Here is a 144,179-nt window from a genome sequence, read left to right as displayed (position 1 = left end):
CGTTCTTTGCTGCCATTACCTGTGTCTACCCAATGTGAATATTGTGTCAATATTGTATAATGTTCTTTCGTTTTCTCTTGTACCTGCTCATTATTGTATACTTGTTATCACGCTTTGCAACTGCCTTTTGTATTGAAAGCCTTGCTGTCAAGCTGCTGCCAAGCGAAAGGGGGCTGCGGCTTAGTCAAGCTGTCTCTCAGCTTTTTCTGCGCCTTCGCTGTCTGTATCTTTACAAGGCAGAAATAAAGAATTTGAATTTAAAATTACACGGTTACTGAGCAATAATGTCTCGCCGTTGTTTTCGCTGTACAGCGCTTCCGCTCCTATCTGTACGGGAATGCTTTTACCGTCGTGACCGACCACCACTCGCTTTGCTGGCTAGTGAGTCTTCGTGACCCCTGTGGCCGGCTTGCTCGATGGGCTTTGCGCCTACAAGAATTTAATTTCACTGTGGTGCATAAAAGCGGCCGTAAACACTCAGATGCCGATTGTCTTTCCCGTTTGCCGCTTCAAACGACTGATGACGACGCAGACAACACTGATGAATACTTGGCGTCACTTTCACAAGCCTCCCCCGATCTTCAAGTTTTCCGAACTGAGCAACGCAAAGACCAAACATTAACCTCTTTGTTTGATGCCGCTCAAGATTCTGTAAAGAATACTTTTTGCATTCGCGACGGTTTGCTTTATAAGAAGAATTTCGCTTCTGGAGGAGCACGCATGCTTCTTGTCGTACCCGAAAACCTACGCATCACAGTTCTTGAAATGATGCACGACGACGCCACGTCTGGGCACTTGGGAGTGACACGCACACTCCACCGCACACAACAACGATTTTACTGGCCTAACATGCGTTCAACCATCCAGCACTATGTAGCCAGCTGTGTGCAATGCCAGCGCTTTAAGCTGCCGACTTCAAGTCCACCGGGCAAACTGCGGCCAATCACACCTCCAACAGCCCCGTTTGAGCAAGTTGGCATTGACCTCCTTGGACCTTTCCCACGGTCCTCTAAAGGAAATCGATGGATTCTTGTGTGCGTAGACCACTTAACCCGTTATTGTGAGACAGCCGCGATACCAGCTGCTACTGCGTCTGAAGTATCTAACTTCTTACTTCGATTCGTCATTCTTCGGCACGGCCCTCCTGCAGTTCTTATTAGCGACCGTGGACGCCAATTTACAGCGGACGTTGTTGAAGAACTTCTCCGCCTCAGCAGCTGCAGTTTTCGCCACTCCACGCCATATCATCCCCAAACGAACGGTGTGGTAGAACGCACTAATCGGACGCTCACCACCATGCTTGCTATGTACGTCGCTGCAGATCATAAGGACTGGGATGGCGTCCTCCCGTTCATTACTCATGCATACAACACAGCGCAACATGAGACAACTGGCTACAGCCCCTTTTACCTGCTCTATGCTCGCTCGCCTCGCTGCGGCCTTGACACCATTCTACCATTTTTCATCCACGACGAACCTTCTCTTGCGACCACACTCTGCAGAGCTGAAGAAGCTCGCCAGCTTGCCCGCGTTCGAATTTTATCTTCGCAAGAGCGTTCCAAGAACCGCTACGACGTCCAACACCAAGAAGTTTCTTACGTTCCTGGTGATATTGTGTGGTTGTGGACCCCTCTACGCAAGCGTGGTCTGTGTCAGAAACTGCTATCCGACTACACTGGACCGTTTGTTGTGTTGGAGTGCATAAGTGACGTTAATTACGTTATATCACGACTAACTGCTAGTGGTCGACGGTCACGCCAGTCTCAGGTGGTGCATGTAGCCTGCCTCAAGCGATTCCATCCCAGACGGTCTATTTAACTCGCCCGACGGGCTTCGTCTGCGAGGAGGGAAATGTCACGTGCTTCCACAGAACCTCGACGGAAGAAGCAGAAGATGGACTGACCAGCAGGGAGAAAGGAAGAGAAAGAGCTGAAGGACGCTGGTAGGCTTCCTGCTTCCATCCTGCTCCGACCGATCTCCTCTGTGAATAAACCCCCGTGCGTGCTAAGCACGTAACAATATATATATATATATATATATATATATATATATATATATATATATATATATATATATATATATATATATATATATATATATATATATATATATATATATATATATATATATATATATATATATATATATATGTGAATAATTGTCTTAACCAATAAGTCAGAAGAAAACATTAGACAGAGGTCTGTCTGGTTGGGAAAAAGAAAAGAACGCCAACCAAAAATGAGAAAACACGACGTTTCGGAGCCTACTCGATTCCTTCATCAGGTGTGTCTGCGGTCGAGTTGCTGCTTGGCTTTTGGCCACTGAACGTAAACGGTGGATGTAAGAGGAGGAAAAGGTTTCGGGGGGAGCGGTTTCGCGTCTTTTGAATGTGCCATGAGTCAAGTGAAATATTGGTTTTTGAGGAAAGGAAATGGCGCGGTATCTGTCTCACATGTCTCGGTGGACACCTGAACCGCGCCGTAAGGGAAGGGAGGAAGGTGGGAGTGAAAGAAGAGAGAAAGAGATCCTAGCCTCTTTTTCTTTTTTACACCCGCACAACCGCGGGGAACGCCTTTGTTAGGCGCCGTTCGCGCTAGTACGCGAAGCTGTCGAAGGGTGGCGCACGCAGCCCTGGGTGGAGCAGACGACGCGGCAGGAGCAGTTGCACGCAGCGTAAAACACGGCACGCAATTCTGCTACTATGCATACGCTTACTATTTTAGCAAAGTATGCATGATATGCGGGCACGATCGTGAAATGATAACCTGCTAAATTGTTTTTGTTAAGGCATGTGCAGACGTACTTTAATAAAAGCTGGTCATCAAGCAAATTCCGAAAGCTGCGGCCGGGCATACAAATAGAATGTTGCTGCAGCACCAATATGAATTCCTCAGTTTTCGGCTTTATCGACGGTAGGTATTACTGTGCTGGTTTGTACAATACACGCATTCTGAGCAGAACTCGTATCTGTACCGATATATAAGCAGAAACGTTAGGAAAGTATTTTTCTGAGCGATGAGTGAATGCAAGAAAATTACAGTCGCAATTAGCAAAAAACATACTTGCACAAAAAAGTTCTCTCAACAGCTTTCTAGAGAGAGGTTGTGATGTGAACGGCTTCACTATGTCGTTGCCGTTTGTCACTGATAAGGCACAGTTCGCAAAAACAGGTCGGGAAAACTTGGTGCAGACGAGTTTCAGAAGTTCGCCGTGGCGATCATTGCAAGCAAGCTCACATTTCAGTGCTCCATGTTCTGCAAGTGAATCAACTGCTTTGTTCACTGCAGCTTGTAGATTTTTTTTAAACCTCCTTTTTGTTCATCAACACCTTGACGTAGCTCTTCAGGGCGTACAGAACGTACACAAACTGTGTTGAATAAAGGAGGCCTCCTCTGTCCTGATGACGGATCAAACTGTCAATGGGCGCAGACGAGGCTGGCCGCGTTACGAAGCGCAGTGCAGCTGCTGCAGTCCACTTTTCCTTGGACAACGCCAGCAAAGTATCCTCCTACTACCGCAAGTGCTGCAGTGCCTGGCGCTGGCAGCAACGTTTTCTTGGTCCTGTGGAGGTCTTCGAGGAGTCTCTTCGCCTCCAGTGGAAAGTAGTCCGGGTGCTGGGTGACTGCAGGTTTACGTGTACTGCACAGGGCTTCAAGTGCTTGGCTTTCCGTTTGTATGACGTTGCTGTCTTGGGAATCAGACACTAAGCCAGATTTCAAGGTCTTCTCTTCACCAGCGAGTACCACAGAGCGTTTTTGGTAATTTTTTCCGGTTCCGAGTATGCTGGTTTTAACGAAGTCGATTCTGTGCTCAGAGTTTTCGGGATGTTTGGCCACAGCATTGCGTTTTCTTGCGTAGTTGCGGACGTCGTTTTTTTTTGTTGTTGCCGAATTCTTTCTTTTAGATTTTTGGTTTCGCCGATGTAGTTTGCGTCGCAGTCGGGGCAAAGAATTTTGTAGCTAATGCCTTGGGCTTTTTCTCTTCGAGACCGATTTTGGGAACAGGTAGGCAAGCGCGCAGCCGTGTTTGTAGGCTTGTACGCTACCTGGAGACTCCCTTTTCTCAGGATTCGGGCGATGGTTTCGCTGGCACTTCGCACATAAGGCAGAGTGCCGATTTTTGTGGTGGTGTTGAGTGCTATGCGTTGATTTCTCAACAGTGAGCGCAATGCATGTTCACTTGAAGTTAATCAGCTAGTGTTCGACCACTGAGCTCCGTTCCCTCCCTAGTAGCACAGATTGCTGCTGGAACATTGCAGCAATGTTACCTATTTAGGCTGCATTAACGTGGCTAGTGTCCTCCTTTGGCAATATCAAGACAACATATGTGAAAAACATTGCTGCTACATTTCCCACGATGTTGTGTCCACATATGTACAACATTGCTGCAACGTCTCCACAATGTTTCATAACATCAATATAACATTCTTGAAAATTTTAGCAACCCTGCACAAGCATGCAGGCCTGCCAATTGGTAAGCTTCACAACATATCATAACGCTTTTCGAGGACCAACGAGAGCGACCGGCACTTGAGCTCCACAATACAGTACAACATATGTAACTCATACACTCACCTCCGAGCGGGTAACATAGAGTCAAGCTTATATAGCCGTTCCTGAAGGGTGTCCCAAGGGTGACAGTGGCGAATAGGTAATAAACAAAGCTTTGCGACATATTAATCGAGCTCTGCATGCAATTTATAGCAGGCGCAACAGAAGAGGTTCAGTTGCAAAGTACTGCTAGTTGAAAAATATGTTTACTGTAGCAACAGTCGGGAAACTTCTGGAACTCTGTGCTTGAAATATATTTGTAATGTTGCTTTATTGTTATGATTCAAGCATTATAATAACGTTCATCAGGTTGTATTGCCTCAACGTTGCTTCTCGATGTTGTTCCAAAGATGGCAGATGGTATGTTATCCTAACGAATTTCTGAGCATTTGGCTGCAATGTTAGCAGAGGGTGTCATCCTGACCAACTTATGGGCATGTTGCTGTAACGTTGGAGTATGTTGCACAACATTATAAAACATTGGCGACATTGTCATAACGTTCTGGCGACATTTTGTGCTACTAGGGCTGTTAGTGAACAAGGCAGAACACTGCGAGGCATGTGAGCACAAGATTGACTTCGAGAGAGCCGGTGTGAAAATTTGAAAGAAAACACACACGCAAATATTTGCTGTCGAGGCACTTAGCGCTGCTGACGCACAATTAACTGGCGTTATTTTCCAGACTAACAGGGTATGATAGAAAAGAGCGTTCCTCTTTGTTGCTGCAAAGAGTTGATATTCTATGGCTTGTAATAAGGGAATAATTACTCATTGACATCCACCCAAGCACAGCCATACGGCTGCGCTTATGATGAGTTGGTCCTTTACGGAACAGGCAAGGCGCACGTTTATTCCGCGGCCGCCGAAGCCCCTGCAGTCGGCTGCAACCAGGGTGTCGAACCGGAATTTTTTCGGGTTCGGTTCGGGTTCGGGTTCACGCATTTCGGGTTCAGTTCCGGGTTCGGCTCCGGAGCGACATTCCGTTCCGGTTCGAACCGGTTCGGATAGCGTCGAACCGGTTCAAACGGGTTCAAACGGTTCCAGACTATAAAAAATTCTGAACGTAGATTGTTTTTATGCAACATTATATTGCTGTTCACTTTCTTTGTGATATAAGCATATAAAATAAAAACTGCAAAATTTGCTCAATGCGAGATGTTTTCACTTTGCCCTCTTTAATTTCCTGCCCGCGGCAAAAGCTACAAATTTACGCAAGAGCTGAGAAATCAAATGCACTCAGGATTAGTGCCCATCGGCTATGTGTACGCTAAATCTATCTGATGAGGTACATAAGGAAAAGAGCTGATAAATTTTGCATCTACTAAAGCCTTCAGCTGCTGCAGTTTCGGATGCATTCCCTGTCGCGCGAGTAATAGCTCTCTCCAGAAGCTCGGGTCGTTCAGGAATTTCCCCTGCGCGGAGTAAGCACGCAGACGCCGTCAGGACCGCCGCATGTGCCTATGAGAGGAAGCTGCCCTGTATCGGCCGGCATAGAAAGCCAAGACATTTTGAGTCACCGTAAAATCGACTTGCCAGTCACTCTGACTCTGGTGTCTCTGGTCTACTCTGGTGTAATTGTCTCTGGTGTACTGCACAGGCGGCAATTCACCATCCATGGCGCAAGCATCTTCTTAGCATGAAGCCATGCCTTCACAGGCAGCGTAGGTGTGTGCAGCTTAAAAAAGAATGTTTTTGAGCAGAAGAAATGCACATTCGCCCAATACGTTTTAAAACACTGGTGTAAAGGAACTCCAGAAACGGTTGCCGATACAACGGTGCAGGAAACAAATACCCTGTAAGTGCCTGAGTCATCTGTCTTCTGGAGAGGCTATACAAGTAGTCTAAAGAAAAGCGCACAGTGAGGAAATTGAGGGCGTCAGCAACTTCCCTAAAGAATTCCCGTAAAGACTCCTCACGAGTGTGTCCAGTCGGTGCATACAGGAAAGGCAAATGAGCACTGAGACGCCAATTAAGCACAGCTACTAAAAAAGGGTGGTTTGCCGATTTGAAACAGAAAAAAATGCGAAGCAAGCTCATGCACGAATAAGTGCACAAGTGGTCCCGCTGAGCGGCCCTTAAAGGAGATCTGGTCGCGCCGCCGCGAGTTCAACTCGAAGTCATCGATATCAATTCAATTTCTTTTTCTATTTTTCATAGTTTGACCTCCAACTCTGCTGCAGGTCAAATTCACAAGGTCCGCGATGGAAGCCCGAGGTCCCGTAGTGAAGCTTTCGCTTCAAAATACATCTCATCGTGGCTTCTGGTTAGTACAGTGTAAAATGAAGATTTGGCTTATGCTGATGTCGTCGCCATCTCTTGCACGGAATATGAATATGAAAAGAGCATGATAAAAAATTTTCAGTGGTTTGGCTAAGCGCGGAGTATTGAGTGAAAGCAGATTTCTGCAGACGGACACCAACACCACGTGCATGACAGCGAGATTGAGGTGTCCATTGACCCAGGGAGCCAGTTGCGCGCCTTCCCTGTCGTAAAAATGAACGGACTCTACAACGTTGTCAATGCTAACGCCAATGAACGCCGATGGCCGACATGTTTTGTTTTGTTTGGTTTTTGAGAAAAGGAAATGGCGCAGCAACTGTAACATTTTGGTGGGCACCTGAACACGCAGCAAGGGAAGGGATAAAGGAAGGAATGAGAGAAGGCATGTCACTTGGCTGCCACACCTCCATCGCTCCTCCACCTGAAGGTCAAACTGCGGCGCCGATGACCTTGTCTTGACTAGGCCAATAAAGCTTTCGCTTTAAAAGCAGGATGGATTTGTTGGGAGCACTTCGTGTCCGTACGGACACAAATTTGTGACATCTTCGTTGCGACTTTGCGTACTGTCACTGTTGGAATTGCTGAATTGTGCAAGGATGAACGTAAATTCGTTGCACAGAATTTCTGTGCCTTCTCTGGGGCGCTTATGCGTAGGCAGAATTTCTTGCTACCTTGATAGAGTGGTGAATCTTTCGTGCACTTTTTGTCCACCAACTTGTTTCAGGATTTTTATTTTTCAAAACCCAAAACCACCGCTTTCTGGCAGCTGTGCTTATTAGTCTGTCTTTTCTGTACATAGCTGTGAGAGAATTTGTGCTGATACTTACGCTTTCCTCAACCTTCGCTTTTTCTTCGAATACCTGTACGGCCTCTCCAGAAGGCGGCTGACAAAGGTTCTGATCGGTCATTACTTCCTCCACGCATTTACCTGCTGCATGTCCTAGCATTTCTTGATGCCGGTGTAATAAAGCGAGTTCAGCGGATGTGGATTGAATAGGCCGCAAAAACCTTTCATGGGCTTCAAACCTGGACCTTACGCGTTAGGACGTGCCATCGAGCCTAGGGGACGTTTGTGCCGTGATCAGTGAAATGCTACGTGTGAGAGCAACGAGAAACTATTGAACAACGCGATTATTTGTGTTCTGTTGTCATGATTAGTTTTGGGGCATAGCCTACTTCAGCAGTCCCTTAAAAAGGACACTGAGGTCAAGTCTTACACTATGAGATTTCTGCCTGTGATGAAATAAACGGAATTCCATGTGGATGATACCAGCATATTATTAACCGGTAAAACTAGTGACGACCTTGTTGATGCTGCTAATTTAACATTAATAAAACTAGACGAATGGACACGTAAAAACAGCCTGACGATTAATGCAAACAAAACAAAAGCCGTATTCTTTCGAAGTAAAAACAAAAACATAACAATACAAAAGTCTATCTACTTAAATGCCACTCCTCTCGAAATAACTTCCAGTATTAAGACATTAGGTGTTATCTTTCAGCAGAATATGTCATGGGATGTCCACGTGGACAGCATGCTAATTAAGCTAGCACAAGTAATTGGGCTAGTATAACGCAATCGCAATTTACTACCAACAAAAATCTTACTGTTACTTTCTAATACCTTATTCTCCTCCCGACTCAATTATTGTCACTTAGTTTGGTCTACGACAACTTACGGAAATTTGCAGAAGCTTCACAAGTTGCAGAAAAGGTTTGTAAGAGTAATAGAAAATCTGCCGTTTTATTCACATACGTATAATCGATTTCCCAAATACAACATAATTCCTGTTACCAAACTGTTTGATTATATCCTTTGCAAGGCAATTAAGAATGAAAACGCCAGCAACAGTTTATTTCTACATCGTCTAGCCAGGTTAGAACCAAACACTACGCCAGACACGTCACACGGAGCTCTGGAAAGTAAGGACGTTTCGCACAACATACGGCCTACAAACAATACAGAATAAACTACCCCGGTTACTAAATGATTTAAATCATAAACATATCCAACTTGAAAAGGTGACGTTCAAAACACTCCGCCGGTATTTCAACATGTACTATAGGACACTTCGCTTGCCATTCCTGTTTACTCTGTCACGTTGTTTACCCTGACTGTACCGCTTGTCTGTATTCACTTTGTTTTGAATCTTATTTGAAGCAAAAATGTGCTTAATTTATCTGTTACTTTCGCTAAACTCATTGCCATCGCACATGAATGTTCCATTGCTTTTGTAAGTGCTTTCTAACTTCATTCTAACACATTTTCTGTATAATTTTATGCAGTTCTTATGAGTGATTGTAATTGCAGATGTTTTCATGTTTTATTCTATTTTGTTTTTGGATGAGACATGCCGTTTCATTGCGCCTATGATGCTGTCAAGTGTATAGGGGGGCCTCCGGCTTTGTCAAGCTGTCGCTTGTGACAGCTTTTACTGCGGGTCTGCCGCGCCATGTATTCATTAGGCGCAAATAAAACCATCATTATTATTATTATTATTATTATTATTATTATTATTATTATTATAACTTCCTCTTAATTCCTGTTAATGCAATTCCTGTTAATAAGAGTGTTTACCGTGTGAGAAAGCCGTATGACTGATAAACACGCACAACTGCCGGGGAACAGTGCATTTAAGCTCGAAACGTATATGCTGCGCAAGCTTAACCTCCTGACTTGTTTCCCTTTCTTGACGAGTGCGCAATCCGGAATTTTAATGTGCGGGTGCTAGCGCATATGGTCGGAATTTTTATGTGCGGGTGCTAGCGCATATGGCAGGTCCTCTCAGATCATGAATAGCTTGTTTGTTTGTTTGTTGATGGGGTTTAACGTCCCAAAGCGACTAAGGCTATGAGGGACGCCGTAGTGGAGGGCTCCGGAAATTTCGACCACCTGGTGTTCTTTAACGTGCACTGACATCACAGTACACGGGCCTCTAGAATTTTTCCTCCAAAGAAATTCAACCGCCGCGGCCGGGATCGAACTCGCGTCTTTCGGGTCAGCAGTCGAGCTTAGCAATATCCCTCAAGATAAAAGTATAGAGAAGCTGCATCTTACTGGTACTCACTTATAGGACAGAAACGTGGAGGCTAACGAAAAGGGTTGAGCATAAGTTAAGGGCAACGCAGCGAGCTATGGAAAGAAGAGTGATAGGTGTAACACTAAGGGACCGGAATACAGAGTGGGTTAGGGAACAAGCGCAGGTTAAAGGGGTGGAGACACCAAATTTTGAAGCTATAAAAAGCCTGCTATGGGATTCCTATGTATGCAAGGACACTCACAGCTAGGTGTTGGACGCAGCAAACGTTTAAAAAATATTTTAATTCGGTTCCAAAGATTACCTAAATGCTCACTCTCACGATCTAGACCCATCGCTAGCGCCATCAACCATGACGTCACAAGGGTTGTAGAAAAATTAAAGTTTTAGTGACGTCATACCAAAATACAGTGACGTACGATGAGCGGGGCACAGCCGCGTGAGCGCAGTCGACGCACCAGCGAGCCGAGTTTGCTGCTAACCGCCACTCGCTCGGTTTGCGGCGCGCCGTTGCGAACAGCGTCGCAACGTCTGATTGCAGCTCGTTGCCTGCGTCCGGCCAGCTAGATGTCAACGGCGGGCCGCTCGCGGCAACAACGACGGGAAGCGGCAGCGTCATGATGACATAGGGCGCACTCCTTGGAGCCGGGCGGTCTGCGCCAGTCTTAGTGCCGAACGCCGGCATCTGAAGAACGCGATAGTATTGTTTGTTCACGTTCATAGCAAACCCTGGGATATATGAATATCAAAAATGCATCGTTTCTGACGATCGTTGGCAAATACTGAGTTCCTGGTAGAAGTGATGACTGCGATGCAAGCAAATTTCATCAGCCGGTTTTGTGCTGCTGCTACCTGGTGCGGTTCGCCTGCCGTCTGCTAGCTCTGTTGCTGAAGACGTCGTGGAAATCGAACATATCTTTTATTATGGGACGAGTTCACAGTAAAGGGGTGCTGAGCGGAGCACGTTTCTGAGCGCTGGCCAGTCCCGAAGCGCCCTCAGCTGCGGAGTCGATATGCGAAAGCAGCTAGGCCTAGCGACGACTAGGGCAGTCTGGGACCAGCGCGCAGGTCGTCGGCCGGCGTTGCCGCAGGCAGTGTCGCTGCCGAAAGATCCACTTTTAGCACAGTCATGCTGTCGTATCTCGAATCTAGAAAGCATCCTTTCTGGTAGTATGGCTGTTTTGTATTTTCTTGTGCGGATGTGAAGTACGCCGAGTCTGCCGGCCGGTAGGTCAGCCTGGATACCGTCTGCCGACGTCATAAAAGCGAGCTAAAGAGTGTTCTTGACGTAAATAATAAACCATGGGACAAGAAATGTGAAAAAAGTGTCATTTTTGAGGATCGCTGACCAATACTGAGCTGCTAGTAGAGGTAACAACTGTGATATGAGCAAATTTCTCACAACCGCGCCTAGCAGCTGCCGCTGGCGCGACGTTGGGGTCCGGCTCGCCTGGCGCCCGCTAGCTCCGCTGCCGAAGGCGTCGAGGAGATTGACCATACTATTATTTTATTGTGAGGTGATTCTGTTAACACTACAGCTATTTGTGAAAAGTAGGCCTTTTATTATAGCGCAGGCGACTTCCGAAGCGCCGGCCGCTTGCTAAACAGGCTATAGGCCTAGCGACGACCACGGCAGCCAGGCAGCAGCAGAGCTCGTCGCCCGGAGCGACCGCGAGCGGTGCCGTTGCCGAAAGCTCCCAACATAAGCAGACATGCTTTGTCGCTGCTCGAGTTTAGCTGGCAGTTCTGATAACAAGGCGATCTTGTCTTTTGTTGTGATATTTGTACACCATCCCAAGCAGCGCTCAGGTACTGCTGCACGGCAGCGAAGTGTGACACCGGTTGTGGGCGCAGCTTCGGTAGAGCGGCGCAGCGATGCTTACTGGCATTTTGCAAAGTGTTTCGCATCCTCACGCGAACCCGCGAAGGCGATATTAGCGTGCGAACAAAAAAAAAGTCGATGTCCTCACTCATTGGAATCAGATCTGTCAGAATCCGAGCTGCTGGGACTAGACGTGCAGTTGTTTGTTTTCATGCGCTAGTCAGCACGTGTGTGGGAAAGCAGACGATGCAGCAGTAGGTGCGTCACAACTTTTATGGGCCCACGTGACCAAGAGAAGCAGTTGATCTTCCCCCTCTGTGACGTCACTGTACAAATCAGCGTTCCGAAACCGAAACCGAAAATTGTTCACCTAAAAATGCTATAATAAATTATTCACTGTGAATATATGAATCTTTGGGTGTGTATCATGCTTCCTGGAGCCATCAGAAACGTTTGAAACTAAGAACGCGCGAACGACAAATTTGGTGTCTCCACCCCTTTAATGATATCCTAGTCGAAATCAAGGAGAAATGGGTTTGGGCAGGGCATGCAATGCGAAGGCAAGATAACCGCTGGTCCTTAAGGGTAACGGAGTGGATTCCAAGACAAAGCAAGCGTAACAAGAGGTGCCAGAAAGTTAGGCGGGCGGATGGTTTGCGGGAATACGGTGGCCGCTGCTAGAAAAGGACAGGGTTAATTTGAGAGACATACGAGCGGCCCTTGCCCTGCGGTGGGCGCAGTCATGCTGATGATGATGATATAGTAAGGGAGTGATGGTGGCTTGAGGCCTTATGCCGAGATCGCTGAATTCAACCCCATCAAGCAAGGAAAGAGGAGGTCAGGGGGGTTCCTAATATTCCGCGCGACAACAATAAAAAGAATCTTCGAAGACGGCCGAGTACCCTCAGGCATCACTAAACGAAGCATCTTTGTTGCGCCCGCTGCCACTGGCTCGATTCCCACTGAAGGTTAGAGTATGGTAGTTCTTTTCTTTACTGCGTTAGGAGTTTAGCCTTCTTTCTCAACAATTCAAAAATTAACGAGGTGCGTGTGCGTACATGTGCCAGTGTGTGCGAGTGTGTGGGTGCGTGCACGTCTGCCCTTGCATGCGTGCATGCGCACGTGCATGTGTGCGCCTGAGCATGTGTATGTGCACACGCGTGCACAATCTGGTGGGCGCACATCCGAGCACTCACTCGTAATAAAATTTAGAGAAGGTTGCTGTTGTAAGTAATGCGAAGTTTGAGCGCAACTCTTCACACGCCAGCTGCGATGCGGTGTGTGAGTGTTAGTCGCTGGAAAATTATTCTTCCAGTGCGCGTGCGCGTGCGTGCGTGCGTGCGCGTGCGCGTGTGCGTGTGCGTGTGTGTGTGTGTGTGTGTGTGTGTGTGTGTGTGTGTGTGTGTGTGTGTGTGTGTGTGTGTGTGTGTGTGTAACACGCCACCTGGCACGCGTCGTATTACTCTGCTAGCCACTATCCGGAATCTGCCGCCGCGGTGGCTCAGTGGTCATGGCGCTCGGCTGGGGTCCCGAAAGACGCGAGTTCCATCCTCCGGCAGACGCGGTCAAATTTCAATGGCAGTGAAATTCTCGAGGCCGGTGTACTGTGCGATGTCAGTGCACGTTAAACAATCCTAGATGGCAAAACATTCCGTAGCCCTCCACTACGGCGTCCCTCACAGCCTGAGTCGCTTTGGGACGTTAAACCCCTCTAAACCAAACTAATATCTCCGGAATCTTCCAGTGGCAGCCACCTTCCAGATGTCGTTTAATTATATTTGCTCATTGGACAACTGGTTACGCCTACTACGACGTGTAACGCAGAACGGGCGCATAAGAGCTGGGCTCTATAAAGTGTCCTATCTACCTCCAGCCGATCTACCTGAGGTGGATTGCTGTGAATGATGCACGTATGCCGTCGCCAAACCGTTCTACCAAAGAACGCCAACAAGCATAAGCATCTGGTCTCAGACACAAACAACCGGAAGTGAGGGTTCTCGCACAGCTTCCGCCACACCGTGCGATCATGTTCCTATGTGACACTCGGGGTAAGAGAGGCCGTACTACGTTCGCCGCTATTGACAAGGGTGGCGCTGGTGAACATTCTCAGGGTTCGGTTACACTACACATAAGTACCCCCGAAAGCAGAAGATTGCACAACCATTGCCATAGCTCAGTCTGTAGAGAAAAGAACACACCCTATGCTCCTTGGTTTCGGTGACTGTTTGTGCGGCAGCGAGAGTGGGATATAAGCCGCCGATCAGAGAATTCAGGATCCAGCATTTCGAGAAGAGCGTGACGAAGCTGCCTTGTAACAATAAGAATTTTTTTTTTTTTTTTTACGAGAAGAACAATTTCAGCGCATCTGCATAGCACAAATTTACTTCAGCGCAGTTACACTTCATTGGAGTAGCATCTTTCTGGGCGTAGTCATTATTGCATCTCAGCGAGACCATGGCCTCTTTTTGTAATCGCTATTCATTTTTTATAAGCATCGCACCACTGCATTCCTTGCTTATTTCTGTCGCGAGCAACAAAGAATGTTCGGATTCTTAAAAAAAAAAACAGGAATTTATATTTCTTCGCTTTCTAATAATAGCATTAATATTAATATCCCGTCAAAGCAACGCGGAGTCTATCAGGGACGCTGTATGGAGGTCTCCAAATTAAAGTAGACCAGTTAGAGTTCCTCAAAGTGCACTCACATCGCACAGCATGCGCGCGTTTTTGCATTTTGCCGCGAGACGGGGACGCCACGACTGCTCGACTTCGGGATATGTGAGACAGCTACTGCATCATTTTCTTTCCTCATAAAACCAATTCAATTTCGCCGCAATCGGAATGCTCCCCTGCCACTGGTATCCAACCCGTGACCTTGGCATCAGCAGCCAAGCACCACAGCCACTGTGCCATCGTGAAGGGTCTTATTCAGTACCTGCTGTCTGAGACCAGGAATGCCTCCGAAAGTAAATGTTGCACAACATGGTTGGGTCACTGCGCCTACCTTTCACATATTCATGGTATACAACACAAATAAAGGGAAGCCATTCTCACTGATTACTTTAGTGTTAAAACAGCGCTAACAATTCTATTAAACCTGTACGTAATCATGTGAAAGGGGAATACTAATAAACCCAATATTTCACATCAGTCTGACGTAAAATACTTTATAATTTCGGAAAGCACACTGCAGAAGCGCCAATTAGCTTTCTTCCTAAGCACGATACATCCTTGCGTTTTGCTGTCGCATAGACTGGTTGCCATTTTCGCACTGCCTAGAGCCCACAGCTTTCGGTGGGCAGATCTGTGCGATGCCACGATAATTTTGTCTGAAAAAAAAAAGTACGTCATTCTGCAAAAAAAAATGTGCGGCTTCACCGAGTCCCGAACCGGTTCGGAACGGTTCCTTTGAATCGTTCCGGTTCGGGTTCAGTTCCAAGATGGCGAAAAATTTTTGGGTTCGGTTCGGTTCCGGTTCCGGGCAAAAATACCGGTTCGGTTCCGGTTTCGGGTTCAGGTTCGGTTCTGGTTCGACACCCTGGCTGCAACCATACTTCAGCCCACCCGCGCACTCCCATCCACCCAGGGCTGGCAGCGCCGCCCCGCGGAGAAAAACGGCAGAGTCAGACGGCGCTTCAGCAGCCTTCGAGCAGGCACTGGTCAAGTAGGAGCCTGCCGCGCGGGCGCGGCTTCGTACTTTAGAGAAACTAAAAATTTCCTCGAAAGAATCAGCACGAGGCGATGTCGGATAAATGAACGTGGATCGAAGCGCTGTGGCCAACGAACGACCTGGCGGCTGACTACACAAGGGCTTAAAGTGCCAAGCTGCAGTCACATCTGATGAAGGAACCAAGTAGGTACCGAAACGTCGTGTTTTCACATTTTTCGTTGGCGTTTTTTTGTAACTTAAATTAAATTGAACAGTCAGGCGCAGTCTTCCGACCTTCCGATTCCCGGGGTTCGTATGTTCGCTGGGCCCCGGGAAGGGACGGCACTGAAAACTTTGAACAACAGAGTCAGTGCGCCGTCAGGTTGCCGCATGTGCCCCGGACTTTTCGTTACTGCCGTCGTGGACGCTATACTGAACCTGAGCCAAGCCGAAGAGCAGGCAGTCACAGCGTCCACCATCCGATCAACTTGCTGCTGCTTCCACCTGCGTTTAACGCGATAATGTTAGGGAGCTCGTGGCGCAGAAGATCCGACGTCGGCGTTGTGGGCCGCGTGTGAAAAATCCCCCCAAAGTCCCCAGAGAAGCAACCTAGGAGGTATGTGGGCCAGCTAGGTCACGTGACCTTGTGGGGTCATCACAGCCTGCCCACCGGATTGTGAGCAAGCTGCCCTCCGTGGAAGGTGGCAGTTAAATTAATGACTGGTCGCGAGAGGTTGCTATGAAGAGCAACCTTGATCGCACAATTCCCACCGCTGGGAGCACCTGCCATCGCAGGGCAGTGGCTCACCATTTAACCGCAGCACCACTGCGCCATTAGTGGTATGAGGACTCCCATGCCCAAATGCCCAATTCTGCATATATGGGCGTTCCCATTAGCTATCGCGTCATACCCTTATGGCGGAACTTAAGTGCTCCCTCCAGTTTTTTACCACAGATTTGGCGAATTACGGTAAGCAAGCCTTACATGACATATTTGTTTCATTTTGAGTTTTTGTCTTTATATTCTTAATTAAAACGACATTAACACTGCTGAAACAGTAGTCAAGCATAATTCGATGGCTTTATATTTCGCGAATTAGCCAACGTTTCTTATCTTACAGAAAAATATGTCGCAGATTAAACTGGTCAATATTTTCGATCAGAAGAATATATTTGCATGGCCAACCTTTTTGCGGATTCTTTTCGATTCGGAGGGCTCGAGTCACTGCTATATATGCCACAGGCTTAAATTATGTAAACGCTGATTTGTTTCAGCCCGGCGACTGCAATCACGCCTTCGATTGTCAGCATCGTGCGCTGAATCCGGATCTCTGTTCTTAGTGTAGTGTCCCTCGCATACCCCATGGTAATATTTCTTATTCGCCAGTTTATTATTTCCCTATTAGATTATTTCTGTACGAAAGCTTGCTGCGCTTTCGATGCGAGAGCAATACTTCACTAGCAATCCTGAAAAATCCGATGTTTGTCTGAAGCCTCTCAGATACCTGCAGAAATAAAATGAATACTTGCCGCGACTGGGATTCGAACCCGCGGCGGCGCGAACAGACCAGCTTCGCCGGCCACTGCACGAGAGCGATATGCTATCACCGCAGCCGATCACGCCTCGAGTCATATACTGCCAGCCTGCCACACCATAGAGAAAGATATTGGTAAAGAGCGGACACTCGGCGAAATCTGGCCCCAGGAAATGACGCGCAATCCTCCTCCTCCACTAGATAATCTTCCAACTCCAGGATGGCGCCACCAGTCTCTAAACGCGCGCGCGCGCGCGGGCGGGTAGCCGGCGCGGCGGCTCAGACCCATCCGAGTGGCAGACAACGGAGCGTCGTGGGGGCTGTTTTGTGCGCGTGAAAGCGTGCGGCGTATTTGTTCGTGCGGGCAGACCGCAATTTTTTTCGTCTCTCTTGCCCTTCGACGCAGAACTCCTCCTGTTTATGACGGCGGCAAGGTGAGAAATGTTTATTTGTGGAAGTACGCTGTATTGCATGCAATTTAGGCGGCCGCGCCGGCCGCCGTTGCCTGTCTGCAGTTCGTGAAGCGGCGCGCTCGCTCTGTGGCCAGCCGGCTGTTGTTCACGGCATTCTTGCAGTTTGTGACAGCGTCAAGGAAGGAATGTTTTGTTTTTGCAAAAGTACGCTACATTTCAAGCACTTTATGCAAAATTACGCTGCATTTCGAGCACTCTAGCTTAGTACGCCGGCGCAGTTGTGAAGGGTGCGCGCACGCTGTGTCATGCTACGCCGTGGCGGGAGCGGCGGGAGGAATGATGCTGCATGATGCAGCCTCGCCGGTCGGTGCGTAGAAACAACAACAAAAAAAAACCTGCCCACGGCCTGTGGCCCGACGCGCTGTGCCTAGCGGTTAGTTTTGCTTGGTTTCGCGCTTTCTCGGGACGTCACGTTTTTGTATGGCCCCCGACAATATGTAACTTCTTATGGGTGACATTTGTCAGTGTAAGGTTAAAATGTAAGTACTTTTTTGAAAGTGGGCGAACGGCGAAGACGACCGTTCCCGCGCAGCAAGTACGGGACCGTAGTTTTCAAGACTGGTGGAAAAAAAAGATGACGCACGAAAAGTTCAAACCTTACTCTTGTAGTACGTATGTATGTATGTAGTACGTGCGAAAGAGTCCGTTATCTGCGCTCGTGGAAACGCACATTTCGCCCGTGCATTGACAACACAGGGATGCGCTTTTGAAAACCGGCAAAAAAAGGCAACGCGTCGGGCTTTCTAAACTCTAAAGAGCTTGAAAACCGAGAACTGTTGCGCCGATAGTTTAATTTTCTATGCTTCTTAAAACATACGTTGCACCCGTGTATTTCTCAGTGCTCCTAACACATTGTGTACTTCTGGTTCGTAGTCCGTGTTGTGGCCGTCTTTGTACGAAATATTCTCGAACAAACCGCGTACTCTGCTGTCCACCTAGGTTTTAGAAGGTAGACAATAACGTCGGGGAATGTAGAAATGCTTGCAAAAAGCTGATTGGTATCTGCCGTGTAGTACGGTATGTGTATTGTACTTTGCGCAACGACGTTCAGCACGCGAGTTTCGCAAAAACATGTTTACTCCGCTCGTAATTTCGTTCTCTCGCCGCTTTCGCACCTTTTCACTGTTTACAGAGTTACAATATAAGGTGACTGAGAATGACCATACTTGCGAATTTTTCAGGTGATGCCACCCGTCGGCAACACCTGCTGTGTGCCGTGGTGCCGCAACAGGATCACCTTGAGCAGGAGGCCAGGAACCATCTTCCGCATCCCACGGCTTTGTTTATGTTGCACAAAATAAATGTTCTCATTTCACTCAAAACCTGGTGTCTTTGTGGAGTGCTAATATTTGGCAAAGGCTGTGATGCAGCTGCGTTCATGGCTGGTCAACAGCACTCGAAATCTATTTAATTATACGCTGCCAACGGCGCAGCGGGGCGCGGCGTATGCTAACATTCAAACCGCGCGCCCCTGAAACCGGAACCGGAAGTCGTCCCTGGCAGCGAGGCGCAGCGCATGCAGCCATTCAAACTGCGCGCGTTGAAACCGAAACCGGATGTTATGAGACTCCACCCGCTTGGTGCGCTGCAGTCAAATGGGCCGCTGGGCCCTATGGGAGTGTCCGCTCTTTACCACTATCTTTCTCTATGGCCACACTCTCGCGCTGTGCATTGCGCATCGTCGTCTTTATCAACTTCCATCGCCGCGCAAAAATCACGAAAGAGAAGGAAACGCACATAACTGGCTCCCAGGGCCAGTGGACCTGAATCATGCTTTGGTTGGTTGGTTTATGGGGTTTAACGTCCCAAAGCGACTAAGGCTATGAGAGACGCCGTAGTGGAGGGCTCCGGAAATTTCGACCACCTGGGGTTCTTTAACGTGCACTGACATCGCACAGTACACGGGCCTCGAATTTCTCCTCCAAAGAAATTCAGCCGCCGCGGCCGGGATCGAACCCACGTCTTTCGGGCCAGCAGCCGAGCAGCATAGCCACTGAGCCACCGCGGCGGCGAATCATGCTTTGAGCTACGTGGCAGTAGTGGCAGGGAGAGGAGCGGCGCTTGCGTTTGCGTTGACAACGTTTCGGCAGAAACGAGGCACTGGAGCATAGACCGCCTGCGTTCGATGGTTTCATTGGCATTAGCGTCGACAACGTTGTCGACTTCATTGATTTTAAGGAAAGGAAAGGCGCATAACTGGCTCCCTGAGTCAGTGGACACCTCAATCGTGCTCTGAGGTACGTGGCGGTGGTGTCCACCTGCAAGAGACTGCTTTCGCACAATGTTTCGTGCTTGGCAACGCTAAACCACCTGCAAAGTTTTTTCTGAACCGCACAACAGATAATGAAAAGCTTTGCTGAAGCATTTTTTTTAGTCTAACGACAAAAACTGTAAGCGATAAACGCGCACTATTAATTGTAATAGGAGCCGCAGCGGTGGCTCAGCGGTTATGGTGCTCGGCTGCTGACCCAAAAGACGCGGGTTCGATCCCGGCCGCGGCGGCTGGAATTTCTTTGGAGGAGGAATTCTAGAGGCCCGTGTACTGTGCGATGTCAGTGCACGTTAAAGAACCCCAGGTGGTCGAAATTTCCGGAGCCCTTCACTACGGCGTCCCTCATAGCCTTAGTCGCTTTGGGACGTTAAACCCCATAAACCAACCAATTGTAATCGGAGGAGTCTTTCGGCACGAGACGAAAGAAATTGCAACGCAGAAAAAGTGTTCTGCCTTAGAAAACAAGAGCGCGCGAAATGTACTATCGCAAGAAGCAAACTCGTTAAGGGAAGTCATACAGTAAACAGTAACAAACACGCATGAGAATTCAATAATAAGGTTTACGATATTTTTTGTTGTTTCAGGTTACGCTGGAAATGAAGCGTCAACAACCTGTCAAGAGCTTCTTCCTTTGAAAACGTCGAAGCAAGGTGAGAGTGCACAACCGTACGATGCTTCCAGCACTGCATCTGAGTCAGTTTCACCCACAAGGCCAGGAAGAGACCCCTGAAGAGTGCACTCAATCGAAAGGACAATCCCGCTGTTCATCAGTCATGAGATTCTCCTTCATTGATTGAGTCTGTACGTCCTCACCGACTCAAAATCTGCACTCTTAAATTTTACACGAGTGCGAGTCCATGAGACCGCCTTCCGCATCCTCAGCTCGCTCCCCATAAACCCGCCCCGCCATGTGGAGCTAGCTGATATGGGTGCGTGTGCGCCCTGGGAACCCCGGCAACGAAGCCGCTAATGACCACGCCCGAGCTCTTATCAACCGGTCGGCGGCGTAATCGGAGTCGGGCTCTTCTCGGGTGCGCATGTACTCCTTTAGCGAGCTGATCCAGGCATATCGCGCCGAGCGTCAGCTATACCCCTTACCCCACCATTCCCTTGATAATTACCACCAAATATTATGGCGCCGCCTCCAGATTCGCACCCTTCCCTCCACCTATTTGCTCTCCCGCATCCACCCGGGAGCATACTGCCCCTCCTGTATCCAGTGCATCCACCCCCACGCTACTCTAACCCACATTCTCCTTCAATGCCCTGCGGACCCTCCCCAGCGCGAACCGGAGCTCCTGATCACTTGGGAGGAATGCGAGATCCTACTGCGCTCGACGAACTCGGCCAGGCAGAAGATCGCCACTGACCGGGCCGCCCACGTCATGGAACTCCATGAACTCATGAACCTGTATGTAGTGCAGTGGGGTCATTCGGGGACCCAGGGACCTACGTCTCTCAAATCCCTTGGTTTGTGAAGTTATTTCTCTCTCTCTCCTTCATTGAGGTTACCAAAGAAGGGTATACTGGTGCAAAACTTGCAAAAGGGCATGTAATGAAGGGTTGCTTCTTGTTGACGGAAAAACGGGTGGTGCATCAAGTCCAAAGCTGGTCAGCAAGTCCAATGCATCGAAACTTGGTGAAAAAGCCGCAAAGCACGACGCCTCAGGACTACACGGACATACAGAAAACATTTTAAGCCAGTTGCAGACAATTTCAGAGGTCATAAATGAGGCTGCAAAGTTATGCCGATCAAACTAAGGTCATAAGAAGAAACATATGGCTGTGGCATTCTACTTACTTTTCAAGCATGAAGTAGCGCACACTACAGACTGGAGATCCTTGCTCAGTACGTTTTCCATCGTGAATCCTGAAATCGAGTAGTATAGTTCAGAACAAGAGCCGCAAATGTGCGTTACGTTTTTGAAAGGAATTCAATTGACTGGCTGGAAGCATGCGGGGCGACGGTGGATTTTAACTCCCGAAAAGGTGCAAACCTCTATTTCCACGTTTAAAAAGTTTTCCTACATTCCTACATAGCCGACGGGTGCACCGGCATCAGTGGATGCCAAATCCTAAGACACTGCTAGCGCTATCTTGATATCAATGGCCGACCGATGGATGCGTTCCTGGACGTCGAAGTTATCTGCGACGCATCGGCACCTGTAACTCCTGAACGAGCTGAGCACATCTGAGCATTCAAACAAGATGACCTCTTGTTCATTTGATGTGCCTGCGAACATCTCTGGTTGGCACGGAGGGGGGAGGGGTACAGACTTTACTTAAACAGATATGCAACCCTCCTCGCTGTTAACCCACTGGAGAAGTCACTTACCCCAGCTTGCCCTATAGTGCGTGCTGCAGAGTCGTCGAAGGAGATCAAAAGGACTATTAACCTACACAGTAAAAAAATTTGCACCCTTAAAGGTGCAATGCTCATGGCTGCACCCTTTTCACACCCTCATTTTTTCCTCATTTTTTTGGAAAAGGTTGCGCTGAGCACGTTAGCACATTTAATGCACTCATGGACCCTTCAAAGCTGCACGGGTCACTGTCGTGACCGTACTTCTGACCACGTGGGCCCGATCAAGCAGCTACCGTGAACAATCGACGAGGCCGACAACCTCGCGACGGCGGTGGTGAAGTGGGTGCTTGGAATGCCGCCCTCCGAGCGAAATTCCTTGAGCGGAGGTGACCACGGCAGTAGCGGCGAAGGCCGGAGACGCGCCGGGGGTATTGTCCGAGCAGCCACAGCGGATGCGGAGGCGACGTGGCGGCGCCAGTCACGCTGGCGGTTAATTGAAGACTTCTGTGTTCCCGACTCGGGTTCTGGACAACAGGCGGGGAGGCAAGTTCAATCACCTGCTGAAAGACTACGGGAGATTCCTTTCCAGCCGGGCTGGATGAGTCAGCATCTCCCCCTCTCATCGACCCAGCTGCGAGAGAGTGGAACAGCCCGCACCTGCCCTGCCGTGGGTGGTAACACGAACGTCCCCTTCGGTCCATCCGATTGGACAGTGCTCTTCGAACATTATTCCCCAGCCAGGGATCTGGGGAATCCGAACCATATTTAACTCGGCTGTGTGTGTGGCCGAAAGAAGCCTGCTAGCTCCAGTCGACTACGGTTGACGAAGACGTTCCCCTTCCACTGGGAGCCATTCTCAGTCCCGCTATGTAAATAATGTAAATAAGTGTATAAAGTTTTTTCGTTACCTTCCTCTGAACCCAGTCTCCCATACTCCTCGTCCATCACCGGTCCCCGGCCATGCTACCCGGGTCGCAACATCACCAAGGGTGTTGTAGCTCCTTCGGGTGCAAGGGTGCGTAAGGGTGTACGGTATTCTTTGACTTGTCGAACAACATTGCAGTAGTTCAATCAAGCGTGTTTTTAATATGATGTGAATTATTCGAGTTTTCCTTTAAAAGACAGCTGCAACCTTGATGCCAGCAGCTATGACTGGGACCTTCGTCCCCAGAATGTGATAATTAACTGAATTATTTTAGCTAACGTGCTAAGCGTCACTGACTCCAAATAGGGGGTCGCTGAAATGACATATATAAACTTTGAGAAAGTGAGCCGGCGTCTTCGCTTCCCCGAACGCGCGTCTGTTCTTTCACTCTTTCTTCTCACTATTTTTTTAACTCTCTTCTAGCACGTGGCAGCGGTGGTGGCTCGGCTCGAGCCAATCGGCAGGCCCGTGCACTTTCCTTTTCATCCTCCTTTCAGTCGCAACAACAACAAATGTGACTCCACAGCAAGGAGGTTCAGAAAGACCGTGAGACACACATCTGGGTATTATAATTATAGTTGGAGATGCCGTAACGTTAGTGCAAAGTTAGACACGTCGTCGACAGATTCTCGTAGGAAATGTTTAGCTTCCATTCAAGTGTGCACCCCAAAAAAAGAAATTGATCAGCGCCCTTTAAAGCAATAAAAACCTATGAAACTTTAAAGCAGTCGGAAAAAGGGTGCGACAAGCATACTTTGCACCCTTTTAGGCAGCGAAAAAATAAGGGTGCAACTGTAACGATCCCACCCTTGCTATAAGTGCGAAGAGCATACTTTGCACCCTTTTGGGAGGGTGTCAGTTATAGACACGGAAATGCACCCTGAAGTGTACAATTTTTTTACAGTGTAGTCTCGTCACTCTACTCTTTCTTCAGTAAGAGTTTTAAACGCCTAAGTGTCCTCGAAAAAATAGAAGGTGCTCTAGACTTGAAGTTGAAACTGGTCCAGCCAGGCAAAATTCCGTGGTTTTCTCATGAGCGACCGTTGGCTGTAATCTTCAATATTCTGAAGCAACTAATACTCGCGTTGGAAAACATTTACGAAGATGGTGCTGACATGAACAGTGAAGATGGCGGTCTATTGTTACATCTACGCTCAGAAAAAACGATTGCTGTTACACTTGTGGACCGCTTCCTGGGGTCACTGACGCGTCTAAGCAATGCCATCCAGGCAACTACAACAACAGCGGTGGATATTTGTTCAGTGATCCAGGCAACCACAGAGGCAACTGCGGAGCTTTCTGTGGAAGCAGTGCTCAAAGAAGTACGAGCGTCAGCAGAGAAGCTTCTTGAGAATGGCACTTTCACCGAGACGAGAACAAAAGCAACCTGACGCGTCACTTTAGCAAGTGCAAAGATATAATTCTCGACAACCTTCGGCAGCGCCTTGTCGACCCCACCAAAACTCTGCGATCTTTCTACGTGCACCTGTCGCAAAAGCAAGAGAAGGTAAACTGGAGGGAAGTCCTTCCAGCAGTCGGCTTGCCGTAGGACGAAGAACACGGGAGGAATTTAGATGCGGAGTGGAATATCTTCCGACGACCGAAAGAGGACTTGACATCCACAGAATTTCTATCTTCACTTCTCGTTGTTTCCCAGATCACCACAGCCTCCGTCGAGCGCTCCTTTTCGTCAGAGGGGCCGCCGCGGTGGCTCAGTAGTTACGGTGCTCGGCTGCTGGCCCGGCCGAAAGACGCGGGTTCGATCCCGGCTGCGGCGGTTGAATTTCTTTGGAGGAGAAATTCTAGAGGCCCGTGTACTGTGCGATGTCAGTGCACGTTAAAGAACCCCAGGTGGTCGAAATTTCCGGAGCCCTCCACTACGGCGTCTCTCATAGCCTTAGTCGCTTTGGGACGTTAAACCCCATAAACCAAACCAAACCAAACCTTTTCGTCAGAAAGAAGCCATTTTCTCCTTAACCACGTGAACGAGCTGCTGAGCATCATCACTAAAGAACCGGAACAGCCAGACGCCCGCGGTGACACTGACGATGACCGACGTGTTTTTATGGATTTTATCGCAAAAGTGGCTGGATGTTATAGCAGGAAACCCAGGCGCATGTAACTGTTCGGAATGTAGTTGATAATGGGCACATGTAATTGTGGGGGTTTAGTTTTTTTTAGTAGGAACGACAATCACGCTCACGTCGTGATATACATTTCACTTACTATATTTTTTAGCTATTGAGTGAATGTTCGGAATATGCAAAGTGCCTATGCTTGTACACCTTGAAGCAATTGCTGTTTGTAACACCCGTAAGGTCATATCAAGATGTGTCAGCGTCATGCAAATTGTCGTGGCCGATATCAAGGCTCCGATATGCACCTTCTGCTTGGTTGTTTAATTATTGAGTTGATCTGATATGCCTAGTGCTCAGGTGCGCGTTTTAGAGCCTTTTCCACGTCTGCGTTACGCGAGTGGTGTTGAACGGCTAGTTTCTTTAAGGTACATTTCTGATAGTGTGAAGTGGCGCGTAGTTTCTCGGGACATTTTATGCACTCCTTGATCTTTAGTTTTGTCAATGAATAAACAGAACTTTAGTCGTTGTGTAAAGTACAGTGATTGTTCGCAACCTTTGTCACGAGCCTTGAAGTCATAAGCGCTGCTAGTCCTATGCGACACATCAACTATTCAAATAAAAAATTAAAATTACTACCGCTTCTCCTTTACAATCAACACCCGGCCCCCGAGTTTCAATTCTCCTGGGGAAACCACTGCTCGTGGCAATGGACGACTCCTAGCTCGTACCCGGCATTCCTCAGCTCGTCCGACGTCTGCAGCGTGTTGTTCGTGGCAGCCATCCACTGCGGTGATCGCCGGGAGGGGCCTTCGGGGAACCACCACCTCCTTGCTACGAGTGCCCATAGATTAGTCCACCCTATCTGTTTCGCCATCGCGTTTGCAATCCCGTCGCAGTGATGTAGTTTGCGTTGTGTCCGCGTCGCTCGTGATCGCCTCCCTCCTGGATTACCTGCAACACCCAGGATTGCTTGTGCCTTGACCTCGCTTCCCAAGCTGGACACTGCCGTGCGCTGCCTCAAGATGCCCCCCCCCCCCCCCCCCAGGCTCCAAGCAGAGCCTTATCCCCCTACTTAGACAGAAGAAAATAAAACTCACAGTATCGTTACCATGCAGGGTGTACCGCGAATGTTTTAGCGTTCGCTATGGTGCGAGAAGGCGCAGGACAGAAGCCTGCGTGGAATTCACGGTTGCAGCGGTTACAGCTTCTCTTTCATCCCTGGGTTATCGTTTTGAACGTCGTCAAGCTATGTTGCTCTAGGCACGTTGCTTTAGCACGTTTTTTTTTCTATTGACATCGCTGAAGCTTGCTCCTGGACTCGTGTGAGTCGTCTCTACGAGAGAGGACAGTTTCAACTTGCAGAATATCCATGACCTTGTGGGAATCCTGGCTTTCAGCCGTCGCCTTTGCGCGGCTGTGCCGGCCGCCCGCGTTGTTTCTCCTCTTTCCCTTGCTCCCGCCTCAGGCGGTGGAGAGGCGGCTGGGTGACTAATCACTGTCATTTAGCCACAGCTCCGCCCCGGCTCCCCAAGGGCCTTTGCCATTGGCGCCTTTTGGCGGGAATCCTGGACCCGTTTTGGCGGCCGCGCATCCCGCGACCGTCCGAGCGGGGCCCAGAGAGAGAGATCCCTCCGAGACAGCGTAAGGTGCGTACGTTACTGTTTGTCCGTGCCGGCCTTTGCCGTTCGGACCAGTGCTTACTCGAGCTCGCCCGCACGTGTCCTCTGACCTGCAGCGGCTCGAGCCTGTCCAGCGGGGTCCAGCGACCTCTGACAGGCGTACCTTGCGTTGAATGCCCACTCTCTCTCGCAACCGGCCCAACGGTCGACACGAGAGAGAGATCACAGCACTGCCGCGGGGACATTCTCCTGCAGCGGCGTGCTAGCGGTGCGCATTACTCGAGTCGCTTCGTGCGCGCAGCGGAGCCTTGCTCCTCGCGCGCCCCCGGGACGGGGTGACTATTGAGTGTGTGTATCAGCTGGAGGACGATGTGAATAAACGTCTCCTTTGTGAACTTGGAGGCCTATTTCTTTGCGGCGAATCGCTCTCCTCCCAGCGGAGGTTGAGTGCACCGCATCGGTGTCCCAGTGTGTGTGTGGTGACGGCTGATCGGGGCCCTTGGCTCGCGCGAAGCTCGAACCCGCGGTGGGTGGTGGCCTGTGTCCACTTAGAAACCCACAACTGGCGCCCAACGTGCTAAGTCATTGGCGCTTACGCCTTTGATGGCACATTAGCCGAGCAGGTCGCCTTGACGATCACGCTTGCGCACCGTGTCTACCACCCCCAGCGCGGCACTCGGCAGCTACATGTCGGCTCCCTACGGAGTTGTAGCGTCGTTTGATCCGCTGGCTGCTGTTCCTTCGAATAGCTAGACACCGTGGTTGACCGCGGCCCCCATTGGGGTTTACGGTGACACAACCCAAAATGTTGACCACGTGGCTCCCATTGGAGCTGTATCGGAAGCACCCTGCGGTGCATCCGCTGGTCACATGCCTCAGCTGTGCACGCTTTCCGCCCAGTGCGAAAGCAGTTCGTGTCACGCTGCCGCAACCGGCAGTTTCGAACAGCAGCAGCCGTGCCCCGCGAGCAGTCAATTCTGCTCTGGGAACGGCGAGGCGCTGGCCGGTTCCCTGTGGAAACCGCGCCGCTCATCGAACTAGGAGCCTTGCCTCCCTCGTTCGTGCAGCCCGCCCAAGCCTCCACTGAGGCAGGGGTGCAGTGCGCTCAGTTGGCTGATGCGGCTCCGCGAGCCTGCGGGTCGGCTGGCGCGCTGGGCTCTCCTGATACAGCATTACGACTTTTCCGTGCAGTGTCGAAAGGGGAGCACAAACGTGGTAGCTGACGCGCTATCCCGTGCCCCACTCGCCAGCGGCGCCTTGACGCCTGTAGGCGGAGGGGGCGAAACAGCGGACGAGCCGCCGGGCGGCAAGGAGGGGGAGCCCGCAAACGGGTTAACCCATTCCGCTAACCAGGCAAGCAGCGCTTCGCAAAGCGGACGAGAGGCAAAGCTCTTCGTGAGCGCCTCGGAAGTGCCGACGCGAACGGAAATTTTGGCTGCAAACCTGAGTGGGGACGAGACCATGCTCCCCTCTGGGATGACTGGAATCGTTTTCAGCCGTAAAGAGCTACTGAAAGCCCAGCAAAATGACCCCTTTTGTCGCGAGGTGAGCGACGGTCTCAGGGAGACGGAGCGCCGTGACGCTACTTGTATTGTAGCGGGCGCAGGGGGGCAGAAGCCAGCGTGTGTCGCGGCGAACCCCGGGGATTCATATTTGCTGGACAATGACGGGCTCGTGCTGAAATACATAGCCACCGATGACGAGTCCATCGACCCGTTCAAGGTGGTTATCCCCAAAAGTCTGAGGGGTGCACTGTTGAGATTCTCTCATGACGAACCACTGGCCGGTCATCTGAGTGGCTCCAAAGTTTTTGCAAAACTGAGTCAATCGGTGACGTGGCCCGGCATGAAGCGTGACATTTTCCGCTATTGCCGTTCCTGCCATGTCTGTCAAGCGGTGAAGTCACGGGGCGGCAAGCCACCTGGAATGATGAAACCGATTGACAGTGTGCGTCCGTGGCAGATGGCCACCTGCGATTTGATGGGGCCTTTCCCCAGGAGCAAGCAGGGGTTCATTCACCTGATGGTAGTCGCTGACCACTTTTCCAAATGGGTTGAGTTGTACCCCCTTCGGAAAGTGTCAGCACGAGCGGTGCTGGATAAACTCCAGGAAGTGTTCTGTCGGTTCGGCTTTCCGGAAAGACTGATCACGGACAATGCGTCCTATTTCACCGCTCGGGTGTTCGGTAACACGTGCCGTTCCCTCGGAATCGAGCACTACACCACTTCACCCTACCACCCCCAGTCCAACTTGACCGAGCGAATCAACCGAACGCTCAAGCCAATGCTGGCGGCCTTTGCCGAGTGTCAAAAGGATTGGGCAGACCATTTGAGCGAGTTCGCGTTCGCCATTCGAACAGCTGAGAATCGCTCAACTGGTTTCTCTCCCGCCTTCCTCAATTTCGGGAGGGAGCTGGCGAATCCGATGTCAAACGTCGTGCAGAGCCAGCTCGGGGATGAGCAGACGCGGGCAGACTGCTCTGCTTATGCGTCGACGCTTCGGGACCGGCTTGGTCGGGCTCTCAACAGAGCAAGGCAGAGTTTGGCGGCAGCCAGAGCCCAACAGAAGGCTCAATATGACCGCAAGCACCGCCGTCTGACTTTTCAGGTGGGTGACCTTGTCCTGAAGCGCAACCACGTTCTTAGCGATGCGAGCAAGGGGTTCTCAGCCTCGCTCGCTCCTAAGTGGCTTGGTCCGTACCGAGTGGTCAGAGTCTGGTCGCCACTCGCGTACCTGCTGGAGGATCCCCTTACGGGGAAAACCAGCCGTGCCCACATCGCAGACCTGAAGGCCTACGCGTCACGGTCTGACGAGCTTGCGCCGGTACCCATTGGTATCAAAGGCAAGCGCAAAGGCACAACTGGTGCTGCGGAACGCAAGCGTACGGAACACCGGTACAATCTGAGGCGACGGTCACCGGTGTGATTGATGCCGGACGGCGGACTTTTCCGCAACCGAAGGCACGCAGCCTCAGCTAGCTGGCGAGCTTTCTCGTCAGGCCCTACCTAGGCGAAGCACGGTGTGATAATTTTTTTTTGTTGTTGTTTTTGCAGCATGCTCAGTTCCAGCCTGGTGTGTTTATCAGTTTATTTATTTGTTCGCTTACGTCAGTTTCTAGACACTTTCGTTTCCTGCTTGTACATCTGTTTTCGTTCTACCGTACCGAGATGTACATAGGCAAACTTCAGCCCGCTCGTGCTTGCTCTTATCTTTTAGAAGGTATAGATTGGATTAGGTGTCGTTTGTACAGCGCGCCTTTTCTCATTTCCGGCCCGACTGTGGGTGGTTGGCTCGTTAAAGGGACCATGAAAAGAATTAAAAGCCGCTTGCAAATGTTAGAAGTGATGCTCAGAAGCATTGACACCAAGTATGAGTCTTCGGAACTCAGCCGGCAATTTATTATGAATTTTTAAAAACCGTGTTTTTCAAAATTCGCGGGCCGCTTGGTGTCTTCGTAGGGAGCAATTCTGAAACCAAAACCGGGAAGATAGACGTCACTAGTCCCATGACGTCGGCAGGCCACCACACGCTGTCATTCGCTAGAGCCGCCGCAGCTTCGACGTCACGGGCACACTTCCGGTAGCGGTGAAAATCGTCTGCTCGAGCTGCCGCGCGACCCCCTGGGGCAAGCGCGAGCGAGGGCATTGCCTTCGCGCATATGGTTTTAATTTACCTCTGCCGCCTCTTTCTGTCGCGAGTTCGGGAGCCACTAGCAGTGCCTTTTTCGACCGCCCAAGATGAATACGCCTTGCTGTGTCGTCGGCTGCAAACCCAGTGACTGGCGAGGTGTTGAACTCAGGCATGTTACTCCTAGAGACGTGCGTGAGCGAGCAGCCTGGATGGAGCGCATAGGACTGCCAGCGTCGCACGCACGCCGAAGACTCCGCGTTTGCGGTCGACACTTCGCACCTGACGCTTACTACTATAACCCAGCGCTCGTTCGATAGTCAGGCATGAATGTCAAGCAGCTGAAGCTTCCACCGAAGTCGCTGCCGACACTGTTTCTTCCCGCCGGGAAGGTAAGTTTCCAGCTTACAGCGATCGGTATGGACGTTTACACGATATGATCTGCGATGGAAGACAATTTTATCTACGAGAACTTAAAAAAAGGTGCCGCATTTACTTAGGGCACAGGACGAATTCGAAGCGTTAGCTGTCGCGGAGGGCCTTGGCCTGACGGCTACGTACTGCTGCTGTTCACATTCGGCTGCTGCTTCGACATGCAGACTCGGTCCCGACCTTCTTTGACTCTCCCGTCCGTTTTACGACCGTAATACCGTATGTTCCTTGTGTTCTAAGTCGGGCGGCGCGATTTTGCGATCCCGCAGCCGGGTGTCCAACATCATTCGAGAGCTAGGCTCAGTATATGCACGGTGTTTCACACCAAGACTTGGCAGCATCGGTGTGACGGCCGAACCAGCGCACAAAAAAAATAAAACATTGTGTGAGCCGGGAACAGGTCCGGGTCCATTCTGCCAACTAGCAAAGAAACCCGACGCGCGCCGCAATCCAAGAAAGCGCCGAGACCGGAGAGACGCTGCCGACGCACGCTGCTCCTCGCGAGTGCGACAACCGGAAGTTGTAAACCGAACGTCAGCGAATGACGTTATCATGGGCGGAGCCCAGTCCCGGAGCTGTTTTCTTTATTTTTTTATGGTGCCCCGCGCGTACGAGTTGAGGGGGGAGAGGAGGAGGGTGATTTTTAATCGCCTATAACTTCGTTGTTATTGATGCTAGCTCAAAAATTCTTGCGCTGGAGTGACGAGTGATGGATTGCCTATCTTTACATAATCTCAATAAATTTGTTTCATAGTCCCTTTAAGGAGCCGTGTGTCGCGGTGCGAGTTTTGTGCGGCCCGTATGGAGGGGAAGTTGGCGGGGCGTTTGGGGCGATGGGGGGGGGGGGGGGGGCGGAAAGTGCACCCTTTGACCCTCGCCGCGGCGCCTCTGGACGCTTCTGATGGGGAGGGTCGTTGTCGCCGACCAGCGTCCGCGCACTTGCGGGTGTATGCGTGGTTGTGGCTGTGACTGTGTGCGCGCGTAACCATGAGCCAAGGCGACGCCTGTGAGTTGTGCCGTTGTGTCCTTCTGCGTGAGCGCGAGGATGAGAAGGACCCCTCGCTGTGGACAAGGTTACACATCTGGACGCCGCCGAACGTCCTCGCCCGTTTCAGCCGGCGTGAAAGGGGTGCACTAACTTTCTTGTGCCCGAACGTGATGTCGTGTCCAAGGGCGCGAGGTCAGTGCTCTGCCGCGGCCCCGTCGTCATCAACGCACCCTACATCAACGGAAAGAAGACCGCATCAGTCGTCGGCCCTCCCAACCCGTTCAACTTGAAGTCTGCGAGCGGTGAGTCGCCGACAGGCCCATTGGGCCACGCCACCGAACTTTGGGACTGTCACCCACCTGTCACATAGTTGTACAGTTATCAAATCTTCTTGTGTACCGTGTATATAATCTGCAAGCTGTTTTGATTTACTGAAGCGTATGCCAGTGTTTGCCTTGTTTTTCCTTTGTTTTTTTTACATTGTTCTGGCTGGAACTGAAGTGTAGCTAGTTTTTTTTTGTGTATTCATTTCTTTATTTTGGAACTGAAGTGTAGTTTTTTTTTGTGTATTGATTTCTTTATTTTTGGCCGCGTGCTTTGCCGATGGGTAGGAGGGCATTTAAGGAGAGGGGGATGTGGGAATCCTGGCTTTCAGCCGTCGCCTTTGCGCGGCTGTGCCGGCCGCCCGCGTTGTTTCTCCTCTTTCCCTTGCTCCCGCCTCAGGCGGTGGAGAGGCGGCTGGGTGACTAATCACTGTCATTTAGCCACAGCTCCGCCCCGGCTCCCCAAGGGCCTTTGCCATTGGCGCCTTTTGGCGGGAATCCTGGACCCGTTTTGGCGGCCGCGCATCCCGCGACCGTCCGAGCGGGGCCCAGAGAGAGAGATCCCTCCGAGACAGCGTAAAGTGCGTACGTTACTGTTTGTCCGTGCCGGACTTTGCCGTTCGGACCAGTGCTTACTCGAGCTCGCCCGCACGTGTCCTCTGACCTGCAGCGGCTCGAGCCTGTCCAGTAGAGTCACTGGAAAAAATTTCAGAGTACCGCATTTCTTTTCCCCGCGCCGCCGACGCGTTCATTGGCCCAACCGTACCACGTGATCTTGGGGTGCCATATACCTTCCAAGCGCCGGTCGGGCCGGCTGAGAAGAGCGCAGGTTCCCGACGTTTCTCGTGTTGCAACTGTCGCTCTCGTGTTTGATACTGAAGAAATCATGCCTGGCTGCTGCGCCTTCGGATGCAGCAACCGAACCGAGTCCGGAAAGACTTTTTTTCTCGATTCCGACCGGGAAAAATGACCGAGAGCGTCGTTCTGCGTGTTTGCACAGAATCGGCCGGGAGAACTTCAAGCCTTCAAAAAACACACGCTTGTGCAAGATAAGTGCACCTTGCTTGTGCTTTTTGGTGCTGTTTTAGAAGGTATGTAAGCGCAGTGCACGCGGTGTTAGCGATAGGATGCTAAGAAAATAGGAGTTCACAGCAAGACCGTCGCGCATGTCGCGTAGGGATCGTTCGCGGCTTGCCCGCTTGACGCGGGTACACGTGTACGCGCTTGTTACTCAACACACGCGGCTCTTACGACTATTCCGTGCTTGTGGCACGCGAAGGCACATTTGTCGCGCGAGAATTCCGCGTCCTAACGCGCACGATCTTTCCGCGCCTCGAGTCATTCGACCCATGGCACTTGTTTTTCGCGGACCGTGACGATCGCAGTCAATAAAAGCATGGTCGGGCATGTCTTACGTCCACATAACGGCCGCTTTCTGTGCAGCTGTGCTGGGACTGGTAGAAAAATATAAATGGGTCAAATGTTAGCAATCCTTGAAGCTGCGTGTTTGCGGCCACTTGCGTGTTTACATCCCAAATGAGCTATTTTAAGTGTCACTGCGTAAACTTACAAACCTTTATAACGTATTCTTTTTCTTCGCCTCTTTATTGGGTGTTTCACCTTATTATTACAGCTATCTTTCATGTTTTTCTTGTTCCACATATTTGAAACAGGGCTTCACTCGAAAAAGCCCTGGGAGCCTCCTCGGCCAGCCCAGCATTCGGGTGACCAGCATCACTCTTCTAACTCTACAACAAACATTTGCAGGACCACTTTTGTGCTGAAGACTTCGAGAAGCCTAGAGTGGATGGGAAGAAGAAGCTAATGTCAAGTAGTTTCGTCCTGCTTGAACGAGACGGCGGTCCCATGGCGGTCCACGATGCTCACTGCCCAAAAGCACGAGCTTGTCTCTTTGCTGCTCGGAGCGGCGAAATGTTTCCTTCGTAGCTTGCTCCGCGGAAGGGGAAAAAGGCGTGCACAAGCTCCCGATAGAAGCGCTAAGATGCTGCTCACAAACATAGCACAGTTCCTGCAGTAAACGCAACCGCGGAGCAAAACAAACCGCCGGCTGCATTACTTCGCACACAATAACAATATTTTTTCTCTTCTGAGTAACCATTGTCTCCGAGCACGAAGTATTTGCGCTTCAGTGAACACTCAACCCGATATGTCACCGAATATCAAGCTCTTCCAACACGGCGACCTTCCTGCGACGCAGTCGGCTTGGAAGGTAAATGGCAGTGGCCGCTCAGTGTTGCCAGTCAAATTCCGACCTTTGCGGTACTCTGAAATTTTTTCCAGTGACTCTACTGTCCAGCGGGGTCCAGCGACCTCTGACAGGCGTACCTTGCGTTGAATGCCCACTCTCTCTCGCAACCGGCCCAACGGTCGACACGAGAGAGAGATCACAGCACTGCCGCGGGGACATTCTCCTGCAGCGGCGTGCTAGCGGTGCGCATTACTCGAGTCGCTTCGTGCGCGCAGCGGAGCCTTGCTCCTCGCGCGCCCCCGGGACGGGGTGACTATTGAGTGTGTGTATCAGCTGGAGGACGATGTGAATAAACGTCTCCTTTGTGAACTTGGAGGCCTATTTCTTTGCGGCGAATCGCTCTCCTCCCAGCGGAGGTTGAGTGCACCGCATCGGTGTCCCAGTGTGTGTGTGGTGACGGCTGATCGGGGCCCTTGGCTCGCGCGAAGCTCGAACCCGCGGTGGGTGGTGGCCTGTGTCCACTTAGAAACCCACAACCTGAAGCCACTTATTTGCAGCGCATGCCCATCATATCTTTTCTTTTCGTCTTCCTTGATCTTTACATGCGTTTGCTCTTGTGTATACGCTTTTGTAGTTTAGAATATTTGCTCAAGGTGCCTCAACTTTCAGCCTGCGTGAAAGCTGCAATAGCTTTGCACAGGCCATTTATAGAAGCAGTTTGGTAATACAGCGGCAGCCGTGTAACGCGTTACGCGTTTTTGTAGTTGGTCACCACAGCCAAGTACGTCAAAGCGCGATTGAGGTGTCCACAGACCGAGTGGGGACTTCCTTGGGACGCATAACTTTTTGGGCACTGCTGGTTGTGGGAACGTATTTTGAATGCGTTCGGTGAAAATGAGTGCTCCCTGAGGAGATCCCAAATGTCCCAATGAGTTATTTTTGGGGCATTTTGAGGAGAGTTTGTGTTTGCGGGGTAAGGTCCTAGTAGTAATTAAATAGCGCTTAAAAGACCAGTGCGCAGCGCTAAGCATTACAAACGATTTTATACCGGCAGTATTAGTCTCGGTCGGCGCCAGCGCTAAAGAGCACTTGACGTCACAGTTGGTCGGCCAACCTGGATTACCACATTCCTGATGACGCTGCAGCGTCGCCGGCAAACACTGGTTGTTCCTGTGAGCAACCACTGGGTTTGGTGACGTCACAATAATTTGGGAAAGTAAGCGCACCCTGAAGTCACTCGATGCGGATGGAATGCCGAGCGGCTCCTGAGACAACATTCAAAAGCATATTGAATTCTGTTCCGCTCAACACCTGCGATTGAAACTTGCTAGAAGGCATCCCCTATCGTTTGTTTGCGTTCGAAATTTTGCGTCTCTGTCCCTTTAAGCTTTCCGCCGTATAGAGGAGCAGCGTCCATGCATGCTCGCCGCTATGCTGCCGGCCATCACCGACGAGGCCAAGCTGGACGTCGCCGCCTGCCTCCAGGAAGCAGCGCGACAGCTCGTCTGCTGTAGGAGGAGTTAAGGCCGTGTTGCTGCACGAGTTTCCACACCGCACGAGTTATGTAATACAGATCCGTGCGACGCGACTGGTTTGTCCCTTTTTCTTTGCGATAAAGCGGAGGTCGCGGCTACACTCTAAAGAAAATTGTACACTTAAGGGTGCATTTCCGTGTCTATAATTCATCCCTTTGCACCCTCACTAAAGGGTGCAAAGTATGCTCGTCGCACCCATAGTAAGGGTGGGATCTTTACAGTTGCACCCTTTTTCCAACTGTTTTACAGTTTCATAAGTTTGTTTGCTTTAAAAGGCGCTGATCAATTTTTTTGAGGTGCACTCTTGAAGGGAGGCTAAACATTTTATACGAAAAGCTGCCGACGATCTGTCTAACTTTGCACTACAGTTAAGGCATCTCCAGCTATAATTATTATACCCAGATGTGTCTTTCACGGTGTTTCTGAACCTCCTTGCTGTGGAGTCACATTTATGGTGTCTGCATGGTCCACGGCGTGATTTTGATGATTATATTTAAAAAAAGAAACAGCTTGCTAAAGGGGGCCAACTTTCAGCAAACCCGCTCGCATAGTAACACGATACTATAATGTGCCATATATTTTTGCCAAAAGAACATAAACAGGTATAAGCTTAACTGGAATGAGCCATAGAAAGCTACTGAGGGGACAGTGTTCAACACAGAAGACACCACTATACTGCGCACAATACTTCCTTGCCATAACGAGCATATTACTTTCTCCAAGTTTATATATGCTATTTCAGCGAGCCCCTATTTGGAGTAAGTGATGCTTAGCACTTCAGCTAAAATAATTCAGTTCATTTTCACATTATGAGGGCAAAATTCGCAGTCATAGCTGCTTGCATCAAGTCTGCAGCTGTCATTTAATGGAAAGCTCGAATAGCTCACATCATTTTAAAGGCACGCTTGATTGACCTACTTCAATGCTGTTCAACATGTCAAAGAACACCCCTACACCCTTACGCACCCTTGCACCTGAAGGAGCTGCAACACCCTTGCACCCGTGCAGCTTTGAAGGGTGCATGGGTATGAGAAGGGTGCAGTCATTAACGTTACACCTTTAAGGGTGTAATTTTTTTTACTGTGTATGAGCCACGTCGTAGGGCTCCGTACTGATTTCGACCAACTGGGGTTCATTCACGTGCACAGACGTCGACCACTACGCGGCCCTCTTTTGCATTTCGCCTCCCTCGAAATGCGGCCGGCTTGGAACCCGAGACAGTCTATTCGCCAAGCATACACGTGAAACTCTTATTCCGAATGAACATCCAAGTAATGTTTGAAAACAGTGCGACGCCAGAATCTTGATCTCGACTGCCATTGTGTGCATCGCTGCAGCCGCCAGTGAAGAACTGCTTCTTCTCCGGACACAGTTCGCCATTTCGATGGTTCGTCTTAATGTTCACTGTTTGCCTGTCTTGGGCTCTTGTCAACAGCACGTGGACATAACAGGAATAACAGGACACGCGGAAAGGGGGCCAATACTTTAATTCAGTCCAGCTGGCAGTTCTTTTTTTTTTATTTTAATGTAAAACAGATAGCAACTCAAAGAGGAAGGCCTTTCAAAGGCTCCTCTTATGGCTGCAGTTTCGCAGTCACCTAAGCACAGGCCGCTAGCTCCTATCGTCTCGTCTGTCAGTTGATGCCGTCAGAAAATAAAGGGTTGAAGGTGGTAGGAAAGAGGCGTCTGATCTTCAGGGTAACGATGAAAAAGATCTTTGGGCGGAAGATCTCCGGGAAAGCTGCTTGTTTATCTCTTTGAGACGGAACGCGCGGAAGTGTTTGAGCACTGCCGACATCACCGGTTAGCAGCATTTGAAAGAGTCCACTGCGCCCCGTTAGACAGGCGCATGTACAGGGTCGTCGTCGTCATGTGTCCATGCTCGTGTACAGGTTAAAGCCACGGTCGCCTGCAGCAGTGTGCTGCACAGCAAAGCTGCGCCGAAGGGACGACGACCTGCTCGTCCTGGTGCGGTGGCTCCGTGGTCTAGTCATGGACGGTGTTTTTGTACGTCGTCGGCACTACGTTGAGCAACAGTTGTACAAGGATTGTGAATTTTCCTGCAACGGAGAAAAGAGAAAAACCAGCCGAGGTCAGATTCTGGCCACCCTAAGGCATGGAACATGCGCCGAACATGGGCGATTTCACGAGACTTTGTATTGTGGGGTTTAATATTCCATTAGATCAGGAGCTACAAGGAAGCTTGCGACATGGTTGTTTTTGACAGAGCCGCTGAAATCTTTCGGACTTGTTCATTGTCAACTGAAATTTCACCACAGTACCGTGTTGCGCGACAAGTCTGTGCAAAAAAACGATCGCAGCAGGGGAAACAAAAAGTCAACCTCCGATCTTGGGCAGTGCAAAGCTGCAATAGCACGTGCCTGCACGAAGTGGCAACGCTGAATATACGGACAGCGCAGACTTATTTTGGGGAACGTGCTAGTGCAGCTCCGTTCACTCTGATCTCGCGCGTTCAACTATAACGGGTCACGCTATAGGAAAAAAAAATGATCGGAGATGACAAAAAGCTTTGCCCTCTAGGTGACGATGGAACAGGCTGTGTATGGACGGCGAATCTTTAGGTTACCACACAAAACTTTAAAAAATTGGCCACTCAAAGGACACCATGAACGTGGTGACACGTACTCTTCGTTTTTTGTGGTCAAGTCCTAGCATTGCCTGCAGCTTAACGATAAGGATTTGCAAGAAACCTGAGGTTGCGCTCTCCGTTATTTTCACAAAAATTTGTGCTGTTGTGCACAAGAGAGGTGAATTGCTAATCTCTGGTTGCAACGTCGAATAAGAGCACTAGCCGAAAAGTTTGCGGCTATTCATTAAGGTATGAAGTTAAAATGTGCTCTATTGGATTAATGACATCCTATAGTCGAAATGAGGAAGAAATGGGCTTGGGCAGGCCTTGTAATGCGAAGGCCAGGTAACCGCTGGCCTTCAGGGGTAACGGAGTAGATTCCAAGAGAAGGCAAACGTAGCAGGGGGCGGCAGAAAGTTAGGTGGGCGGATGAGATTAAGAAGTTTGCGGGGATGCGGTGGCCGCAGCTGGCAAAGGACATGGGAGAGGCCTTTGCTCTGCAGTGGGCGCAGTCAGGCTGATGATGATGGTGACTGGAATTAGAAATATTATTCTTCCGCGGCGTCCTAACACAATAGGTTAGCGCTCGACATCGGGTAACTTGTCATTCTGCGATAACAATAATCCTTGAATCAAATCGCTGCTGGATTTCTTAGTACGCCGATCACTGGTATTGACCTCCGTAATGTTTCTTGGCCTCACGCCTCTGTTCTAACTATTCATGCATCGATTCTGCTCGTTTTGTTATATTTGCACTGACTTCAGCTCATTACAAATTGTGGTAATACTCTGTGTCACAGGGAGTACCTAATATTTTTTATACCTCATTGTTACTTCATCGCATGGGAAAATCTTGATAACCTACGTATCTGGTTGGAGCTATTATCATATTTTACGTATTTCTCTCACACTATCCCAACCACCATCATGTACAGGGAAGCATCCTGTATTGGAGCATATCTACCAATATTTCCTGATTGGAGGTTAAAGGTAGACTGCGGCATATTCGATGTTAAGAATTTTGATTTGAGTGAGAAGAATGCTGCTAATAAGCATTTCTTTTTCTGGAACAGATGTGTCAATCAGCAAACGTTGTAAAAAAATCTTCCCAATCACACAATTAGGCTTTTTTACTCGATGAGTGGCAACATCAGTCCACTAATCAGATGAAAGGGCACAGTTTGCTCTCTTACAGATCCCTATCGCTTGTATCACTAGCTTGTGAAACAATGAAACACGTCATCTTCGCTGATCCTGTTAAAATTCTATAAAGTAATTTTTATTTTTGAACTCAGATTTTGCATCCAGCTTTCTAATTTACTCACAGCTTGCATATGTGCATCGGATATTTCTTGTTTTCCCCAGAACCGTCCACAGAGTAAACCGCAATTTTTTTCACGAATCAAGTATTTTAAATCTCGATCCAGCTGTCCTCACGTCACGCAAATATGAATGCAATTATCAGCATCCCGCCATTTCCGGTCTGCAGAAAGGTATGTACTACGCGTGGGCTTCTTCGGCAGTACCTATTATAACGCGTCGCTTCAAACCCTTGGGATCGCCTAAGTCTGCTCGTGATCAGCACAAAGTCAACACACCACCCTTTAATACCACTGAGTTCAAAGCATCCTAAAATACCAGTATACTGAAATCTTGACTGACAAAGGTAGTGACTTGACTTTTTTAAAGTGTGTCTTAGCTAAAGCAGAACTGTGACCATGTACAACATGATTCTTAGTATGTTGCTAATGAGTGTGTTTCTGCTGTCGTTTCCTGCCCTTGAATTTTTAAAATTCTTTTTACTGTTTTTTGTTCACCCTACGTTATGTATGTTTACCGTGCGGTTCTTTAAAATAAAAAGGACAAGCTACAAAGAGACCGGACCACGTATCAGGTAGGGTGACGACACGAAAGAGCCCAGCTGTTGGCCTTTCCCGTGTGTCGACACAGCTCTGCGTGATCAACATGGAGCAGCCTGCGACGGCTCATACATACGCATGATACCAAGCCGGAGCCTGTAGTGGACGAAAGGCACGTAGAACAGGAGCCCCGAGGCGATGAATAGGCAGGCGTAGACGTACTCCACCTGCGGGTTCTGAATAATGGGCGCTGCCACCAGGTATATGGACAGCAGTAACACGATCCACGGAATCACGATGGGAACCTGCGAGCACCAACCGCATCCCGCTCAGCGGCGCCACTCGCAACACCAGCGAACGGCCGCGACATTGCGTCGGACCTTTGCACAGCCTGCCTATTTTTCGGTCAGGAGAAGCACAAAATGGTGCAGGGGTGCTGTCACGCAGCGTACCTTGTACGGCCTCGGCGCGTCCTTCTTCGTCCACCGCAAGATGATGAGGGCCAGCATGGTGGCCCCGTAGAACATCCACGCCGCGAAGCTGAAGAAGTCGATCAGGCTGCCGATGTCAGCCAGTGACACCATGCAGATGGACAGGGCGCACTGCGGCACGCAACGCATGTCACACTTTGATCTGTGCGCCCTCTGGCCGCGCTCTACTCACGTTGAGAGCCAGCGCTGGAACCGGGGTGAGCCTCCGTGCGTGCGCGTAGGACAGCACTTCAGACAGGTGTCCCTCCCGGGCGGCGACGAAACCGATCCTGCGAGAACGAGTGACCGATCGGTGGAGCTATACACAGAACACCATTCTACGAGGGGAACTGCACAGCGCTTCGCTACTGGCGCGCTGCTGAACGATTTCTGCACTTATTATATTCAGCCCTAGTTTTGTCAGCGCACGACCGAGACCGGTGCTCCTGGTTCCACGTTGAATACCGAATGCTAATACTCAAGTGCCAAATCTGTTTTGCCGAGTTAAGGCTTACGGGCATCTCCTAAATTATGTCTGCTAAACTCCTCCCACGACAACCCATAATGCGTTTAACGGTGACTCTCGGGCGAAATCATGCCCAATAAATCCCAATAAAGTGACCACTATGGTGACAGTGTTCGTAAATGTTTGAGAGACTTACGCCTCTCAGACGTCAAGTTCTCCATGAAAATGGTTTTAAAAACGAAGTAGAATCGGTGCCGGTTTGCAAAAGGAGATACTTGGAGGACAAAGTTTTCCTGGAAAAATTAAGATCCAGTGAGAACGCAGTAAGGAGGAAGCTTCGAGTGACTGCCCTTGCCCTGTCAGCTTTTAGCGAAGAAACGGGCGTAGAGGTGAGCGACTATAGTCAATGAGGTCAGAACGCGCGCCAGACGCTCTAGTCAACACTTAGTACCGGGGACACTGACGTATGTATATGCAAGTATAGTGAAATTACATGTGTATAGCGGTCTCAGCATATGCCGGCTGAAAGCGTAAAGGGACGGTTAGGAAAACTCAATCCAATTACTGTTGCATGAAAAAAAAAATGATTGTGTGGTTTTTTCTGAGTACGTTCACGTTTGTCCGACAACATAAGACGATTTTAAGGCATATAAAATTGAATTTAAAAATATCCCCACCACTCGATTCAAACTCATGACATCCATACCTAAAAGGACGGGTTGCCGCCGTTTGGAAGTGAATGGCGGTGTAGCCTCCTAGCCTCTGGAATCGCGCCCAAAAATCGGTGTCGATGCAAGCATTTCAGTAGAACGTCTTGCAGGGATAGTTGGTTACTGTTCATCTTTGGTTACAGGCGCGAAAAAGACACAACACAAGGCGCTTCGTCCCGTCTATCTGCTTGTGTTGTGTCCTTTCGCGCGTGTAACCAAAGATGGTAACTTGGGATCGTGATGAGCGGCCTTGGTAAATACTTTAAGATCTCAGGAGCGCAATCAATATTGTAATAAGGAGACTCGAAAGAAGAAGTGGTTGACTAGAACATTACCCCAGGACTTCAAAGGATGTCTCTCTGTCAGAGCCTCTGGAGGCCAGTTCCGTCTGCGGGCGGGTGGCGGCCGTGTTTATGTACAGGAGGAATGAGCCTCATAGTGACGGCCTGTCGGCAATCGCTCCACCTGAGTTACTTGCACCGCGTGCACTTGAGTAGTCGACATGATCGTACCATCTTCCAACCTGCTCACCCTATCGCTCCCGTCCGGATGCTACTGCCTGGCGACTGCTCTAAACCGACTCGCACCCTCATCTACGTCTCTGGAACCTCTTCTCTCCCACACTGTTGTCCAGGTACTGCCCCACATGCGGGTCTGGGCCCTCCCACTACCACCCCCTCTGGGAGTGCCCGGACCCACCGGGTGTTCCCCCGTCCCTAATCCCCCAATCGCCACCTGGGAGGCACGGTTTTCCAGCTCGAGCCTTCAGGAGCATGATGGAGCAACTGGAGTACTGGACTGCGGTTTCCACACGGACAGTGACGGAAACAATTTGTCCTTTCACTCAGTCCTGCGTGCACAGCTGTTGGGGCACTAGAAAATCGCAACGATGCGCAGGGCAGCCAGATCAGGCGGACTTCAATAAGACGATCCTTAGCGATGGCTGACCAAAACATTAGGGTCATGTATTCCGAGTAATCACATCCTAGTCGAAACCATGAACTGGACGTGGGCAGGGCATGTAATGCGAAAGCAAGATAACTGATGGTTGTTAAGGGTAACGGAGTGTATTCCAAGAGAAGGCAAGCGTAGCAGGGGGCGGCAGAGGGTCTGGCGGGCGGATGAGATTAGGAAGTTTGCGGAGATAAGGTGGCCGCAGGTGGCAGAGTACATGGTTAATCGGGGGAATATGAAAGAGACATTTTCCCTCCAGTGGGCGTAGTTTGGCTGATGACGATTATCCTGAACAAATTTGTTGCTGCTCCTAATGTCTCCAAGTGCGCAGCTCCTTCTTGGGGCGTCTTGGTCATGATGCCTCTCGGCACACACAGCGGTAAGACAGCTCGCGAGATGACCGATGCAGGACGCGACTGCGCACATCTCTTCTGACCGCGCGAGAGATGGCGTCCCCACCTGGCTGTGGTGAAGGTGGTGCCGTTGCCGGAGCCGAACGTGGAAGCGGCCACGAACAGCGAGATGAGCACCGCCGCCGGTCCCAGCACGTGGTTGCCGAACCGCTGCACAAGCGCCACAGGGGAGACATTCAGGAACATGCACGGGAGTACTCGCGAGGCACGATGCTACATGTACATGCATCCTAGGTGTCTGCACCGACGCCGTATCGTCTTCATAGCGACGCGATGCGGGAACAAAGACAGACAGCGCGACAGCAGGAACAGTCTACTCAAAGTCTGCACGCCGCACAGTCGGGCCGGTACTAGGATATGCCCGCGGAGAGATGGAAAATGAGCGGCGACCGTAATTATCGCACGGGACGAATGACAACATCGTGTAAACGATTCTTCGTTGCCTGAATGCCCTGAGTGTAGAGAGAACGAGGACGTACGGAAAGAGAGAACTGGACGTAGCGCAACGTCCAGTTGTTCTCTCGTTTCGTTCATCCTCGTTCTGTCCACACACGACGCATTCAAGCAAAGAAGAAATGCAGCACCAACTAGCCTACTCTTTTCTCGCATTGCTGACTGTGACATGCTGCTCAGAATAACAGCTGCTGCTGCCGTCACTTTGAAAACATGGGCCATTCTTCGAGCCTAACACAACGCACGTAGCCGCAACATTATCGGAGAAAACAGGTGACTGCTAGGGGAAGCGAGTGAGCCGCTATGTATGCAAGCGGAGACGTGGCTTGTCAAAGCTCGATGTTCCTCGTGGTTTCCGTCAAGGTTTGAGTTTGCGATAGGTGATGCGTGCTGCATTTCCGTCGCTCGTGTACACCAACACACCTGCGCGGCGACCACACCTTTGTCGAACGCGGCCGACTCATGCGTGTAAGAGACAATGCCATGCAACCGCAAAGCAGAGTCCGTATGACATCCGATTAATCGGCCGCAACGCCGGAAGCTGATGCTGCGGCTCGGATGCCGCGGAAAGTCCCAGAGAAACCGGATGGTGACGTTGTACACGTAGTGTATGCTCCCACATAGCGCCCGTAGCGGATGGTCAAGGACCTCAAGGAGGCAAGAGCAAACGTGGTGGCGCGCTCTGAAGCGGAGTTCTCGGCGCGTGAGCGGATGCAAGGCTTTCGCTTCGTCTTGTCTTGCCTACACCAAAATGAATGGGCGGCAAATCGGCTCTATTTTTATTTCGTTTGACGATCCAGCATCTCCTAGCATCTTAGCTCCTCTTCAATAAATTTATGCTAACAATGAGAACTGTCGAACTGAGAACACCACCTTGAGGAATACCCTTCTCTTGTGTGAGCTTCTTTGATAAGATATTTTCAACACTAACCTTGAAGGTCGCCTTACAACCCATCGCCACCGCGTGGATTCGTGGTGGCGCCAAGCATCAACAACATGAGAGACTCAAGTTGCCCTAGCGGTTTCCAGGAACGAGACAGAATGATTAATTACCACAGCGACGGCTTCGGAGGCGAGCAGTTCAGTGGCGGACATGACGCTCATGTAGGACACGTTGATGAGGACGTAGCACAGAGTCACCAGGGGAATGCCGATCATTATGGAGCGGGGCAGGTTGCTGCAAACCACATCGGGCCAATTATTATACGGGCGTCACTGGTAAAACGACTTTTTTTTTTAACCCCATGCGTATTAAAGGAAAGGAACAGCTAAATCATGTTTGCATACTTACACGTATGGGTTGATCAGCTCTTCTGTAATGTAGTTCAAGTTATTCCTGAAAAGACAAAGCAACGATGTAGGCTGTGATTTTTGTCTTTTGAACGGAAAACAGGCTTCCGAAATGCACATACTTTTTCTGCGCTAGACTCAAAATTAATGGCTACGAGACACCTTGTGCACGCACTGTTCCATCTCATTTCCTGTTGATAGCTTTCGCTCTAAACTGTGCGCCGAAAGTTGCTATTCGCAAGCTAAAGCGTTCTGGGGAGCATGCGCAAAAGCCTAGCGCCTAAGCCTACCACTAAATGGCCAAAACTGTCCAGACCATCCGTCGTAAGCCCAAAGTCCGGAGTAAAAGGCAGTGGCGATGTCGGAAATTGAGCTTGTAGTCCCTTGGAAACCGGTGGACAGGTACTGTGTGTGGCCTGCATGTAGTGGAAAGGGAGAGAAGAGAAGAATGAGCAACCCCGCATGTGTTGCACACGGGTCGCTCACAGCCTCGCGCTGAACCATAGACAGTGTGTGCCCCAATCTCTACAATTATTTCGATATTTTTTATCTGTATAGGAAGCCTGTTTGACATTGACCGAAAAGGCAGCAATCACGGCTCCGGTCAGCCAGGGAGGGACCTTATACTTTGGGGATCCGGCCGGCTCCATCCTCCTATGCAGAAACTCATAGTGCATTGATTTTGGAGTATGCGCTAGTGAATTGTGGACCTTTCCGAATTATTTTTACAATGTTGCTTGCATGAAAGCGCAATTCTTGTACACTCGTCTGAACTCGGGACTGCTGCAGAATGTCGCAGTGGCCCGATTGTTTCATTTTTCCCCTGGCTGAGTGCGCGTGCCGCTTAAAAGTCCGATCCATGTTATCGCCCCGCTGCATCGTTCCAAGCGCAGAGGCATAATTTCAGCGAAAGCCGGTGCTTCTTTCAGACTGTTCGCGCCATTGAGGCCTCACGGCACCGTTGATACACGTTTACGTGATTGCAGCTAAAGTGCACTTTTCTTCTTTCGCACTGACGCTCCGTTATAGCGCTTCCTTGATCAGCAACTCCGGAACGATGCGACCACGTCGTGCGTGGCACCGGGCCCGTGAGTGGCACCGGCCCATGCGCAGTTTCCAAAGATAGGAGAGACTCGAGGCTCTCTGCGTAGCTGCTCTCACCTTTGGCTATCATGACCACGCCGGCGATGATGATGACCGCCACGGCCACCAGCTTGGTGACGGTGAAGATGTTCTGTATTCTAGTTGCCAGTTTCACGCTGAAGCAGTTGACAAACGTCACCAGACCTGCATAGGGGCACAGGAACATGGCGGTGAGGGCGCACACGTGTGAGTCAGTCGGGTGCCGAGTAGCTCTGTCTTCTTACTCGAGTGCAGCGACGTAATGCGTGGTTTACTGAACGACTATGAAAGGCTGAACTGCACAGACTCCTCTGGAACAAACGCCTCGAAGAGGTGCCGCGTCTTTTTGAATTCCACGGCTGTTAAGAACTGCTGCGATTGAGCAGCCTGCGTCACGATTTCTGCGTTCGCATGGTATGTTGCACCCCTAAATTCAACAACTCTGGCGTTCACACACATGCACAAATTAAGCAAACAAAACTAAACGCATGCATGAAAATGATATACAGCGAAATAATAACAAGGTGTGCATGTCCAACGTGTGTGTCTGGTCTTCTCCTGCGTGGTTACAAACTTGATACAAACTTGTGCTGATAAACAGGGAAAGACGGGGCGGGTTGAGACAGGTCTCCGTATTTGAAGACTCTCGAGTGCGACACCAAGGGATGGCGTCTGGATGTTTTGATTACGCAAGGTGTAAGATTCGTAAGACCATGTTTGTAACTTTCCGCACTTTCTTAGGGGGAATGCGTGTGCTTATTGCGGTATACGCGCACACTGAACGTGTGCACCCAGGTTGGCGAGGCGAGAAAGAAGGCAAGACGGCGGTAAGCGGCCATGGTGCTCACAGATGCATCCGGCGGCGACCATCTTGGTGGGCACGGGCGGCGAGTCCCCGCAGTCGATGAACGCCGGCTGCACGAGGTACTTGGCGAAGCTGAGCGCCATGATGCCCAGCCCCGCCGGCTTGAGCAGCAGCACTGTGGTCCAGGCGTGCAAGAAGGCCGGCACGGGCTTCAGGCCCCCGCGCGCCGGAGGGTCGCCCGCGAACGCCGTCAGGATGTAGATGAAGTCGCCGCCGGACTTGTGGATCATGGTGCCCAGCTCAGCCAGCGACAGCGCCCCTGTAGCGCAGCCCTCGAGCAGCTACAGTACAGGCAAGGACGCGCCTGTCGCAACTAAGCGCAGTGACGTTCCAGGTTGGCGGTGACCAGCACCTCAGGTCACTGTTCCTAATCGAAATGCTTGTTTGAGCGAGGTGGTCCATGATATTTTAAAAAGAGCGAACAAGGAGCAAAATATCTGAGATCACTGTACCTAGCCGCAATGCAGGTCGCGGGTTGAGATCTGATAAAAGATACGTGCCGATACTCCCTTTTTTGTTTTCTTCCTTATTCAAAAGACTGCTCAACTGTCACGTGGCGTCCAGTATGGCGTACACCCGCATAAGTTGCTCAACTGTGGCATTGAAGCAAACAGGCCTACAGGTTCACGGCCCGAAAAATAAGCTGGCTATGTCGACCACCAGTAGTTCTATGAGGGGGGGGGGGGGGGGGGGGTCAAAAGTCTATAGACACCTCATTTTAATTGCATGTTTTCTTCTCTGTAACGATGCATACGACATTAGAATACAAGGTCTACCACGTGGTATTGGCCTAAGGCTGCTAAATATTTTATAATTGAATTTTTTCTCTCATGCTGATTCGGTTTCGTCAACCGAACCTTGACGTTGAGTCACTGATGCGTAGATTTAATTTACTGCAACGCATAAGCCAGCTTGTTTCAAGACCTGGAATTGCAATAAAGATCATATCAGTTGTTATATAACCGTTTTTTCCGTTCCTCACGTGATCAAAACACACCTAACAAGTCACAGCCATCGTTGGGTTGTTGAAACCGATGCTGCATCAGGAATATAAATTCAAGTATAAAGCATTTAGCGGTCGTAGGGGAATACCACGGGGTGATCGATGTGTACTAATGTCTGACGCATGCATCATTTGAAAGCAGAAACACGCAAGCGAAAATTTGGTGGCTCTACTCGTTTAAGAAAGGAAGGCCACAACAGGTGTCGCCTGTCACAGAAGTTCCGAAGACAACGTACCCGTGGCTGGAGTGTGGTCGGTATCATTTGTTGGAGAAATTCGAAAATTATTGGCGAATTGTCGAATGCTGGGGAAAATTTGCTCGCTGTACATCGGTAACAATAGCGGAAGTGTTGCTGATATCTTAAATGACAAAAGAGTCGAGCGACCACTGCGACGCCGTATGGGCCTGCACCAGCTCCAGTCACGAGCGCTTTGACCTATAAATGCGTGGCACGTGACGTCACGGGCGCCATAATGTGGCCAACGCATAGCTTCCAACTGCACACTGAAGCAAGTGACGATAAGCGGATTAGATAAGCGCACAGCCTGTCATAGCTGTCCACAAAACATGGCGGCCGCTATTACGTCGGTGCAAACCATTCGGACCTTTTTGTCACAAATGGTACATCTGCAATTGTATATACCACGTGTGGTACTGAGGCACCAAAGATGACCAAGACAGAAATATTATATCGGTGTTTATATGGGCAACTCCTCTGTCCCTCGGTAACAGAGCGTTGCACGAGCTGGATCATGAAAGTGTGCAAGTCCGGGTCGATCGAGTGCAGATCATGGTGGCAGTGCAGTCTGTATCCCTGGGTGACGGCATATATTGCACGGCCTCGCGACAGCGCAAGGATGACACTTTGCGGCGCGATGCACCGGGGGAAGCTAGGTGAGCTGTGTGCGATGTGGTGTGTAGAAAAGGCAACAAAACCACAGTACGAAAATATAAAACGGTCCAGTAAACAGAAAGGAACCACAACAAAACTCGATCACAAACACTCGCTGGTTGCACCATGAAGAAAAGAAGGGATTTTGGATTATGCCGAAAGTTTATGCAGATAAAATTTCGAAAGGCTACGTAACGCGACAAGGCTCTCAGCCGTGACAAACAGAGGAGGCGAGTCCACTTCGTTGCTCCAGAGGATTCTTGCAGACAACCCCACGTGGCGACAGAATACCACACGCGGCGTGCACGATGTTCGAAAGTATAGAAAACAACCAAGGTTACGCAGGCAAGAATTCAGCAGCCAGAAAGTTCAGACTGGCGGAGCCAGCGGATGGTAAAGCTAATGGGCTTGAAGCGGGAACATTTAGAGACGAGAACAAAGAAAACGTAAGTGGCGAACCGAAACAAGGAATTACAAGGGCAAGAAGCCTTCCATGCTTCGGAGGAAACAAATTGTGGCAGAATAACGGGAGCCCTCCGAGGGCAGCGGGACCAAGGGGAACAGAGTGCCGTGAATGACGGCCGGACGACCTACCGACGGCTGCCGCGAGGCGGACCAGCATCGGGTCCGGGGTGCAGGTGGCGCGGCTGAGCAGCTGGTGGGCCAGCTCGAGGCAGTACAGCGCTGCCGACAGCGCACTCAACGCCAGCGTTGCGGGCCCCAACGCCACAGTCTGCAACCAGGCGCCCAAGAAGCCCAAGAGGCCGGCCCGCCCGCCAAGGCCACAGCACCATCTCGGCCAGGGCGGCTGCGGCCGGCTCAGGAAGGCTCGTGGAACGCAGCACACGCGGCGCGCGCCGACGACAAGCCTCTCCCAAAGAGGAGGGCTGCAAGCTCCGCGACGGGGCACGTAACAGCTTCACCGAGTCCCAAAGCAGATGCGAACTCGTGCGTTCTTGAAATAGCAGAAAACTCGTCCGCGAGAAAACTAACGCGCCTGAAGAAAAGCCGCCATCGGATCTCTAGCTCCGTCCTGTTCTTCGGTCCCCTTTGATCGTATAAAGTTTCGAAGGTCGCTCGTACATGAGGTACCTCTATTTTAATGAGATTTCGAAGCACTCCCGCCGAAAACTGAGCTTCAGATGCGCGGGACGTCGCTAACCTTCGGAACAGTTGTAAGTCTGCCTCGAATAGCCCGGTCACTTTCTATGAGCACTGATGTTTTGTGAAAAATTTGCCCGTGCGGTGAACTTTCTGGCCATCGAGTCGTCAGCGGTTTGCGTGAACTTTTAACCGGTGCCATGCGAATTGAGAGGAACAACAAGGAGACAGAGCTGATTATTTTTATGTCTTGTGTATGGCGGTCTGCCTGCGGCCGTATAGGGCACCAGATGGCCAAATCAACGTCCTTTCTCTGAGAAAACGCCGAAGCACTGCCGCCATCGGCGTACCTACAGGACGACCGCGCCATAAGTTAATTCCCAAGGGTGCAGTGACGGTAACGACGCCATGCAAGTGGACGGCGCTCTAAGCTAGACGAGAAAAGCTGGGCTAACTTCACGTACACTGCCTGCTTTGCGACCAGCGCGCGCCCGCAGCTGTTCGTCCCGTGCACATTCATGTTTGAAGGGGCCTGCAGGCAGCCGTCGGGCGTCGTAAAAGACGCAACAAAGACCTACAAATGCGCGTCGTATCAACATCCCTGCAATCTCCGCGTAGGAAACAAGCACGCCTGCCTGCTCTCGCAATTCTCGCATTTAATGCCCACTGCTTTTCTGGCGTCTCGCGCATAGAGCGCTGCGGTTGACAGCTGTGCACAGAGTGAAGAACTTAATCAGGTCGAACGTTTCAAGGGTGACAACGTCACCCGAGCAAGGAGCAGGGTAGAAAAAAAAAAAGGTCTCGTGGCCCTCTCATGAAGGTACTCTTTGAAGGCCCCCTTTTGGAGGTGCTTTTGAAGGCGCGGGGGCGCTCTTTTTAGTGCCCTAGCCCTAGGGCACTCTCTCAGCGATTTCGCCAATGTTTGTCTGTCTGTCCGCGGTCCCACCATGGCAGGTGGCAGTTCAGTTAATGATCGGTCACAGGAGGTTCCTCGGGAAGAGCGTGGCCGCCGCGATCTGCTCCAGCGGCGCGCCTTTGCTCCGGCCGTCCCATTCGGCGCCTCGCCCAGCAGAAGAGTGTAATGCTGCTAGTTCCCTAAAACGCCGCGAGGTGGCGGTCTTAGCCTAAGCATCGAGCGGCGCTCGCCCGGCCGGCACTGCCTGCCAGGGTTGCCAGGTTTGGCTACTTTGCGCCAAATTGGCTACTTTTGAGAGCTCTTGGCGACAAAAATTTGAGTTTGGCTACTTGGCTACCTTTTGGCTACTTTCGAAGTGCTATTTATGAACACCATTATCCTGCTGTACCTGCCTTGTTGTGGATAAACGGGGAACAATTTAGCGGGGTTAGGCCAAATGCGAATTAGTTGTGCAGGCACTTCGGTTTTCACTTCGGTTTCGATTCGAGGCTCGATTTTACACGTCAAGCAGGCTTCAGAAAAAGATCGGCGACTTGATCAGACTTAAGCTCCGTCTTAAGGGCATGACGAGATAGCATTAATGGGTTAATGCCCAGATATGTGGAATTGGTCATTCTCTACATTTAATGATCGCTGAGAGTCCTACTACTCCTGGCACCGTGATGCAGTGGTTAAGCAATACGCTACTGCCCTGCGATGGCAGGTGCTGCCATTGGTAGGGCTTGTGCCCAGGTTGCTCCTCCCAAGCAACCAGTCTCAACCAACCAGTAATTTAATTTCCACAAGCCACGGTGGGGAGAGTACTCATAATCTGGTAGGCAGGGCTTCACACCTAAAGTTCTACGTACGCCTTCACGTAGGACTCACAAGGGCTTCACGTAGGGCTTCACTTTGTTTACCCATCACGAAATCGCGACATGTCCCCTCTAACGCTCACGAATTAATAACTATGACTGCGTCAAAAGAACACAAAGTATTTGCTCTGCCGAAGAGAAAATGATTTGTTCTGGTCACTTTGCAAGTCATGTCATAAATACCTCTTATGCTTCCAAGTTATTTACAAGCACTGTTGCCCCATAGGTTGCCCTCTGTCTTGGAGGAAAGTTCCCTCTGTCTTTAAACTGTAAATTTCCTGCCTCTGGTGACGTTTTTGTGGTGTCTTGGCGCCAATTCTGGCTACTCTTGAGACCGTGGCCGTGGATTGGCTACTTTTTTGGCTACTTTTATCATTTTCGTGGCTATTTTTTGAGATTAGGACCTGGCAACCCTGCTGCCTGCACTTTCAGCCGATGCACCAGCTTTGTTGGCGCGCTTCTACGCTGAATGACTAGGAATACGCAGGCAGTTTTTTGATGACTCTTTCCTGAAGTGACAAAGAAGTTGAGGTACATTGTTAAACAGTTGCGAATGTCTTCAGCATGCAGCTTTTGTGGTAATTTAAGAGTTGATGGGGGCAATACTTGCTCGTCGCGACATGTCGTCTAAATTGCATGCCATCGCGCTGAGTTTTTTCTTCGCATTCTTGAAAGCGATGCCTCGTGAGTTCCCACTCGTTCACCTACTCCACCCATGAAGTGCAACCAAAAAGCGACCACTTTGCTTTATGTTAAGGCTATAATAACTGAGTGGCAACAATGCCATGATTTGAAAATTTTGCAATACATTGCAGAATGTCTAGGTCGGGACCATGGTCGATATACTTATATGGGCATTTTCTATTTCACTGCGGCGGCCGCCATCAGGCATCACAAATGCCAGCATTTCGTGGTGAGAGCTCTTGAAGAATGCAGAAGGTGCAGCTCCTGGCCTGCCCTCCACCAGTCAGATTGGTCTAGTCCGTTGCTTACTCATTAGCCTACAGTCAAGGGGGGGATTAACCTACCCAAAATCAGAGTTAGTCAGTGTTCTGGTGGCCACCAGAAGGCTATTGATATTTCCCCGCCGCATATAAAAATAAGCAACGTGCGGCAGCAGCTGGCTGCAGCTATAGTATCCGGCAGTGCTCCCTTTTTGTTTGCAAATCAAGGGAGGACCACGCCGCAAGCACAGTATCTGTGGTGTTCGATAATTTCGTGAGGCCACTCTTACCTAACGTAGGAGCTACTGTCACAGACTATATGGGAGCATATACCGCAAAAAAAAAGCTCGCCATCAAGCCGCTCCACAGGAAAGTGCTGCGTGTTTAGAATGAACACTATGCGAGAAACATTATTGATCTGGTTTAATCTGCGTAAATAAAGCATTGCGTATCCTATGTATTTCCAAATAATTTTATTTGTCCTCCTTTTTGCTTGCAGCGCGCGAGAAAAAAAATGTAAATGCTCCTCGGTTCAGGCTATATGCGCCAAAAAACCTTATGCATTGCAGGCTGTTGTGCAAGGTCCTGCCCAACATTCGACAGGGAAAAAGGAATTGAGTGATATCTACAAGCGCCGAAAGCAAACGGTTATTGGATGCATTAAAGTTCAAATCAAATACCATTGCTACACAGGAAAACCGACAGAACTCTGATCTCTATATATAATTTAAGGCTCTAAACTAACGTTTACAGGGATAGCAAAATTAATATAGCTGCTGTGTTCAAATGTAAAGTAATTCATGTTTGGTGACATATACAACTGCACAAATAAAAAAACGCTCTTATGACGATCTGCTTCATCTCGGTCCTAAGTCTGCTTCCGAATTTAGGAAGATATTATACCAGCAAGCTACCTTGTTCTTTGCCGGCGCTCCTGTGCGGTAATTTTCTAGCGCGCATCGCACACAGGCCTGCGACTACTGCGTTTTCGCGGTCTACGCACTACCGCCTCAGGGAAAGCGCGCATTAGGGTGCCTCGATGTGCGCGCGCTCCGCTGAGGGTGAAGACAACTGCGTCGTCTGCTACGGCGGCCGCCATTGCCATGCCCAGTTCAAAGGCGCGGGGCGTGCGCCAACAGGCTTTCTGCACTGGCCGCTGCAAAAGCGCGCTTGTCTTAGCGACCAAAAGAAAACACAACTGCGTTTCACGCCTTCTCTAATGAAGTTTAAGCAGAATAGGCTTGTAAGGGACAACTGTCCAACGTTTCTCCTAGCACACGGCGACTCGGGTGCTAGATTGGAAAGAGTTAATAGAGCGCACTAGGAACATAACTGCAGGTTTAAAATAAATTAATAATGACAGCAATATCATAAGCAGCTAGATTGCATTCAATCACTCAAATGTGTAACAAATTAAGAACGCTCCAATTGCCTTAATCACATTTATTGTCAACCTCAGTAATAGAATGACAATTTTTTGAAGAAAAAAGATTAATGTGCTTTACGTACCTTGTCCTAAGAAATAAAAGCCAGCGCATTCGCCACACGTACACGAACCAAATATCGCAGTACCTGGGCCGCGCATGCATGCATTGTGCACTGAAAACTCCAAATATCTCCAGGCATTTTTATATGCATGCAGTCGGCCATTGGAACTTGGCGGGACCACTGTATATTGGTCAAATGATAAGGAAAGTTATTAGTCGCAGTGAGAATACATCCGTTTATACTCGAGTGGAATCGAAATTTTGGTGTCATTGATAGGTCAAACTAATTAGTCGACTGCATTAGTATAATTCAACGTACACTGAAGACAGTGTTCTTAAGACAAAGTAACAATCTATTGCCGCGATCAGAGGTTAGTTGAAACCAAACAATCATTAATATTGTTTATAACCATGAAAGTTCTTTATTTGCCCTGAAAAATATTTCAGGGTACTTTGAAGGCATGTTTGCACAGATCATCCTTGTCTTCAAAACCTGGAGTCAATGCAAGACTAACAATGCAAATTAGGACACTTATTAGGTGTAAAAATAGGAACTCTGCTGGTGCTAGCAGCATGGGTGTACTTCAGTGTGGATAGCAGCTTAGGTTAAATACGTCTTGCTCGCGTGACCGTTAAGACGAGCTTTTTGAAGGTGTCGGAGGAAGATGCGCAGTCTCAATCTTGCGTACCTGTCGGTCAGCGTTTTCCGGACTTCTTCATCATGGCTTGCTCAGAACTTCAAGCGCGGTCGGTATGCTTGCATGCAGCAGACCTTTCCTAGGTATGCTGTGAGCGGAGAGGTGACTTCCTTATCACTAGTTTGCCTGTGCGGCATTAGTTTATTCCAACAAAGTGCTTCTCGTAGATTTTGAGCATGTGCATCACGTCATTACTGGGATAAGTTAGGTTGTCGCCTTCTGACACATATTCCTTCAGAGCAGTCAGAGAGGCATGTTCATCACTATAGCGCATCCTCGCATTGCTGGCAGCTGACAGACGGCAAGATTCCTTTCAAAATGAAGCCTCCTATGTAGTGTAGAATGCTGAACTCTGTTGTGGACAGTTCTTCAATGAACAGAATTTCTGAGTTAAATAACTCAGAAATTCTCATCAGCTTCCACTTCTGTCCTTTCTTTCTTTGCCTGGGAGAGAAGGTCTACCAGACATTCGCGGTCATCGAGATCGTAGCTCGTCGTCCGTGGGGTAAATAAAAACTGGCCCACGCACACAAGCCTCAGAGCGCATTTCATGTCATACGCACTGGGCACAGGTTTTCTCAGTCGAACCACCGAAAAGAGGTTCTCGAGACAATCCTGTGAGAGTCTGCTGGTAAGAAAAAAATCGTACTCCTCGTTTCCCAGCAACACTTCTTGTAGGTGGTGGTGCACTACGGCGCACAACAACCCGGCATTTTTCGATGTGCGCCCGGTCAGCACCAAGAGAAAAGGCGACAAAGCGAACGCACGTGTTACGGCCGCCGCGCCGCCGCGAGTAAGGGCATGAAGATGGCCGCCGATGGACTGTCACGGCCGGCGAGGCGGCACTCGCCCTCCCAAAGGGTGACTTCACCCTCGAGAGGGCGCGCGCGCATCGAGGCACCCTAGCGCGCATGGGGTAAGCGCGCCACCGTGCGGCGAGAGGAGCGGTCGCACCGCTCTCTCAAATTACAATCTCTCCGTGCGAATGGGATGGCCGGAGCAAAAGCGTGCTGCGATCGCGGAGGCCACGGGAAGAGCAACGTGGGTCGCACAAGCCCCACCGGTGGCAGCACCTGCCATCGCAGGGCAGTGGCGCATCGCTTAACCGCTGCACCAGTGCGCCAGGAGTGGCATGAGGCTTTCCAGCGATCTATGAGTGCAAAGTCGAGAATGACCAATTCCGCATGTATGGGCATTAACTCATTAAAGCTATCACGTCATACCCTTAAGGCGGAGCTTAAGCGCGATTTCGCCGATCTTTGTCTGAAGCCTGCTTGACCTTAAAAACCGAGCCTGGAACCGCAACCGAAGTGGAAACCGAAGTGCTAGCGCACCTAATTTGCATTTGGCCTAACCACGCTAAATGGTGCGCCATTTTTTTTCAATAATTTACCGCAGTAAGACGCATAATTCTAACACACCACAACGCATAATAGCTTTCATCGTGTCTGCAGCGTGGGCTAAAATTAAAAATGAATGAAGGCCATGCCTGAAGTTGTCGACCACAAAACTTTGCACGTGGCATGCACAGATGCATGGCCTGCACCCGGGATGGCGTCACTTAGCAAAAACACTGTCCGCTTGCAGTGGCGTGCCTCACTTACCGAAGAGGGAGAGGACGCCGCAGCCGGCCCACACGATCAGGCTGAGTCCCACGGAGCCCGACCGCTCGAGCACGCCTTTAGGCGACACGAAGATACCCGAACCTGCGAACAACCGTCACAGAGTTTTTGTGTAAAACCGCCGTGTTCATTGCATTCGTTCTTGGGTATATCGCTCAATACGGGCCTCCGTGTCATCCGGGTATTGCCCAGGAGTGTGCACACAGCAGGCTTACAGTCTACTGTCTCATGTTGTAGGGTCACTAACTGCCACAGTAGCACTTTTTCGCGAACATTTTCGCGCCTAGGAATTTGTGACCTCGGTTTTATGACCTCTGGTCATTCTGCTTCCGATAGTTTGCGGTGAGAGATGCCGTAGTGAAACACGTTTTCTTAGCTGCTTGAGAAAAAGTTCATTTCGTTTCCTTTCTTACTTCGAGATAGCAGGTCGACCTCTACATTTGCTTTCTATCATACATGGCGACCATAGCGCTCACTGATTACTTCGCGATATCGATCAACTGTGAGGGGTATTTATACACCATATTGAGGCTTTCTCATAAACTATTCAGTTCCACTGCCCTGTTCGTTACATTAGTCCACTGTTCGGCATACATTAGCAATGCTGCAATTATTCTTCCTTGCAATTTTTATGTCTCCTTTAGTTTATGTCTCAATTTTACAAGAGTTCGGGCCGCTTCGTGTGTGCGCAGAGGAGTCGCTGGGACATTCCGTCGAACATAAGCATCAACGGAAAACGATTCCAACAAGAGTCATTAACATGAAAACAGCGCACTGGCATTTGTGTGCATATCCTCGTCAGACCCGAGCAAAAGTTCGGCTTGTCAGCGTTAATTCAAGTGCATTTCTCGTCTGGGTGTTCCCATGGTTGTACAGAAAATTTGTAGCCGCTGGTCCAACAGTTCTTCCTCGATGATTTTTCTCCATGCTCTCTTCTATACGGGACTCAGTGCCGAGAGAAACATGCAACAACGTCTTACGACGTATATTTAGTTAAATACATGCACGACAGAATGCATATTTAAATAAAAAAACACATAATCTCGTGATGACGCACGAGAAACTTGGGAGTTATTTGGCCGCTGGCCAAAGGAATCTGATTTAGACGAAGCAGCCAACTTGCAAGCTTTCTGCCCTATGCTGTTACACAGTTCTTGAAAAGGCGACGACATGGAAGCACAGTGAGTGCTCTCTGACTTCCAGTAGCAATATGGCTGCACAAGTGGCATTTTTTTTTTTCCAACATAAAAGGCTTATGCGCATTACAATGTACGCGGGGCCTGACAAAGATACACTCGGTCACAGAGCTACAGTGCCTTTTGGCAAACTAGAGCGCAGGTCGTTTTTATTTTATTTTCATTCAGCCGAAGCAGTGTATGGCTTTCCTTCAGACCATATCGGCCCCTCGTACTTAAGGTGGTCGCATCTCGTAAGAAAGCGTACTCGACAGCCCCGTCGGCGAAGAAACCGCTATCTGGCTCAAAGCGCGCGTCCACTTGAGACGCTTCTCGTTCGGAGCGGAGCGTGCTCTGCTGGTCTCCGGCACTCATAAGTGCCGATACTTACACACTCAACGTGCACGTGAAACGATAGCCCGCTATATCGGGTCACATGAAACCAGAAACGCCAGAATTATTTATCTTTGCTATATTTTTCTTCTGCTGCACGATAAGATAGCCGCAAGTCTTACTCGCCCTTCGTACACCTCGGTTTCCCTACCCAAGAATGAGCATCATTCCGTGTGAGAAATATTGGGCCTGAGGAAAGAAGCGCCATAGTGTATCGCAAATGATGTGTAGATGAGAAGAAACTTTTCATAGCGTAGCTGTCTAAAGGTAAACCAGGTATATACGCCCTCACTCGCGCGAGCTCTGCCTATCCTCGTCATTAATCGTACCATGTGGCGTACTGGCAAAGCATGCGCTAGAATCGCTCTGGGGAAATGAAAATGCAAGCACGCCCGAAGCCGCAGTGACACCACTGGGGAAAATGTGCTTCCCTCTCGACTTCCTTGCATGATCGGAGCAGACATCAGTCGCAGCACCGTGACGGGGCCACGAACAATACGAAATGCCTGAACTGCTCAAAGTGTGCTACTTTTTTTATCTTCTGCGCTTGACCAAGGAGTGTTTTTGAGGTTAGGCTTACGCCGCGGTGTTTGTCGGCGCTGGAATTATCGCCTTTCATTTCGAAAGATAACACTGTATTCCTAATAAAGAGTGGTTGTGGGAAGCCTAAGATCGTTTGAGAAGTTTCTTCGCACCTTACGGTGCAGTATTACGTGTCGCCATGAAGGAAATTCGGTCGCATCTCTACAAGAACCTATACTCAATATGTGCCTCAACTGTACGGCCCCTATCTTCCATCAGTGGCTGGCGTCACATGAAATTGTGTTGGCTTCCTTCATTTACACCCAGTAAAGTCAGTTAACGTTATTACAAGGCACAGGAGCTGACAGGTACGAGACGAGACACACACAAGTTCTACAAAGCAATCTCCTCAATAGATTCGATAATCCCCTATACGACGTGTCCGCACCACGTTTCAGCCGCGCGTGGCACAGAAACCTGGGTACACAGCGCCTGGCATTGCTCCAAAGGGCTGACGAATATTCGCGGAGAAAATGCTGAGCAACAAACAGCGTCGTTCGGCCCTCACAGCGCGTCGCTCACCGATCATGGTCCCCACGATGAGCGCGACGCCGCTGAGCAGTCCCACACGGCGCTTGAGCTGCACGGCGCCCTGCTGTGATGCGACGGAGACCACGTCGTCCTCGGGCACCGCTCCATTGGCAGCCACGTGGCCGTTGGCCTGGTCCAGCGGCGCCGTGGTGGGCCTGTACACTGCACGGCACAGACACACGCCACTCTGTAGAGTACACAGTCAAAGGTTGCCAGACCACCGGGTTGGCTGCCGGGCAAATTCACTGCACAGGGGAGAGTTGTCACTTTTGAGCGATTTAGGACGATGACAGAAGAGCGGCACTTCACGACGCGGCAGAAATCTTGGCGGCCGGAGGAGAGGACACATAGGAGCTTATAACTCTTTGAACTGCACATGGACTATAAGGGATGCGATAGTGGAGGTCTGCGAATTAACTGAGACCGCCTGGGGTTATTTCACACACACTGACGTCGCACAGCATACTTGGTCCCTTTAGCGTTCGGTGTCAAAATGAGGCAGTCGAAATGAGGCAGGGATTCGATCCCGCGATCGCGTGCTCAACAACTAAGCGCCCTGGCCACTGTGGCGGTTTTTAATAAAACTTAGCAATATGTGCAGCAGGCGTCCGTCAGTAATCATGCCCGATTTTCGTTACAGTAAAGTTCATTTTAGCATGTGGAAACGGGCAAAGCCTCCGAGTATGCACAATGGGCAGGAAAAGTAAATGGACCACTGAAGCGGATTTAAACTTGTATTTCTGAAATCCAGGCACAGCAGTGTTGCTTTATTTTGTCAGCCGACCGATCCCTTGAGAACCGCAGTGCACCAGCCGCAAAGCAGCAAATAAACTCGCGCCCCACCATGAGTACAGCGGTCTCTGAAATGGTTTTATGCTGGGTGTATACAACCACGCAGGCGTCGACGGCAAGCAACAAGTGGATTCACTTGCAAGAAATCCTAGAGATCCAGATCTCATTAAGCAGGCACTGGCGTAAGGTTTGTCAGTGAGTGTTGTTTTACTTTCTGAAGCGTACCATGGGTTGTGCAGCGTACTTGAGGGCTCAGTATTGACTTCAACTACCTGGAGTTCTTGCACCGGAATCTCAGTAAGCGAGCGTTTTGGCCTGCTCTCGCAGAAAATTCCCTGAAGACTGGGACACGAAATATAACAAGTTACACATTATAAGGCCAGTTCATGCTGACTGGAGGGGCTTGCCATCAGCAACGCGTCAAAGTGGTTGTCTTATGCAGACTCAGGGGCAGACATTGGTCACTAAGCACGGATTTCTGCTTAAGAAGGAAGACGCCCCTTGCTGGAAACATTGCTGAAACTAGCTTATAAATGCAAAGGCATGGGATAGCTCATCGATACGAAAGCCCGGCGTCGCCCAAAATGTGGCGGTGTTACAAATCGCGTGTTTGGCCAAAACGGTGTGACGTCATCAAAGGCGGGGGGGGGGGGGGAACGTCAACCGGTAATAATCGGTAGTAGTACTTACAACTGTGCCAACTAGAAAGGAATAGAATAGAATTGGAATATAATGGCTGGTTTACTGGGGTTTGACGTCCCAAAGCAACTCAGGCTATGAGGGACGCCGTAGTCAAGGGCTCCGGAAATTTCGACCACCTGGGGTTCTTTAACGCGCACTGACATCGCACAGTACACGGGCCTCTAGAATTACACCTCCGTCGAAATTCGACCGCCGCGGCCGGGATCGAACCCGCATCTTTCGGGTCAACAGCCCAGCGCCATAACCACTGAGCCACCGCGGCGTCGGAATATAATTGCGATAGAATTGGAACAGAATTCAATAGAATTGTAATAAAATTTGAATGGAATTGGAATATAATAGAATAAAATTGCATTGCTTTCGCATCATTCGTACCTAAGTTCTTCAAGTGCACCCGGTTATTTTTCTCACCTTAATGCTTTGCGTGAAAAAGCCTGCGTGTCGCGTACACACACGCACAAGCACACAGCGTCATTCTAGAAAGGTTCACGTTACGTGAAGCATCTTTATAGGCAGTGAAGGCTGGAGCAGCAGCTGGCGCTCGAGTGGTTGCTGTTTATAAAGCAGGCGAGCACGCGCGGTCAAGTGCACACTTGTGCGCGAATGCTTTCGCCTCAGCGTGGAGCGGTCGATCGATTTCGCGTGTAGCACATTGTGTACCGCCCGCTTCTGCTCTGGTCGCCTTCACCAGGAAGCCAGACCGCGGGAGCGAAGCGCTGCTTTCCCCCCAGAAAGCCCATCGATCGCGTCATCGACCCGCAAGGCCAGTGACAAAGGAGAGAGACGCACGAAACGCGTGAATGCATGCTGAGCATGGAATGGGCTTCGTGCGGCAAATACGAGACGACCTCTATGGTTGCTGTTAATATCTGCAGACCCGCAACTCGAAGCTCTGCTGACGCTCCGACGACGCAGAGGGTCCCGATTCTGCACTTTGCTCGATTTTGTTTTGTCTGTACTCCGCTTTTCGAGTACAGAACCAACCGCGCTAGAACACAGAGGAAGCGAGACGCTCCGTCAACGTCGACGATACGAGTAAAAAGCGCTGATACTCTCCTCTTGCCGAAGTACTGCGCATCTCGATGTCTTCCAGGGAAGACAGGGGCTCGGCTGTCGTCGACTGTGTATATATATATATATGCTTTATGTACTCAGATGACTATGTGCACCAACATGACAACACCGGAATTATCTGGGCGCCCCGTGATGCCACTTTACGGCTACTCGAGGACACGGTCTGGCTCCAGACAAGGACAGAACATTGGCTGTGAAATGGCAGTTAAATACAGTGCGATTCGTGCCCCTATCCGTAAAGAAAAGTAATGTACATAAATTGGAACTTGACTACGACATCTCTCTGACATTATTCTTTAGTTTTTCCCGTCATCCAAAGTGGTGTCATTGTATTTCACTCTCCCTCATACCCCTTATCTCAGGATTGCATAGCACCATGCGTACCGCTTGCAAAGACAGGCCGGTAATATGACCACGATGCTTCTTCAAGCGGGCCGGATGCGTGCTGCCTGTCTGGAGGCATCTGAAACCTTCGCCGCCGCGTTCAGTGGTCTGATCGGCAGCGCGGCTCCTCTGGTACTCTCGCCGGTTTATGTAAACGAAGCAAAAAGAAACGGCGCCGAACCTTGCACCATTCCCTAAATGCAGGAAGCATTGCAGCTGACTTTGCTGTGCCATTCATTAGCGTCAACTGCAAGTTTAAGATACACGCGCTGGTGCTGCCTGCCTTCTCCTTCTTGGAATCGATGTTTAACTCTTCCAAGTATCACATTTCTTCGATAAGTTGCCTTTAAACCAGGGCGCTGACATACGTCGGTATCTATCCTATCAGCGTGTACGCGAGTCACATTGCAGAGCTTTGAAGAGACTGAAACACGCGAGGGCTAGCCCGATGTCTGAAAAGCAGTTCTATGTTTGCCCGTGCATCTATTTTAAGCTGTTTGTAATCTCACCGATCACTGTTAGAGCAGTCACAGGCATCTCTGGGAGACTGGGCTTTAACATTGAAGTACTAACAAAATAAACAACGACGCAAGTGCCTTACTTCAAGCGAGACCCAATCTGAACGTACAACCAATTCGATTAAAATCGTCGGGAAGCTGTTCACGCATGCCAATTTTGCCAGTTACGCGTTTTCAACAACTTTCAGGCTTTGTTTTCCGATTATTATACTTCGCCTTTCTGCCATAAATCTTTTATTTCCTCGAAACAAGTTTCACGCCATCCCGCGTTGTCGCCGTATGAAAAAAAAAAAGCATTTTTCCTCCAGGCGCGTGCATCATGCAGCTGCACGTACAACTGCGAAAATAAACTAAACTTTATTTGTAGGTTATTTCCTTCTTTTTAACTCATAGCAACAAACGCCCCCGCCTTCCTGCAGCACCAAGTGGCGCGGCTGCATCTAGACCTCTCGCACCAACTCCATACAGGTATTGGAGTAGAACTTTTTGCTGGGCTAGTTGGTTCCGTGCTGACATAAATAAGCAAAGCAGCGCGAATGACGATCCCCGAAGGCGAAACGAAGATGAGACAGGAAAGAGCGCAGAACTGACAACTGATTTTTATTGAGCGAAACGTATACAATGTACAGAAAAGCAGTGCCATGGTAATCAAATGCAGTCAACGTCACGGGAGTAAACTCGCCTTTTTAGAAGAACATTGTGAAGTTTTAAATTTCGACCACGCATGCCTGATTCACTGAAAGTCACTGTTTTATCGTCTTTATTGTTAAGGTCGTTGCAGTTTTTAGTTGCAACTTGTCACATTCGTTCGGTGTATATTTTTTCTACCCTTCATTTTGTCAGATTTTTGAGAGACTGACACTCGTCAGGGATCGGTGCCTTTTTGCCAGCCTCTTAGACAGACTTGTACTTTTTTATTGTTTTTTACACTTGTCACCTTGTTATAGATGTACCTGTATCGATTTTATGGCTCTTTACAACATGTGACAATAAATTTTATGTAGTCATCCAGTGTATATTATTATTTTTTACCATTCCTTTTAAGACTTCATCGTCTTTTAGCCTTGCCACCTTGTTATGTCCTTTATCGCTTTTATGGCCCTTTGCACCATGTGACGTTGACTGCACCTGATTACCACTGCTTTCCTATAAATTGTGTTCTTATCGTTCAACAAAAATCAGTTGTCAGTTTAACGCTCTTTTCTGTCTCGTCCTCGCTTCGCCTTCGGGCACCTTCATTCGCGGTGCTTTACTTTAGTCCAATAAAGGATACAGAATTTGGCAAAGCCGTCTTGCCGACACGACCCAAGAACACGGTCGCCGCCAAACGGAGCCGACGATGCTTACGCGGCAACGTGCCACCCGATCGAGGCACAGTGCGCGCATGTGCGGCGACGCGAAATCACATGTAGTACGCATCGCCAGGTGCTAGGCTCTTGTTTCAGCCAAGATCGGTCACGGCGATCGCGCGCAGAACACTCGTGGCCGTCTTTCGCTCAGAGTAGAAGTTTGCGCCTGTGTGTGTCCACTTTCATGTCTTGTGTAAAACACTCTCCGGGGCATGTTGGTTCATAGCTGGCAAGAATAAAAGCGAAACAAGACGACACAAAGAAGGAGGACAGGATAGCGCGTGTCCTGTCGTTTTTGCTCCTTCTTTGTGTCGTCTTGCTGCGCTTTTATTCTTGCCATCATGTCTTGTGTGTGCGCAAATATTTCCAAAAGCGTGAAGAACCAACTCGCCCAAAACGCAACGTATCGCTAGTTAGAGAAAACGCCCAGAAAGGGCTCCCTCATCGCTTCATCAAAAGGACGCACACTTCAAGGCCTCTCGGGTGGCGTTCGAAGTCCCTTGCACGCTAGCGTGACGCTTACTGGTGTTTGACCATGTGAAGGAAACTGCTCTAAGTTTTTTCAAACCAAAGACCGAAGCCGAAGTGTCCTGTAACTAGATGTATCATTGACCTATGGTGAGGAAACAAAGTTCGCACGCACATATATGTAGGTTCATTGTCAGAATTACGGGTTTCATTTTATTTTGTTTTGATGCTATATATTATGTCACACGACCTTAAAGAGCAATAATTGCACAAGCAAATTAGAACTTCCCTGATAATCTGTTTATCGGTCTGAAATGGATAATGATGCAGCCACACCCATCTGTGTTCGTTGTCAACAAGGGACTTTCGAAGATCCCTGCACATCAATGTTTTAAAACATAATTTTCCTTCGTTCTTTGGCACGTGTATGTTTATTGATGAGAATCACCAACGTTTTGGCAGCACGGTGCAGTGAATATTGTAGCGTTCATTCGAAATTCCGACCCTGACTGCTTTTCGTGCGTCGACGCGATCCTTCTATAAAAAGCACGCAAGAAAGGCAATAAAATAAGCACGACCGTTAAAGGAATTAAACCGTGCCCGCATGCCCACGTTGCCTGTGACAATAAAAAAAAGGAAAGAAAAGCACATACGGCTAGCCCGCATCCACTCTGCAGTCGCGTCAGTTCAACTCGTTGGCGCCCTTGTTTAGCCGCCGCGTCCGTGACAGTCCTGACAAGCCAGCAAGCACACCATTCGAGAGCTGCTGTGGCACCTACATGCGCCGTACATGACACTGTGAAGTTGAATCCGTAGCATGCGCCCGTTCAAAATGACTGCTGGAGCGTTGAACTTTTTTCCGCTTTGTTGCCCCTTTCGATGTGCCACGAAGGGACTCGTTTAGCGATGTGCAACGCTGATGCCCCCCTCCCTTCGAGTCCTGAGTGGCGCTGCGCGAGAAAAGCTTTGCCACATCACCTGCGCCCGCCGTGTGGCGAAGCCCTTCCTTTAGGAGGTACCGCCCGGAGACTAGAGCGTTGGGAGACGGCTGATGCAATCTCACACGCGAGAGAAAAGCGCTCCGCGTGGACGCATCTGGGAGAGGGACGGAGAGAGGGAGATAAATTTTGCGTTGAAGAACAACACCGAAGGTCTTCTGTTTTTATGCGGAGAAAGTTTTGAAGATATGATGGATATCGGACTAGCGTTATAATCTAGGTTGGAAGGCGCTTACGCTTCTAACTTTTGCACTGATTGTGAATGCGCACGCTCAAGCGTTCGGACAAGAACTAAATTCTGGAAGTTGTGGCTTGATGCAGATTCTTCGAATGCAAGCGCCATTTTTTTTTCTTTTCTCAGAACAGACTGCGTTTTTTACTTTCTCTTAGGGCGCAACTTACTAGGTCTACTTAGAGTGTATATGCATATCCCTCGATTGCTCGGTTCATATCGACTTTTTGAGTTCTTGAGTTCTGTTCAGACGTTGCAGAAAGGAGCATCGGTGGATCTGTGAGAGGAGAACGCGGAACCAGGAAGGCGCCTGGTGCGGACACGGGGGCTCTCCTGGAACTGTTCGTTAGCGACGTCAATCAATACGACCACGACAGGCCCGCGTTGACTTCGTCAACAGCGGAACAGTATCAGCCTTCGTCGCATGACGCATGCGCTTGCACGCGCTGCCGAGCGCGCAGCATCCGTGGCCAAGGCTGTTCATCGGCTCCTGGCGCTGACGTCAACGCTCTCGGGAGACGACACACCTCCATGCGAACGCGGCGTCGGTGGTGGCCCACACGGAAGACTGGATCAGGCACTTTCGTTGCTGGTGATCAGCGAACGCATCTGCGTCACAGCTGCGTCTGCGTTTAGCAACCAGCCCTTAAACGGCGTCGCAACCGCTCTCGTTTTCCCTCTCCGTCGGTCGGTATAACACAAAGACGAGCATCGCGCGATGTTGAGCCGGGGCCAAATGCCCCGATGACTGGTGCAGCCGCTGCTGCGCAAGCGTCTCTTCGCGCGCGTCTCGGAATGCACATGGACGCAGCTGAGGCCGCCGGCGCAAACCGGCTGCCCCTTTTCCCTCGCATCGAGAGTGGCCGCCTAATCGTCCAGTCAACCCCCGTGTCTCCTTGGGACAGCGCAGCCTCGCATCCGCCCGATCGTGCTTATCGACCATCTCGCGCTGCCTCGTCGCGACTTTATAGCGCTTCGATTCCGCACAACGAACGGCGCGATATCGACGGCGGCCGAAAGCGAGCTGGAAACGCGTGGCCGCCAGGTGAACGCGGAGCGCCGGCTGCCGCCGCGCGCTCGTTGCGCGGCCCGGCGTATGGCGCGTGCACGCAGCTGTTCCCGCACTGCGGCTCGCTCGCGTGTGACGTCGCTTGTTTGTTTCGCGTGCCCCGTTAGGAGAGAGGGGCTCCTCGCCGGCAGCGGTGCAAAGACGTCGCGTTATCCTTCTCTAATTGTCGTTTTACGCTCCCAGCCGTGTCGTAATGCAATGATGGGCACTTGGGCAGAGGCGTTGGCACGTCGGTTAGGTGTGGCGACGTCGGTGGAGTACGCGAAAATATTTATGGAGCCCGTCAGCAACGTGCGCCGCGTCCGATAGGGCCAGCTCGAGCCGAATTCGCCGAGCAAAAAAGAGCTTGACGCATACGTGCATCCCAGTCGAGGTCGGGTGCAGCACAATGCGACCTACGCAAGGGCGAGCGTAAAAGAACTGCTGCTTCCGAGTGATCGGAACGATGCACGGTGCTCAAAAAAATCGCTTTTCAGAGCGCGTGTCTGTAACACACGCTGCCGAAGCGGGAAAAAAGCTGCCGTGTCTATTGTTCGTAGCGCTATAACCGTCGATGGCATTCCCTGTCGAAAGTGGTCTTTTTCGCGGTATATGTTGACTTGCTGAAGCGGCACGGTCGCAGGAAACAAAATGGCAGGCCCTTTGATGTTTTATTTATTCATTTATTCGCGTCAGGACATTTACACGGAAAAAATTGTACGAATGTCGACAACTTCCGGTTTTGGACCGCGAACATCCGGCCACACAGGGGCACCACAGCACTGCGCACAGCCGCGAACTGTACCGGGGCTTTCGAAGCTATTTCTTCAGCCACCGCGGTGTTTCAGTGGTTATGGTGCTCGTCTGCTCACCCGAAAGTTGCGGGTTCGGTTCCGGGCGCGGCGGCCGTATTTCGATGGAGGCGAAATTATAGAGGCCCAAGCACTGTGTGATGTCAGTGCACGTTAAAGAACCCCAAGCGGTCGAAATAAATCCGGAGCCCTGAACTACGGCGTCCCTCGCAGCCTGAATCGCTTTGGGACGTTAAACATGACCAAACCAAACCAAACAAGCACTGCACAACTTAGCACAGCGCTGTGAGGTGTTTCAGTTGCACTGTGCATTTACGTGCTTCCTGAAGTACGTACAGTTCCGTGCTATATTGGCTCGTGCTTGGTCTTAGTTTGCTTGTCTACACACCCCCGAGTCTACTTGCCACGGCCACGACCTACACTCGATGGCAAAGTTCGTCGGGAGACAAGTACGAGCATCGTCGCAGATTACGCCACCACGCAGAGCGAATTAGGTCCATGACTCAGACGTCTCGCAGAAGAATTATGCTGAGGAAGTTACATCTACTGCGCGACCGTGGAAAGAAAAATAAACGAGCACCGCTCCCCAGTCGATGGCTTCTGCTCTATGGACTTGAAAACGGTTCTCTACTTCCACGCGCGGCCATGATTCTGATAACCCAGGGACGCTGCTTACACGGCATCCAAGTTCAGCCGGAGATGACACCTTTCGCGACCGTCGATATTGAGGGGAGGCGCAGTATACGTTCCAGATGCTTTCTCGATTTCAGGCAATGGCTGCGGGGCAGAGGCGGAGGAATTAGCAAACTCGTTTCGCTCTCTTGCTTTCCCTTTCACGTCGGAAAAAAGAGAGCAGGAAAGGGGAGTGACGACGCGTTGGCCGATTTGATTTTCTTGGAACGGCGGCAGGTTCCTTTTCGTTCTCCTTCGGTGAGGGCGGCCAGAGCGTATGGCGTCGTCCGTCGCGCTCGCCTCTTGGGGGATAAATAAAAATAAAGAAGGGGGGAGGCTCTTTCAGCGGCGCCGGGTCGATTGCGAGACGCCGTTCCCAGCTCATCATAGCAGGCGCTCGTTTTCAAGGATGCATGGCGCCGGCATTTATCGAAGTATTTGTCCACCCAAACTCGGCCGGAAGAATGCCAGCGGCCGTAATCGAATCAAGCGCCTACCGCCGACCAGCCCGGCGCTCGGCCCATCCGTCGCCGAGCTCCGGACTGATCGCACGGTGAGCCACCGCGCCTGACACAGCCGGGGCGTCGGGCCCTGTCGGGGAAGGCGAACGACCAAACCCACCGCCGCTCGCCTTGGCAACGAGACCGGGCTCGCTGCCTGCCCTCAAGCAGCTGCCCGTATGTATGCGAGTTACTGCGCGGAATATACAGCCAGGCATCCCGCATCGCCCCGTAAGCATGCATGGGTTCAAATGCCTCGCACGCCACAGTACACGCATCAGCCCCCGACTGTCTGAGAAGGCGCTTCAGGCGCGTGCACGCGCGAAGGTGCGCCACAGGACCCTGGTCGCAGTCCTGCTGGCACGTGCGCATTCGGCCCCGGTGGGCGCGAACTACCTTTCGCAGACGATCTGCAGTAAAAAAGGCGGTGATGCAGCCTGCGATGCGCTGTAGTACATGTACGACGGCGTTCCTTCTCGTTCACTAAAGGAATTTCGGCTCTCCGTCAGGAAATAATCACCAAGATTTTTTTTTTTTTTCAAGCGCGTTAAGAGTGCTCAGGCGTCGCCGGTAATGAGTTGTGCCTCAAACTTAGGACAAGGACGCCTTGGGCGACAGGTCGACTGGCGTGGCCGCGCAGAGTTCCTCGGAGTCCATACACTCGGCGCATCGTGTTATAGGCGTCGCGAATAATCTGGAAACGTTGCAATCTTGTTTCATGCTTGCATCATCCGCAAGACCGTATTAAGTGAGCGGCGCCAAGCGTAGCGATGAGTTCTCGAAGCCAAAGATGGCTGTCCCGACGGCCTAAAATTGTTTTTGCGCTGACTCGGCTCTCGTCGAGCATCGAATGGGCAAAGCAGCCTCAGTCTCGCGACTTCCCTTTCCGCGTGCGCAGTCGAGTCCGCTGGCAACCGGTTCGCGCCAGCGGGATGCGCGCACTGCGACCATCTTATAAAGGGGAATATACGGCCGTAAATTTGGACAGCCGATGGGCCGCGACGTGCACCGGCGCGGAGGCGGCACAACGCGAAGGAGAGCGCGTGGGCCGTCGGCGCTGTGCAGCAGTGCACGGGACACGCGCTTCCGGTGCACCGAAGCCGACGCGTCGCTTCCGGCACGCGCCCGACGCCCACCTTCGCTACACGAGGCCTGTTCTTTGGATTACCGCGTTGGAAGCCCCGTCGGCGGGGAAAAGCGCTCGCACGAGGCCTGATACGCGTCCAGCTCTTCTCCCTTCCCCTTCTACTTTTTACTCCTGAATTCCCATATCGCTAAATAAAGCACGCACCTGTTTGCTCCTCTCGGGCGAAGGGTAAACGGGGCCGATTTTTCGCTGTTTAAAAACGGGTTCGTTAGCGTCTCTTCTAAATGGCGCGTTGCCAAGTGAAATATGCGGAGCGAGAAATAACGCGCGAAAGTCTTCCTCGATGGCAAGACTCGCTGGGAACGAAAGAGAGCGTGGGGGACGGTGAAGCTCTTGCGCTGCGTCACAGCTCAGGTAGACACGAACGTACGCCATGCAGAGCGCTGTCTGCGTCTCCACTGGTCTCTGTCCGTGTCTGCTTAATAATCTACCATAAAAGAATGCGCTCAGCTAAGAACCAGAACGCATGTTGCGTCAAGAATAATTTGCATTTTGAGGTCGCAATGCGTCGGGCACGGGACGAGGCGCTCTTGCGTAGCGCAGCAAACGAACCGCTTTTAGGCTCGGGAAGAGCCGGTTATCTGGGACTTCAAATAAACAAAAAGACGGCGGCTGCCTTGAAAAAAATAAAGAACACACCGCGCTCGAAGACCTGCGCACCGTGACCGCAATGCGAGAACAGCCGCGGCGAAGATCCTCGCACCACGCCCTTCTCGGTAACCAAATAGAGTCTCGCCACGTCGAGGCCGTCGACCTCTGCGCTATCTATCGGGAGCAGCAGGAAGCTCGGCGCGTGCCCACTCTTGGCTCGCGCTTTACCGGCCGGTGCTCAAGGAGCCGCTGTCTAGCGCCGTGCAGCCCTGGGCTAAAGGGTGCCGGCGGTCAGACGTTGCCCCGTGTTGACAGACCGCTTGAAGCACTCCAGAGATTGTCCGTCTCAAATTCATCCCCGTAGGATGAATCGATAAATCCTCGTTCTCGATGAGATTCTCGCGCGAGTGCTGCGACTGACACAAGTAGGTTACGGGCGATGAAAGCTCAGGCCTGGCGGGCGCGCGCGCTCACCGACTACACATGGGTGCCGCTACTGATATTTTTGCCAACAGCCACGATATCTGTGGGGAGAAATAACGACCGCCACATTACCTTTGCCACGGGCTTAAAAGCGGTGTTTTGCTGAACGTCAGGCAGTGGGAAAGAGTCTAATAAGAAAGAAAATGAACCACTCTCTTCCCTTCGACGTTTCAGTGGTCAATCAGCGGTGAAACGCTCAGAATCAAATGCGACTTGAATAAATTACTTTGTATCCCTTCACGCAATTACTGAATTTTGGGATCCCTACACGATGCCTGTAGTTGCGACGTAAAGTAGCTTGTTTCGGCAGTCCGTTACGACCGCTAGACGCAAACTAGACGTGAAGAGGTAGAGAGAGAGAGAACTTTTAATTAGAATAGATTAATTCGCAGGATCCGGGTGGTCGGTGCCCCAAGTCCAGCGCTCCGCTGGCGGCAGTTGACTTGCGAACTAGCTGGTATGGAGAACATTATCACTACCCTTGAGTTCTCCTATGGCTACCTATGACCATGCGCTACTACTCTGAAGTCCTAAGAAACGGCCCCGTCACCTGCTTGTAAAAAAAGAAAAAGCAGGGGAGAGGGAATGGAGCTCGGTTTCCAACTAAACAGTGTACCACAGGTTTAAGCAATACACCGCTCCCTTTTCACGCGGAACAAAGCATCGTCATCCGCAGTGTGACAGCATTATTTTCGGTTGAACTGATCCGCCTGATCGAAACAAACTATCCGTTCCAAGAAGCACGAAACCTGCATACAATACGAAGCAGAGACCGAATTCGGTGGGCATTGCGCAGATCACTTGGTGTGTACGTCACCGCGTTTTCTAGTGGCATGAAACATGTAAGTTGTCCTGGCAAGGAGGCGCGTTAAGGGCAGCTTACGAGAGCACCGTCTTAGAAGTGCTATATAATCAGGGTTTACACTGCCAAGACTCGAGCTGTGACCCTCAGTTTGAGCGATGCATCGTCAGTGGAAACAGCACGAGCCAGACGACTAGAGAGATTCTATGAAAGGTTGGGGGGCACGCGCCTGAGAACTGCATCAATTTATCTGTCCGGCAAAGAATTTTCGTACTTGATGCAGACAGCTCTGATATTAAGCTAAAATGTATGCTGCATATTTCCTATTTGTGGTTCGTTCATGCTTTGCTACTTTTGTTGTTTAATTGATTAGGTTATATTGTTTTGGCAACACGGAAAGTCCTCACTTAAACGAGAAATAGAAAGTATGCGTAAGTGGGCGCGTATCCCAAGCACCTTTTTTACGCCTTTTAGTTGTTGCGCAGTGCGCAGTAGAATTAAGTTGAATGGATTACCAATCGCTCCAAACCTGTATATTTCATTCATTTTAGGAAATTCGCTGTGATAGGGTGGCTGCGGCTGACGCAAGACAGGGGCGTTTGGAGATGAGAGGCCGTCGCTCTGCCGCAGACTTTGGCCGAGAGGGGTCGGCCGCAAATTAAATGTCGACCTCTTAAGTTGGGAGGCACCTGGCGACGAAATAAATGGTCCGTGGACAGGTTGACATCGAATTTCGCGACAGCAGGCTAAAATTTATTCAAAGATAGCAGACCTTTACTTTGTTGTGCATTTGGCGATATACCAGGCCTCAAATGTGCGGGCGGTACATTAATACATATGAACGCCACACGTGACCATCGTATAGGACGCTTTGTGTAAACAGCCTCTTTCGTCCCCTCGCCCCCTCCGTGCACTGGTGCAGCGTAGCAGAGAGAATTATCGCTCGAGCCGACGTCTCTACCTTTGTGTGCACATAAACCTCTCTCGCTCTCTCTTCTGAAGCACGCACCGCGATGGTTCGTTACTCCGCTGTTCGAATCACTGCAGCACCGGCCGCACTTGGACGGAGGCGAAACGCAAAAACTCCCGTGTGCTGAGATATGAGTGCACGGTACAGCACTCCCAGGTGGTCGAAATTAATCCGGAGTCCTCCACTATGGCACTCATTGTAAGCTACAGTGTTGCTTCAGCCCGCAAAAGTCCATCAACTCAACACAGAGATCGTTTTGTGTCCAAATGGCATCACCAAGTCAACGCTTTTACCGCAGCCTTCTCTGCGGAGAGGTAGGAGTACGCGATCACCGCGGTGCCCACAACGCGGTGACTCGGCGGAACGCCCGGACGCTACAGGCGACATACGCGCGGCCAGGAAGGAGAAAGCCGCCGCGGAGGTGCGCGCGTAAGACCGGCGGCAGCCACTCAAGGAAAGCTACTCGGCGACGGCCCTCGAAGGCGCTATCACGAGTGGGCCCTGCACAAGCACCCCGCGCGCGGCCTCGCTGCGGGGTCCTCGACAGGTGGATTTCGGCCACTCGAGGCTGCCGCCGTGGCTTCCGGGGTTCGCCGCCTGGCAACGGGGCCATTAAGCGCCGCGCCCAGGGCCGACCGATAGCGTCGCGTACGCACCCGCATGTGTGCGCTACGCGCGCATTCGCACCCATTGCGGTCATTTGCCACAGGCGTACTGTTTGCATACAATTAGCGCCAACATCGCTCATGCGACGATGAAGCCTATGGCTGAGGGCCTCGACATTGTGAGCGCACTGTAGTACAGTAAAAGAAGAAAAAAAAGAGGAAAATAGCATAGAAAGTTCGAGCGTGTATATAGCTTCAGGGAGTGTGTCTGCAACTGCCGAGGTGCCTGCGGCGTTCGGCTGCTGGGAACGGAGTTCGCCGACATTTCGGTGCACGCTGAAGAAACCCAGGTAGTTTCAATCAATCCAGAGCTCTATGTGTACGACGTGCCACATAGGCCACATTGTTGTTTAATTCGGCAAGCAAATTTAATTAACGAATCGGCTAATTGTCATGTACAGAGGGCAAAACGCAACACGGGCGTGTTTCGGGTTGAACACGCGATGTCTATAGATAACATCTGGTTAAAAATGGTAGGCATGCGCAGTTAAACTGATAGGATTCCATCGTCATTTTTTCCCTTCCTGGTCGCAGCGGCTTTGGGAGCTGCGGAACACAGTTCGGCCGTTCTAGACATGCATTTTGCCCTCTGTACTGGCTGCTTCACCGTGCTACTCGTCATGGGTTTTCGGTGCACGGAGCTCGCATTTAGATGCAAGTGGAACGGCCGTGTACTGAGAGATCTTGGTGCGCGTGCAAGAAACCCAGGCGGTGGAATTTCACTTCAGTGCCTTCCAATTCGGCGTCTCTCGTACCCATATTTATTGACGTATTTAAAATTACGTCCATCGCTGTCATGAACCGCCGCGAGGGAAGCATATCGCTGACGTAAGCCGCAACGCCAGCCCCACGGTAGCAGCTCTGCCACCTTTTAAGCAGCAGCACACCCTGCTCAAGATCTGTTCGTTTGTACGCGGAACGTTTGAGAACACTGCAAACGTGCACGCAAGCGGGCATGCCATGCGTTTTGTGTTTGGTTTTTTGTGCTCCGAGGGAATCTACAGTGAGCGGAAAAAACTACTAACACGTAATAGACGGAAAGATAGAAACTTTTCAATCGTACGTTTTGCGGACCGTTCCATAACTTTCTAATTGTAATTTTTGACCGAACTTCGTTGCGTGCAAAGTTGGTTAATTTTTCTCTACTAACTATGCAATTATGCGGTATACAAAAAATAGAGCGACTTGCTCCATACAATAGCCAGAAACATGCATTTGGTCGTGTCGTCTTAGAGTACCCCAGCATATTTCTAAACCATGGCTAAAGTTAGCTGGGACGCCATGTATACGAAATCCCGCGGCTCGCCCCGGTCTTGTGCGGTTCGTGTGTCATTATGGGCTCCTGAAAACTTTGTTGGCTCTGCCAGTTCAATCGATCGAAACTGCTTGATTTGCGGTGTGAGTGCTTATTTATTTATTTATTTTTTGCAACGCTCCTGCAAGCCTCCCACCAGACACCGGCTACGAAATATCTTCAATGTTTTATTTCTTGTTTTTTTACAGTGAAAGCCGTAATAGCATTTAGTAGTATAGCGATTTAGAGGGTATACAACAGAAGCCGCGTATAACGCGTTACGCGTTACACGTTAGGTGGACACCACTGCCATGTACCTTAAAGCGCGAATGAGGTGTCCACTGGCCCAGAGAGTCAGCATGCGCCTTTCCTTTCCTTTTCTCGAAACCTCCGTTGGTTTTGAGAAAATAAAAAGTGCATAACTACCTCAATTTGTAGGTGGACACCACCGCCACCTCTCAGCGCGATTGAAGTGTCCATAGAGCCAGTTATGCGCATTTGCTTGCCACAAAACCAACGAAGGGCTTAGACTGCGAATAAGGCAACACTGGAAACTAGACTGTTTGCTTTGTACAGGCGGGTCCTGGAGGCTGTGGAGTGTGCCGGGAACGCGATCGAACCGAGGACCGCAAGCGGAAGAAGACGGAGTATGCATGTGAGCGCAGAGACGCCAAAACAGGCCTGCGAGACGACCAACCGGGCAGCCGCTTGTGAAACGTCAAAATGTGGCTGCCACTACAGACCTCTCGGCCGCCAATGCCAATCAGCTTTCGCAGATTAATGCTCTATGCCGGAAAGCTGAAATCTGTTTTTTTTTGTTCTTTCTGCTCTGATGATGCCACCGAGGCCTTGCTAGCACGACCACGGAGCTACCGCTCAGCTGTGCGGCGACGCCGCAACAGCTGGTCCCGAAGATGATACCTGCAGTGGCCTAAGCCCGGCGACCTAAACTTAATTCGAGCCCACCTCTGAATCCCACCCTACAAATGACTCAAGGTATACGGTGCGCCCTGATTACCCGCCCTACGTGGCTGAGCACGAGCATATGGACGCTGCCCCTATCAGTGCCTCTGGAAACCCCCCTGGCTCAGTCACTACAGCCACAGGTGGCGGCATCATTCCGACCTATCACAAGAGGAAAGTGTCCCCCCAACGCCTGTGCATAAAACTGGCGTTACCCTCTTTCAAGCCTCTGATCAGGCCACTTAACAAAGTTCATGTGCCCAACATGCTGAAACAGACCATCCCAAACACCACAGAGTAAAGTACATATTCTCAGCATTTTGGCGATATGGTCCTTCTACGCCTCTATTCTGCGGCTAACTGCATCCGCATCACTGTAAGGGACGCTAACCCTTCAAAAAACTTTGCGCATTGGTTCCCCCAATTCCGTCCAAGCGCTTGACGTGGACAGGACGCCACTGAAACAGCGTACGCTTGGCAGCTCGCGTCACGGCGTGGTCTGGATAAGAGAAGGCTTCACAATGAAATACATCATGCTGTCTCGCATCTGCGCTGCGAGACAGCAGAAACATCATATGCGACTACGTTCAGCAAGAAAAATCGGTTACTTCTGACCTTTGAATCGAACGTACTGGCTGTAATATTTGGCTACGAAATTACGTGAGCCCGCGAATACCGCCAACGTCCAGTTAGTCGACTGTTATAGCTGCCATCACCTCGGCCATGTAGTCAAATATTGTTTGCTTCCCGCCGTTTATTTATTTTTATTTATTTATTTAGTACATACTGCTAGCCTCATGCTGAGGCTGTTGCAGGATTGGGGCATATGATACAAAGGGAGAAAACAACAGTAAGAAAAGTACACTTAAATTATTGTTATACAGTTCTAGTTGGCACAGTGGAACAAAGAAAAAAAAAACTACAGTCAGAGATCATAAGTCACAAAAAAAAAAACAAATTGCAGGAGGTCAAAAGTAACGAATCGACAACATTCTGCAGTCAGGGCACAGTTGACAGCTTTGAAATAAAACTTTCCAGGGACGGGCACTTCACCACGTCATCAGGTAAGGCATTCCACTCACGGACAGCTTGGGGGAAAAATGAGTACTTAAAAGTGTTGTTGTGTGCCCGGAATTCGATCAAATGCTTGGAGTGTTGTGTTCTAGTGCTGGGGTGAGCTGAGCGGGAGATGTAACTCTCACTGTTGATCTTAAAGGCTCCAGACAAGAGGAGATACATATATTTGATGCGTGTATGCTTGGCGCGACTACTAATAGTGCTGAGACCAGCCTGGGTGAGAAGATCGAATGGTGACTCGTGGCGGCGATATTTGTTATAGATGAACCTAACTGCCTTGCGTTGTATGTTTTCTAATTTGGTAATTAAATTATTTGTGTGTGGGAACCAGCATATTATGCTGTATTCTAAAATTGGTCGCACGAGGGATGTATAAGCAAGCAATTTTGTGTCGGGTGAGGCGAAATTGATGGAGCGCCTTAATGAGCAAAGAGCGGAAAATGCTTTGGATGTTACGTATGCTATATGCTTGTCCCATTTTAAGTCTGAAGAAATGATTATGCCAAGGTACTTATATTTATCGACAAATGTTACTATGTTATCTCCAATTTTATACGGGAAAGTGAGTGTTCTTTTTTTCCTTGACACGGTCATCCCAACTGTTTTTTCTAGATTTAGTGTCATCTGCCATTCCTGGCACCACTTTAATATTACTTCGAGATCGGCGTTTAATGTGATCTGGTCTTCTTTACTGTTAATGTTTTTATATATTATGCAATCATCCGCAAACATGCGAACAGTAGCGTCAATACCATTTGTTATGTCATTTATATATATTAGGAATAGAATCGGCGCTAATACCGTGCCTTGCGGGACCCCTGAAGTAACTTTTACGCACTCAGATGAACATCCTTCGAACTGAACAAACTGTTTGCGGTCAGAAAGATATGCTGTTATCCAGTCAGTAGTCGTATTAGTACCGAGAACGTTTTCGATTTTGTAGATGAGTTTGGGATGGGACATGCGATCAAAAGCTTTTGAAAAGTCGAGGAAAAGCATATCGATTTGTCCGCGCATGTCAATTGTCGATGCCAAGTCATGTATGGTTTCCAATAGCTGCGTTGTTGTGGACAGACCCTTTCTGAAGCCATGCTGGTTATTGTTCAGTAATTCATTCTGTTCACAATAGGTTACAATGTGTTTAAGTATAATATGCTCTAAGATTTTGCATACTGTACAGGTAAGGGAAATTGGGCGGTAGTTTGCAGGGTTATTAACGTCTCCAGTTTTATGAATTGGAATTACTTTTGCAACTTTCCATTCACTGGGTACATCGCCAGTATCCAAGGATTTATTGTAGAGAAGGAGAAGATATTTGGACATCCACTCTGCGTACCTTTTCAGGAACTGGTTGGGGATAATGTCGGGGCCACTAGATTTCTTTCCATCAATGTTTAACAGTAAAGACAGTATGCCTGGTTCAGTTATCAACAATTCGCCTAAATGACTGTTGCCATTTTGCCGGCTTGAAAATTGAGGGCTTATGCTATTATCCACCGTAAAAACGGATTTAAAGTAATGAGAGAACCTGTTCGCTTTTTGTAACGATTCTATTTCAGGTGTGTCACTCTGTCTGGGCTTGCGTGGGTTTAGGTAGCGCCAGAACGTACTAGGAGCTGATCGTATAAAGTTGTTTAAAGTGACGTTTACGTATTTATACTTAGCAGTTTTAACAGCACTTTTTAGGGCTCGTGATAGTTCATGCATTTTGTTATTGTAGGCAATTACTGGGTGCTTGTTTTTAGATTTCCTCAATCGCGATATTTTGCGCTTCAGGTGAATAATTGGTCGGGTGATCCACGGGTTTGTTTTTCGAACTTTTTTTAGTTCCGGGACTGCGGTATGAACCCGCATCCAGAGGACCCCGATTGTAAACAGTTCCCTCATTGCGTGACCAGCGGGGCTTCCCCATGTGTCCAGCCCGCGACTACGCCAAACATTCGGACAAGTCTGCCAGCTTTGAGTCGGACGGCTCGACTAGCATCAGGCGACTTCCTCAACCGCAACCTCTGAACAAGTAACTTGGGCTCAAAAGGCCTCTTCCATTGATTTAGTGAAGCTCATCGAGGGTCTTCGAGCAAAAATATCTTAAATACGCCGCGAAAATCAGTGCCTTCGCGAGATGGTAACCAAGGACTTCCGTGATCGCTCCCAGACTCCGCAACGTAGCCGCTCCCAGAAAGCCGTTCGCCTACTCGTCGGCCACAATCAGCTACGGCGCCTGATTCTGCATATGCACATATATGCTTGGGCTCATCCAAAACTAAAGTGCCGCCCGCTGTGGCTCAGTGGTTATGGTGCTCGGCTGCTGACCCGAAAGACGCGGGTTCGATCCCGGCCGCTGCGGCTAGAATTTCTTTGGAGGAGAAATTCTAGAGGCCCGTGTACTGTGCGATGTCAGTGCACGTTAAAGAACCCCAGGTGGTCGAAATTTCCGGAGCCCTTCACTACGGCGTCTCTCATAGCCTCAGTCGCTTTGGGACGTTAAACCCCATAAACCAACCAAAACTAAAGTGCCGAAGAGGCACAGAAACTAGAAGAAACTTTCGGCATGGACGCTAATGCTTATCTTACGGCCACCCTCACTTCCATGCAGAGCCACGTCCAATCTATGTTTGCAGAGTCGTAAGTAAACACCGTAAATTCTTGCCACCGTCATGAGTCCTCCGGCTCACGGGTTCCAGGACATGCTCCAGGACGGCTCACGGGCTCCAGGACATGCTCCAAGACGGCTCACGGGACATGCTGCAGTCAGACCGCTCCTATAACCTTCGCTCCTATAACCTTCGCTCGTATATTTCCTAGCGCGGTCCTCTTTTCATACTCCTTCAGAAAACCCACTGACCTTGCTGCCTTCCTGGTTACAGCATTTGCCAGACCCTCACCATCCAACACAAAGATGGCCTCTCAGTAGGACAGGAGGCTCTCCGTGTCGATTGCCCCTCTACTCAGCTCTCGCTGGGAGCCCTTTGTACTCGGGAGACTGTTGCAGCAAACCTCTGCCCACTGGGTCAAAAGCCTTTCGTCGTGGCATCAGCCTATTTCCTAACTGGCAACATCGCAGCCGCAGCCTTCACCCGGCTCCCTGACCCTGAAAAGGCGGCACGCCACCATCCGCTTCTTATCGGTGGTGATTTGAACGCTCATCACGCCGCCTGAAGCTCATCACAGCCTAATCAACGCGCTAAACACCTATATGACGCTCTCGACCAAACTCTTATCAACCTATATGTAATGAACCTAGCACGCCAACCCTTGTCGGTATCCACAGCTTTCTAGCAGATACCACACTGGATTTCACATTCTCATCCCCGCGTCTCCTTCGACGCTGGGAAGTCCTTGCACATTCGTGGGGCAGTGATCACATGCCGATCTTGCTCACTCAATCGTAAACACAATCGAGTTTGCACTGCACCCTCCTTCTTTAAGTAGAACAAGCTTCGGGCCAATACAGCAGCTCCCTTCTGAGGAATTCAATCCTTTGTGTCCGTCGTCCGAGATGCCCGCACTCAAGCTACTGAATCTATCACCTGTGACGACTGCACGGTGGGCGTGGATGCTCATCTGGCTAACCTTCGGTGTCGCACAGACCAACTCACACAACGCTTTCGAAATTGCGGAAAATGCCATAAAAATATCGTCCTTCTGTGACACGAGTTCAAGCTTGTGCGGGCATATCCAGGGTGTTTCACCTAAGACTTTATACAATTTTTAAAAATACCCATTTTTTTTTTCAGTTAGAACAGCGCTTGCTTCGGCATAGCATTGTCAGCGGTGCAGTACATCAGAATGCAGCTAAGACGTGCTAACTAGCAAGCTGTTTAACTAAAATTGAAAAGTTCAACTTTGACTATCACTGTTAGGCTCCTTAATTATTGAGATGCTGTAGCCCACTGTAAGTAATATCCATATCAGTTTTTTAGAATTTCGAGAACGCCTTTACCCTCGGAGCTGCGGCAAAACAAATTCTGGCTATTTTGACGATTTGCGTGCACTGGAGACCTTGCTTTTCCTGCAAGCTTCTCGAAAGCGCATGTATTTTGGCGCGATGTAGCCAGAATTTGCTGAGCCACAGCACCGAGGGTATCTGCGTTTTTAAAATTCTAAAAACGGATATGGCGATTACTTACCGTGGGCTACACGCCTGTCAATAATTAAGGAACCTAACAGTAATAGTTAAAAAGTTAACTATTCAATATTAGTTACCAGCCTGCTAGTTGGCACGTCGTAGCTGTATTCTTATGTACTACGTCGCTGACAATGCTATGCCGACAAAGGCGCTATTGGAACTCAAAAAGCTTATATTTGAAGACTGTGTAAAATCTTAGGTGAAACACCCTGTATAGCAGCTTCATTTCCGCAGTGAAGCTTGGCACGCTACTTGCGATCGCCTTGGACAGGTGCCAGGCCTATCAGGTTTTGGCGCCTTTAATCGCCTAAACGGCAAGGCTTGTGGGGCCCCACCTCTCGCCGAGCTCTTTGGATCAACCGGCCGATGTTGAAGATGCGGTTATATGTTTTCCGGAGGACACAGGGGCGCAATAAAAGACACGGACATAGAAGTAGACAGGGACGAGCGCTTACTATCAACAGGCTTTATTCGACGTAGACCGTTAATATACCTTCGCTTACCCAAGCGCCACTGTGCGAATCACAAGCACGTGGGTACCAGAAAACACCAAAAGAAATCCAAAGGTAGGCGATTACAGAAATCTATCTAAGAAAACCATTTCAGATCGGCGAAGTATCACAGATGAATCACTGATGCAGTTATCTCCTTTTTTTCTGATGTAATAGGCTTCCACCAGTTCCCGTTCAATCTGATCGCGGCTTCTCAACAATACTCTACAGTCCGATAAGCGGGGAAAACAGGCGACCTTAGTCTTCTTAGTGCATTCTTTTCACAGGTCTCAAGGCTGGAAAAGGCAGGCTTCCCTGATTCCCTCATTCTTGCTGTGACGCAGTCCTTGGTCAAAAAACTGAAGGGCAGCAAGCAGAGCAATGCGAAAGACCCAACGAAGTGTTCAAGGCCGGAGGTGGTACCATACGTACACAGAACTTCCCACAACATCAAGAAGGTGGCCAAGAAGTACGGAGTAGAAGTAGTTTGTTCTGCTGCGCGAAAGTTGTCCGGTCTGTGCGCACGCATAAGAAGAAAAGAAAAACGGCAAGAGTGTGGCGTAAAACACCGTAAGCCCCACGTAACCTGCAAAAAAGGAGTTGTATATGAGTTCCCGCTCACTTGCGGGAAGGTTTACGTTGGGCAAACTGGACGTTGCCTCAACCAGCGCCTTCTGGAGCACAAGAATTCTTTAAAGAAGACAGGCTCCCATCTCCCGGACCATTGCCAAGAATGCACTAAGAAGACTAAGGTCGCATGTTTTCCCCGCTTATCGGACTGTAGAGTATTGTTGAGAAGCCGCGATCAGATTGAACGGGAACTGGTGGAAGCCTATTACATCAGAAAAAAAGGAGATAACTGCATCAGTGATTCATCTGTGATACTTCGCCGATCTGAAATGGTTTTCTTAGATAGATTTCTGTAATCGCCTACCTTTGGATTTCTTTTGGTGTTTTCTGGTACCCACGTGCTTGTGATTCGCACAGTGGCGCTTGGGTAAGCGAAGGTATATTAACGGTCTACGTCGAATAAAGCCTGTTGATAGTAAGCGCTCTTCCCTGTCTACTTCTATGTCCGTGTCTTTTATTGCGCCCCTGTGTCCGCCTGAAAAGTTATGAACCAACACGCCCAAATACAAGTACTTCTGAGGTTATATGTACCTTTTTACCAGATCTCAACCTAACACCTCCTCCAGCAGTTCCCATTTGTCCTAGCAGTGACTGTGACCCGAACTTCGATCACCCATTCACTCAGGGAGAAATTCTAGCCACCCTCAGGAGGGGCCGAGCTCGTACCACACCCGGGCAGGGCCGAATCAGTCGGCAGGGACTTTGTAACATAGACTCAGTAAGCCACGACTCCACTCTTGACGTCATTAATTCTCACTGGGAGAAAGAAACGCTACCGGATCTCAAGCTGTGCCTTAATTTTACCACCCCCAAACATGGGAAAGACCCCCGGCTTTCTAGCAACCTGCGCCTTATCGCCCTCACTTAAAATATCTGTAAATTCATCGAGCGCCTGCTCCATGTCCGAATCAGTCCTTTCCTCGAATACGTCAGTCCGGGCTTTCATCCGGCCCAAGCCGGCTTCGGCCCAATCTCGGTACACATGATTGCCTTCGGCTTTTGCGATGCTTTCTCAATAGAGCTCATCGTAAAGCTCTGCTTGACTACCTTCTTGCCGTCTGGGACACACACTGTTTAATTTGGCACCTGTAGCCGAAAACCATGAATGCAGCGCAATTCGTCATATACGCTCACGGTATCACCGCCGGGGCTGAGGCAGCGCATTACACCGACAAATATTCTATGCAGACTGCACTGCAGGCGGCCCTTCTTAGTCTTTGAAGACACGCTAACCCAAATTGGTGTCGAATTCGCTCCACATAAAACAGAATTGATTAACATCAAAGGAAAACCTAACACCGACCCCCTTAGCAGATCCATCTTCATATCGGTGAGAACACCGTCACGTCCTCGAACACACAAATCCGCATTCTCGGCCTCCTCGTCGCTGGCTGAAACAGTCTCCCAAAATGGGTCCGTCACCTACAGTGCCTTTGGCCGGGAATGCTCCACGCTATTCGTCGCCTTTTCAACCGGTACGCCAGTGCGAGACAACACGCCTGCCATGCGCTGGCCCGAGCAGCGGCGGTAGGAATTAAGAATCCTGTGTGGTACACCCGTGCTCCAACCGTATCCAATACTGACCTGCTAACCTCGAACGCCGTCATCGCACCGCCTTCCGCACTATTACCAGCATTCCAAGCCTATTCCAATAGCTGAACTTGAGCGTCTGGCCTTGAGGGTCTGATATGCGTCGCAACCTCCTTGGGAGATGCCGGCGGTCACTTGCCTCCATCACCGATCCACACCCCGTGAATTTGTCACTCCCAGGGAACTCGTCGCTGTCCATCACCGGCAAGAGCGACTCACTGATACGCTTAACATATCCGCTGACGCGGCACTCGCTAACGACTTTGCCTCTGTGGCCTGGGCACGTGACGACACCCCTTCCCTCTCCGGCGCTTATGCCTGCCACTTTCCTCTGAGTACCCCCCTCCATGCTTAGCTCCTCGCAATCTTGGGAGCCCCGTCGAGGGTGCCTTGCACTGGTACTGCATCGATGCATTCTCACCGATTCTCATGAAGCTTACAACGAGATTGCTACTCTGGGTTTGGCAGACTCAACCGCCACGGCCATCCAGCGCATCCTTCAACGCCACGAACATTGGGCCCCGGGTCACATGGACAAGTCAGGGGGCAATGCGGCCAGTTTTACTTCTCCAAACCCCGTGCTCTTTGCTCGACCTTGGGCAGGCTTGCCCTTATGCAACAGCACTATATGCTCGTAGCTCTCTTCGCCTGCCTCTGTCAGCACCGCATGCAGGCGGCCGCCCCGCCTTGCACGCCCAAGATTCCCCTCACCCGGAGACCCGCAGGTCTTTCTGGAATAAACTGCTCGCGCATGCAGCTTATACGCCGTATGTTGCGGCTTATATGGCTCGATGGCGTCGGCTCACAGCGGAAATGGTTACGTTCCCCCCACAGTGCGACTCTAACGCTCGCAGCGGCATATATACCACTTTCTCTGCAGGCGATTGCCCTGGCTTTGCCGTTGGACGCTCCGAGATTGAAGTTACGGCTCAAACTACTACGTTTTGCTAGCAACTGACATTAATATTGAATTAATATGCGCCTAATATTGCTCCATTAGAGGCCTAATCAGTGCTATGTGAAGTGACTGACGAACTTTACGGGATCCTTTCACGTCTACATCAATCACTAGGACTAAATCTATGACTCTGCCTTCCTGATTATACGACTCCCAGCTCAAGCTGAAAACACAAAAGTTTCTGCCTATTACCCTTTACCCCATCCCATGGACACGAGCCTTATTATACTCAATAAAGGGCTTTAGCCTAAATCAGACCCCACTGAGAATGACAGGCGTGCATCGGCACTGTAAGTTTCGTCGAGAACCGGCTAGTGCGATCGGCGCACCAGCATTCAATTACTAATTTTCTGGAAAAAAATTCACAGGGAGACCCAATTTCAATATGTGTTGGCAATGCTACAGCATCAGAAGCTGATGATGGCTTTACCATGTCACTTAGTCTGGTGATGCCACTTCCCTCCAGCCAATGGGCGAATCTTGGGACCGACAACACAAATTTTTCCCCGATGAGTTGTGTTTTTAACCGCGTTATACTCGGTCACATGCCCCAGAGGCCACAGTGACGCACAGCGCAGACAACAGACGCGGAGCCCCCGTATCGTGACCGAGGCTTCCGCATTGCGAACCAGGACGGGTGTCGAAAGCCGGTGTCAGCACACGAAATACGATCGCCGGCCACTTCGCAGCCGCCGGAGATAATCAGCTCAGGCGACATCCCGCTGAGCCCCTGGCGGGCGAGCAGGGGACACGCGCAAGCAGGGCGCCCTTGGGGAAGACGCGTATGCCCCGCGCGGATAAGAGCTCAGCCACCGGATTGAGCATCCACGACACGGCCACAAAGTCAACACATGCCGCCGCGCATGCCGTTACGCAAGAGCGAGGGGGGGGGGGGGGGGGGGGGGTATGGGACACACTTGCAAGGCTCCAACCCCTCTCTTCCCACAAATATAAAATTGACATTATGGCGCACTTCATCGATGGTTGCTTGACGTGACGCGTGCGCGTTGTGTAACGCAGCACAAATCATGCGCGGATCGATGTTCAGGCTGGTTGGCACTCCTGGTCTCGTTTAGCACCTAGCTCTCCTCGGTCGTTCGCGCTGCGACTCCGCGTCGATATCCGGCGACTCACCGGGGTCGTTCGCATAAATGCTCATCGGACACGGGTGCACGTTTGTTCGTGACGCAAGCTCTGAGAACAGCGGTGCCATAATCCGTACGCTTAGCGCCGATGGTGAGTATACGGAGCGGGCGCTCTCTTCCACCTCGCTCTTCGGACCGATGAAACAGGCGGTGGGCCAGCGCGATGGACTTCTGAACGACGACAGCACCAGCCTTCTAATGAAGAACGCTTGCAGAGCAGAGTAAAGGCTCATAAAAAATCCATTCCTCACATTACAGGCACACCTGGTTCGAGGTCGTTGCAGCCGCGTACTTCAGGACCTCTTTCTGCAATACTTACTTTATTCCCGATTTCTGTATTGCGTTGTATTAAATAAATGAAAATTAGATGAGATGGAAACGAAACACGGCCGTTTTCTGACAAAAAACCTGATCGGTGCAAATAAGCACGGGCACCGCCACAGGTAGTCGATGACCTCGAGGGGGCACGGGGCGCAGTCGTTTCGCGACGAAGCCCGCCAGCGCGCCGCGTCTTGCGCGCACGTCGTGCTCCCAAGGCTCTCGCAGCACCCGCCCGGGTTTACGCAGCTCGCTCAGCGTCTCCTCAGACTGTTTGCCGAGCGGATTTCCCCCCAAACGCGAGCGACAGCCGGCGCGGCGCGCTGAGGCGGCGCTTATCGGAGTACACGGCGCCCCGTTCACACCCGGGGCCTTCGTTATAAACGCTCGGCTGGGACCGTCAGAGATCTCGTCGCTGCAGCCGGCGACAGCAACTTAACGAGCTAGGCTGCAAAACGACAGACTCGTGGGGCCCGCAAGTTCACTGCAAACACCGTTAGTTCGCCGGGATAGTGAGAACGTGTTGAAGCGAGAACAGAGCGAATACAGTATGACATGGGCCAGGAACAGGAAGGGGCACGAGCTTTAGTTTTGCTTAATCATGTGTCCCGCCCCGTTCCTTCCTGTCCTTGATTCAAAGGCCCAGCTTCATTCGTCCACGGCATGCTTATGAGGATAGGAAAGGCGCAATAACCTTCTCATACACGGTGTAAACCGCGCCGCGAGCGAAGGCATGGAGGAGGGAGTGAAAGGAGCAAGAGAGAAAGTGTAGGCGCTCACTGGAAGGCTCCTGACTTATTTCGAACGTCTTGGGTTCTTGAAGGTACGCGTCGCACTGCACACGGGCGGCCTTCGCGTTTTACCTCCGCGGAAACGTGGTCGCCGTGGGCGGGATTCGATCCCGCCACCTCGTGTTATGCCACAGCCACTGAGCCAGCACAGTGTGTCAGGGAGATGCGGGCACAAAGGTCTGCACGCCGCCCAGACTCTGGAACGCGCTCCTGGGTCCACACACGCGACATCCATAGCAGCTGGCGCAAACTAGCTTTACAGGCCCTTTCTTTCTTCATGCCCAGAGAGCGTGCACAAGGTTACTGCAAGTTTGGAACGTGACATTCTTCTGTAGTCCAGAACACACGGTGCGGGCCGGGCAGTATTATTTTTATTGCTTTTTCTCTTGCCCACTCTACCCTTTGTAGTCCACAACTGCGTCACGCGAGCGTCTCGTTCCTTGCCTTTCTGCTTGCGTCGACAGCGTCTGCAACGCGGTTCTTCCAACAAGTACCATCTGTTGCCAAAGTTGACTGTGAACTAATCCAACAGACGGTACGCTGTCACCGAGACGGCATTGGAAGGCAGTTTGTTTGTGTGCGGGTGACGGCACTGATTGATGCCACTCAGCCGGCGGTCACGCGCCGCCTTCACTGACGAACCCTCTCCCGACCACCGCCAGCTTCGTTCGCTTAGCGCTGGCCGACGTCATCGCCACGACGCCGCGGTTCACCGTGCATTTTTCTACTCCAACTCGTCTCCTGTACTGGTCTAATCTGTATCGACATGGAACATGTTGGTGTGCTCGCCTGCCGGCTCGGTACACACCGTCCCTGCTCCCCACCCACTGGCAATCACGACTGTTTTTTACGTTCACCTCTGCAAAAGTCTGCTGACACTCGCACATGGTTTGGGCGCCATAGCTTCGTATGCAGTCGAAAATGCCAGAGACGACCTAACACCAGCGGCGAGCGCGAATGACGGCAACAACAAAGGCAGAACAGAAATCGCCGGCTTCGCAACACACCAGGCCGACGCACGCGTGGAGTCCGATACTTACGGCCTCGGGTGGAGCGGTCAAGTGCGCACTTATTCGCATCAGAACGCCGTCTGGCCGCCGCGGTGGCTCAGTGGCTATGGTGCTCGGCTGCTGGCCCGAAAGACGCGGGTTCGATCCCGGCCGCGGCGGCTGAATTTCTTTGGAGGAGAAATTCGAGGCCCGTGTACTGTGCGATGTCAGTGCACAGGTGGTCGAAATTTCCGGAGCCCTCCACTACGGCGTCTCTCATAGCCTTAGTCGCTTTGGGACGTTAAACCCCATAAACCAACCAACCAGAACGCCGTCTCGGGGCTAAAATGGCGGCTACCGTGCACAAATCGCCCGGTGGAGCGGTGCGTCCGCGCGTCCTTTTAAAGCGAAAGCTTTACTACTTGCACTTTCAGCCTTTGCCGTGGCGCGGCGGTCCCACCATTGACCTTTAATTGACCTCTGTGTGACGTCATGTGTGACATCACGCCGAAGAGAAGGGCGACCGACTCGCGCCGTCGCAAGCCGCGGCGGTGCCACCACCGGCGCCTAACTCCTGCGCTCTCCGCTAGGAGCGCGATTGTGGCGTTACGCTGAAGAGATTAGGCCCGACTCACGTCGCTAAAAAGCAGTAGCTGTGCCAACCACCAGCGGCTTAACATTGCTTCGCGATCTCGCGCCGTCCGTGTGCGACGGCGGTGCACATGAACGGCGGCCTGACTGGACTGGATTGGATTGGATTAGATTAGATTACATTACATTGGATTGGATTGGATTGGATTGGATTGTATAACAGATGCATCGCCACAAGTCTAACCACAAGCACCACCACCAGCTACACTACAAGCTGAACCATGGCGTAGGTACGGATATTGCTTTCGCAATTACCGGGCTTAACCAAGCTAAGCCACAGCGATTTTTTTTCCCCCGACCGCGAGTGCGTTGCGCATGACAGTTTGAACCGCGAACAATGTCATTAACCCCGCAGAATGTCTCTCAAACACTGAGAAAAATACTCTTGGCACTACTGCATCCTCTGCTGCTCTTCATCCTAGTACAGCATTTGTGAAAAAAAAAAAAGCGACTCGAGGAATGTAGTACAAGCGCACCAGTATCGCGGTTATTGCATCAATACAAAGCAGACGCTCACGCAAAACAAGTTGGCAGCATAACCTTGGCCTCCCCAACCGCATTCTACTCTGCCTCTTGTCACTCCCAGTCTGCCTTGGACATTCTTTTTGCTTGATTTATTCTTTGTTCGGCGTCATTTTTCTTATTTGCTGCTTATCTAGTCTACGCACAGCGGTATCACGCATTATTTCTTGGGAACATACGAGGGTGATTAGGACCGATTCCCTTAGCAAGCGTCACAGTTGGGGGCATTCCTGTTGTCTTCCACCCGTGCGGGGAAATAAAGAGCCGCGTGAGTTTTCGAACCAAAGGGAGTCGCATCTTTGCAGCTGGGCCGACTTGGATGGAATTCATCAAGGAAGAAGCGCTAAACGCAAGGAGGAGGAGGAGGTCGAGTTGCGCCTTCCTTCTTGTGTTCTCGTGCCTCGGGCTTCTTCGAAAATAACTTGTCTTGCCAAACTTTTGCCAATTGTTTTAAAATGATTATTTACATATTTCACACACTGAGCTGATAGAGGCCTGATGGTCGGTTCGCAACACGCTGCATGGCCTATAAATCAATGTGAGGTGTTTCCCTCAACACGAATGACAAAGTTTTCCCCAAAGATAAATAAATAAACTGAATTCAATTGCACCGCGAGATGCGAGAATCCCTTTGACGCCATCTCTGTATTAGCATGTGTGGTTTTAACCAATGACAACATGCAAAATATTTCAGCTCGAACAGCCTCAGAAGATATGACTGGGCGCGTAATTGAATTGCCTGACACGCTGCTGTGGCTCAGTGGCTTTGGTGTTCGGCTGCTGAAGCCAAGGTCGCGGGATCGATTCTGGCTGCGGCGTCCGCATTTCGATGGAGGCGAAACGCAAAAAAGGCGCCCGTGTGCTGTGCGATGTCAGCGCACGTTAAAGACGGAATTAATCCGAAACCCCGCGCTTCGGAAGGGTAGGTCCGCTCCCACTTTCGCCGCACCAGTGGTGTCTACAGAATAGATAAATAAGCTACACGGATGAAGTGGCCCCTGCCGGGCTGACGCCGTGTGCACATGTGCACGGGAAGGGTTTAGCGGCGCACGATCGAATGGAGGAAAACGAACGAGATCGCTATCAGCCGCGAGGCCAGACATTATTACGGGGAAGGCGAAGAACAGCGAGCGTGGGTTCTCAAGCACCGTGCAGCACTCGGCGACGAGATAAGGGTTGTCTGATGCGGCTGAAATAACGGCTCGGATGCTTTTCACTTTCGACGCGCCACGCCTGCCCGTCCTGAACGGAAATTGAACGCGTGAAACCGTAACAACAAAACTTCCTTGCTACGTTTTTCAGGTATAAGACAGCGAGAAAACGACGATAAACGTAAAAAAAACAAAAAAAAAAAAACGAGAAAGCGTGACAGCCAGGAAGTCGGCAAATAAATGAAGGCATGCATTTTTTTTTTTTTTCAAGCTCGCGTAATTTGCTTTCGGTAGGGCGTCGGTGCGCAAGTTTCGCCGGAACATCACAGCGAGGCCTTCTCAGAACATGCGTGCCTCCACGTATTACGCTGGAAGGCTCGCACCGCGTGCTCCAGGTAAAGCATGTTTGTGCAGTAAACAGTTCTTACTAGGGGTGTGCGAATATTCGAAATTTTCGAATGTAATTCGAATATTATATTTTTAGTATTCGTATTCGATTCGAAATCCAGGTATTCGCGTTGTTTCGAATACTCGACACGACGCGAATATTCGTATCTAGCCGAATATTCTATTGCGAGCACCGGTGTTCATTTCGGTCCGCAAGTCCTATCGACAGAGACATAAATAACAACATGGCGGAGTAGCGTAACGTTGGTCCATGCAGTAGCTGACTGCGCTGGTGAGCTTATTTGTGGCTATACCTGTGAAGCTGGTATAGTCAGAGCTGTGCACGAAATACCTCGCAATACCTGCCAGTTCAGTGCCAATTGAGAGGACATTTTCTTTGGCTGGAGAACTCGTTTCAGCTAGAAGGGAACTACTTCTGCTTGACCATGTGGAGCGGCCGGTTTTCCTTCACGACAACCTTTTATGTTCATCCCAGCAACGCGCTTTTGTGCTTATGGCAAGCTAGCCTTGATCAATTCTGTGTACTAGCCATCTTCTCTGATATTTGTACTCTTCTAAGAACAATGTTCGAGACTTTGATACTTTTTGTGCAGCCACACACACCTTTTGTGCTCATTTCATCACTGATAGTTGAACTGTGATGTCCTTGGGTGCTGAAATAAATGTTTTGTAGTGATTAAATGCGTCTGTTCTTGATTATTCGATTCGATATTCGGAACCAAGTATTCGTATTCGAAAAATTTGATATTCGCACACCCCTAGTTCTTACTCTAAAGTGAATAATTTACATAAATTACTGATCGGAAATGCAACGTAACATAGGCAGGATTTGGGAGTTTACACGAGCTTTGTGCCAGAACCGCGCAATGGCAACGTACAGAAGCCATGCAGGTGAACGCAACAGCAGGAACGAATTAACCAGGGTACTGCTGTGCTTAGCCACATACTATAGACCAGAATCTTCCTGCTTCTGGCTTCTCATTCCTAACAGCCCATGATTTGCCCAAACCAAGCGGCTTAGGGCTCTTGAGGGGAGAGGAGGGGAGGGGGGGGGGGGGACGCAACACACAGACGTTGTGGATGGGAGACAGGTGATCTCGGCGAAACTTCACTTTGACACCGCACTTCGCAGTGCGTGACGGTTAATTGCACGCAACGAATCGCTCACCAGCGATATCGCGGATGGCTCACTTTCCACTGTTGAGCACGGACCCGAGTATTTCGGCGCGGAGAGAAAGGCGATCGCGCGCACACAAACCCGGGGAGAAAAGATGAATTTCTCCGCGATTTCGCCGTCACGGCGCGTGGACCATTCATCTTGAGCAGCAAACCAACCGGTCGCCAGCGGCCGGATGGAAGAAACACAAAAAGGGCGCTTGGCGTCGCTGCGGAAAAAAAGGACACGGAAATGACAGGAAACAATTTTTTTTTTCTCTAGTTCGCGAGGGTAACATTCATCAGCGCTTGAGATATCTCCGATGAGGATCTAATGACTTTCCGCAGTGCCAAGATATGCGCTTCACGAGCGCGTCGAGCTCTAGGCGCGTTACCGTTCTCGAACAGCGCACATTACATGATGCCGAAAAGCTGGACACGCGCAAACGTTTTGTGCGTGCGTGCGTGCGTGCGTGCGTGCGCGCGCGTGTGTGTGTGTGTGTGCTTTTCCATCTCTGTGATGCACTAAAAGGCGCGAAGCAGTGTTGGCGAGCCTTATTTTCGCCACGACTTTCCGGAGACAACATCCGAAGCAGCACGCAGCGCGAATCTGTCAGGCGAGTTCCCTTATTAGACGGGATCGAGGCGCGGCACGGCCGCAGTGTGTGAAGTCTATGTCGTGAAATTTGCCAATATTTTTACAGGAAAACTATGACAACAACGTCGGAATACGCCGCCGAAGCACTCGCAAAGCAGGAAACAAATGCTCCCGAGCGCTGCCGATCCTTCGTAGACTAAATAGTTCGCGGCGCCGCCATAGCGTGGCGTCGATTTCGTGAAAATCGCCAATACCAGCTCCCAGCCTCGAATCCTGTGGTGATAGTACATACTGGCTCAGCGCTTCGAGCTAGTTCATAGAACTGTACAACCAAGCTAATACTGCCGTTCATGGATTAAGAGACGAGTTTGTTTATTGCCATCCTCGGTACAACGGCCCCTGACAACACGCGGCTACCTTTTTATACCCACAGGCATTGATCTTTTAAATGCCTGGAATTTGGACGACCCCATACTTGTACTTTAACGCAACGCTGATAAAATTTCGCCCGTCCACGTGCACTGTTTGGCGGGGCGCACACAGCATAACTGCTGCGGGTGTATCATAAACTGGGTGCATCGACCTTTTAAGGCGAAAGCCTTTAATGCCTCATCGTTGTCGACAGAAGGTTGTCAGCAGAAGCTTCTCAGCAGAGGTGTCACGCTTTCGACGGGTGTCCACCGAGATATGTGAGACAGTTGCTGCGTAATTTCCTTTCCTCAAATACAATTTTCATTTTCTTCATTCGGCCCCTCTTTCTCTTTCTTCTTTCACTCCCACTTCCTCCCTTCCTGTACGGTTCGGTTCAGGTGTCCACCGAAATATGTGAGACAGTTTCTGCGTAATTTCCTTTCCTCAAAAAGCGTTGCGTTCGAAGGGCAAGGTATCGCGCCGAACGGGTGGTGGCGTTCCGTGGACGGCAGCGTTACAAGACGCTGTCGCGTTCCACTCCTAAAGGCGAAGCTTAAGCGTCATTAATTAGCAGTTAATTAGTATTTAGTCATTCATCAGTAAGTAGACATTAATTAGTAGTTTGTCATTACTTAGTAATTAGTACTACTTAATAATGTGTGACGGCATCCAGTGGTGACGTCCCCAGTTCCACAGAGGCAGTCAAAGTGGTACTGAAAACGCTTTCGCCTCTACGCACTTCAGACAATCAAAGTGCTCCATGAATTTTTTAATTGTGACATTAAGGCGCACGTTTGCGCCACGGAGTTCAGGGCAATACTTATCGAGAGAAACCCACGATTTGAATTTCTTCGAACGAATAATACACAGCCTTCGAGATATACATCGCGAGTCTTGTCCCTGAAGCCGCCTCGTTACACAGTGCAAAGCGCGCAGACCGCCGCAAAGCAGGCTGCTCGAGCCGGTCTGCTCAGTCGCTGTCCTTTAACCGGCGGCGCGCCGGCGCCAGTTGCCGCCCCGCGGCCCGTCGGCGCCGAGACACGTTGTGCGCGTGGCTGGTCGTCTTTGTACATCTCAAGGCCCGTGCTGGCTGCGAGAATTGGGCCGAATGGGTTCGTCTTAATTTGGTACCGCCTTCACACCGGCGACAAAACGAGAGTGTTAAAGTAGGCAATCTAAATGTCGGTAAATTAGCTAGTTAGTGATGTGTCTGCGGTAATACTGCCGTGAGAGTTACCCCGTACTCAACGTCTGTCCAGACAAAAACTGCAGCTATATGGAAGAAATGTGCTTATTTCGATCGGAGTATTTTTTTTTTATTTCGTAGAAAATGTGGACTGTCTAAGAACAAAAACTAAATCGCACACTGCGCGAACTAAAATGAGAAACGCGGACACGCCAGGCGCGAAAATCTCTGCTCATCGCACCGGAAAACGCGAGCGAGCGCGCCGCTTGTTTTCATAGAGGGAGAGAGGCGGCCGCCGCTGTGGGGGTGTACGTACGAGTCAGGGGCGAGGTTCTCAATTACCAGCTGGCAGGCCGTTTTCCCCGTGACCCGCGAGAGCCGTGCGGCAAAGCGACCATCGGAGGGGCTGGCGATCGTTGCCCCTCGGCTGGGCGCTGCCAAAAAAAGAAGCGGTATTTCTGGCCGTGGAGCCTTCCTAACCAGAGAGGGAAAAGAAAAAAAAAACGGCCAGAAAGCCCAGCGAAGACAAAGTTCAAAGACAGCGGGTGACAGCGCAAGCGAGCGCGTGCGCGCGCATAGATTTTTACGCGGCACGCGATTTGGAAACTTCGGGGTCTCGCGCGACCGACGTCAGGCCTATTCTCGACGCTGGGGGGAGCTCGCGGTGCTGGCGTCAAACAAGACGCGCAGGCAACCCCCACAGGGGAAAGCCGGCGGGCTGCTCGGCGATGCAAGCCTCATCACCGGGCGGAGACGCCGGTTGTTTTGGTCGGCGAAATCGGAAGACGTGGCAGCGCGACCATTCTCTCCGTCTTGGCGCATTCATGTGCGCGGGGGTCCATCGTTGTCATTTCAATCTTTTTTTTCTTAATTTTCAGACACGCGCAGAGATTTCGCTCATTGTCAACCGGCACGGTGAGCGGATTTCAAAAGGGTGCCCAAAATGAATCACGAGTGGCTCGCCGAGTGCCTCGAATGAAATAGAGAAACATCCTGATTGCGAGCACCACGACTGGCTTGCGTTAGCTAGAAATTCTTTCTTCACCCCGGGTGATTCAGCGAACAGTTTCAAAATTCCTAAAAATAGGTCAATCGAAATAGAAAGAAATTTTTTTCAGAAGCAAACTCTCAGCCGCAGCGCACGTAAGGTATTCTGACAACCGCGCTAATCAGCTAGCTAATTAACTACGTGTTACTAATTACCTCGCAATTAAGACAGCCTTGTAGTTAGTTGTTAGTGCCAGTAGCGAGTTCGGAGCAGGGCGGATTTTGTAAGCGGGGGGAGGGGGGGGGGGACGGTTGTTCCCCACTAAACAAGAAATTGTGGATAGGAAAACCATGCTGAGCCCCATTTTTTTCGAAGAAAAGAGTCAAAAGAAATACAAGGTTCAAATGGGACCACCCCCTGCCCTTCCTCAACCGCCACCGATGCTTTTTTCCATGCGGTACCGAAACTGAGCGCATCAGGCGCGCTAGAAGTAGAGTGCCAATGCAACGTCCGCTGTGTCTACGGCGCCAGATTAGAATCATGTGCAGAATTGTACCACGGCATTCACTTCCTTGTGCTCCGCCGCTAGGTGCAAGAAAAAAAGGACAGTCATCACCGATCGCTTGGTCGTCGTTTTCTAGGGCTTTTGTTCTCACCTGTAATTTTTGGCCTTCGTGGCACTCGACACTGTTACTGTTCAAGAGACGTTGCCAGCTCTTTTAACCCCAAACGGGCGCATTTTTTTCTCTCTGAAATTTATCAAAATTGTCATTTATTACCCGTGCTCCAATCTCATGGCAACCGCCCCTCTCCCCCCTCCGCCCCTCTCCCCCCTCCCCCCCCCAAAAAAAAAATGATTTGGACGAGCCCTACTCGCCCTGAACTGGACACAACAGTATCAGAAAACGCATAAGTTGTACCCATCAGAAGCCAGAAATTACAGTCGGCTTACGACGAGCCTGACACATCCAAGCGCGATAGGGTGTTTATCATTCAGTCCAAACAAGGTAACAACTGCAAATGACACCCTCCAGGGCGCTTTAACAACAAAGATTTGAAAACGCTTCACATACAGCTTTTCCTTGTAGGAGTGCCAATGGCAGTTACTACATTGTTTGAACGGTACTACACGTTTAAGGATACCCCTAAACACAGCGAACCTTCTTGTTCTCAGACCTCTTCCATTCCCTTCGAGGTGGACAGTCCTCAAGCGCGTGATCGAGTCTTTATTTTGCCGTCCCTTCTTTAAACACAGGAATACAACGCATGCGGGGCTGTGTGGAGGAGGGTGGCGGCCATTAGTACTGAAGGTAATCATCAGCGAAACCACCGCCCATTGATTATGTCACCGAAGCTGACGCCAGGCGCCACAGGCTGCACGCGGCACGAGAGGAAAACGAGTGAAGGAACAATGAATTACGACACGACGCGGCAGCTCCGGTCAGTATACTTTTCCGGCGTATTCCGCGGTGGACACAGACCGGGGGAACAGTACCGGAATGGGGTGGAGGCGACGGAACGGAAGCGGAGGGGGCGCCGGGGTGAATACCCGCGAGAAACCGGCGGCACCGACGCGTCTTTTTCCGATCGGGCTCGATGCCTCCGCACCGAAACACTCCGCGCGGGGCACGGCCCCATCGCGCGTGAAGAGCAGCAGCGCGGCCGTCTTCAGCCGCATGCATGCACTACGCAGCGGCGTCCTGCGCAGCTTTGTCTCTGGAGCCTGCATCAGACGGGCCCGACACCGCAGCAGCTGCTCATCCGGTCGCGATGCTCGACGCGGGCGATGCGTGGCGAGTCGGCTGCGCCGGGCCCCGCTCTTATTATTCCTTCCCCTCTTGGCGCATAATGTCGCTCCCTACCCGTGACAATAGCAAACGAGCGTCACTGAGGCCAGACGGCACCAGAAAAGGCGGATGATGTAACCACGGTCACGTGCGGGAGCTGCGTGCTCCATAAAGAGGAGCTGCAACTTTCCCCTCCCGTGTCCTCAACCGCTCGAAGAGCGCGCGTACGCAGCCGTCGCGTCGATATTGAAAGAACGGACTTCAGGCGGATTCAAACTGGCTTGTCGCGGGGGTCGTGCGAAAGGTTTGAATGGATTCGTTACGCCCCATCCCCACTTTCCTAGTGCTCTCGAATTGAAACTATTCGACCGAAATCGGTCGCGCGACGTCTTGCGACTCTGCAGTGTGAATCTGACTTACCAACTTTTCTGTGCGGGTGGGCGACGTATGCTTAGTGAAGAGTGCGATTAAATAGTATATTTGGTTGCTTTCTTGCGGTTTGTTATGGCGACGTCGCGTTTCCATCATCAGGAAAGAACGTGCGCGATATTTCTCCGACGGACCTGATCCCGGCAGCCTGACTTGGTCTCAGCAGTCTCCCGAAATTCTTTACCGGCTGCTGCCATTGCCAAGCATGGCTCATCACTCGCGCAATATCGCGCTATCCACCTCTGTTATCTTCAGGGCATAACAACGATCGCCTAGAGGGAATATTTTCCCAAAAGATATACTGCTGTGTGCTTGGCTGCATGCCACCATGGATGCAACCATGGATGCCGCCAATCAATAACGCTATGGCGAGCAACCTCCCAAACATCTCACTTAATCCTTCAATGCGCTGAATAAGGTACACGCTTTTGTCGGTGGTTATTTCTCGCTAATTATTTTTCTGATTCAGTTTACGTCCGTCTCTGCGGGCTTCTTTGATAGTATAAATACCGACAACGCAAGGATGAGATTCTCGCGGTCAGACCCGTCGCTCCGCAAATTGAACGAGTCACTGCGCACAAGAGTCACGAGTGCGGTTCTCGCTGCCTCCCATCCGAGCTACTATATATCCGCGCGTGCCACGCGCGGTGATAGAAAGGCAACAGCCGACCTTTCCACGCGGCTGGCGGGTCTTCTTCGCACGCTGTGGTCGCGGGCGTCCGCCCCGGCTTCTCGGGTAGAGCGGACGCCGTGCGTGCACGACGCGAGCACGCGCTTATGGGCTCCGTTTGTTTGTTCTTCTGGCAAATACCCAGCTCCCAAGAAAGCGTGCACAAGGAGCGGACCGCGTTGCGCAAAGGCGAGCGGCAGCCTCGCGAAGATACGCAGTGCGAAGGGCTCGAGCGCCCGCCACGTGGGCTGTTGACAAACGGGATCGGGTCCGCGGCGTCACGCGCGCCCGCCCACTACGCGAGACGACGACGCACCGAGCGACGGTTCCCTCGCGCACGTCACCTCGCGAACAAGTTTTGCGCGCGACGCTTTCCAACTGCTGCCCACCCCGCTCCTCGGTGATCCGGTTCGCCTCCGTGTGACGTCGCATGCTCAGACGCACCATATGTTGCTCCAGTGCGCCCGCTGAACTAAAGAAAAACACACCAGGGGCCGAATCAGATCTAAACCTATAGCTCGCCCGAGAGGAACGCTTATACACGGAAGAGTGCGCTGCCTTCTGGTTAACGTCGCGAATCACAGGGCTGATACTATAGGGCGGCGCTGGTTTCGCATATATAGTGACCTTCCGAACACAAGCTTGACAGGAACTCCGAAGGCAGAATGAAATTTTTCTGCAGGTCATGGAGGAATCGACATTATACGCCGACCTCGAGTGGGGGGAACTCGCCCCGATGAACAAAAGAAAAAAAAATAAGAAGCATCACCGCATGGAGGCAAAGGAATCAGTGGAAGCAGCTCCGAGTTCCAGCTCAGCCAGTAAATCGCACCGGAACAAGGCCCTAACTACGCTGAGCTAAACAACCTACACAAATTCCTCAAAATAATGCCGACAGTGTTTGGGGGAATTTTTTCGCTGTGGCTTTTGTTACACAGCCTGACTTACTGGATACAGTCCAGCTCTTCTTGCTAGAGTAACTACAATACGTCCAGATATGAACGGAATGAAAGGAAAAGTCTAAAGGGCGTAAATACAAGAGCTTTCCACGAGCAGGTGAGGCCAGCTTGTCGAAGTTTAGCAATCGCCTCCGTTTACCCTGGAAGCCTATAGCATAGCTAGGCCTTGGGCACGTGCCAGCGGCAGTCTGCCTTGCGGCACAAGGCTCGCGTGCGGTCACCTTTCACAGCTACAGTTTCACGGCCTTGAACAACCGCCTCTAAGTCTCGCTTAAGAGCTATGTCTCCCTCCTTGCCACACCGCTCGAAGATTACATCGGTCGTGTACTTAGAGTCATTAGACAATTTTGCGCACGTTCAGCGATCTTCGCTCACCACGAGCGAGTGTGATCATTGGTGAAGGGTCGATCGAGAACAGGCAGGCATACCCACAACCCGTGCTGAAGGAAAGATGCATACAGTAGGAGAACACTCGGCCTGGTATAATCCTTACAACGCTGTCTTTTGCCTTTCTAGTGCTTTGCACCTCCTTTTCCTTCAAAACTTTCGAACGACCTTTCCTTACCTATTCCTGCATATTATAGAAACATGTGTGTCAGTGCGTGAGGATACATGAGCTTTGCGGTCCGACTGCGCCAACCATATCCACGGTAAGGGCAAACGGGCGTCATCTTCGACGCAACTATAAATTTGCTGCTGAATATTGAGAAGTAATATGCGCAAGACGTTAATTTAACCCAAAACTATGGAATGCGAGTAGACCGTTCGGGACCCACATCGAGTGCAATTCAAGCCATGGCAGAAGCCACCTTTCTGCAGTCACGGCTCCTACAACTCTTTTACTCCTCCAACTGTGCGTACAAGAAAGGAGCCTGTCCTCTGAAGTTTAGCCATCGCCACCGAATAGTAAGATACAGAGGAAAGGTATACTACAGTTCAAAATTACCGTATTTTCCGGTGTATAAAACGCGGCTTTTTTTCAGAAATCTTGCTGGTGCGTCCTATACAAGGGTGCGTCTTATACGCTAATTTTTCGCGTTTTTTTTTTTTTTGCGAGTTCAGAAGTTACTCAGGTTCATGTTCAAGCTTTTTTCATTGAAAAAATATCACTACCAATGACACGGTTGTAACGCGGTTAATACTTCAATACGGGGACCGCCGTGCGCAGCTTTTCTTAGGTGAACTTTATCATGAAACAACTGGGATGACGACTTCCGGGATCACAAACACGCAACCGTTTCGGAGGCCCTAAGCAAAAGTAATGTGAAATGCCAACAGATGAAGACAATCGCGCTTCTCGCCACTGTCAAGACAAGTCAAGACAAGCCGGTGTTCTTTTTTAGCCACCATTTGCAACTTTGCTCCGTGTACGTAGTACGAAGAGAATGTTTCAGCCTCGTTGCCGCCAGAAATGGGCGACCTTTTTGATAGCGTATACGAAGATGAAGACTTCATAGGTTTTAAGTAGAAATAAAATGTTGTTATGGACATAATGCAGAGCACTTTCGTTTTTCCTGAAACGTAGGCGGGTATAACGTGAGTGTTGCCATTTTCGATCACTTAGCGTTGCTTAAGAATTTGTCACAGGTACAGTGAATTTCGCGATGCTCGCGCAAGCGTGTTTCATTCTCACTAGCCGAACCGGTTAAATTGTTGTGCGTCTTATACACGGGTGCGTCTTATACACCAACTTTTTCAATGACAGCCTGCATATATGGCGGGTGCGTCTTTTACAAGGGTGCGTCTTATACACCGGAAAATACGGTAGTACAGCAGGAATGAATAGAGAATATATAGCGGGACCGTACGTTAGACTTGGGACATTCCGTCACCCTAAGTGAACGTGCGGGAGGGCGTCTGTCATCTCCCAAGCTATGGCTTCAACTGCTCGCTCTTCCAAAGCTCTAGATAGTCGCCCGCCCTCTATATACCCGAACAAATTCCTGAACAACGCTCCCACGTTTTCCGAGGGCCGTCCCCCCCCCCCCCCCCCCCCCCCCCTCCCCGACAACTTCCACTGCAGAAATCCTCCTAACCGTCGCTGGTCTGCTATTGCGCTCAGAGAGCGCGTTCCCACGGTTCAAAGGTATACATGTAATCGGAGCTACAGCCACCGACGCGTCTGGGCCTCCGGCCGAAATGGTAAACCGTTCCCGCAGAGACACACAGCGTTTAGACAAAGTGGCTCCGAGGTCTATTCGAGTAAAACAAAAGTAAAATAAACGCAATGACAGCGCAAGCGGCTGGCTCGCCGAGAGCATCTGGGCTCCGCTGCGAAGGCGCAGCTCCGAGGTCAGTTCAAGAAAACAAAAGCACAGCAAGTACCAAATACACGCACGGCGACCTGACTGCACATGATTTTCGCGATTCACAGTGCCGCGTTGCCTCAGGCGGTACGAGAAGGTATACGACAACTCCATGCAGCGCGTGTGGCAAAAGAGAACCGAGCTCGGCGACATCGAGTTAGCCCGGCGCGACCTATTGTTACTTTTCTTCTACTCGCGCGCAGCGACGTTTCACTGGGTAGCGTTTGCGCGTAGAATCGGCTCACATTGTTGAGCTCCGGCTTTCATTCCCCGCGAACCGGAGTGCCGGTATCGATTCGAGGGACGCGAAACCATGGAGTTAACGAGTAGGCTCGAGCTCTCCTGCCCACGCGGGCCATCTCACCGGCTCGAACTGATAGCATTTGCAGCTGGCAGGACGCGTTCGGCGACGCCCGGGGAAAGGCGCGGATTATTTTTCGGGCGAACGCGGCCGGGGAAGCCGGTCAAGGGCGGCACGAACGGATATCGCCGCCGAGGCGGGCGCGAATCCTCATCGCACCCGAAAGGGGCCCGTGGGGCCGAACCGCCGCTAGGCACCCTCCGAGAGAGACGCGAGCTCGCGCTCCGGCCACGGCACACTTGTCTTCCTCGAGACCTGTGCCGCCATTCGCTCGACCGGCGGTGCTTTTGATTAAGGAGGGTCGCGGTCCCAAAGAAGTCGTCCTCCAAAAGAAGTCGTCCAGTGCTTTATCGTGTAAAATGGCTCTCGTGTAAAATGACACCCATTTTATCGTGTAAAATGGGTGCTCGGGCAAGCCGTGCATGGCAGCCACGACCGGCGGCTATCCACGCGTCGATAACTACACTGCATCCCGAGAGCATCCGCAGACTGAACGGACTGGCCCGTCAAGCTGTTGCGGGAAATCGGGAGTGACGCATGTTATTACTGCATGCAGGCACAGCGGTGCGGGGGTTCCGGTGAATGGCTGCGGATCGAGCCAAGCGTGCATATCATGCATGTTGTGCAGCAACTGCCACCTGGTTTCGAACGACATTGTTGGAGACCGCCGTCATTGTGCGGGTTGTCAACCGAACAATATGAGCCAACATCCCGCCGGCGAGCAGCTGTGCCGTGAACGCGTATGCATAGCCTGTTCGGCCTGCGATAGCTATATATGCAGTCTGTTTCGGCGGAGCCACTTAAGCCCAGCAAACCACAAACCTCCCATAGATGTCCAGATTAAGTCTGAACGTCTATGTACCAAACCAAATCTCTCAGACGTCTCATCTACCAACCTTTTTTCGTGGAAAAGCTGCAGACGTACCCACGACATCATATCTGCCTTAACCTAGACTTCTCGTAGATATTACTTGTCACGTCCTGGGTATGTAAGCGAGATATATAATTTATGAATTCCATATTTTTCAATCGTTCGATATTTCGTGTTGCCTTACTGCATTCAAAGTTTGAAATCGCTGTTGACTACAAATTGGAGGCATGACCAGCGCTGCCTGTTTTTTTGTGTTTTTTCGTGCTCGCTTCACGGCAACCCAGTAAACCATAAAAAGTACCATAGACATCAGCAAGATATTTACGCTGGACATTAGACACCTCCATTAGACATCCATATTAGTACCGTTTACGAAAAATCTACGTACCTACAACATGAAAATTGGGGTCCAGTTCACGTTGTAGGTACGTACTGCAGACATCACGCTCTACATTTATCAGATATTTGTGAACATGTAAGTACGCCCAGTCTACGTAGCCTAGACGTCTATATAAAGAGAATATGACTATACATAGATCAATATCCAGGTGAAAATTTCTAACTGGTTCCAGTCCTACTGTTTTAAGAGACACATTTCCAGACTGGAACCAGCTGCAATACGAGATGCAGCTGACACCTGTTACAATTCCAGATGGAACGGAGACCTACTGCAGCCCAGCCACAGCCTTCCCTATGGAGTCGTCGGGACGTCCAAGCACTCTAGCTAGCTCAAATACAGTTGAGTAAGCGAGTACATGGCCATCATGGGAGCCCAAAACACTGCAGATGACTTCCTAGTGCGTCAGTATTTTATTGCGCTCGGCGCTTTCACTGAATCTTCTCGTTGAGCACAATCGTCAGGTTAACAGCTGCGGTGGCATCTGCGCTTGTTGTGTTATCTTCTTGTCCTTGTCTTTTTGTGCGCAGTACCCCCCCCCCCCCTTGCATCTATACTCTTCAGCCGAGCCCAATAGGCCAGGGTTGCTGCAAAAGAAAGCATAATTGTTCACTTTTACAGGTGACAAGAGAATGGCACAGCAAGCACAACAAACAAACCCAGTAATTTACGCCACTTTTACCGACGCAAGTCTATGAAGCGTGAAAGGTTGCCCTTGCAGCACTAAAAGGCAGTCGTGCTGAGCGGAGTGTGCTTGCACACGCACTTCGGCACACCATCCGAACGCATGCCCACATTTCGGTAGTATAGAGGCCAGTTGCATACATCACCAGCCTTTGTTTCAATACACAGCGAGTTTGGCAAAACAGCCAAACGAGTGAGCGTAAAAATATAACGTGCCGATAAATGCGTTAGAATTTCTTCATTACGAACGCAAAAATAGCATAAAATACACTTCAATGAGTAAACTGAGACTGAGTACGCACCAAGAAAGGTCACGATCCCAGCCGGTGAAAGCGACTTGTAGTCCTAATTCGTACTGACGGGTCCACTTCGCCGAGTAGTAAAAGCAAGCAAACTGTCTTCCTTCAGCTCCATCAAGGAAAGAACGGTTGAACAATCTCGCCAGCAATAATAAGGGAATAATTAATTCTGTGTCGAGGTTCTTCAAACACAATGTTCCCACGGAACACGATTGAAATCGCACACGCGCTGCGCTCTACCACTGCCGCCATGGCTGAACCTAGCCTCGTGCGGATGTGTGAAACTGTCACATATTTTGTATCGTCTCTTTTTTGTACTTAGTAGCAGGCTTGGTGTGGCATGAAAAATAAGTTAATTATTTTTAAATTGTAGCATATTACTTTTTTCACAGCTGCAATCGCCATGCGCAGTTTGCGCTATTATTGATAAAATACGATACGAACTACAACGCGATGGCGGCTTAGACAATTCACCGCACTTTCCCCGCCGCCGCCTGTCCGCAGCATAGAACAGGCATATGGGCAGCGCATGTAGCATGAAGGCAAGATGACCAATTATCATTAGGGTAACGGGCTGGATTCAGAGAGAATGCAAGCACAGCAGAGAGGATCAGGGCAGGTGGGCAGATGAGGTTCGGAAGTTTGCTGGGATAAGGGGGCCGCCGCTGGCACAGGGTTAACGGAGAAATTTTTGGCCGGCAGTGGACATGATTACAGTGTTGACATGATGATAAAAAGCGGGACTCAAGAAGTTTATTCTCAAGAAATATGAGGTCACACATTCAGCAACACAAATGCCTAAGCTTTCCTCAGCTCAACATTCCAATAGTTATCATTGCTAGCGCGATTAGCAGATTTAAGACATTTTTGAAAAAAAATAACTCCCAAAAATTGAACTGAACCAATTCTTGTATTTTAAATAGTTGGATAAGTTGAATAAAACATGCTTAATCAGAAAAAATGGTTATTATATAGTCCTGGCTGCTATATAACAAACAAGTTTTTTAGTGTGTCCTCACTTTTCAGTGTGGTTGAGATAGCTTGCAGGCTGTAGCACAAGGTATAAATTGAATGTAAGAATAGTAATGAAATAACAATGCGAATCCTGACCAAAGTGACTGGCATTTCAAACCAACTGCGTACAGTTGAGTCAGAAACCTGATGCGTGTGCATTCAGATTTGTCTTTACTACTTCCCGTATTTTTCTTCTTTCTAGGCAGGATAATGTTGCCGTGAAGCGAGCACGAAAAAACACAAAAACACAGGCAGCGCTGGTCATGCCTCCAATTTGTAGTCAACAGCGATTTCAAACTTTAAATGCAGTAAGGCAACACGAAATATCGAACGATTGAAAAATATGGAATTCTTAAATTATATATCTCACTTACATACCCAGGACGTGACAAGTAATATCTACGAGAAGTCTAGGTTAAGGCAGATATGATGTCGTGGGTACGTCTGCAGCTTTTCCACGAAAAAAGGTTGGTAGATAAGACGTCTGAGAGATTTTGGTTTGGTACATAGACGTTCAGACTTAATCTGGACATCTATGGGAGGTTTGTGGTTTGCTGGGAACATTATCCTGCCTAGAAAGAAGAAAAATACGGGAAGTAGTAAAGACAAATCTGAATGCACACGCATCAGGTTTCTGACTCAACTGTACGCAGTTGGTTTGAAATGCCAGTCACTTTGGTCAGGATTCGCATTGTTATTTCATTACTATTCTTACATTCAATTTATACCTTGTGCTACAGCCTGCAAGCTATCTCAACCACACTGAAAAGTGAGGACACACTAAAAAACTTGTTTGTTATATAGCAGCCAGGACTATATAATAACCATTTTTTCTGATTAAGCATGTTTTATTCAACTTATCCAACTATTTAAAATACAAGAATTGGTTCAGTTCAATTTTTGGGAGTTATTTTTTTTCAAAAATGTCTTAAATCTGCTAATCGCGCTAGCAATGATAACTATTGGAATGTTGAGCTGAGGAAAGCTTAGGCATTTGTGTTGCTGAATGTGTGACCTCATATTTCTTGAGAATAAACTTCTTGAGTCCCGCTTTTTATCATCATGTCAACACTGTAATCATGTCCACTGCCGGCCAAAAATTTCTCCGTTAACCCTGTGCCAGCGGCGGCCCCCTTATCCCAGCAAACTTCCGAACCTCATCTGCCCACCTGCCCTGATCCTCTCTGCTGTGCTTGCATTCTCTCTGAATCCAGCCCGTTACCCTAATGACAATTGGTCATCTTGCCTTCATGCTACATGCGCTGCCCATATGCCTGTTCTATGCTGCGGACAGGCGGCGGCGGGGAAAGTGCGGTGAATTGTCTAAGCCGCCATCGCGTTGTAGTTCGTATCGTATTTTATCAATAATAGCGCAAACTGCGCATGGCGATTGCAGCTGTGAAAAAAGTAATATGCTACAATTTAAAAATAATTAACTTATTTTTCATGCCACACCAAGCCTGCTACTAAGTACAAAAAAGAGACGATACAAAATATGTGACAGTTTCACACATCCGCACGAGGCTAGGTTCAGCCATGGCGGCAGTGGTAGAGCGCAGCGCGTGTGCGATTTCAATCGTGTTCCGTGGGAACATTGTGTTTGAAGAACCTCGACACAGAATTAATTATTCCCTTATTATTGCTGGCGAGATTGTTCAACCGTTCTTTCCTTGATGGAGCTGAAGGAAGACAGTTTGCTTGCTTTTACTACTCGGCGAAGTGGACCCGTCAGTACGAATTAGGACTACAAGTCGCTTTCACCGGCTGGACCTTTCTTGGTGCGTACTCAGTCTCAGTTTACTCATTGAAGTGTATTTTATGCTATTTTTGCGTTCGTAATGAAGAAATTCTAACGCATTTATCGGCACGTTATATTTTTACGCTCACTCGTTTGGCTGTTTTGCCAAACTCGCTGTGTATTGAAACAAAGGCTGGTGATGTATGCAACTGGCCTCTACTACCGAAATGTGGGCATGCGTTCGGATGGTGTGCCGAAGTGCGTGTGCAAGCACACTCCGCTCAGCACGACTGCCTTTTAGTGCTGCAAGGGCAACCTTTCACGCTTCATAGACTTGCGTCGGTAAAAGTGGCGTAAATTACTGGGTTTGTTTGTTGTGCTTGCTGTGCCATTCTCTTGTCACCTGTAAAAGTGAACAATTATGCTTTCTTTTGCAGCAACCCTGGCCTATTGGGCTCGGCTGAAGAGTATAGATGCAAGGGGGGGGGGGGGGGGGGGGGGGTACTGCGCACAAAAAGACAAGGACAAGAAGATAACACAACAAGCGCAGATGCCACCGCAGCTGTTAACCTGACGATTGTGCTCAACGAGAAGATTCAGTGAAAGCGCCGAGCGCAATAAAATACTGACGCACTAGGAAGTCATCTGCAGTGTTTTGGGCTCCCATGATGGCCATGTACTCGCTTACTCAACTGTATTTGAGCTAGCTGGAGTGCTTGGACGTCCCGACGACTCCATAGGGAAGTCTGTGGCTGGGCTGCAGTAGGTCTCCGTTCCATCTGGAATTGTAACAGCTGTCAGCTGCATCTCGTATTGCAGCTGGTTCCAGTCTGGAAATGTGTCTCTTAAAACAGTAGGACTGGAACCAGTTAAAAATTTTCACCTGGATATTGATCTATGTATAGTCATATTCTCTTTATATAGACGTCTAGGCTACGTAGACTGGGCGTACTTACATGTTCACAAATATCTGATAAATGTAGAGCGTGATGTCTGCAGTACGTACCTACAACGTGAACTGGACCCCAATTTTCATGTTGTAGGTACGTAGATTTTTCGTAAACGGTACTAATATGGATGGCTAATGGAGGTGTCTAATGTCCAGCGTAAATATCTTGCTGATGTCTATGGTACGTTTTATGGTTTACTGGGAGGTGGCGAACGAGCGAGACCAGCTGGAGCGCCGCCTCTGTCGCATATCTTGGCTGCATTGCGTAAGTCGCCGCTGTTTTCAATGCAAGCGCACACTTTCTCGTTCCTGTAGTAATGCGCTTGAGGCGGAAGACTGAGCAATAATGGGACTCCGAACAACATTGAAGACACAAAAAAAATAACGGCAAAAATCTGTTCATGGAGCTGCGCCAATCACATTGCAATGCGTAAAAATGTGACAAGAACTGCCCAGCTGATCATCACATGCACGAAGCTGAGCAGGCGTCGGAAGGGGCCGCTGCTGCTCTTCGGCTACGTAGCGGACTCGCATCCTCTGCGCGCGGGGTGCGGTCCTGCACTTCATCCATTTTGAGGCTACTCCGCCGACGGTCGGCAGAGCAGACGCCGCTTTGACTCACGTTCCACGCTGCAACGGAGCTTCCACGCGTGGCTGCATGCGTTTGTTTTCAGGGAAGCTTCTGCCGCTCTAAATCAACCGTGGCTAACGACTGCGCAAGCAGTTTCGATCTGACCAGTAAGGCCGTCAAAATATTCCATCACGACGGGCCGACACAGGCTAAGGAGGGTGCATCGCGGGGAAGCCAACCAAAGGGGAAGACGAGGGGCAAAGTCGCCACACCCTTCAAAGACACAGAACAGGCTTAGGTTTCACGAGGTTTCACGTCCCAAAGCGACTCACGCTAAGGGGGACGCCGTAGCGTGTACTGACATCGCATAGTACACGGGCCCCAAGCATTTCGCCTCCATTGAAATGCGACCGCCGCGGCGGGGATCGAACCCACGCATTTCGGACCCACAGCCGAGCACCATAACCGCTAAGACACCGCGGCGGCACACAAAGAATAGGAGGTATTGTGCTTGTTGATTCACTTCCTCACCGCTGTCGACCGACCTGAATTGGCGAGCGAGAGCTGTCCAACGAACGCGGGAAAGAGAGCGAGCCAGCCATACGAAAGCAACTTCGGTGCCGGCCCTCCGTCGCCGGGAGGCCGCCGATAGCAAAGGAACTGACGCAGTCTTGCCGGATGCGGTCGACGGGGGCGCAGCGATTGCATAAGGCATTTGGCGGCGCGCTCCGTATCTCGCCGCGCCAATTGGCCTCATCCTGGGAGAGTGGTGGGCGCGGGTCCCACGAGCCGGGGGCAGGAAAGAATGCCACGAGACGCGGAAAGTGCGCGCCCAGAGTGCACGACTATAACAGGTTTCCTAACCACGCTACAGAAGCGACAGCTTCCGTGTAGCTCTTTACCCCTCACCGCCCCTCATCACAAACCGTGTTTACTTTCCTCCAGTCTGCAGCCCGACCGCTTTCCCTCCTGCTTGCACTGATCGGCGCACAGTGGCCGCGTCGAGCGGCTCTTCTCTCTTACCTGTCCCGGAGGATCCAAGCATAGAGTTTCTAAATACTGCAATAAGAAACTATACAGGGTGTTGCGCCTAAGTCTTTACACAATTTCTTAAAATAGGCTTTTTGAGTTAGAAGCGCGCTTTTTTCGGCATAGCATTACCAGTGATGTAGTACAGCAGAATGCAGCCAAGACGTGCTAAAAGGCTGGTTAATTAATACTGAATAGTTAACTTTTAAACGATTGCTGTTAGGCTCCTTAATTTTGAAGAGGCATGTAGTCCACCGTAATTAACATCCATATCAATTTTTAGAATTTCGAAAACACGCTTACCCTCGGCGCTGTCGCCCAACAAATTTCGGCTATTTCGACGACTTACGTGCACTGGAGAGGTTGCTTTGACTGGAAGCTTCTTGAAAGCGCATGTATTTTGGCGCAATGCAGCCAAAATTTGTTGGGCCACAGCGCCGAGGGTAAGCGAGTTATCGAAATTCTAAAAACTGCGGTTAATTAAGGTGGGCTATACCCGTCTCAATAATTAAGAAGCCTAACAGTATCGGTTAAAAAGTTAACCATTCAATATTAGTTAGTCAGCCTGCTAGTTAGCACTTCTGAGCTGTATTCTGATGTACTACACCGCTGACAATGCTATGCCGAACAAACCGCTCTTCTAACTCAAAAAGCTTATTTTTAAAAACTGTGTAAAGTCTTAGGTGAAACACTCTGTATAGATCCACAACCCCACACGCCAGAGCGACACAAGTGCTCACAGCCCACTCACGGCAACAAAGTATCCTAAACAGTGCCAATTTGTTTTAGCGGTCACATTGTACGGTGAGACTGCGTGTCCTCACTGCGCTCTTGGGCACTTTCGGCTGGCGTTGTTAAAGAAATAGCAAAGAAGGAAAGTGCTGCTGCCGAGAACGAATACCGTTTGGAAAGGACATCCTGACATAACGCTGCGCGAGCGAGCAAGGCGTACGCTACAAAGGTGCCGCAGCTGTCACCGACAGCAGTTCTTCCGAGTGTCTGGCTCAGCACGAGACCGGGGTACACAATGGCGTAACGTTACAAAGCGGAACCCTGCGGCGGCCGGCACTCTCGCCGCGGGGACGTGCTCGCATTAGGTAGCTTCGTGCAGCCGCGTCGCTGCCTTATCCGCACAGCGGGCTCCGAAAACCGCGCGGTAGGCTCGTGGAACACGGCCAGGTTTTTTTCACGGTCGAGTAAGAAAGGTAGAGCTGCTCCCCCCCCCCCCCCCCCCCCCCCTACCCGCCGCGAGGTAAGGCGCCGCGTGATAACTTACGCGACCTAGTAAACCTTCATAGCCTAACGGATTAGCCCGGAGGAACCCTCATTACAGGCGTCCCGTTAGTTCTACAGAAAGCTAGCACTCGACAACGAGGACCGCACCCGTCTCCGGAGTGCCAGATGACGCGTGAAGGGCGTTTACTCAGGAGAACAAATGACCTGAAGGGCCAAAATGTGACTGAACCCTCGGAGTTCTCTCCCTGCGATTTGCCTCGGTTCTTCTCATTCTCCATGTGAGAGGGAAAAGAGGATGTAGAAGGTACCCCTGATATATCGAATGCGTTCGTTTAGGTCCAGGCGTTCGCGTCACTTCGGCAGAAACTTCATTAAACCGGCGAGAGACATCGAAGAGACATTCCGGTGAGTATAACTGCACTCTAAGCAAAAGGGAGTAAAAAGGAAGTAAAGTGTCCTTTATAAAAGGGAGTGCGATAGAGGACAGCATCCTTCGTTTTTAGTCCCATATAGCCATATTTGTGTTTAGAGTGAGCACCGTTAGCAAGAATAAGAGCCCAAATGGGAGTAGCTGACTCGTCTTCTACGGCACGCCCATATCAGGGTTTTTGTATACACCTTCCATATTGAGTATTATGAGGGAACACAGCGCTAAATGAACGGCACACAAGAGAACAGACACACACGGGCACAGATTATAGGAACTGAATGAATTAACTGGACGAGCGCATATAAATACCTCATTCAGGAATTAAGATACGCCAGCTCGTGATGTCCCCTTGTGCGCGATAGCACAAGCTTCAAAGATCTCCGCAAGGGGGCATCATGTGTCAGCAAACCTTCAGTCTCCCTGTTCCGCCACGAGCTGGCGTATCTTAATTCCTGACTGACGAGCCGTAGTGCCTTTGCTGCTGCGCAAGCCTTCTTAACATGTACTTATATGCGCTCGCCCAGTTAATGCATTCAGTTGCTAGTCAGCGCTCGTGTGTCTGTTCTCTTGCGTCTAGTTCCTTCCGCGCTGTGTTCCTTCATTTTTTTTAGTCACCAACTCGCCCAACAACGTACCTTAATCCGTACGGAGTATTTCATTTACTCCCTTAAAAACAGGAGCTGAATTTTAGGAATTCAAGGGAGTGAACGTTTTTTCCCCCACAGAAATAGAGCACAAACATGGCGCCATGTTTATACGTCCTCAATCTATGCTCAGCCCCGCAGCCATTGCCAGCGACGGATATGGACAGGAAGCGGCGCAGGCAGCCGGCGAGCAGCAGCTTGGGCGAGTACGCTGTTCTACGTGACCCTGCGTCGCGAGTTATTTTTTTTTCCGTACGCAAGCGCGGCGGCTGTGTATGCGAAGACGGCAGGAGTCGTCTGCTTGTGCTTTGCGAGCTCGTTTAATTGGTCATTATTGTACATGTAATGATGTTAGTTCCGGTGCTTAAAACCTGGCTCCATCGAAGCGGGGTCTCTAGTGATTCGAGCACAGATGGAGCGGCAAATAACGAGGGAAAGCGGCTGGTGGCCTCTTTTACACATCGCTTTATACAAAGGGGAAACACCTTTTTTAAAAGTATTTGCACAATTTATAACACAGACCTGAAACAAACGATCCCCACGTTCTGCCAGTGTGCTCGTTGTTGTGTAACCTTGGAGCTGAGTGGCCAGCCATGCACTGACTCGTGATGTGAAGGCACGGCTTTCCCCTTTTCTTCCAGCATGTGCAGTGCTGCTGACTTTTTATTTTTCTTTGTCTCTGGTTTTACAAAACATGTTAATGTTTTTTTACTCAAAACCAGGGTGAAATTTTCGAAACGTAAGAGGACAAATTTTCCGACCACAAATGGCGATAAGAATAGAATACAGTTGCCTGCTTCGGATTCATGCAGTCCCTACATTCTAGCGTGGGGGCTCACAGATCATTTGTCATTATTGTTCGGGGTCTGAGACCCGCCAAGACCCCCCTGATTTAAACCATGGACGCGACCTTACAAGCTTTATAAAGACTCACTGCAATTCCATGGTCATGCGCCACGCTACAGTTGACCAAAAACCAGCGCAAAAAAAAAAAGTTGAAAATGATACACCGAAAGTGATCTGGCGCGACAATGCTTTACTTCATCTTCTTGACTTGGAAGCTTCGTTTCTAAATATTACTGAGGAAACAATGCAGCCTCGGAGGCTTCATCAAAAGCTCGGCTTTGGAACTGGGTTTCCTCGCAGTACCATGTTGATGAACCACGCTACAGTCGACTGCAAAACATTGCGCGAACCACACACAAAAAAAAAAGCTTTGAGAATAAGGACTAAGCAAGACCTTTTACGTTATGACGGCGAGCGCAAAGGAAGGTCACGTATCGTGGAAGCGCACCGGAGACTTCAATGGAACAGTTCAATGTATCTTACAGTTACGCAAAACGGCGACACTCCGACCTCTTATACCACGGAAAGCGCCTGTGAAGCAGCAGGAGCGAGCGACGAGCAGGCGACGGTGGTAACGCGGAAGGTCACTCACCACCATTTTCATGCGACTGAGCAGAAGCGGACGAGACGCTAGGTGGCGGTGCCGACGGCGCAAAAGGGTGTTCTTCGCTACTCCATTAAGGATTTGGGGAGCGTTGAGAAATTCCATTTCAAAATGGGAGTTAAAAGAGGCAAATCCTTCATTATGCTCCATCACTAGGTGAAGGAAGGAAAATAACGCATTTTTTTTCTCATTTTTCGCTCCGTATACTGATGGAGTAAATGTTACAACGATTACAGTTCAAAGGGTGACGCCAACCATTTAAACTCCCATTGAGGGTGATTCTTGTTTAGAGCGTGCCAAAATTCCTTGCCGTCTGCGTTCGCGTAAATGCTCAGCTGTCCAGGTCAGGCTGTAAGCGTTGTATTTGCTCTTGGCACGTGAGCATCGAGTCGTAATTTAACGTGGCAATCCTGGCGCAGGTTTTGCTACATCGACGAAGCTGGCAGTTGCAGCGGCCAGATACGGGACGCAACGTTCGGGAAAACACGGCGCTTTAATTCTGCGCATGTGCGTCGTCTTGGTGTGCAATCCGCACGGAATGTGGTGCGATTAGTGTCAGTGCTAAACGCAATGCGGGTTGTTTGATTCTGCACGCGCGCTGCGTCAGTTTATACGATCTCAAATCAGCAGGGTGCCTTTTTCCCGCTCCACGGCGTCGAATGACGCGCGAGATGGGCGCATGTGAGACACGACCTTTTCTCCCGCTCATCATCCTTTTCATTACCCGCAGTTTCTTGTTTTCTTCCGGCGATGTTTCACGCGCGCTGATTGGGTCTCTTCGCGAGACGAGCAGGTGAGCGCGTGCAGTCCAGCCGCGCGTCAGCGGAATGACGAGCGAGGCCATTCACATCGCAGCGGCAGGAAAGTAACAGCTTTCGTTTCCCCGCACGGAATGGCGAGCCTCCCACTTGCCTCGCAGCGCATCGGCGTCCTTGGCGCTGTGCTCTGCAGGGCCTGCGCTCTAACCCCGGAGGAGAGGGGGCTGCCGGCGCATCCGGCGTGCAGTGCTCGCCTTTTTGAGATTCACACGCTTTACTAGGGGGGCAACGCTGGCTCGCACCGGCTCATAATTGCGAACGTTGAGGAATGGCCAAAAACCGAAGTTGAAGCGTATTCGCAGCAAAGCGAAAAGGGGTTGAACCCTTCTATGTTGGTGCACTACTGTAGGATGCAATTTAAAAACAGCAGTTGGTAACGCTTGTTATGTTCCGTGGCGTCCTATATTACTCCGCTGACCAGTTACAACAGTGAACAAAATCAGCTGTTTTATGTTTGTTTCTACCAAAGAAGCCAGATGCATCAAAATTATTGAGCTTATAACTTCGTCTCATGATTACCTTCTTGTTTAGGTAACAAGAAAAGCTTTAACAACGGCCTACATTTTGCTGCGGAGGGATTATGTTCGGCGGTCCTGAATGTGGGCGCAGCTTCGCTGCAGCCCTGAGTTGTATCCGACTGTAGTGCAAGTGTGGCTTGGTATTTAGCTTTCGCCCGTTTTTATAACTATAGCTTCGAGTGCAGTACGTCGTGTGTTGGTGTTTATCTGTGGCCCTGTTTACTGAAAGCTGACCTCCGAATAGGCGCCGTATTCCGTGCAGTCTATGCTACGAATGAGCCCCATTTCGTCGCTGCTTTGTTTACAGGCTGCTACCATTAGGCATGTTGGTTGCATCAACAAGCCATAGTTCCTTCATTTCTAAGCAGTGCTCAGTCCGTCAAGGCACAGAAGGGATGTGTTCCTCTCTCTGTCGCTCCCTCTCATGGGCGCACCTTTGTCTCATTTGTTGTGGCTGCGGTCAGGCTACCAACATTGCGAGGAAAGATGTCACTTGTAAGCTACGCCAGGCAATATTTGTCCGCCCTTTTTTGGGGGGAAGGAGGGGCTAAGCGGCCCACGTAGTAGTGGGAGCTTCATGAATTAGGGGTTCATTAAAGATTTTACTGCCACTATATATGCTGCCTGCAGGCAGATGCACATGAATCTTCAGCATGCAGGCGTCCCTGATACGTGCACGACGTGCGGTGCTGATTATTAGGTTGGGTAAGCGAGGCATATGGTAAAATTAGGCAAGCGGCTAAACTAGGCGTGACGAGGAAAGACTTTAGCCACGAAGGGGTCAAGACAAGGACTTCAACGAGACTGGCGAGACTGAGCAAAGCTTCTTCACGAGTGGCAGTCCTTCGATCGCTTATCGCTGTCCTCAATACTGCTCATGGAGCTGTATGAATATTTTGCAGAACATTTCGATTATTCATCTTTATCGCAATGCATGTTCCTCACCCCGCCTTCACGCTGCATGCACTGCGCGAAAGCGGCGTTCGCATGGCTGCCTGTGAGTTGACCCGCCTTTGCAGTTATTGGCGTATGCCAGTGCTCAAGCTGCTCTCCCTTGTCGTGCATGCGGCTGCATGCTTGCGGGAAAATGTGCAGTATGCTCCCTTATGCCGCCCCTAGTTCTACGGTCGGCACTGCATGCCTGGACCAAAGTGCATTTACAAGAACATAAAAATAATCGCTATGATCGTGGAATGAGCAAAAAAAAAAAGCAAACGATGGCTCTGAGAGCTCCTACACCGTTCTTGCTGCTTGTCATCTCATTTGCTTAGCCGAAAGGTTAGCCACAAGGGTGCAGAGCGTTCTCGGTAGCTTCGTTAACTTCAGTTCAGCACGGATTTCGCCAGGGCTCAGTGGTGTGAAGATGCCCCGGTTGACCGAATGAGAACGTCCTTGTGTGACAGTGACTTGGTTTGCCGTAAACTTCGGAGGATGTAAAATATGAATTCCGAGCTTATATTTCCGTGTTTATTTTCTTTACCTCTTAACAAAAATCAGTGGCCACTGAGCAATTGAATCCGGATCGTTTTCTAGACGCTTTTCTTCAGATGGCTTCATATATTGTACACGAGCAAAAAATACGCGTTCATTCCAGAGGGGCATCCCGAGTGCACTTGGTTTCCGCGTGTGAAAAGTGCGAAGAACACGCTTTCATAGCTGCACGTAACAAGCGGCGGCACTCAGCCTTCGTTAACTGCGTGCGGTCGGGGACACTAAAAAGAACCACTGACCCCAGCTGCGGCACGCAAGCCTTCCGCCGCTAAAGTGCCACAGGAACGAGGGGTCGACGGCCAACAACTGCGCTGTCGTAAACGCCGTCGGCAGCACGCTTGTCGTCGTGGCTGCGGTTGCAGGGCTCCCAATCTCCGGTTCGACACAGCCGAAAGACAGATATGCGACTGACGCTGCGCCGTCAGAAGCCTCGCGCGGGCCCGGCGTTCTGAGCGCCAACAAGCCTGGTGCCTGGTGTCGTTGTTCCTGGGGGCCCTACAAGAAGAGGGCTGCGTAGAACGTGCGACGAATAGGCGGCACGTTCTCCCTGTAACTTGCGCTCGGCGGCAGGATGCGACGACCGGCTTACCGCGTCCTGTCCACGCGTCGAGCGGCCTCAAGGGCAGATCGCACGGCATCGGAATAAACGAGAGACGCGCGGAAAGGAGAGCCCCCCACTCGCTATACCGGATCATGCGGCATGCGACTTGCTCGCTTTTGTCTTCCACTACTCCTCAGCAGACATCTGAGCGGCAAGGCAGCACTGTATACGTTCACGTCGCAGACGACAGTCTCTAAAATCTTGGCGGCGTGAGAAGTTCACTCGGTTAATCCCCCAACGGGAAAGTAGACGGCGATCTGGCTTGGTCTGTCGATCAGCGTGAAGTATAGCGTACGCTCCAGGGCTTTTCGCGTGCGCTGAAACTGGCAAGGACTGTCGGATTTTGTGGGCGTGGAAGCCCAGCCGGCGTCGGCGCAGCCCCGGCATCCGAGTAAATTTGCGAGTGACTGCAGCACCGACTCAGGAGACGGCTGCAAGGAGTACCACGCAGCGTTGTGCGCCCTGGTCCGACCCCCTCATATATGCTTTGCCCTTCCCCGCTTCTTGCTGAATAGTTGCCTCGAGTACACTGACAAGCTCGGGTCGTCGAAACTCTATACGGCACAGACTCCTTGCGTTCTTTTTGCAATTTGCAGAATAGTCGCTGGGTGCGGTGGTACTTTGTGCTGATGGAAGCTGCCGGTTGAACCTCAAGAGAACGCCAAAAAACGAAAAAGTATTTGGTTTTTCGAAAACACTCGGGGAGTTCTTAGCCATATTCTTAAAGAAGAAAATGCGATAGCATTTGGAAGTTGCCCCACCTCTAAATATTCCTAAGGACCACCAAATTTTGGAAGAAAATGGATCAAGGTGGAAGGCTCGGTGGGGTTAGTATAACCACATATGATAATCCAGTAGAATGCACTCGAACATCGTAGTCCTCATACTTTCAAATTTGACGGCGCTGATGACGTCACGACCTTCTCGACCAATCAGGGAATTTCGTTACGGAAGAAACCGGTGGATTTTGCCAGACGACAACCAAAATGATGCCGCGTTAATAAACGACTGCACATGAAAAAAAGGGTACAGCGTTGACGATGCGTTCGTACTGAACTTCCTACGCACATCATGCGCTGTTTCGGTTTTGTGCGAAAAAAAAACAACAACATATTCCATCGCGTTCCAGATAGCTTTAGAGAACGACATAAGTTGTTCGTTTTAAAACCTGATATGGCATCATCGTGTCCGTGATTGCGAACTCACCACTGGCCAACCACCAGACTGTGCGAATTAAAAAGTTGCTTGGTAAATTTTAGATATTTAGCTAACTAATGATCATTGTATTAAATATTACTGACGTTCAGCACGGCTGACAGTTTGTTCCTAGAAAAATGTGCTTTCTTTTTCAGCCGACATACTTTTATCAATTTTGGAAAGTGTTCGCTCAAGCGGGCGTTATTTAGAAATTTACGCAAAACCTGAGAAGAATTATGATAGATCTAAAATGCTGGAACAGCTGATGACACTGTTTCATCAACGAGCGAAAAATTACCTAAAGCTGGTCCGCGATGCACATTTTTCCCTTTCAGAAAACAGACACAAGATATTTGCATGCCGAACGTGTCTGGTCAAGGGTTGAAAGTACGTATATTTTCCTAGACACATATTAGTCTTTAGTGGAGTCGATGTTCCGTTTGTTGTCAATACACACTTCTCGATCTCTTGCTCCCTCGGCGCTTGAAGACTGGCGTATCGCCCCTGCCCACGCCGTACAGTCAGTCGTGGACAAAAGTTTATTTCTGTTCGGTAAAGCAGTTCACTGAAAAGCATTGAAGCACGAGGGTGCATGCGTGCTGCATCTCCTAAAAAATACCATTGACTGACTAGCGAGGAAACGCAGAAATTATTTTTTTTCCCCCGCGAATCTGCAGATTTTTGACCGCGGCTCTACATTCGTGCACGAGACGACCAGGCAGCTCATGAATCGACTCAGCTGCAGCGCTCGCGCACCCTATCCGTACAGCGAGACGACCAGGCAGCTCATGAATCGACTCAGCTGCAGCGCTCGCGCACACTATTCGTACAGCGAGACGACCAGGCTGCTCATGAATCGACTCAGCTGCAGCGCTCGCGCACCCTATCCGTACAGCGGGTTGGTTTTCTCGTCCGCTCCGCTGCCAACGTGCCAGCGGTGAGCGGCGCGATGAGCATTCAACAGGCGCCCCATAAAAACAAGCGCCGAGGAAAAAAGTGCTGCGCGCGGCAGACGTTGTGCGAGTCCCAGCGGAAAAAGTGGACCTACTCGCTTCATCGTTAGGCGGCACACCGCAGAGCTGCTCAGATTATGCGGGGCGCAAGTTTACGGACATTCCTAGAGTCATTTGAGTAGGCACAGCGGTTTTAATGAGCCTGATGCGGACGAGATATTTCGAAACAGCTGGAACCCTTATGTAAAGCAGCGCGGCGCGCGCTATGACGCAATCCACCAGTCCAAGTTTTCTAAAGCGCAGGGGCGAGTTCAGTGCACAGCATTGTTTAATAACTTGCGCCATCCCAGCCGACTGTGCTAAGAAACTTGGACAAGTTGAGTTTTAAGGGCCGCTTATGCTTCGAGTTGCCGCCGGTGCATGAGGTTCCGGCCTACTTGAAACACTGCACCAGGACGAGAACAGACTGTGAACATTTCGCAAATAACCCATTGCATCATCGGCGACGCTCGACTTCGCATCCTTACAAATCTCCATATCTTTAGCCGCGGCTCGGACCTTAGTCGCTTGAGTCAACTGCTTCGCTCTCTCTCTTTCTTCCTTTCTTTCTCTCTTTCTTTCTTTCCGCGCCCTTGGTATAGCACGACAGTGAGCTTGGCCGGCCACATTACGACAGGTGAATGGACTAGCGAGCTTTAAAAACTGGAAAGAGCACTTCGGCTCAGGTCGTGAGCGTTTCGAAGCAACGAACTGCGCACGACCGTCGCCACTGATGCGGAGCAGCCTTGCAAGGAGATTAGATTTTAAGCGCGCTTTTCGGCGCGGTGTGTGAAATAAGGCAGAAGCAGGGTCGTTTCATGTTGCAACCAGGTCGTACTGGCACCAAGCCAACAAGAAAACGAGTTGCAATATGTAACTCGACATATGAAAAAAAAAAGAAGAAGAAACGAGTTTCGCGACGACGCTACGGTGTGAAGTGGCTGGGCGTCGAGAAACGGAAGACCGCGTGGTTGGCGCATCCCGTTATGCCGCGTGAGAGCAGGGCCCACGTGGCCGCTCACCTGGCGCATAGTCGTATCCGGCGGACATATCCAGCGTTTTCCGGCCAGCAGGAGCAGTAGCAGCAGTAGCCGGTCGTCGCCCGCGTCCTCAAGTCCCAAGCGGCGGTCGGGAGTGCTGCGTGCGCCTGCCGTGCCGGTTGGCCCCGCTTTGCCGCCGCTGCACGCGGGAGCAGACGACTTTCCCGGCGTCGCCGGCGTCGCGCCGCCGCTCCTCCGTGGCGCCATCTCTGCCTCGCCGGCCAACCTACGTGCGCGCGCTGGAGCATCACCAAGCCAGCAGCCGTCACTACTGCCTACGTCTAAGGTATAGCGGGTGCCTTTCTCGGACCTTGAACGATAGACTGTGCGCAGAAAAATGAATTGCGCAATTGATGGAAGCCTTCAATAACTGACGGTGGGGGTCCCTGGCGGTGATCTTTTAGTGCCGAGTGTTCCCGAAAGCCACTCGTGCAGACCCGCAGCTGCTGCGTGCTTTATATCAGCCCTGAGGAAGCTCGTGCCAGACACTATTTGGTGGCTTTCTCTGTAACGAGAAGGGAACTCAGGGCGTTGATTCCGACTCACGACCATCTCGACGAAAGGGCTTATAAAATTAAACGTAAAAAATGCAACCGTTTACCTAGCCGTGGGGCGTCCTGTGCAGATCTTCGGTACCGGACCTCAAGTTCCTGTCTTATTCTGCGAAGGCTGAGGGGTCGACATGCAAATGCGATGTAGCCAGCAGTAACTACCGGATCTTAACACCTCAGGTAGCACGAAACTAAAACAACCTTATTTATTTGTTATGAACGTTGAAATAACGCCGTTCTTTGATAATGTTAGTCTAACGTTAAGGTATAACAACATTTTTTGTTGTGTTCAAAACGTTTATATAACGTGTGAGAAAGTAATTGCTAGGAACGTTAGTATATGTTATAACTTTGCATATCGTATTTATTATTTTCCAAGCATATGTAATGTTGAAGATAGTACTGGAAATCAACATTAAAATCTAGCACAGGTGTAACGTGCAAATATGTAACGTTTGCTGTACCATTAACAATTCATGCTGAACAGTCAAACAGCCGCCTGCTATAATGGAAGTAAGGACGGAATTCCTATTTAAAACTGCGAGTATGTTTCAGTAATGTTTACGGGAAAATACTTATAACATCAAGAAAACGCTACTGCGATCTTAAAAAATATTCCAGACCAACACTACCTCAATTAAGCATGTACATTAAGCACTGTGCCAGGCCTTTTTTTTTCCACATTTCGGGCAGTAAACTTCAGAAGATCCTTGGAACTAAACTTAGTAGCTTGGGCCAGCCATGGATTATATACATAGTGCCGAAATTCTTTTAGGAAACTTTACTTATTAACAATTCATCGCTAACACGCGGTAGCTCAGTGGCTTTGGCGTTCGTCTGCTGATGCCAAGGTCGCGAGTTCGATCCCAGCAGAAGCAGCAGCCGTAATTCGATGGCAGTGGAACACAAAAACGCCCGTATGTTGTGCGAGGTCAGCGTCCGTTAAATAATCCTACGTGGTCAAAATTAATCCGGAACCCTTTCCTATCCAGCATCCGTCATAGCATGTGTCGCGTCGGGATGTTAAACCGCACAATTCACTTTTGGGGCATTGTAAACGGTATTGTACTAGCCTGAGGCCACGGTAACAGTACAGATCAGCTGAGTGCTGAAGTGCGGTATTCCTTATAGTCATGATGTGCTGTATTGCTCTATTATCGTCTATTAGAGTTGAATGAAACTGCTAGCGCGCATGCTCATAACCTCACAACTAGAAAGTTTGACGTTCTCAAAAATGTTATTTTCATGTTATTTTATTCTTGCATAAATGTCCACACTAATAATATAAAAACATAGTATCGATGTCTATTTTTAAAGTTTTTGAAACGCCAAAAAAATGACATCAAAGCAGTTTTATTAACGTTTGACTCAAAGAGGTAACGTTACTATAACATTTTGGTATGGCCATACCTTGAGCTTGGCGCATGATAGCCTTAGTCGCTTATGCGCCATTAAACCCAACATAACACAACACATTTTGGTATGGAACTCCTCCCAATGCAGCGCAGAAGAAAGTCGAAATTTCGAAAGTCTAAGAACTAGTGTGGCTATGATCAATCAACTAATGACAAGCTACAAATCACTACTACAATCCGGCTGATAATATCAGGCCGAACAAAACGTCTTTTTTAAGTGAAATAGCCGATTTTTGGATATTATTAACAGCCCTTCATGAAAAGGCGTGTACGTATGCCGGGTATTTCAGTGAGACTTTTAGTTGCTGTCAAAACAATCTTCTAAGGTATGAGGACAGTTAGAGGCGTATAGTAGTGCCAGGATGGTGCACGCAAGAAAAGTGGATCGCGTTAACTACTAAGTTTAGTGTTTAACTTTTTAAGTGTTTAGTTAGGCGCCTGGTTTAATTACACATTCGCTATTGGCCGTTAGTGATAGCCATATTAGTTTTTAGAACTTGGGTGACGGGATTGGGCCCGGCACTGTGACGCACCGAATTCAGGCTGTCCCGCAACGTCCAGTCGATACCAAACGTCCACGGACCGCACTCAGCCGCACCCACGAGTGCCCACCACACGGCGGCGCAGTTCTCTTGCGCTCTTGATCGCGTTGCGTGCGGTGTATGGTTGGACATAGGCTTGTATTTCAACGCAGGTGTGCATTTCAAGAAGTCCCCCCCCCCCCCCCTTTGCTCAAGAACACCCGAAGGCCATTAGCAAAATTTTGTCCCCCGAAAATATACATAAATTAGAAACATCATAAACATCACAACGCTAAGGGAAAGGTATAATACAACAGCTGCATCTTACCGTACTCACCTACGGAGCAGAAACGCAGAGGATAACGAAAAGGGTTCAACTTAAATTGAGGACCACGCAGCGAGCTATGGAAAGAAAAATGATAGGTCTAACGTTAAGAGATCGGAAGTGGGTGGAGGGGAGGAGGGGAAAAACGCGGGTTAAAGACATCCTATAGTCGAAATCAAGAGGAAGAAAGGGTGTGAGCAGGGTATGTAATGCGAAGGCAAGATAACCGCTGTTCCTTAAGGGTAACTGAGTAGATTCCTAGATAAGGCAAGCGTAGCAGCGGGCGGCAGGAAGTTAGGATGGGCGAGATGCGGGGATAGGATGGACCCTGCTGGCAAAGGATAGGGTTAGTGGGATAATATGGGAGAGGCCTTTGCCCTGCGGTGGGCGTAGTCAGGCTGATGATGATGCCACAAAAGAACTTCGACCTTTTGAAAGGTATGCGTTCTGTGGACCTACCGCTGCTGCGGTGGAAGAGGCCTGACGCCAAACGAGCGAGCAAGGTTCAGACAAAGCAGTCGGAGCGTGAACGGGGGCGAGATTGTTTCCGCAGTCAAGCAAGGAGATTGACTGACGGCGCTTGCAATTAGGGAAGAAGCTAAGCGGGGGGCATTCGTGGAAAAGAAACGCAAATGAAGGCGCCGGCAGGACGGTTCGCGGAGAGCCCGACAGGCCGGAGTAAGGTGGCCACCAAATGTTGGCTGCCTTCGGTTGCTACACTGGTGGCAACCGTTGGCTGCACGCCAGCTACCAACCGTTGTTAATGCATAGCTGCGTTGTCTTGACCATCAGTAGGTCATCTCTAACTGAACCTTAATTTTTGTACTGACAAATCTCTCAACTAGTGTGTAATTTGGTGTATAATTATACTGAATTTTCATTTCTGCGCAAATTTTCACTTTTTTGTGTGCCACAGCTGATCACAGCGCACAACAAAGGCTGGGAGGGTCGCCCTACATCCACCCAAACGTGAAATTTTCTTCGCCAGAACAGCATTACTCCTTTTCTGGACGTAAAGAAACTCACCGGGCAGCTCTAATTTCTTTGTGGAATTGTGGCTTAACTGTTATACCCGCAGAGACTTACGATATTACACCAATCTACAGGAATATTTGGCTTTGGTACGAACAAATGTAAAGCAGATCGCTTTATAAGGTCCAACACAATTAGACGTGGCACTCCTCGCAGCGCGCAGGGGTCCTTGAACAGCATCCGTTTTAATGTCTGCACCCTTTTGACGAAGCAATGAGAGACCTGTTCTTTGGCGATTTCGCGAGCTAGCTAGACAGGTTGCTTTTATATTCTTAACAAACGTGTCTGCTGAGCCGGAACACGTAAATTTTTACCCATGGCGTCTAAAAAAATGGATTGTGCACCCATGCCCTACAGGGTGCTGTATTATCCGCTGACACTTCTCAGAAGCAACCGAAATCAAAAATTAAATGCTTAAATCTATTAAACATGTCAAATGTATCAAAATTCCTCCCCTTAGAATTTCGTCTTGCGATTCGCTCTTTCTTTAAGCAACAAAAAAAGTTCAATAACTTTCTTTGTCACGGAGGAGCAGCCTTCTGCCCGTCCCCCGTTCTATCAAAGTTGCCTATAAATTCGTCCCTCGCGAACACAATCCTGTAGAGGCAAGTTTAGTCGTTGCCTATACTGATTATCGATTATTCCAGCACTACTGCAATGAAGGCAGCATACTAACTGTGTGCATATTGGGCTCCCGCTATTTCATCAAAACGCACCCCTCCAATAAAAAAAACAAAAAAAAAACGTTCTTATACTCGACTCGACTCCAGCGCTTGACCGGGATTTTAATCACCAAATGCTTTAACTCCAGTTTTCGGCAAAAAGAAAAAAAGAAAGGCGAACATTGTCTCTAAACCGGGGCGAACCCGAGGCCAAACATGAAGGACTTTTCGGAAACTATCTGGCATTTTCCCTCCGGGTGGAATCCTGAACAAAAAGAATGGTTAGTTTGTAGGGTTTAACACCCGAAAACTGCAAATGAGCTAACAGAGGCGCCGTAGTAGAAGGCTCCGGGTTACAGTATTTACACGGATGTAACGCGATGGGGGAATTTTAGACCTCACTAGAAGAAAAGAAAAGTATTACGATTGCAACGCGATCTAAAACCGTCCAAGTCAACTACAGTCGAGGGATCAGAAAGAAAAAAAATAAAACTGATGCGGCATGCAAAAATACGGAGTAAAGGGATACGTCGATATCAGAGAGGCAACACTTCAGAAATGCGCGCGACACTAGTTTTACACTTGGGGGACCTTATCGGTTAGGATGATAGGGGAACTGGGGGGCGCCAGGGTGCACGCCGAGCAATAATGCCTGCGTGCGCACTGTAAATGGCGTAAATGGCGCTATATAACATACCACGTTCCGCGTATCTATCCCATCATTCCTTCTGGAGGGGGAGCTGTATAAGTAGCCCGACAATGAAGGCTTGGGGGCTATTTTGCCTGGCACTGTAACTATATGTTTGTTTACTACAGTAATGTTGCTCAATTCCCCTCTCCTTGTCAGCCGTGTTCCACGAAAAGAAGTGCGATTTCAGCTTAAATATAGCATAGTCCATGGTTCGACAAAAGTTCGTCTGGTCAGGTATGATGCTGAACAAGTTGAAGGTCACTGAACATGTCTAGGTTACAGTTCGACGTTTCGGCACCCGTCCGGGTTCCTTGTTCACTCAGGTACGGGTTCTTCGTTCATTGAGGTGGCCAAGTCCATACTTCAAGGACGACCGAACCTTGGCCACTTGAATGTACAAGGAACCCGCACGGGTTGTAGCCTTGTAACATCTTTAACAATTGTAGCCTTGTAATAGTTGTAACTTTGACATGGTCAGTTACCTTCAACTTGTTGAGGTTTGAAGTAATAACTGACTGCAACGCACAAAATGCTTCCACGAAAGTCGATTGTCAACAAAACAAAGTAGGGAGCAGTTTTTTGGCGGCGTTGACCAGGGGAAGTATTTTCTCATTCACACTGTGAGTAGTTCAGTAATACCATATTCTAATTCAAAGAAAAGCTTATTTATTGTTCTTGCAGAACAAATATTCTGTTCATGTACGTAATTGACTAGAAAATGCAACATCAATAATTATAAGAAAATTTACTAATAACTGCTACAAATTTCTCACCTTGTTCACCGACTGGAAAATACCACAAAATATAATTAATAAAAAAAAGTGACTTCTAGAAGCCCAGACCACCACCGTGGAAACTAGTCCTCGCTTGGCCCTTCACCTTGGCGGTGTTTGCGCAAAAGTTTACATCCTGCGGGGCAACGGCTTCTCAACCGTAAATTCGTAGCACGCTGCAGAGGAAATCAGGCGCTTGGTAAGCAGCAAGCCACAGTGTCCGTTGCAAGCTTGTTTCGTTACTTGGTTTTAAGCTGGTTAACAGTAGAACGATCCCTGTAGACTTGTGCACTAGAATGTGGCAAACAGAGCATGGCCAAGACAAACTCTTGAATGGAGGGAAGACACGGGTGCCATCGCTGTGTTTCATTTGGAATACTGAGCCCAAAACTCGTGCAAGGTTGCTTCTTTTTTTTGATCTTGGTGTGTGTTCCTGAGGATTATCCATTTAGTGCCCAAGCTCTGCAAGGACTTCTCAACAGCTATATGAGGGACAGCTCCTGCTAGGGTTGTCTTTCAAATAGCTGACCCTGTCCTGACAACAACAGGGTCAAGAAGTTCTTAAGCTTGCAGAAGTAGCTTCGCAGAAGGGCCCACGCTCCAGGATCGGCTCCGCGCTTTCGATGTAGAAGTCGAGACAAGACATTTGAAAGAACTGCCTCTCGCCTCATGTAGCCGTGCAGTTTTTGGACGAGAGAAAAGCTGTCACCTGGCCTCCAACGTACATGTCTTCTAGAAACAAAACGTCCTTGGACTTTGTAGTGAACTTTGATCACGTCAGTCTTCTTCGTGCAGGTTGTCCTGAGGTTGCCCTCCATCACCGTTCTGAGCAGGTGAGGCGCTTTTCAAAAGCCGGTAAAAATGCGGTTCTTCGCTCTTCATTTTCTCGTTCAATATATTAGACACAGGAAAGAAAGAGGTAAGAAACTGCAGAAGCAACTCGTTCAGTGGATCTTTAAATCTCATAAAAATGGTTTCTGAAGCCAAGGTCTGTCTGCAAAAAGAGCAGTGGCGAAACTTGCCACAAGAGTATCATATATTGCTCAAGCAAACAGTCTACTGACGCAAACAAGGACAGCCACCTCGTTTGGCTCGGTTCGAGTAGCTTATCGTGTGGCTTCTGGTCGAGGAGGTGATGGAACGTCTTGAACGTGTCTATCCTCTTTAGACTGGAGTTGAAACAGTCGCAAACATCCCTGCATAAATCTTTCACTACCTGAGGAAGGTTGGCAGGCGTACGGTGTGCAGAGGTGGAACGAGTGATACAAATACTTGAGGATAAACAAGCTGGGTTCATCTTTCTCGAGCAACGCCATCACTGAGCGATTGACCCCCATCATGACACTCGCACCATCTGCAGCAAAGGCAACCACGTTGCCGTTGTAGGGCGCCCCTCCTCTTTCAAATACACCTTTGAGGGCTTTGTAGAGGCCGTCTATAGTGATGCATCCTCGAGAGCCACGGGGTCAAATGCATCCATGGCTTTATCGCGTCCAGAAACGCTGGCCACAACACAGGGGTGTTTACAAGAGCTTATATCGGTCGGCTCGTTGGCCATCACCGACAACTTATGGCGAAGATCGAAGTGCTAACACTTGCTCTCCTCACCTGCAACCACCTTAGTGATCTTTGTCGTTTTGTTTCTACCAGATATGTTTTGTCTGGCGATCTCTGTATCTGGAAAAATTGGTTGAAGTTCTGGCAGGTGGTTCATGATGGTGAAAGCAGGTTGTGCTCAGTAACAAACAAAGCCAACTTGATCTCTGCTTCTTATACCTGAATGCTAATTCTGCTCCATACCACATGCTCATCGGCGGCATATGCCTGTTAGTGTGGGCTGCCAATGTAGCTTTTTTCCTGCTCTCTTTATGCTTCGCAGATCTCATGTGCTCATCCAACGGAGTCTTTCCGGCAAAATAATTGAGTGTGTGAGGATCTGAGAGATTGCAGGTCTATTTTAAAACAAACACAAAAGTACAAACAATAAACGAGGCGGCTTTTATCGGAAAGGAAACCAATTTCAGTATGAGAGCGAAGAAAAGGAAAGGAACAAGAGAGCAAGGCAGCAACACACGGGAAAAACACACGGGGGAACAGAACAAAGTGCTTACGAAAAATGCAGAAAAAAAGAAAGTCAAAGAGGAAAGTCACACTACTTGTCACTTATTCGAGCAACGAGCGGGGAGGACTGGCTGGGTGTCGGGCAGTCAGGGAGTCTCTGGGCGTTCCAATGTTGATGCAGCGCTACCGCAGCGTCGGCGTCCGTGGGCTCCCGGCACGGTTTCCAGGTCTGGTATCCCGGAAAAGTCACGTAGGCGCCAGAAGCGGGCTGTGTGGAGCAGCTGACGGATGGACGGAGAAGAGTAGCGCCTGAGCCTGATGGTTGAGGCTCTCGACGATGGAAGTCCAGGTCTGGTGGCCCGGACGTCTGCGGCTAAGGCCCAAGCCCGGAACTCGGGGAGCCAGCAGAACTCGTCCACGTCCGTCGCCCACCGCGCTCTTCTCTTCTCTCCCACATAATCCTCTTCGACCTGTCCCGCGTTCCCCTCCGCACGCGCTCCTCGTCATGGAGGAAGAAAAACTAGGAGGGACCATGACGTCACAATCTTGAAGCCTAGTCATAAAAAATATAATGGAAAGCATCATGGGAAATAGGCCCTCACGTGACAAGGCAGTGGTAGTTCTTAGCTGGATTTCGGTTTCGCTCTCTCGCTGTACGAGCAACTAGGCGACCATCTGCTTGCGTTCACTGACGGCTCCGTGGTGAGCGCAAACTGCTCGCTCGCCGCAGCGGCCACCATCCCCGAGCGACGCGTGCGCTGACTGCGGCGCAGTGGAGACACTTGGAGCACATGCTCCTTCGCTGTGCCGCTTCTGCAGTGCCGCGTCGCGAGATTCTCGCGGCCTGCTGGGCGCTGGGAATCATCCCGGACAGTCTCGAAGCGCTCCTGTGGCCGCGCGGCACTGCGCGCACCCGTGATATTCTAGCCTCTATACCCGTGACAGAACAGTGGTGAGCCTCTGTGCGTTCATCGAACAGGCGGGCTTGACTTCCCGCTCGCTCTTCGCCAGGTAGTGCACGCGTGACACGAACGCTCCGTGGGTGCTACCTCCGACGGTATACGCGGCCGGGCGCCCCACCCCGGCCGCTAGTGCAGTATGCCGCGCGCGCGATTAGTCCGAGACAGGACGCTACGAGCGCGCGGCTATGTATACGTACAGTTTACTTCTTTTTGTAAGTGATTGTGCGCAGTGGCCGGGAGACCCCGCGCAGGGGCAGACGTAAAGCCGCCGGCACTCTCTCTCGACAGCGAGAGAGAGAGAAATACTTCACTGCTGAATTTCACGTCAGAACCGCCTATGTGCGCGCGCGTATTCGGCACGACTTGTGCCTTGAGAATAGCGGAGAACGGAGGGCCCATGGGCGGGCCGAAGTCCGCCTGCCCGAGAAATAGAATCTTGCGCAGCGCGCCGGAGCGCTCGTTCAACACGTCCGTCCGCCGTGAGCGCTCTGGAAGCCGCTGCGCCCTTTTTTAGAGGCTCGTTTCTTCGCCTACTCTCGAGTTCTCCGCTCATAGCATGCGCTGAAATAAACGCTCCGTATGTGTGTATAACGACGAAAGGAATTCCTCTTCATTCTCTTTATGAACCACAGTTGAACAGTGACGAGGTCGCGGCCGCACCCTTTGATGAAAAGTTTACCCGCAGTTTTCTACAGTGCACCCAAAAACTCAAGAGTAATCAACAGAGACGCGGAGCCTGCAGACAACCTCGAGCTCGGTACGCATTCCGCCAAAGCGCTGCGCTACTTCGGAGCACGGACGTTCACTAAAAAGCACCGCTGGCTGGCAGTCTGGTAACTGTGGAGGAGGGCCTATTTCCCATGAGTCAGTGCGCAAAAGGGCCCTCGGCAGCGGCGTCAGAGGAGGATGGCTTGCAGAGGCTGAGCGCACTCCCTCCTAGTTTTTTTACCTCCATGCTCCTCGTGCTTTGTCTTCTCCTCACGAACGCCGCTGGGTGGCGCTATCTCCTTACAGAGTGTCGCATGCTTTGCATAGGAATTACCTTCTTTTTTTTTTTTGCTGACCTGCAGCCATTCTTCCCAACTCTTCTTTCGATCCAAAGCGGGCTTGTACTTCTGTTAACTGGCATTTTTCCATTTCACCTTCAAGCCAGCCCCGCTCTGTGCTGGGTCACTCGTCACTGCTCATTTCAGTTCTTTTGGTAAGCTTTGCACAAAAAGATAAAGTCACACCAGGAGCTCATGCTCTAGCCTCAAACTGAAACTAATAAACGCAGGGAAAGCAAACTGACAAAGTTGATGCTGGAAAGCCCTAACTGCCCCATGATGCAAAAATAAAGTGCCATCGCGTGAATACGAACATCAATGGTAAAATGAAGAAAACTGCTCCATTTGAATCAGGTAGTAACTTCCGCCGCCTGGCCATTATATGGCTCCAATGGTTCACCCATGATAGATGGGTGAACCATTGAGTTGTGTGCTAGCTAACGCCACCTGATCATTACTGTGTGATGCACTTTGACATGTGTGTGATGCACGGAAATCAGGTCCCCATACGCATACAGGCGCTGCAAGAAGCGCATCGGTGCAGAGTTTATCAGTAACATTCGCTAATATCCATAGCTTGCTTCCGAAGCGCGATCAGATATGTTCTTTCATCGATGACAACAACACTGATATTATCATACTAACTGAAACCTGGACCCTGATATAAACAGCAGTGAAGTTCTGCCTGACAGAAATACTTTCTGTATATATCGTCATGACTGCTCAGAAAGAAAAGGCGGAGGCGTTTTGATTTCCATCAAGAAAACCATCAGGTCATTTGTAGTCGAAACACATTCTCCCCTTGAAATTGTCTGGACAGCCTTCGTCTCGTCATTGGCAAAGATACTTATTGGTGCCTGCTACCGACCCCCCGATCAGAGTCACGGCTTTGTTGAGAAGTTACTCCTTAGCATTGATGCCGCTATATTGAAATAACCATGCGATCACCTATACCTTTTCGGTGACTTCAACTTTGCAGATATTGATTGGTCTAATTTATCGACCGCTAGCAGCACATCCCAAGATTTTCTAAATTTGACTTTTGACCTTAACCTGTCTCAAACTGTCAAACATCCAACACGTGGCTCAAATACTCTTGACCTAATGATTAGTAGCATTCCTGATTCCATAGGCGATATTACATATTTTGATGACTTCGATGATCACAAGTTGATGCAATTACCAATCCGAATCAGTCATAGGCACTCCGGTCGTGAAACTAAAATGATACGTGACTACAATAAGGCCAACTACTCTAGGATTAAAACTGATCTTGATACCTTCTTTCGGTTCACATTTCTGCCACACTTTTCTTCTAGAGCGTACATGAAAACTGGTCCCTTTTCAGGGAAAATATCTGTAAGTTGGTTGACCTGCACGTCCCATTAGTCCGTGGGGGCAATGATAAGTGCAATCCTTGGTTTAACAAATCCCTTAGAATGTTTAGAAATAAAAAGAAACAATTCTATAGGAAAGCCTTGCTGACAGATATCAGAATGACTGGACGACTTACAAGGTCTGTGTCAAATCATAGTGTGCTGTCATACGTGACGCGAAGGATAAATACTTTTCTTACGATCTCCCCGCATTGTTAAAATCCGCGCTTAAAAAGTTTTGGCAGTTGATTGCACCGCAGCAAAATAGTAATCACATTTCTCTGTGTAGAGACGCACATGTGCCTGTTCCTGATATTGATATCCCCTCTGAGTTCAACAAATTCTTTTCATCCGTCTTCACTAAGGAAGATCATTCCAGCGCACCATTTGTCCCCGAGTTTGACTGGCCGTATATGGAACCCATTGCTGTTACTTCTGAAGGCATATCACTTCTAATCGATAACCTCAACCTTTCCACTTCGTGTGGCGTTGATAATATCAATTCCAATGTACTGAAAAATACAAAGCCGATTTCTAGCCAAATATTATGTCGTATATTTCAGCAATTACTCCAGACAGGTCAACTCCCTGCAGAGTGGAAAATGGCAAAAGTCATTCCAGTTTTTAAAAGCGGTGGTAGAAATTCTCCTGACAGTTACAGACCAATATCATTCACATATATATGTTGTAAACTACTTGAGCATGTTGTTTCTAATGTTCGTCGCCACCTTGAGTCTAATAACTTTTTCTTTCACAACCAGCACGGCTTCAGAAAAGGTTATTCGTGTGACACTCAACTGATCGAGCTAACAACTTATCTAAATTTTAATATGGATAAAAATGAACAAACAGACTGCATCTTTCTTGATTTTTCGAAGGAGTTTGACCGTGTAGCCCATTGCCGTCCAATCTCCAACTTGTCATCACTTCACATTGATTCCCTAACTTTATCACGGCTCCGTAACTTCCTTTCCTTTCGCGAACAGTTTACCTTTGTTAATAATTATTCTTCGCCATCTTCTTCTGTTACTTCTGGTGTTCCTCAGGGCAGTGTTCTTGGTCCTTTGTTGTTCCTTATCTATATTAATGATCTGCCAACTGTAGCAGAGCCGAGCAAGTCTGACGTCACTCGCTGCAGCATAATCTGCGCATGACTGAGTACGTCAGCGCACTGTATATATATGCCATCTTATCGGGAATAAACGTTGTTCATCACCCGATGCCGGCTCGTGCACATGGTGGCAGCGGTGGCCATTCACTATGTCCGCCCCGTCGACGCTCCTCCCGGCCCCGAAACCACTGGATACCTCGGGCGACGCATGGACTGCTTGGAAAACATGGAAAAGTGAGTTCATGCTGTTTTCCACGGCCACCCAGTTAAGCAAACAGCCTAAAGAAGTGCAAGCAGCGACGTTACTTGTAACGATTGGAGAAGACGGCAGGAAAACTTATAGCACTTTCAAATTCGACGGGGAAGAGGACAAGAACGACGTCGACATTTTGCTTGAAAAGTTTGAGGAATTCTACAAACCATCGACGAACCTGACATTCCATGAGTTCCGTTTCGGATCAAGAGACCAAAAACAAGGGGAACCTTTTAACGACTGGCTGACAGACCTAAAGCTACTAGCAAAAAACTGCGAGTTCGGAGACTTGGAAGACCGCTTGCTCCGCAGCCGGATTATCCTGGGAGTTCAAGACAAAGGCTTACAGCAAAAGCTTATTGCCGAAAACCCGTCGTATGAGAAGACAGTTACAATATGCCGAGCCCACGAACAAGGAAAGGAGCAGGTTAAGGAAATCAGTGACGGCACCGAAACAGCAGGCGACGCAGTAGTCCATGCGGTCGGGCCGCGAAAACGGCCTTGTAGTCGTTGTGGTTATCTCACTCACCGTGGCGTGATGTGCCCGGCTCAAGGGAAGGTGTGCACGAATTGCGGTGGGCGTAATCACTTCGCTCAAGCATGCAAAGCACTGGCGCCCCGTCAGGACAGAGGTTCGAAAAAAGAACTGCGCCAACTGCAAGACGACGATGGCAGTGATTTCATTTTGCAAACTTTGACCGTCGGTGCCCTAGCCTCAGACCATTGGAGCGCGACAGTTTACATCGAAGGACGCCCATACACGTGCAAGCTCGACACAGGAGCTAACTGCTGTGTAATTTCAAGCAAGGATGTCGACAAACTGCCGAGCAAACCGCACCAAGAATGTCGCGTAACGTTAACAGCGTTCTTCGGCCATAAAACCTTGGCCAAAACAAAAATTAGGCTGCATTTGCGCGCAAACGACAAAGTGCACGAAGAGACGTTTTTCGTGGTCGACCAACACGTGCCCGTGACTCTCAGTGGATCAGTTGCTGAACGCCTCGGTTTTATTTGTCGCGTGCAAAATGTGCACGCCGACCCGTTGCACCCAGCAGCGCAATCGTTTGAAGATGTTTTCAGTGGACTGGGGCAGTTAAAAGGCATTGAGTACGCGATGAAGCTAAGGCCCGGATCCGTGGGAGTTGTCGTGCCGGCGAGGAGAGTTCCGGTGGCCCTCCGAGAAAAAGTCAAAGAGGAGCTCCAGCGCATGGAAGAACAAGGAGTCATATGCAAGGTAAATGAGCCAACAGAATGGTCCAGTCATATGGTCACGGTGCTTAAGAAAGAAAAAGTGCGCATCTGCCTAGACCCCACAGCACTAAACAAAGCTTTGCTGCGAGAGAACTACCCCATGCCGACCCTTGAAGATGTTGTGCCTAGGCTTGCCGGAGCAAAGTTCTTTACAACTCTAGAAGCAGCGTCAGGATTCTGGCAAATCAAACTAACCGACGCAAGTTCGAAGCTGTGCACAATGAGCACACCTTACGGACGATATCGCTTCCTGCGCATGCCTTTCGGAATGGCCTCAGCCCCGGAAGTGTTTCAGGCAGCGATGCATCGCGTGCTAGAAGGTTTGCCAAACGTTGCAGTAGTAATGGATGACATCCTATTATGGGGCAAGACAAAAGAAGAGCACGACTACCACTTACAGCTTCTTTTAACACGCTGTCGCGAACATAACTTGAAACTAAACTTGAAGAAATGTTCATTTTTCCAGACCGAGGTACGCTGACTGGGACACGTGCTCACTATGGACGGCCTGCGAGTAGATCCACAACGCGTGCAAGCTATTCTGGAAATGCCAGCACCAAAGAATAGTAAGGAACTGCAAGTTTTTCTGGGCACAATAAATTTTGTGCAACGTTTCATCCCTAACATGTCTGTAGTGACCGCCCCTCTTCGGTCTTTGCTGCGCAAAGAAATTGCATGGGTATGGACGGAAAAGCAGCAAGAAAGCTTCGAAATGTTGCGCCAGGCCCTGATAACAGCCCCGATCCTTCGTTATTTTGACCCCAAGAAAGCAGTTACCTTATCAGTTGACGCAAGTCAGTTCGGGGTAGGCGCCGTCCTGATGCAAGAAGCGCACCCCGTTGCGTTTTCGTCACGGTCACTCACAGATTCCCAGCAAAGATATGCTCAGATAGAAAAGGAAACTCTCGCGATAGTGCACGGCTGCACAAAGTTTCATGATTACCTATTTGGACAGCATGCAGTGACAGTTGAGACAGACCATCGGCCACTGGAGGCCATATTCAGTAAACCACTACACCAGTGCCCGCTACGCTTGCAACGCATGCGACTGACGTTGCAACGTTACCCCATCACCGTGACTTATAAACCTGGAAAAGAGAGAGAGAGAGATAACTTTTATTTTTCAGCTCAAGTCCGAGCCTTCTTAGTTGCCCGTTTGGTGGGCGCTATTTATCGGCGGTGGCAGAGTAGGGCCACGTGTCCCTTGGATGCGTCGGATGTGGGCGGCGAGGAGCGGCCAGAGGGTGGGCTGCAGAGAGGTTGGTGGAGCGGTCCATCGGGCCCACGTGAGGTGAAAGGGGGGAGGCAAGGTATGCGAGGAAGGTATGGTGGGAGAGTTAGTTGCGCGGGGGCATAACCAATATGTATGAATGTTGGAGGGATGCTCTCCGCACACGAGACAGGCGGGTTTGCCAGGTTTATGAAGGATATAGTGGGAATACAGTTCGCAGGGAAGGGAGTTAGTCTGTGCCTGTCGAATTAGAGAGGCGTCAGCACGGCAAAGGAAATGGGAGGGTGACGGAAGGGTTCGTCGCATGTGCCGCAAATTGCGAAGGTGTTCGCGGCGGTCCTGTCGGTGTGTAGCGCGGTCTGCCTTGGGATTATAATGGGCTGGCCAGGCAGTCGGAGGGCCCGCTGGTATTTTTTCACGGGCCAGAGCATGAGCAAGCTCATTCTCCGGTATACCTTGATGACCAGGAATCCATTCAAGGCGGACATGGAGCGTAGGGTGGGCTGTTAGGTATTGCAGCAAAGTGTCTAGGATATGGGGAGGGAGTTTTTGAGATTCGAATGAGCGTATGGCAGCCTGAGAGTCTGCACGTATAGTGATGGTGGAGGACAGGTGGTCGTGAAGCGTAATCGCCTCTGCTATGGCCAGAGTTTCTGCGTCGGTTGAGGAGGGCACTCCTGTGTGGAGATGTGTGGAGGTGCTTCGAGGGCCGACTACTGCAGTAACTACTTGGTGCTCGAGGATATGGGCATCGGTATAGTAAGTGTCGTGGCCCAGTACGGGTAAATGGTTCGCCAGTGCTTCACGCCGCCCGGGATTTATCGTTGGAGACATGTGGCGTGGAATGGGTTTTACAGTAAGACGCGGGAGGCTTTTCCACGGGGGAGCAGATGGTTGAAGCGGGGGTAGTTGGGAAATGGTGTGTCCGAAAAGGCTGAGGAGGTCTCTGCCTTGCTCGGAGGTAGAGAGACGGTGTATCTGGGCTCGGTGGTGTGCTGCTGCGCGTTCTTCGAGGGAGTTGAAAATGGCGGCGTCTGCGATCAGAGCATTTGCGGCGTAGATGGGAACTCCCATGGCTAATCGAGTGAAGTGACGCAGAGAGGCTTCCAGTTTGCTTACTTGAGAGGATGTGAGGCGTTGATAGGGGTAGGCGTACATGACCCTCGAATAAACGAGTGCTTCTATAACTCGACGGAGTTCGTGTTCTCTGAGTCCATGCTTTTGACGAGATATGCGGGACAGCATGTGGAATTTGGTTCAGTTGTTGCAGGAGTTGGCTAAGCCACACGTTGCACTTGCCATCTTGTTGAAAAGTGAAGCCAAGGATCTTGATGTGGCTCCGTCGGGGAATAGGGGTTTGCGCGAGAGAGAGTTGAATGAGTTCGCGGTAGGAAGAAGCGGTTTTTTGAGGAGCGTTAGAAACCACGATGTATTCCGACTTTTCGGCGGAACAACTCATACCTATGCGGCGTGCATGCTCCTGAACGACGTCGAGGCCTTGCTGCAAAGTGGATTCTAGTTCCCCGGCGTTTCCTGTGGTAGACCAGAGAGAGATATCATCCGCATATATAGCGTGGCGTAGGCCAGGAATTTCAGCGAGTTTTCGGGGCAGTTCTTTCATTGCCAAGTTGAAAAGCATAGGTGAAAGAATGGATCCCTGTGGTGTACCTGCGGTGAGGGGAAAGGGGGCGGAAGGTGTGCCGTCGGGGCCAATGATTCGGAGGGTCCTGTCTGTAAGAAAGTCTTTGATGTAGTTGAACATGCGGACCCCAGGGCGAGTGTCTGCCAGGTTGGTGAGAATTGCGGAGTGGGCGACATTATCAAAAGCCTTTTTGATATCCACGCCGGTCAAAACTCGAAGCTGTGCGCTGCTTGGGAAGGCGTACAAATCCTCATAGATTTGCCGTCCAATGTCTTGTGTGCATACGTGGGCGCGGAATCCGACCATAGTGGGAGCAAGACAGCGATTGGTATGCAGGTGCCATTCGAGGCGGGTAAGGGCCATCTTCTCCATCAGCTTCCCTAGGCAAGAAGTCATGGATATAGGTCGGAGGTTAGTGATGAGCGCAGAGGATTTTCCTGGTTTCGGAATCATAATTACGTGTGCCTCTTTCCATGCAGCGGGAATTTTCCCGGAGCGCCAAACAGTATTAATAATCTGAATAAGTTCGTCTAGTTTTGAATCGGGGAGATTACGGAGTATACCATAGGTAACTTTATCTGGGCCGGGTGCTGTGTTTCGCTTAAGGGAGCGTAGAGCAGCCTGAAGTTCGGCGAATGTAAAGTCGGAATTCATTCCTTGTTCGTCTGATTCTTCTTCGGTGTAAGGGTATGACGGGGAGCTGGCAGGAGAATTAGAGGATGGGTAAAATTGATTTCGGATTTGCTCAACCAGCTCTTCTTGTGAGACGGAGAGGGCCAACTGTAGCTTTTGAAGTGTGTTACGAGGTTTACCCTGTCCAAGTAGGGTGCGCATAATGTGCCAGACTTTTGGAGTGGGGAGTCTCTCGACCATGTCATCACAGAGCTGAAGCCAGTTGTTCGTGGCTAGTTGGTCAGCGTATTCTTGGGCTGCTTGCGTTAGTTCAGCAACTTTTCTTTTCAATGCGTGGCTAGATCTACAGTTGCGCCAAGCTTTTATGGCCCGGCGACGTTGTTTCCATAGCCCAAGTAGGTGTGTGTCAATGTATGGATAGTCGGGAGATCGGTGGATATGTTTGGTGTGTTGGGAGACGGTCTCCATAATGGCGCTACACCATTTTTCGGGGTCCTCGAGTGAGACTGATAAGGAGTCGAGGGCCGGCCGAGCCTTTGGCCAGTCTACGAGCATAGTGGGAGGTAGATGTGTTCCGGGTGGTCTGGAGGGTCGCTGGGACGTGAGCGTTATCTGAAGAATACAGTGATCACTCCCCATCGTGTCACCCGTATTACTCCAAGAAGCGCGGAGATCGCTGCGAATCCATGCGAGGTCGGGGTTTGTGTCGGATTGTGCTCCACATCCTAGACGTGTAGGCATGAACGTGTCATTCAGGAGGGTGAGGTGATGAATACTGGCGAAGCGGTCGAGTTTTCGTCCGGAGGCTGAAGTACGGTCGTATCCCCATGCAGGGTGTGGGCAGTTGAAGTCACCAAGAAGGACGAAAGTATTAGGGACATTAGAGGCAGGAAGGGCCGTATGCAAAGGTGGGATGCTGGTTTTGGAGTCGGAGGGAGTCCAGTAGCAGTTTAAAATCGTGATACGGTGACCCTGATAGGTGGAGTGTGTCAGGACATGCTCTTTCGTCCCGGAGTTGAGGTGGGATGTATCTTCCTGAATGGTGGGTATCGTGCGCCGTATGTATGTAACCGTCAAAGTCGGCGGAGGAGGGGGCGTTTGATGTCCTTTTCTCTTCATGACTATACTTGGCTGAGTAAATGGTCGTAACCTGGCAGAGAAAAGGCACCGTGCGTTTCCTGCAGTGCGATGACGTCTGGGTTAACGCCAGTAATCTGCATGTGTTGCAAGAGGGCATTTTTCTTGCGACGAAAACCGCGGCAGTTCCACTGCCAAATAATTAGAGGGTTTTGGGGTGGGGATGTGTGTCGCATGATATCACTCATCATGCCGGTCTTCCTCCATTGTGTCGAGGTTAGGCACTAGAGGGGCGCTTGCGCGCTTTCGAGGGGGAGCATTGGAGTCTGCGTCGGGAGAGGGTGGGGCAGAGGACGCGAGGGAGAGGAGATGGTGCTCTAGTTGCTCGACGCGAGCCGTCAGTTGTTGTAAGGCCAATAGGACGGGAGCAAGGGATTGCTGTATGAGAGCAATAGCGTTGTCGGTAGGGAGGGGTGAAAGTGGAGTAGGTGTGGAGGGGCGTGAGTAAAACCGGCTTTGGAAGGACGGGGGAGGGGGTGCGATGGATGTGGGAGATGGACCGCTCACCTGGTGACTTGGTGGAGTCTGTGACTGCATCACGGAAGCTTGCGGTTTAGTAGAGGAGGTGGAGGTGCTGGTTGCCGCACCAGAAGTGGTGGACGGTGGCCGCTTGGCAGAGGGCTTGGTTCGAGATTGACTTCTTTGCGCGGTCTCGTGCCCCGGGCTGTTGCTGCTGCTGCTGCAGGAGAGCTGAAGGGCCTCGTAGCGGTTCGAGGTAGGCAGGGGCGGCCAGATGGTCGCGTCGGCTTTAGGGGGTGGAGGGGCGGCGCGGGCGCGATGGCGTCGTTGGGCGCGGTGCCACTTTAGGACTGCAGCGTCGGCGTCTTTCCTTGCGGGGCATTCAGGATGAGACGGTGTGTGGTCGCCCTTGCAGTTCCAGCAGTGTGGTTCACATTCGTGTGGGATAGTCGTTGGGTCTTGGTCAGGAGGAAACGGTTGGCTGCAAATCGAGCACCGAACAAGGCTAGGCTTGTTAGGACAGACGTCGGCACGGTGTCCTATGGCGTGACAATGCGTGCATTGTTTGCTGTGCGGCTTTTGCGGGTAGACGCGGTACACTCCGCTGTATAAGACGGCATAGCGTGGTAGACGGGGCCCTTCGACGGTGAGCAGAAGTGTGTTGGTACGTCCGAGACGGCGGGCGCTTAGGAGTCGGGTGCCGTCAACACGAAGGTTAGCGGCAAAGTCGTCTTCGGTAAAGTCCATGGTGATGCCGTGTATAACACCACGGGCGTTAAGGGGGTCGTTAGCTACGTACGAGGTGACTTCGTATTGTATGTTGTTCAGTGAAACTTGCTTGAGTTGGAGCAGCTTGTCCGCAGCGGCTGGGCGGTGGGTATCGATGGCCAGGATGTTTTGCGAGGTGCGGAGTTTGATGTAGGTATTGTCACGTTCAGTCTTGGTTAGGCGGGCGGAATCCATGACGGACCGACAGAGCACAGGGAATAAAGTGTTGCCGAGGTTGAGGTGGTTCGCAAATTTCATGACGATCGTGGCTGCGGTGGCTTGCCGGGGCGCCGCGGGAGCACAGTGCTTGTGATTCAGCGCCTGGGCTGCTGACTGGCTAGGCGAGCTCCCCGCCGTTCCGGCTGCGAGCATGCTGGCGAGCGCGGGGGGCGTTGCCCCGGCGGTGCAGATGTAGGCTTGGCTTAGCGCGCCCGGCGTGGGCGGCCAGCCAGATGCTGATGTGCCAAAAAACGGCGCAGAACGCTTGGAATTTTGGTTACCAGGCGTACAGGCGATGAAGTAGCGCTCCTGTAGAACGGTTGGTGGCGATCCGAGGTCAGGAACCTGGACGCAGACGTGATTTTGCTGGAGCTCGGTGTGCGCACAGCCGATCACGGTGGCGCTGGTGGCGCCCTCCACCTGGAAAAGAACTGTTCCTAGCAGATGCTTTATCCCGTTTTCCCAGTAAGGCATGCATGGAAGAACACGAGCAATTTCAAGTCAATGTTCTTGATTGCGTTTCAGCCTCCGAGCACTGTTTGAAAGACCTGCTTGCAGCAACCGGTGACGACACCAACCTGACAAAGCTGCGGGAATATGCAGACAGATTGGCCTCTTCATAAGCTCGAAGTCCCAGAGCAACTTCGGACCTACTGGGGGTACCGCGACGAGATACACGCGCAGGATGGCCTCGTGTTTCGCAGCAACAAGGTAATCATACCGGAGTCAAAAAGAAACGACATGATCCGCCTCCTTCACGCGGCACACGCTGGAGCGGATAAAATGAAGGCAAGAGCTAGGAACGTAATGTTCTGGCCGAACATGGCAAGCGACATTGATCAATTCTGCAAAGGCTGCAAGATGTGTCTCAAAAATCAGCCGCGAAACGCCAAAATGCCCCTTTTAAGTCCCGACGTTCCCACCCTACCCTGGCAAGTTGTTGGCATTGACTTGTTCTTTTACGAAGGTCGCGAATTTGCCCTCATCGTCGACTTTTACTCGTTTTTTTTTTTTCGAACTGCGGGAACTTCGCACCACCACAGCAACCTCGCTGATCTCCTGGTGCTCTGAAATTTTCTCTGTTCATGGCTTGCCTCTGAAGTTATGCAGTGATAATGGACCGCCCTTTAACAGCCGTGAGTTTAAAGATTTTCTCAACAGCCTAGGTATCGCCCAAGTCACGTCAAGCCCCTACCACCCGCGGTCTAACGGCATGGCGGAAAGAGCGGTGCAGGAAGCCAAGAAGCTTCTAAAAAAATGTTCCCTTAAAACGCCTGCATTTCAAATGGCTTTGCTGGAATGGCGCAATACACCGCGTGATGATGTGCTACAGTCCCCTGTGCAGAGGCTGATGGGACGCCAAACACGGACTCCTCTCCCGGTGCCTACAAGCCATTTGGAGCCACAAGCTATACCCAGCAACGTGGTCCACAGTCGGCTTCGTGAGATACGCCAACGCCAAAAGACTTACTACAACCGTGGCAGCAGGTACCTGCCACCTGCGACGCCAGGCCAGCAGGTCACCGTGTGTGACACAATCAACCGGACCTGGTCTCCAGCTGTCGTCCTCAGGCCAGCTAACGAACCTCGCTCGGCGATCCTCAAAACGGAAGACGACAGGGAAATTCGACGCACACGAGAACATCTACGACTGATGGGTCCGCAACAGGAAACCAGTTCCGCCCCTCAAGAAGACCCTTGCACAGAGCCCGGCCAAGAGCTACGTCGAAGCACAAGGATGCGACGTGAACCTTGTCGGTACCCTCTACCGGAGCGACGCTGAACCCGGTTTGTTCGAAGAAGGGAAGATGTAGCAGAGCCGAACAAGTCTGACGTCACTCGCTGCAGCATAATCTGCGCATGACTGAGTACGTCAGCGCACTGTATATATATGCCATCTTATCGGGAATAAACGTTGTTCATCACCCGATGCCGGCTCGTGCACACCAACTAACATATCATCTCGTGCGCTTGTTTGCTGATGATTGTATAATTTACCGTGAAATAAAATCGACTGATGACCTTCTACAGCAGGACCTTAATATTATTTCTAGGTGGTGTGAAAAGCAGCTCATGACGCTCAATCCCTCCGAATGTAAAACAATGACTTTCAGCCGTAAACGTTCCAAGTCCGAGTTCTGCTACTCTCTGAACAACGTGCCTGTGGCTCAGACTACCTCGTACAAATACCTGGGCATTCTTTTATCACCGCACCTCTCATGGACCGAGCATATCACTTCCATCTGTGCTAAAGCATCTCGCTTACTTGGTTATCTCCGCCGTAACCTAAAAAATGCGCCTGCTCATGTTCGCAAGTTAACTTACGTGACTTACGTTCGCCCCCAGCTTGAATATGCATCTCCGATATGGTCACCACATCAAATCTATCTGAACTTAAAATTAGAATTGATACAAAACAGAGCTGCCGGATTTATTTCTAACAATTATACCCGCCAATCAAGTGTGTCTGAAATGAAAAAAGAACACGATCTCCCGCCCTTAGAAAAACGCCGCCAAGTCTCGATTCTATGCTTGATACGCAAGTACGTGTACACAAATAGGCCATCACCTCTGCCACTCAGCAATCCACTGCGCACGTCTCGACGCTTGCATAATCGTCTTAGTTTTTCTCGCATCTTCGGCCGTACAAAAGCGTTCAATTCATCTGCACTTCCTCGTGCCATTTCATTCTGGAATGATCTTCCTGATGCAATTCCATCGTTATCTAATTCGGCGTCATTCCGTGAACATGTATTAAACTTGTACTGCTAGCATTAAATACATGTGTTATTTTGTACAACGTACATGTGTTACCATGTTAGCCTAATGTTTCTGTGTATATGTTGTATGTATGCACCTGTAAGTATTGCGCTGTGTAGGTACGGTGTAGTTTTCTGTTAGTTCGTGTGAATTATGTTCTGTTTTGAAACTGATATACCCAGTTTTGCCTCTTGTTACTGAAATCCTTTTTGATATTGTAACCCCCCTTACACAATGCCCGTTGGGGCCTGTGAGGTTCAATACATAAATATTACCGCAATTGGAGGGGACATTGCATCACCTACTGAGTAATAAAAGCAATTTAGAAGGATTCATGCTCTTTAGAACCCAACAGTAGTAGATTTTATTCAGTTATTTGCCCAGAAGCATTACAGAGGGGTGTGGTTAAAATATACAACAATGAACAAGGAATGCAGTTAAACGTTATAAAAAATACAAAACAAAACATAAAAAACAACAATGAGTAGATTTGGTGGCGTTATTAATGAATCAGTTTTTTTTTAATCAGTAGATCTACTCATAGACAAGCGTTAGGTTTGTAAACAAAGGTGTGCGGTCGCCAGCGATGCGGGATGTAGGCAACAACACTACGTCAAGCGACGCTGCCTTCAAAATCAACTCGTGTACGCGAATATTTCAAAGTGTGCACGTCTCTTCTGGTTGGAAACATTTTTGTTGATGTCCGTAGAGTAGCATACTGCACTTTTTCGAACTGTTCGCCGGACGGAAATGCCTGGTGGAGCGCTGCATCGGCTTCCTTCTCCGCTCCTATAGTCGGCAGCAACAGCGCGGCAACGGCGCGGGCGACTAAGGTGACTTATCAAACGAAAACGAGTAAGCACAAGGTATAATGGGAAACTTCTCGTCTACAGTCTCAACTTTTAGACCGATACAGCGTACCCGATTGCTAAGTGCAAGAAGTAGTTTGACGTGGGTCCGATCCCGGCCGCGGTGGTCGAATTTCGATGGAGGCGAAATTCTAGAGGCCCGTGTACTGTGCGATGACAGTGCACATTAAAGAACCCCAAGTGGTCGAAATTTCCGCAGCCCTTCACTACGGCGTCTCTCATAACCTGAGTCGCTTTAGGACGTTAAACCCCATAAACCAAACCAAACCAAGAAGTAGTAAGACGGAATGCATGACGCGAAGCAGCTTTTTCACATGACGAGCCTTAATTGTGTTGAAGGTAGAGGAGAGGCGGTAGTCATTTTTATTATTGCGAAAGCAATACTACGCTAGGTTTTGAGCCTTCAGCGTGGTCCCGGCGGTGGTCCCGGCGGTGGTCCCGGCGGTGGTCCCGGTGGTAGTCATGCGTCTGTGACGTCATACCGAGGTGAAATCTGAACTACCAAGTCGGTTCGTCGGCGCGGTCCCAGCGGTAGGTTTTGAGCCTTCAGCGTGGTCCCGGCGGTAGTCACGCGTCTGTGACGTCATACCGAGGTGAAATCTGAGCTAGCAAGTCGGTTCGTCGGCGTGGTCCCAGCGGTAGCCACGGAGCGCCGAAGATCCCAGGCAGTAAGAGAGGGGACTGCGTTCATTTCGAGGAAAGGAAAGGCGTCTTACCAACTCTGTGGTTTAGTGGACACCTCAATAACACTTTAAGCTAATTCCGGCCTTCATTGATGCGCTCTGACATAGACACCGTTGTAGACTGCGTTGATTTGGAGGAAAGGAAAGGCGCCTTACCAACTCTGTGGTTTAGTGGACACCTCAATAGCACTTTAAGCTAATTCCGGCCTTCATTGATGCGCTCTGACATAGACAGCGTTGTAGACTGCGTTGATTTGGAGGACAGGAAAGGCGCCTTACCAACTCTGTGGTTTAGTGGACACCTCAATAGCACTTCAAGCTAATTCCGGCGTTCCGTGCAGCACTCAGGCTTTCGCCTTTCACTACTTTAGTCGCTAAAGTTGCTCGTAATTTGCTTTCGCAAACTTCCGGGCTTAACCAAGGTAAGCCTCTGCCAACTTTTTTTTTATTTGTGTCGTTGATGTGCCGCGGAACGTTTAATTTGATTCTAACACCCATGAGAAAGATGACAAAATTGCCCGTCCCTTGCAAAAAAAAGAAATTCATTACGGAATAACGGG

General features: G+C 50.1%; 1 protein-coding gene, 1 long non-coding RNA gene and 2 pseudogenes across 2 annotated transcripts; 3 read left to right on the top strand and 1 right to left on the bottom strand.

Moving 5' to 3' along the window:
• The first annotated feature begins 16,993 nt into the window (after positions 1–16,993).
• LOC149351090 (uncharacterized) lies at positions 16,994–18,673 on the top strand. The gene is made up of 2 exons (XR_016289487.1): positions 16,994–17,312; positions 18,533–18,673. It is a non-coding gene; the product is annotated as an uncharacterized LOC149351090 (long non-coding RNA).
• Positions 18,674–37,134: 18,461 nt separating this feature from the next.
• sbm (L-type amino acid transporter sobremesa) lies at positions 37,135–119,341 on the bottom strand. Its single transcript, XM_089580317.1, has 13 exons — positions 119,171–119,341; positions 59,047–59,217; positions 56,357–56,458; positions 46,840–47,115; positions 46,031–46,156; positions 45,186–45,285; positions 44,871–44,915; positions 44,633–44,756; positions 43,173–43,276; positions 40,777–40,873; positions 40,566–40,715; positions 40,250–40,418; positions 37,135–37,724 (listed from the first exon to the last, which is right to left on the bottom strand). The coding sequence occupies exons 1-13, from the start codon at positions 119,196–119,198 to the stop codon at positions 37,651–37,653; spliced, it is 1,566 nt and encodes a 521-aa protein (XP_089436443.1). The 5' UTR covers positions 119,199–119,341; the 3' UTR covers positions 37,135–37,650.
• Positions 52,457–53,304, top strand: LOC149351089 (uncharacterized; annotated as a pseudogene).
• Positions 119,342–133,081: 13,740 nt separating the features above from the next.
• Positions 133,082–141,109, top strand: LOC149351087 (uncharacterized; annotated as a pseudogene).
• Positions 141,110–144,179: the final 3,070 nt, after the last annotated feature.

This window comes from Amblyomma mixtum, chromosome 3 (assembly GCF_055824585.1).
Source record: "Amblyomma mixtum isolate Tamu chromosome 3, ASM5582458v1, whole genome shotgun sequence".
Taxonomy (NCBI): domain Eukaryota; kingdom Metazoa; phylum Arthropoda; class Arachnida; order Ixodida; family Ixodidae; genus Amblyomma; species Amblyomma mixtum.
The sequence above is the reverse complement of the archived record's forward strand: the minus strand, read 5'-3'. Positions and strand labels throughout refer to the sequence as shown.

What these genes read in the sequence shown, in the direction of transcription:
- sbm (XM_089580317.1), bottom strand. Translation starts at nt 119,198, where the DNA reads ATGTCCGCCGGATACGACTATGCGCCAG. An exon ending in CATCGTGGGGACCATGATCG is followed by an intron (nt 56,459 to 59,046) that starts GTGAGCGACGCG and finishes GGTTGTTCGCAG; the next exon opens with GTTCGGGTATCTTCGTGTCG. An exon ending in CGTGGTCATGATAGCCAAAG is followed by an intron (nt 45,286 to 46,030) that starts GTGAGAGCAGCT and finishes CACTACATGCAG; the next exon opens with GCCACACACAGTACCTGTCC.